Genomic DNA, 144,179 nt, shown 5'->3' on the forward strand with positions numbered 1-144,179 from the left:
CTAGTGCGTTCAGTTACAACGAACGTTTGCCAATCATCGTTCGTTTCCGATTCGGTCTTATTGAACGATTGGTTTCGCTATCGATCTACCTCTTGAAAGGGTTCGCTTCGGTTCGCGAAATATAGCGAACATTTGCTGTAACTGAAGCTGGATTGGTCATTGTCGGCTCGGGTACTACGTACATGTACCCCGGGTACTCTTAATTATACTTACATGTACCCCGGGTACGGTTAATATATGTACTTAAACGTACCCGGGAAATTTAACGCTTAATCGGTCGTTGTCGGCTTTTTTTTATTAATTATATTTACATTTATGTTAATTTTCTGTAAAATGGCTTTTATGTTATTGAAACTCGTACCCAAAAAGCATGTTGATGCAGTTTTTATAAACAGAAGTTTGTTTAAGATTATCGGTAGCGTTTTAACGACATCGGATTTTGGACTGGAATACAAATCGGGTAAGTCTAATATCGACCGGGTACGATTAAGTATATTTACCGTACCCGGGGTACATGTAAGTATAATTAAGAGTACCCGCGGTACATGTAAGTAGTACCCGATCCGACAATGACCACTCGAGCGTAACTGAACGCACTAGACTTTGGTTTCGCTAGCGAACTACCTCCCAAGAGGGTTCGCTTCGGTTCGCGGCGAACCGAGCGTTCAATAGCAGAACGTTCGCGAACGTTTGCTGTAACTGAATGCACTAGAGTGTCACGCCACAACTAAGTATAATAATATTATATTTATCTAGTAACTCTTCATAAATATTTTAAATGAAAAAGGCTTTATTTTCATGATAATCAATGAAAGAGACTTACACCTTCAAATATATTTGATCGGAAACTGGGACGCATGTAAATACCGATTTTTCTCAAATACACAAGTTGACTGTTTACTCTACTCGCTTAATTCTTCTTATCGAAAGATATTGACAAAATATACGAGAAGTGTACCCTATAATGAAATGGAAATCTATAATTAGCCTTATTTACCAAAACATCTTTAAACAAAATCCGATATGGATCGATCTAGACAATGTTTTGACAGTGGAAAATTTAACATAAGCGCAAACGTAATTCAGCGCAATAATGGCATGTTAAATGACGTCATAAATGAGCGCCATTTCGTTGTGTTACTAGGGGTTGTTTATTCGCCAATTTTGACGTCGTAGTTAAGTATATTGCAAAACGGACGTCATTTTTAAAAATAGACAAATTGCAATAATTACAGCATAAATATTGGGAAAATCTGAGGTTGGGCGTTTTTTGGTGGTTAGTGAACCATGTCCTTTAACACTATGTCAACTTTAAATGCGGCATATTTTGACAAACGTTATTCTGCCATTACTGTACACGAATAAACCTTTCTTAATGTACATATTTCCCACAACTTTCCATTAGTTAGACAAGAATGTTTACACCATTGTGTGAAATTGTTATCAAACTACGTATTACAACAATAAAAAAATAATTTATAACTTACCAGGCAGCTCAAACATGCTCAAAGTGCCATTCACACGACGCCTTGAAATATTACTGCGCAATAAGCATAACACCCGACGCAAGAATGTTATCAAGTAGGAAGTAACGACGATATATTAAAAATAGAAATATGCGTAATGTTAATATTTATATAGCACGTCAACCAAAATCAATATTGATTTCGTAAGGTTTTTGTCTTATCAGGCAAATGTATTAGCTACACTTGTTTACTGTTATCAGTAGCGGCTAAAAATAAATATATCTAACCCATAGAAGTCTGAGAAAGTGATCATCCTCAAAAAATGTATTATCTCTATTTTTGGAAAATTGTTCATGGATTGAAGTCATTTTGTTTGTAATATGAGTGTATTGGCATGATGAGGTATCGTGTCTTTAAGGCAAAACCTTTCACTGGTATTGTGACATATTTCCAATACTTAAACTTCAACATTTAAAGGTACATGGTCATTTAAGGTGGTATGAAGGTGGCATCCTAAACACAGCTTTATTTGAGTGCGCTCGTGAAAGTCGTTACGTGCGCATGTGGATTCACTGAAAAAATAGTACTGTAAATATTTAATCTAATGATCGTCTTACCAATCAAAATACAAAAACCCATAAAATAAACAACACAAATTTTGGCAATTTACAAAGAATTGTAGAGATCCAGACTGAGTTATCGTCGTGTAAAGGTCGGATCTAGGGCAGTCGTCTCATACGTTCGAATGATATAATTCTGCTTTTAAACATTTAAATTATTCGATGTAACTTTTATTAGCCAATAAATTTTCAATAATGTACAGTTGCACAGATAATTTGCTTTTTTTATTGAGTTAGCTTTCACCACACCAATAGATTTTAACAACTTTGAATGAAAAGAGTGTCCACCTAGAGTCATTCCTGTGCAAATTCGTAAATTCTATCAACGAGTCCTGGAGGAAATAATGCTAGACGAAACAGTTAATGCACGAACGCACGTGTTGACGGACTTAAGGACATGACGGTTTCCTAAAATCTCACCATAGCACAATGTGCTCAGGTGATCAGAGAATGTAAATATTTAGACATCTTCACAAACAGCTTCGTTGCATAGTATTTATTATTAGAATGCACATTTCAAAATAAAACTTAACAAGGGTTCCGCGGTCAGAGACATATGTCCATCCTAACAGGGCTTTGCACTAGTGACCCCAATTTGTAAATACTTCATCTACTGTCCAAGGCCAATGCGCATGTGAAGTATCAAGCAAATCGATGGATTCGTTGACGAGTTATTGATCAGAAACGCTTTTTCCAATTATTGTGCTAGTGACCATGACCTTTGACCTAGTGACTCCAATTTCAATAGTGTCATCTACTGTTCAAGACCAATGCACATGCAAAGTATCAAGCCAATCGGTAATCAGTTGACGAATTAATGATAGGAAACGATTCCACACTTAACATGTAACAGTGACCTTGACCCTAATGTCAATTGGTGTCATCTTCGTCAAAGGCCGATTCACATGGGAAGTATCAAGCAAATTGGTGAATCAGTTGACGAGTTATTGATGAGAAACGATTTAACACTAAGTGTGTAATAGTGACGTAATAACCCCAATTTCAATAGGGGTAATCTACTGCCAAAGGCAAATGCACATGGGAAGTATCAAGCCAATTGGTGAATCAGTTGACGAGTTATTGATCGGAAAGATTGTACTATTATTGTGTAACAGTGCACTTGACCTAGTAACCTCAATTTCAATAGTGGTAATCTGCTATCTAAGGCCAATGCACATGTGAAGTATCAAGCTAATCGGTCAAATCGTTGACGAGTAATTGATCGGCAACGATTTTCACACTTAGTGTGATGTTTACCTTGACCTTTGACCTATTGTTCCCAATTATAATAGGAGTCATCTACTGTCCAAGGCTAATGCACATGTGAAATATCAAGCCAATCGGTTAAATCGTTGACGAGTAATTGATCGGAAAGATTTTCACACTTATGGTGATAGTGACCTTGACCTTTGACCCAGTGACCCTTATTTCAATAGGGTTCATCTACCGTCCAGGGCCAATGCACATGAGAATAATCAAGCCAATCGGTCAATTCGTTGACGAGTTATTGATCGGAAACGATTTTTACACTAAGTGTGATAGTGATAGTGACCTTTGACCTAGTGACCCCAATTTCAATAGGGGTTATCCACTGTCCAAGCCCAATGCGCATATGAAGTATAAGCCAATCGGTCAATTCTTTGACGAGTTATTGATCGGAAACGATTTTCACACTAAGTGTGATATTGATCTTGACCTTTGACCTATTGACCACAATTTGAATAGGGGTTATCTACTGCCCAAGACCAATGCGCAAGTGAAGTTTCAAGACAATCGGTCAATTCGTTGACGAGTTAATGATCGTAAACGAACTGATCTACGGACATTCAGACTAGTCTTCGGACATTGCATTGCGCACTTACTGTGATGCACATGTGAAGTATCATGCCGATCGGTCAATTCGTTGACGAGTTATTGATCGGAAACGACTGGTCTACGGACATTCTGGTCTACGGACAAACAGCTAGCAAAACAATATACCCTTCTTCTTCGAAGAGGGGCATAGAAATGAATTGTGCATAACCGTATTGATAATACACAAACGAATATTAGCATACCGAGAAATCTGTAGAATACAATAAATGGGCAAGTTAAATACAGATTCAAAAGGTCGCCGTGGTGTAATGGATATGGTGTCCGCCTTGCGACTGGGAGGTCACGGGTTCGATCCCCACCGTGGGAGCGTTCTTTAGATCTCCCCCAAAGACACCAAGTACTGGTTCTAGGCCCAGGAAACGGACTCGAGAGCGTTTATATAAGCCTAAGGCTTTCGACGCAATCGAGCTAAAATAAATAGGTTTAAACTAAATACAGATTCGGCAAAGAATCTGGCTTCTAGTGTGTTCAGCAGATATCTTTATAGCAATGCAAGAAAACTTTCTCCCCATTTCTGGTTCACGTTTTTCAAGGGGCCGCATTCATTTTTCAACTTGGTTGACACATTGTTTTTTTAAATGTAAGTTTCACTAAGATTGTACCAAAAATGTGACTTCTAGAGAGTTCACTTGGTTTCACTGAAGTAATATAAGGTAAAGTGCTCCACATCTGGACGACAAAGTTTTTATAACAGACCACAACCAAATTCAAACTCGGCCGCGTTGCTATTATAACAAGTGTTCTCAGCAAGTTTCATGATTATTGGAAAATAATATTACATATTGAGTGTTAACAAGTTTTTACTAAAGCCATTAAATTAAGAAACAGAAGACCGAAAAGCTGAAAACAGTTTTAAATTGTAACAGTCCATATCGGAACATCAACATTTGTCTAACTTTTTGTTCTTCAGTGCCATAATTTATATACTATATATCCTTTAAACTGGAAGTCGTTTTTATATTCACTACATTTGCTTGGTAAGATTTGTCATCATGCACTGTTTATAAATGGTAGTTTTGATCCTGATGAGACGCCACGTTCCGCTACATTTGTCATCATGCACTGTAGCATTGTTTATAAATGGTAGTTTCTCACGGATTGAGGTCTTGAAGTTTCTTTGATTATGAGCCACATTAGCCCTTTGAATGCTGGGAAATTTGTCGTCTGCTAAAATGTCGTCTGCTGAATTGCTAAAATTTGCATTTTCTTGGATTTTTTTTCAAAGAATACTATCAGAATAGCAAACAGTTTGGATCCTGATGAGACGCCACGTTCTGTGTCGTTTCATCTGGATCCAAACTGTTTGCAAAGGCCTTCAAAATTCGGTTCCAGCACTGAAAGAGTTAGGTATCACTGGCGAAAAGACCTGATGCTCCTATGTCTTGCATGAATAAGTACATTTTTTAAGAGCAAACTTGCAACTTACAAGCAGTCATCGCTTCCGCAAAAGAGGAATAGAGGAATGCACATTTAAAGTTGTATGTGTTTAGGCTTACCGTATTTATTATTAGATTTTGGACACTAAAATGATTTCTTTGTTTTCCAAGAGTTAAGATTCACAAAAATACGCCCTAAATATTGTGCCCGAAAATTTAGAGACATTATACTGATTGCATTTTACGTTCGTATATTATTGTGTTTAACTAACATACCTTGCCTGATGGTTAGCATTTGATAAACCCTTGTAAGGTTTTAATATTATTTACCTTAAATAAACTAAGAAAATGATGATTGCGTTGATTGTATTTTAATCTTTGTATTTTCCATTTTCAAATACATTTGAAGCCCACGTGTCACATGCGCGTTTTGGATAAAGCCTATTTCCCTAGAAAACTGAATTGTTAAGTAGCATTAAATAAATAAGAGGGCCTCAAAGGCCCAAAGTCGCTCACCTGAGAGGAAAGGAACTGACCTGTTCCGTGAAGCACAAGATGTCATTAGAACAAAATGACTAGTGAACACCCTGGCAGCCACGTTTTTTCAATAGACCAGAACCATTTTCATACACATCCAAGATATCATTTAAACAAATATTCTGACAAAGTTTCATGAAGATTCATGAAGTCATATAAGGAAAAATGCCCCGCCCGCTGGTGGCCATGTTTTTCAAACAACTGGAACCATTTTCGAACTTGTCGAAGATATCATTAGGACAAATCTTCTGACAAAGTTTCATCATGATCGGACAATAAATACCGACTCTAGAGTGTTAACAAGGTTTTACTATAGCTATATAAGGAAAGATGCCACACCCGCTTGGCGGCCATGTTTTTCCACCAACCGGAACCAATTTCAAACACATCCAAGATATCATTGGTACAAATCTTGTGACCAAGTTAAATGATGATCGGACAGTAAATTTGACCTCTAGTGTGTTAATAAGGTTTAACTACAGCAATATAAAGCCATATCAGGAAAAATGCCCCGACCCTTGCAAGCTATGTTTTTCAAGCAAACGTAACTATTTCCAAACTTATCCAAAATATCATTAAGACAAATCTTCTGACTAAATTTCATGAAGATTGGACAATAAATGTGGCCTCTAGAGTGTTAACAAGGTTTTCCTAAAGCCATATAAATCCATATTAGGAAAAATGCCCCGCCCCCTGGTGGCCATGTTTTTAAAGCAACCAAAACCATTTTCAAACTCATCCAAGATATCATTGGGACAAATCTTCTGACCAAGTTTCATGAAGATTGGAAAATAAATGTGGCCTCTAGAGTGTTAACAAGGTTTTACATAAGCCATATAAGGAAAAATGCCCCGCCCCCTGGCGGCAAAGTTTTTCAACCAACCGGCATCATTTTTGAACACGTCCATGATATTATTGAGATCAATCTTCTGACCAAGTTTCATGAAGATCGGACAATAAATGTCGTCTCTAGAGTGTCAAAAAGATTTTATTATAGCCATATATAGCCAAATAAGGACAAATGTCCCGCCCCCTGGCGGCCATGTTTTTCAACCAACCGGCATCATTTTTGAACTCATCCAAAATACTATTGGGATGAATATTCTTACCAAGTTTCATGAATACCGGACAAAAAAATATGGTCTCTAGAGTGTTAACAAGATGTTACTATAGCCATATATAGCCATATAAGAAAAAGTGTCCCGCCCCCTAGTGGTCATGTTTTAAAAGGAAATAAAACCATTTTCGAACTCATCTAAGATATCATTGGGACACATCTTCTGACCAAGTTTAATGAAGATCGGACAATAATTGTGGTCTCTAGAGTGTTAACAAGATGTTACAATAGCCATATATAGCAAAATAAGGAAAAATGCCCCGCCCCCTGGCGGCCATGTTTTTCAACCAACCGGCATCAGTTTTGAACTTGCCTAAGATATTATTGGGATGAATATTCTAACCAAGTTTCATGAAGATCGGAAAATAAATGTGGTCTCTAGAGTGTTAACAAGATGTTATAATAGTCATATATAGCCAAATAAAGCAAAATGCCCCGCCCCCCTGGCGGCCATGTTTTTCAACCAACCGGCATCATTTTTTAACTAATTCAAGCTATTATGAGGATGAATCCTCTGACCAAATTTCATGAAGATCAGAAAATAAATGTGGCCTCTAGAGTGTTTACAAAGTAATTCTATAGCCATATAATGAAAAATGCCCCGCCCCCTGGGGGACATGTTTTTCAACCAACCGGCATCATTTTTGAACTCGTCCAAGCTATTATGGGGATGAATCCTCTGACCAAATTTCATGAAGATCAGAAAATAAATGTGGCCTCTAGAGTGTTAACAAGGTTATACTATAGCCATATAAGGAAAAATACCCCGCCCCCTGGCGGCCATGTTTTGTCAACCAACCGGCATCATTTTTGAACTCGTCCAACCTATTATGGGGATTAATCCTCTGACCAAAATTCATGAAGATCGGAAAATAAATGTGGCCTATAGAGTGTTAACAAGGTTATTCTATAGCCATATAAGGAAAAATGCCCCGCCCCCTGGTGGCCATGTTTTTCAACCAACCGGCAACATTTTCGAACTCGTCCAAGCTATTATGGGGATGAATCCTCTGACCAAGTTTCAGATCGGATAATAAATGTGGCCTCTAGAGTGTTACCAAGGTTTTACTATAGCCTTATAAAGCCATATAAGAAAAAATGCCCCGCCCCTTGGCAGCCATGTTTTTCAAGCAAACGTAATCATTTTCAAACTCATCCAAGATATCATTGAGACCAATCTTCTGACCAAATTTCATGAAGATTGGACAATAAATGTGGCCTCTATAGTGCTAACAAGGCAAATGTTGACGCCGCACAACGCACGATGAACAAAGGACGATCACAAAAGCTCACCATGAGCACGTTGTGCTCAGGTGAGCTTAAAATAATAATTTGTAAAAGCACTTGCCATTTCGGCTCTGGACATCATACCACAAATGATACAACACGAAAAAAAACGTGAACTTGTTTTGCACTAACTACGATCATTTGAAAAGCATAACCTTTAAGCTTTCTGATAAAACTGTACCTAATGTACCAAAATATCCAACATGTTACCGTCCAGTTACTTCTTATTGTCATCGTCTGCCAATTTTATGACTGTCAAACAGTTAAAACAGTTGTAAAAACAGATGTGTGATGTCACTGGATGATTACACAATTGTTAAATCTGACAGAGAATTAAACTGTCCTAAAATTGAGAGCCATTTATGATAGGGGAAAATTTAAATTTAAAGCGTCAGTTGTTTAAACGAACATAAAATTCTTGTAAATCAAAAGGCCTTATAGTGTACATAACTTTTAGATATGCTTCACTTTAAGCTGTTCGGTGTAATGATTGTCTATTACCGGTATACATGGCTATTGACCCAATTACGCAAGTTTAAGGATCGATTGCCTAATTTGCCTTAAAGGCTAGCATTCGTATACCAGGTTCTATTACCTTATACCGGTTGAAAAAAACAACACATGATCGATAGTCACTGGATACACGCAACAGGGCAGAATTCTGGTAAAATAGCAACGTAAAAGTAATGTAATGTAAAAATTGTGATCAAACTACGTATGCATAAAAAATACACGTGAAACTTACCCCGCAGTTCCATTACTTTCAAAATACCAATCAGGCGACCTCATGTACATAACAGTGCAATAGTCATAACACCAGGCGGCAAGAATATTTTATGGCAAGAATATTTTATAAAGTAAAAATATAAGAAGTTAAAAATAGAAAATAATATGCCGTATTATATGTTTAGGCTGCACTTGTATTCGGAGGAAATATCGAGTTATAATGGTTCTTTTCTTATCAAACAGGAGTTGCTGGCTATAATTGTAAAATGTAAACGAAGAGATCTTCCCCACTGTATTCTCTAAACGTTATCGACCTCAAACATTTTATAATCCCAATTTTTTGGAAAATTGTTAATGAATTAAAATTATTTAGTATAAAGTACGAGTTTATGGCCTTAATAAGGTATCGTGTTTTAAAGGCCATTCCTTTCACTGATACTGTGAAATATTTCCTTAAACGAAGCTGAAAAGCTGTTTGGTCAGTAACTGAAGCTATTATGTTAAATCATCTGGCCTACAAAAAAGTAAATATAAATCACTGTTATCAAGTACCTACGGTGGGATGAGGGGACATCCAAACTATATTTTTCTTCGAATGCGCAAGCGAAGGTGTTATGTTCGCACTGGAGAACTTCGCGTACGCTCGCGTAAGTCTTTACATTCCCATGTGATTTCACTGTCAAAACTTTACCAAAACGTTTAATCTAATGATTATCTTACCAACATCAATACAAACCATTATAAAACTGTCCTTTAAATTCTCAACAGTATACTATTGGCTAATTTCAAGCAATTGTGCTGATTCTTCTGTAGTTCTCGACGTGTAAATGGTGAGGCCATTTTGATTGTAATATTCCTTTTTTTTTAAATATACGTAATTACTTTTATTAACGAAATAATTTGCAATAATATGCGCCTTTATTATTATACTGTGGCACTGATGATAATCATTTTTGTTAAGGTCGTTACCATCACTCAAAAAGCTTTGGATAACTTTGAGAGAGGGACCCCTAACAATCATTCCCATGCGGCTTCGTTAAATGCATCATTAAGTGCAGAAGGAGATGTTGCTAGAAGAAACAGTTAATGTAAGCATACCCAGATGGACGGACATCCTGTATCCTTTAAGGTCACTATATTACCTATTTACTCAGATTAGCTAAACAATCAACATATTTAACTCATAAAATACAATTAAACTTAAAAGAACTTCACTTAATATACATCGTCACTAACATCATCGTTGCAAATTATTACAATAGCAATGCACTTTACGAAATAAAAACTCAAAGAGATAATTTTGTATTAACCTACCAATAGTACTCTGATGACTATTACCATATTGTTTCTTACTTCTGAACAAGTGTTTTGGAATATCCATATTGTTTAATTCAAAGACAACTTATAACTGAATTTTATGCCTGCCAGGCAGTTTTCTGCCATTGCAACTTCAAAGATATCAGTTCGTTTTCGGCCACTAAAACAAGTGTTGCTGTTTTTTTTCTTGAATTTTATCTGACACTAGCGTTCCAAATAAGATAACTAGACATGCAAACTGTTTGAAAGATCTCAGTATCATCAGTAAGCAAATACTTATACATGAAAATGCATGTTTAACATCAATCAATCCGGCTTAAAACTCGCTAAATGGTATCTTTAAGCAGTTGCCCAGATCAGCATATAATCGAGCAGCGAGCACTCTGACAAGGAAGCGCTATCTGGAAAGTATCTGGTGAGACCACATTTGCTTGCGTGAATTTCGAAGTTTATGAGGTCCTTCCACCCCGAGTCTACATTTTGTGGTGACCCAAAGTGTATCCTGTCCAATCTACCTTTAAGTAATTCACGTGACTCACACAAATGAGGACGACACGTATATCTGTCGATTTCCAAACTATTAATGTTTATTGAATATTCGCGTGGTATTGTGTTGTGGGCTTGATCTCATCGTATTAGAAAGTACTGACTCGTGCAAGTGCAGCTTTTCTCTGGTATCCCATGTGCGGTTGTATCCTCATTAAACTTTGCACAACTGTGATGAACATATACGGTGTTTAACAAACAACAAAGGCTGTAACCATAGGATGACTTATGCCCCCTATAAACGCTTAATAGAAGTTATGAGCTTTTTTCGAAACCTAAACGCGGACCCTAAGTTCAAGGTCAAGGTCACAGGGGTCAAAATTTGTGTGCATATGGAAAGGCCTTGTCCATATACACATGCATACCAAATATGAAGGTTATATCTCAAGGGATATAGAAGTTATGAGCATTTTTCAAAACCTAAACGCAGATTTCGAAACCTAAACGCGGACCCTAACTTCAAGGTCAAGGTCACAGGGGTCAACATTTTTGTGCGTATGGAAAGGCCTTGTCCATATACACATGCATACCAAATATGAAGGTTATATCTCAAGGGACATAGAAGTTATGAGCATTTTTCGAAACCTAAACGCAAATTTCGAAATCTCAACGCGGACCCTAAGTTAAAGGTCACAGGGGTAAATTTGTTTGAGCGTATGGAAAGGCCTTATCCATATACACATGCATACTAAATATGAAGGTTATATCTCAAGGGACATAGAAGTTATGAGCATTTTTCGAAACCTAAAGGAAAAGTGTGAGGGAAAGACGGACGGACAGACAGACGGACAGACAGACCGACAGTCCGATCACTATATGCCCCCTTTTCTATGAAAGAGGGCATAAAAACCAGAAAGACACCTTTAAGGTCAAGTTCATAACTCAAAGTCAACGGTTCCAAAATAGCATTTTATTTTTTTTAAAGGGAAGCTCTAATTTCCAGGTGTTTCAAAAGGATTTCAAAATGTCTTGGCACAAAGGTTAACCCATATCTGATTGGCTGTAACACAACAAAACCAGAATGCTACCTTTAAGGTCAACGTCATGCTTCAAGGTCAAATAGGATTTTTTAAATATTCAAATATGGCTTGTTCCCGCTGTTTTCCTCGTGTATTAAAGGATTTCAAAATAACTTTGCTCACATTTTAACCTATAACAGATTGTGTCCCATAAAAGAAAAATGACATAGCTGCTTTCAGATAAAAGTAATACTTCAAGGTCAAATGCTGACCATGAGAATTCTATTCATGAAACAGAGCTCTTCAAAACTCTATTTCTTAATAAATGTAACATTATCAAAATAACATGACACAATATTTCCTTAAATATAAACGGTTGCGTCTAGCAACAAGGTCCTTTAAGACAAGGTCAAGCTAGAGTACGTTATTACTAATTTCCTTTTTATGTTCCTCTATTAGTGTTTCCATTCTCACAACTTCTCATGCAAGCATTGAAGTATTTAGAAATAAATATCCACACATTCTTGCTTATTAATTAAATAAAATACAACCTTCCATCAATGGTTTATATCGTTTTAACAATATGGTAAAAAATAATTAAGAGAATCAAGCAATTATTGCTCTCGATCCTTTGATTACATTTTACAACCACAAGACAGTGTGAATTATTTTTATTTATTTGAATCACAATGTTTTGCAATCATTAATAATGTATGTCAGATAACCAAACATAAGCACTTTATAACTTTCCTTCTTTCCTTCAAAATTTATTTGTTACTTTTAGTTTACAACTTGGGTTAACTCCAACAATGACAAATTTTGTTTTATTGTACAAGGAATAACTATTTTAATGAACTACAAATATCTTAAAGACGTTTACTAAGATAACACAACAAAAATACCTAAGGAACAGAGCTTGCATCAATTTTACAAATTTAATGGAAGATAAACAGCACATATTCATCTTTGCATTAAATGAAACGGTCAATTTTATGCACAAACACTGTCAAACACAAAGAAATGATGAACAATCTATAAGATGACCCAAACAACATCCCTAGAATGTCTCGCAAGATGACTTTAAAAGATGTAAATATTAGTAATCCTGCAAATCAATCCCGACGTAGGGGGAACCTCCTGACCTCTATGCCGTCCTTGGTGACGATGTTGATGACCACCTCGTCGCCCGTGTAGATGTCACGCTCTGCCGCAGAAATAAAGCCGTCACGGACTATCTTGATCACCTGGTCCTTGGTCAGGGGGGTGCGCTCCATGGCCGGCTGGTTCTTGAATCCCACCTGTGGAAAGACAAGGAATAAATCACAGGTTGAAGAAAAATATACGCCTGTATTTAAAAGATACCTGCAGAAAGATAAGGAATGAATCACAGATTAAAGAAATGTATATGGCGGTATTTAAAACCTACCTGCAGAAAAATAAGGAACAAGAGATTGCCAATCAATATTGTCCCCTACCGGTGAAACTCCACCCTTGTCAGTAATTTTTGTGTGTATTTGTTGCCATAGCAACCAAAATTTTTGACGTAGGAACAAAATGATTTGACGTGCATAATCTCCATATTGCCATCTGTCCATGTTTCAAGTTTCATGAAAAAATATGAAGAACTTTTAAAGTTATCGCAGGATCCAGAAAAGTGTGACGGACTGACACACAGAGCGCAAACCATAAGTCCCCTCCGGTTTCACTGGTAGGGGACAATAAATCACAGATAGAAGAAACAAATATGATAATGACTGTATTTCACCCTTTACTACCCAGATAGGTTCTTTGTTGCCTTTGAAGTCCCTTAGAAAATCAAATTAAGCAAGACTATATATGTCCCCTACCGGCTCCACCATTGTCAGAATTTTTTAAAATAATTTTATTTGTTGCCATAGCAACCACAATTTTTGACATAGGAACAAAATGAATTGACGTGCATAATGTCCATATCGCCATCTATTCATGTTTCAAGTTTCATGAAAAAATATGAAGAACTTTTAAAGTTATCAGGATCCAGAAAAGTGTGCAGGATTCACCATTTTCAGCAGTATTTCTAGTCTATTTGTTGCTTTAGCAACCAGAATTCTTGAAGTAGGAACAAAATGAAATGACGTGCATAATCTTCATAATGCCATCTGTCCATGTTTCAAGTTTCATGAAAAAATGTGAAGAACTTTTAAAGTTATCGCAGGACCCAGAAAAGTGTGACAGACTGACAGACCGACGGACACACAGAGCGAAAACCTTAAGTCCCCTCCTGTGAAACCGGTAGGGGATAATTAAAGTCCTTTCTTACTAGACTCAAGTTTTAAAGGCTTCATTTCAATACCTTTGCTACTGATAAGCAGCAAACATCATAATACCTGAACAGAGATAGAATAACTTGCAGGCTATTCTGGTTTTACGCTGGTTGCATATGGCCATTTTCACTTTGAAGAAAAAATATCAGTACAGAAAGAACAAAATGAATATGATATAAATATTATGTGACTACCAAAATAACAATGAGAAATAGTAATATAAATCCCATCTGCAGAAAGGTACAGACATTGAGGAAACCAATATGATGGTGTTAAAACCTACCAGTAGAAAGTAAGCAATTAATCAGTGATTATGTGATTACCTAAATATCAATGAGAAATGGTTATTTAAAACCCTCCTACAGAAAGGAACGTAATGATTACGACACAAATAACATGAATTATCAATAATTATTTGAAATCCACAAGCAGATAGGAAAGTAACTAGAGATTTGTCACAATCAAGACGACTCTGACAACGCTTTGTTAGCTATGTTCAAGGGCTAACTAGAGTGTTATTTTAACCTTTGGTGTAAAGGTGGCAAGCCATTCAGCTAGGAGAATTTAAAGAAGAGATGGGAACAGTATTTTTTTGGATATGCATTATTACATGTTTATATATGCTTTGTTACAAAACATTAATAAAACAAGAAACTGTCGGAGACGGGTGATGCTCCCCCAATTTTTTTTTGTCACAATATTGCACTATATATTCAGATAAAAGGAAACGTCTTTATGGGCATAACTTTGGACAAAATAATACAATGGATGGTTTAGCAACTTAAACATTTCAAAGGGCCATAACTCTCTAAATAATTCATCTAACCAGAACCCACTAATAACATGCACATCTCCTCAAGGTAGTTAAGCTTCCCATAAAGCTTCATTGAAGTCCAGTCAGTAGTTGGGGAGAAATAGCCCGGACAAGAATTGCACTATATGTACAGTTTATAGAAAATTTCAAAGGACCATAACTCTGTGAAAAATCATCCGACCATAACCAGCTGATAATATGCACATCTCCTGTTGGTAGTGAAGCTTCCCATAAAGTTTCATTGAATTCCCGTGATAAGTTGCTGAGAAATAGCTCGGACAAGAATTGCACTATATGTACAATGGAAAATTTCAAAGGGCAATAACTCTGTGAAAAATCATCCGACCATAACTGGCTGATGATATGCACATCTCCTGTTGGTAGTGAAGCTTCCCATGAAGTTTCATTGAATTCCCGTAATAAGTTGCTGAGAAATAGCTCGGACAAGAATTGCACTATATGTACAATGGAAAATTTCAAAGGGCCATAACTCTATGAAAAATCATCCGACCAGAACCGGCTGAAAATATGCACATCTCCTCTTGGTTGTGAAGCTTCCCATTAATTCATTGAATACCGGTCATTAGTTGCTGAGAAATAGCCCGGACAAGAATTGCACTATATGTACAGTTAATGGAAAATTTCAAAGGGCCATAACTCTGTGAAAAATCATCCGACCAGAACCCGCTGATAAAATGCACATCTCTTGGTAGTGAAGCTTCCCATAAAGTTTAATTGAATTCCGGTCATTAGTTGCTGAGAAATAGCCGTGACAAGAATTGCACTATATGTACAGTTAATGAAAAATTTCAAAGGGCCATAACTCTGTGAAAAATCATCCCACCATAACCGGCTGATAATATTAACATCTCCTCTTGGTAGTGAAGCTTCCCATAAAGTTTAATTGAATTTCTGGTCATTAGTTGCTGAGAAATAGCCCGGACAAAAATTGTGCACAGACGGACGGACACACGGATGGACGGACAGACGAAGCGGTGACTATATGCTCCCCCCATTTTTGGGGGAACATAATAATTGGCTACAAATGCCAATTTACATAATGCCTAAACTATGTGTGATTAACATATCTGAGAATATATTTTTAAAAAGCCTCTAACTTATAAATTTAGGTCAAATTTTAATTAATTTGATCCAAATTAAGTTTACAATGTGAGACGAAATTTTAAGTAGTTATATGGATAGTTAAATGGAAACATATATATCTTTTGATCATGGGAATGGTACCAAATGGGTCCCCAATTAGCCCTAAAAAAATACTGGGTGAACTTTCCCTTGGAAGGCGTGTGTTATCCAAGAACAGCCCGTGCAGTCTGCACCAGCTAATCTGGGACAATACATTCTCCTTTCATGGAACTTGTCGCTAAAAGCATGTCTCTTCTAAACACAAATCCAGTATAGGCCAAAAGTGACATCCCTGATTATCCTATGATTACACTTGTAACTGGGACAACACTTTACACACATGCTTTAAACCCCGTTTTTTTCAAAGCTTGACCAACTTGGTGAATAAATGTCTCTAACACACACACCTGGTTGTCCATGAGAGGTTGGAGCATGGAGCTTGCTGACCCTCCTGCACGGAACGTCTCCCTCTCGTAGGAACCCACGGGGTCAAAACTGAACACACAGCCCTTCCCTGAATACAGATCATGGAAAATATGAACAAACAGCCCTTCCCTGAATACAGAACGTGGAAAATATGAACATACAGATCTTCCCTGAATACAGAACATGGAAAATATGAACACACTGCTCTTCCCTGAATAGAGAACATGGAAAATATTTACACACCTCTCTTCCCTGAAAAGAGAGCATGGAAAATATCAACACGCATCACTTCCCTGAAAACAGAACATGGAAAATATGAACACACATCCCTTACCTGAAAACAGAACAGGGTCAAAACAAACACATTGTTCGACTGTTAACACAGACAACAGGTAAAACAGGTTACTCACAACCCTTGCCTTTTTAAGCAGAACATCAGATAAACTGAATACACAGCTCTTGCATATATAATCACAACATCGGAAAGTCTAAACACACAGCCCTTGTCGATAGTTTGATGCTTGTAAATAAATGAAAACATTTCTTGTCCAAAGTAAGATGATAGTAAAAAAACTGAACACAGCCCATGCCCAAAGTCGATGATATTAAAAACTGAGTACAATCCTTGTCCAAAGTCAGACGATAGTAAAAACTGAACACAGTCCCAGAGACGCTGAGGAAGCCTGCTACAAAATTTACCAGTGCAGGGCTTCTGGGCGTTTCATAGTTTCATTCAATGACAAAAGAATAGCAACTACAAAGTTTGCATGGATACTTATATATATCTGACTAACCATTAGTTAAACTTATTAATATTTCTTAACAACATGCAAGTGATGATTGCAAACAACGCACCTTCGTCATCAATACCAGCAACAATATTGTAGACATAGTAGGGAAAGAACCTCCTGTAGTAGAGGATAGTTGACAGCATTGCGGCCACAGCAGTTGTGCTCATGTCTTTTGTGTGCTCATGGTAATACATCTGTTATGTACAAAAAAAAACAGGTCTCCTTCCGTCATAATGCATGGCACAACAAACAGGTCTGCTTACGTCATAATGAATTACACAACAAACAGGTCTCCTTACTTCATAATGCATGACATAACTAACAGGTCTGCTTACGTCATAATGCATAAAACAAACAAACAGGTCTGCTTACTTCATAATGCATGACATAACTAATATGTCTGCTAATGTCATAATGCATGGCACAACAAACAGGTCTGCTTACTTCATAATGCATGACATAACAAACAGGTTTGCTTACGTCTTAATGCATGACACAGTAATCAGGTCTGCTTATGTCATTATGCATGACACAACAAACATGTCTTCTTACATCATAATGCATAAAACAAACAAACAGGTCTGCTTATGTCATAATGCATGACAAAACAAACAGGTCTGCTTACTTCATAATGCATGACACAACAAACAGGTCTGCTTATGTCATAATGCATGACACAACAAACAGGTCTGCTTGTGTCATAATGCATGACATAACAAACAGGTCTGCTTACGTCATAATGCAACTGCCAAACAAGTCTGCTTACATCATAATGCATGACACAACAAACAGGTCTGCTTATGTCATAATGCATGACATAACAAACAGGTCTGCTTACGTCATAATGCAACTGCCAACTCAACTGGGATCACCATCATATTTACTTATGCACTTATGTACTTATACCTTTATACGAGCCTGCAGCACTTTAATGAGTGTGAGAACATCACCGTGAAAGCCACATGCACCGACCACAGTGTTCTTAGTGAGCTGGTATGTCTTTGGCTGGTCCCGAGTGTGAATGGAGAAGCCCTCACTGAGCCGGGAGTCAGACGCGATCACCGAGAAGTCCTCCCCTGCCACAGCCAGCACAGACCTGAACATTGTAATGAGACTCATCTTTAGAAAAAAGCTTTATTAATGTAGGTAAAGTGTTGTGCCAGAGTATCCTGTGTAAAAAACTTGATACATTAACCGAACTATAAAAATATTTATGTTTGACAAATAACATGTGCTTACCTAAATTAAGGGTGTTTTTATACACAGGACGTTGGTTGTTTGGGGCTTGATCAGACAAAATAAAACAAAAATGCATATGACACTGCATTTGGGTATTTAAAATGCAAGCAAGTAATTGCCAACTAGATTGAGCTGGTAATACTTACATGTACCCTGGTTACTCTTAAGTATACTTGAATGTACCCCGGTTACTCTTAAGTAAACTTGAATGTACCCCGGTTACTCTTAAGTATACTTGAATGTACCCCAATTACTCTTAACTATACTTGAATGTACCCCGGTTACTCTTAAGTATACTTGAATGTACCCCAGTTACTCTTAAGTTTACTTGAATGTACCCGGGTTACTCTTAAGTTTACTTGAATGTACCCCGGTTACTCTTAAGTATACTTGAATGTACCCCGGTTACAGAAAATATACTTCTAATGCGGAATTAGATGTTATTGGCTTTTTCCAAATTAATTATGTTCATATTTATGTTATGTAAATATTCTATGAAGTGGCCTATATATTATCAAAACCATTGCTAAAGCAAAGCATATCGATGCAAGTTTTGTTGAAAGATAATTTTGTTTTGTATTCTGTAGCGCGTCTTACGACATCGGATTTTGGGCAGTAATAAAACTCAGGTATAGCCTAAATTGGCAAGGTACATGTAAGTATATTTATCGTTCCCAGGGTACATTTAAAGGGGCCTTTTCACTGATTTTGACATGTTTTGAAGTTTGTCATTAAATGCTTTATATCGATAAATGTAAACATTTAATTTTAAAAGCTCCAGTAAAAAATCAAAAATGAAATTTAAACAAAGCAAATTCGTTGAATTGATATCCCTCGCCAATATGCTTCTGGACATAAAAGTGTTATATTTGACACTCAAAAAAGCATTTTTTCAAGATACAAAGGGCCATAACTCCTTTATGATCCGATAGTGTACAATGCCATTTGGCGTTCATCATCCTCTTATCCATATTATACTCATACCAAGTTTCAATGAAATTCGCCAAAGCACTTCCAATATATGGCTCCGGACACAAAAAAGCATTTTTCCAAGATGCAAAGGGCCATAAGTCTGTTATTAACAGATGGTGTACAATGCCATTAGGCGTGCATCATCCTCTTATCCATATTTATACTCATGCCAAGTTTCATTGAAATCCGCCAAAGCACTTCCAAGAAATGGCTCCGGACACAAAAGTGCCGGACGGACGGAAGGACGGACAACGCCAAAACAATATCCCTCCGCCTATGGCGGGGGATAAAAAGGAAAAAAAGTGGCCCTCAGCAGGGCTCGAACCAGTGACCCCCGGAATCCTGAAGTAAAAACGCATTAGCCAACTGAGCTATACAGCCAATCATATATAGCATACATATTTTATACCTTATATAAGCAATCTTCGTAGTTTCACAAATTTAAACAACAACAACAGAACTCTCCAAATTATTCAATTGTTTCGCGTTGCAACGCTTTATAATTTTTAGGTTTTTAAATCGTCAAAAGATGCATATATTGGCTATAGTAGACCATGGTAAATGTTCAGTAATACTATTTCCTCACAAATATCATAACTAAACCGAAAATGTTCGAATCTGAAACAACTTTTTTCAATTTTGTCAATTTACCAAATCGTGAAAAGATCCCTTTAAGTATACTTCATTAGTATCTGAGCCAACAATGACCAATCGAGCATTAATTACTTAGCCCCATATATATCCAAAAACTATGTAATCTAGCAACAAATGAATAATTGAGATGACAGGCGTTTGCAAAATATGCCATATCGCCAGAATGGCTTGTTGAAGTTACAGATAGAAAAGATTGGAAAAATGCAGGTTCCCCAAGGATTTTGCTTTCAGAAATTCAAGCACCACAGCAAGGGACCGTTAACTGGCCAGTGGAAAGCAATTGACAAATATTTTTTTTCTCGCTATATGTCACAAGGTCTAAATAATTTGATGATGTACACAATTTGTCAAAAATGTGTAGGTGGATAGAATAATACATGTTACATGGTTTCATGTACTTGACAGTCAAATAATATTAAAAGAAAGATGTATAACAAAGAAAGTAATGGCAACCTGATTTAGTCAACTGTTTGCCATGCAGGGATTTGGCTTTACATGTAAAGCACATTTTACACACCTGCAGTTACATGTACCTTAGTTGGTTTCTTTATAGATGTGGATTTGAGCGCCACAAAAGGACACTTTTTATTTTTTGGGCAGTTTAAACCTGAATGTGATGGCAGTACGAGAGATTTAGATACTTTCTTAAAATGCAAAAGAACTGCACATGGCAACAATATTCAAGCTTTATTTTAAATGTAAAAACAATGGTTGCATATTGTACCAGTGATTCATTTTGCTGTGCGTCCCGCGTGCCAGACGCACGTTTTTTTTCTGGGGACGCATCATTCTCAAACATGTGCGTACTCGGGACGCATTGTTTAAAAACTCTGATTTTCAACATCTTCAAAGTTGTACATGATACAGTGTTCGATTCGTGGAGATAAGCGAAACACATGTAAACACCGTTTTGAAAATTAGAACGGAAGTAACATTACTATATATATAACATTCAGAATGTAATACGCGTATTTTGATTGGTTGAAATATATCAATTATCCAATCAGTTACTGCGTTTTATTAAAAGTTTGTTGGACGTTTAATTGGCTGTCCCGGATGGTAAACAAAGAAAATGCCACCCAAAAAAGTTTTCAAAATTAATCCTCAACAATTTAAACTCCCTGTGTAATTTATCAATAACGCAGCCTCGATGTAAACCATGTTGTTTAAATGTGAATAATAAACCGCGGAAAACACATTTTGCGTTCGCCTGTTGTGAGCGCAGACAGTTATATAGTAAAGCGATGTTATTATACTTTTCTGGATGAATTGATAATTGTTGTTTTTTCTAAAGTGACAATTAAAAATTTGTAAGTTTTCAAATAAAAAGCATCTTTTATTTTTATACGGTACATACATAATAGTGATACAGATCGTACAGTATTCCGTCTTACAGTACAGCCAAAGCGGCACAAACATAATCCGCGGCTACGCCACGGCCAGATTATTAGTCCGCGGCGGCCGAATCGTGTGTTCACGCGGCGTATCGCCGTGGAACTCGGCATCGATTCGCGCAACGACGCCGAGTCTGTATAAACCACGCGTACTTTCGCGGAGTAAATCCGCCGCATACGTACGCGGCGGATCGAGTGAAAAGATATCCACCTACATGTATATACATGTATGTGTAGCGTAGAATTAATTATGCGCAACTGTTTTATGTTTCGTTCGATTATCATTATTAAATTTGTAATCCGAAACACACTTCCGAATTTTAATGCTAACGCGTCCATTGGCAAATTCTAGCGTCAAATAAACAGTGCTAAAATATCCTTTGTTTCATAAAAAGCGCGCGAAAATTATGCAGACATGTAGAACGTCGTTTGGAAAGTTTGGGTGTATTTTGTTTTGTATAAATACATGAACATAACGTCAGGCGTAAATCGCGTGTTCAGTGGAGAAAAAAAACGCCCCGATTAGACGTTATTTCATCATCTCTATAAATAGTAACAAATGCCAAAATGTATTTGATACTTAAGGAAATATCGAGAATGTTTGTGTATCGTAAATATTTACCAGCATTTGCTTTAAAACTGGAATATACGGGATTATCGGGTAATTAGTAGCGATATTAACTGTATAATATGAACAAAATAAAACGTGTTTATATACGCATATTCAAACAATAGTTATGATAAGCTGATAATTAACAAAACTACAAATACGTCGTCACCGTCTTGATTATTGATGTGGCTTCAAACTGCTAATTTTCTCAGCTAAAATATAATAGCGGAATCAACATGCAATTAATTTATAAATCCACCATATGCTGGAGCCTTGACCACTTGTATGTGCGAAAACATAATTACGTGACCTTGTTTATGTGTGAAATACATACGCTACGGTCGGGAAACAAACTTAATAATTGGCCAGACACATTAACTATGCTTACATGTATATGCTAATACAATCCGCGCACAATAAATTTATTATGATTTTAATTATTATTATAATTGTTCTTTCAAAATTTGTTAACTACATGTAACTAATAATAAAAAAAAATATTTCATGATCGCATCGACTCGGCATCATGTCGCGGACCGCGGCATGCCTCGGCCGACAGATGCGAAGTTTCGCGGCGAAATGCGACTTGCCGCAGCATACTGACGCGGCTTCAACGACTGACGCGGCATCGACTCGTTTCGCCTTGCCGCCGTGGATCGCGAAATACGTTTGTTCCGCTTTGGCTGTACTGTATGTAACGTAGAATGTAAGTACATCTAACAACACATACATCTGCTATTCATACTGCAGGATGTGAGAGGGGTTTTTCTGTACAGAATAAGGTCTTGACCAAATTCAGGTTAACTGTATGGAAACAAGACAAACTTATGAGAGTGAAGTTGTGCAATTTTGCCCAGAATGACCTTATGGAAAAAGCTCTCCCTGTTTGGAGAAAAAACAAGGCAAGAAGGCTATACACCTTAAATACAGTATGAGTGTTGTTACACTAAATCTGTATTGAAGTTGTAAACCTTTTGACTAAAGCAGAAATTGTCTTTTGTCACACTGTTTGAAAGGGCTTATTTTGACCAAAAAATTATAAACACTAGTCATCAAATTTATTAAAACACTAGTCAGTCCAAATTGTTAAAGATGTTAAAAGTTCTCTGTTTAAGATGTCATATGTTTCACTGTTTGTTATTTAAAGTCAAACAAATAAAGATTTTACTTGCTATAAACCTATTTCTGTTTTTAGCTGTAAAATTGCATAAAAGAGCCCCTGGATAAGGCGTATCATGTTTAGTACTCAGTAGATTATTTGTGACGAATTTACAAAGACACAATCTGGGATCCATTGTTTTCAGTTTGGACCCATTGTTTCAAAATATGCGAGTCCCAGGGACTCATTGATGTAGATTTCAAAATGAATCACTGTTGTACATGCAAACTGATCCTATTAAAGCAACCTCAGTCTGTTTATCTCAAAATATATCCCCCTATCAGGTCTAAAAATGACTCTCCCTTTGACATAGTCCAACTTGTTGACGCTCTCTGTCTCAAATATTAAGCTACTTTTTATATTGGTAATATTTGGAGCGTACAACTGAGCAAGCATTAAAACAATGTTGGACAGTTTTCCTTCTTTGTCCAGGTTTTTTTCTCCACTTTTTGGGAAGATAGCCCATGGCTTTGGAATTGGGAATTTTATCGGAATTTTCATGAAATTGGGAAAATTAATTCATTAGCCTTTTTTTCACACGTAAAGTCCACTAATTAGGGAAATACTAAATTTAATATAACACTTTATTATCATTTAAATTAAAAGAACAAAATCATACAAAACTTTGTTAGATGTAATTGAATTAAAATTTAGATAAAATACGCATAAGACACTTCTTTCTAAAAAAAAAAAAAAAAAAAAAAAAAATTTTTTTTTTTTTTTTGGGGGGAAATTGGGAATTTGTTGCCACATTTTGGAAAAAAAGTTTACTTTTTGGGATTGGGAACATAGCCGGATTTCGGCTATAAAATCGGGCCAAAAAAAACCTGTTGTCTATATTGTTGCACATGGATTTTGTGCGCAACATTCAAGCCCCGATATCAGACACTTAATATCAACGGATTGCAATAATATTTACATACCTAGCTGTGTAGATAATTCATTTCTCGATAATGTTCATTAAAAATTATGTAATGACACTTTGAATTTTGCACGCCTGAGCAATTTAAATCCAACCACTATTCAAATTGTCAATATCTCTCGATTTGCTTGCTGTGTAGATATAAATCGATAACACATCCTCGATGTAAAGCATGTGGAAGAATAAACAGCATAAAATACAGTTTGCGTTCGTCTGTTGTGGTGCAGAGCTTTATATACATGTAGTAAACCAGGGCTCTCAATCTATCAAATCTGCCGCAGTCCCCCACCTGAAAAGTGTACTTTTTTCCCCTTTTGGGGTGAAAAATTCCCCCTAAAAAAAAAAAAAAAATTTTTTTTTTTTTTTAATACAAAGATGTGTCTCATGATTTTTATATCTCAATTCTATTTCAATTTAATCTTTTCAAACATACTAAATTATGAAAAATGCAATGAATATAGTGCAAACATGTACAAATGAAATAATGAAAGAGTAAGTAAAAAAATCCCCCAAAAAAGGAAACGCCGCGAAAATTCCCCCTCCTAAGGGCTGCGGACCCCTTCCCCCAAAGTAGTGTGAGGGCCCTGTAAACCAATGTTATTACACTTTTCTGGATTAACTAAGCATTGTTTTTTTTCTCAAGTGACAATTAAAAAGTTCTGAAATAAATATTATCTTTTATTTTTATACGGTTCATAAATAATAGTGATACAGATCGTACAGTATACCGTCCTATGTAACGTAGAATGTAAGTACATAAAGCAACACAGACAGAGGTGCGAAAAAGACATGCATAAAAAGTTGCTGAAACTTAAAAGAGTGAATAGAAACTGCACCATATTTGTTTTGAACATATGCTTATTAAATCGACAAAGATACTGAGCATACTAGATCTACTTAGGTAAAAGTCGGTGTTAAAAGCTCATGTTAAATATAGCAACCACAGACATATTTTTTTAATTTAAGTTATCTTATTCTTTATAAAGATTATAAAGACAATTAAATAACCTTTTGAGTTTTTGAAATATCTTAAGTAGAACCAAAGTTATGAGCTTTTAAAGTTTTAAACTTTGCGTCGGTTTTATGAATTCTCTCCCAATACTTTAGTCCAGTACTATCAAGTCTTCGCGGAACCTTTTCGAATAAATATTTTAGTTAAATTGCTTTAACTTTTTTATTTATAATTCAAATGTCATAATATTTGGTGGTCTTATGTATTTTTTCATGATCTATCCAATGCAGCAACTTTCAATGCAGTATCTCCACTCATTACCAAGATAATTGCTTATTACTACAGGAAAAAATCTGCAAAAAAACAACAAATATCTTTACCAACTTTATTCAAGATCTTTTTTTATATATATTATAGTTTTGTTCAGTTTTTTTGCAAAATCAAACATGCTATGGTATATTCAACAATATAGCAATGATTCAATAACACATGTTATATAATAGATACACTAATTAATATTAAGTGTAATAAAGATATGAACATCAGCTGCAACAACGTAAGCCCTGCAATAAAACTTGAAAGAATTTCATTGTGTAATATATGTAACACTTGCTTAAAAAATAAGGGTTTGTCAATCTGTGATTTCATTCATCTATAGTAGCAGCTGAATTTATTGTTTAAATGCAACAGCACATTTATGTGAAAAAACACTCTTTGTATTTGTTATACAGTTCATTGAGTTCAATGTAATCCTTGAAGAACCACTGGCGCCCAGAGTTCATGCATTCCGGCACACTGCATTGTTGGTTTCTGAAATGAAAAATAAATATATATATAATATATATATATAATTATGTTGTATTTTTATTGTATTTACAACCGAACATCATCAGTATACAATGAAAAATACAGCTCTAGATTGTAAATGAAGATGTATTTTATTTAACTGACATAGTGCTCTTCAAAATAACATTTAACATATCTGTATGAATTATATTTTATAATAAAATAATAACAGTAAATGCCATTACAATATGATTTGTCTACTTAAAAGCCATATAATGCTTATATGAATTGATTTCTGGTTTATAATATGAATCAAATCTCTGATTTATGCAAGATTAACCCATTTATGCCTAGCGTCTAGAAAAAAGGCATTGGCAAACAGCGTAGACCCAGATGAGACGCTGCATGATATGGCATCTCATCTGGGTCTGCGCTGTTTGCTTAAAGGAATTTCTGTAAGAAATATTCTAAATATAGAAATAAATATACTGACATCCCTAACTTTGGAAATAAATTAAACCAATTTAGAAGGATGGGAGAGTCCACTAGGCATAAATGGGTTAAGAAACAAGTTAGCTTAAGTTAGGGACTGAGGTTAACAAGATTTCTTAGAAGATTAACAGGGTAATAGTAATACTGTGATACATAAAACAAACTCATACATCGAATAAATAACATAAACAGTCGTTTTGAAACATGAACTTTTAGTTTTCAAACGATTTTCCTAGGTAACTGACGTTTACAAAATCTAATCGGGTCACAAACTGTGACGATGACATACAACCGTCACATACATCATCGTAAAATCAACAAAACAATGCAATGCTTTATTTACATTTAATACATCGCATTCTTATATAAATAAAACAAAAAACATATTATTTGTTTGCAAGCGATAGTTACCTGTTTCGAACCATTAAAATCGATATATTTATCGATTCAACTACAGCGAGTAAACATTTTTGGAATTTCCCAAGATGGCGTCATATGGAAAAATTTTCTCAACCGCGTGGCCTTGATGACCCCGCACATTCGAATCACGATGCGATCGTCAATTTCTAATCAATTTTAACATATTATTCACCATTTTAACCAGCAGAAATTGATTTTTTTTGCGATATATGCCGCTATTATGTATTTTCTATACTTTTCGTTCCATTTTCGTCTAACTTTAGGGCTTTGTTGTTTCATTATTTTTTGTCGTAGAACTAAGCGGCTTAAATCATTGTAAACAACAATCTTTTCTTTGATTGGTCAAATGAAAATCATTTGCATATGTTACCAAACAACAATCGCATTCAACTTTGATTACACACATTTTACTTAAACGCCGCCGGGAGCTCGCTCGATACCGACGCTTCAAAGCATCAAATAGGCAAACTAATTATCAATAGTCTTAATCAACAAACAATGAACAAATAATAAAGATATGTATATCATTGTAAAGTTTATTTATTAAGCTTTAATTACATAGCATTTTCATTATTATTGCATGATAATTACTTATTGAAATATTGGTTAGAAGTAAACAACCCCCCGGAAATCGATACGATATCGGAAAATTCTAGTGGGCTTATTATCCCCACGCTTTTTGAAAAAAAGGTGGGGATATTGTGGTGATCTCCGCCGTCCGTCCGTCTGTCCGTCCGTCCGTCTGTCCGTCCGTCCTGGCCACTATCTCCTCCTACACTAAAAGCACTAGAACCTTGAAATTTACACACATGGTAGCTATGAGCATATGTGCGACGGTGCACTATTTGGAATTTTGATCTGACCCCTGGGTCAAAAGTTATAGGGGTTGGGGTGGGGCCGCGTCAGAAATTATCACTCATTTTTTTAGGTTATTTTACATTTACTTCTTTATTTCTACACCGATTCACTTCAAATTGATACTGGACCTCACCTATGACAATACAGTCAATCTCAACCATGCATGGCCCCATTCCCAACCCTGGGGCGCCCCACCCACATAGGCCACACCCACCAAAAATTTCCATTTACTATAATTTTTTCATTTCTACACGGATTCACTTCAAATTGATACTGAACTTTTGTTATGACATTAGGGTCAATCTCAACTATGCATGGCCCCAATCCCAACACTGGGGCGCCCGCCCACATAGGCCACACCCACCAAAAAATTCCATTTACTATAATTTTTTCATTTCTACACGGATTCACTTCAAATTGATACTGAACTTCTCTTATGACATTAGGGTCAATCTCAACTATGCATGTTCCCATAACCAACCCTGGGGCCCCGCCCACATAGACCACACCCACCCAAAATTGCCTTTACTATAATTTCTTCATTTCTACACCGATTCACTTCAAATTGATATTGAACTTCTCTTATGACAATACAGTCAATCTCAACTATGCATGGCCCCATTACCAACCCTGGGGCGCCCCGCCCACATAGACCACACCCACCCAAAATTGCCTTTTACTATAATTTCTTCATTTCTACACCGATTCACTTCAAATTGATACTGAACCTCTCTTATGACAATACGGTCAATCTCAACTATGCATGGCCCCATTACCAACCCTGGGGCGCCCTGCCCACATATGTCACACCCACCCAAAATTGCCTTTTACTATAACTTCTTCATTTCTACACCAATTCACTTCTAATTGATGATGAACTTCTCTTATGACAATACGGTCAATCTCAGCTATGCATGGCCCCATTACCAACCCTGGGGCACACCTAGGTCAAACATTCGGCGTGGGGATACGCGTCGGCCTCTGCCGCGCCATTTCTAGTCAGGTCTTCTGTGGTTGCTATTAAATAAAATTATGCATACTACATGTTGCACCGTAATGCCTTCTTCTGCTTGGTTCATATTTAAATCAGTTTCATGACATTGCGACAGGTCAGTGATTGTTTTGCGATTTAAGCAGATGTTGAACTGAAGAATTTAAGCCTATCTAACTTCAATTCAAAGATATTTGAGATAAAAATGGACTTCTGAACTAAATCATTATGAGTTGGTAATGTTTATTCAGGGTTCGCCAAAACCGTCGGCCCGCCGGTCCTGACCGGCAAATTTTTCTCAGGACCGACAAGTGATTTAAGATAATCGGTCCGACTGACCGACACAATCGGATGAAAAATGGTTTCAAAAAGATCACTCAAATTGTATAATGTGCTATTGGATTAATAGAAGGTAAATGCTTTTTGTTCAACTTCTGTCAAAATCCTTTTTTCTTACCTTCATTTTGATGTTTAAAGTTGGATTAGAATTGACTATCATATCCGAGTTCAAAATCAATGGTCTTTGTTAAAAAAAGCAACCGAGTGCGTCCGCCATTTTGTTTGTTCCATTTAATTTCTCCACAACAAAAACCGCATGAACACTTGTTTCAACAGGCATTTGTGAGCATTTCTGTTAAAAAGTTTCATTATTATATTGATATATTTTAATTTACATACCAACAATTTCTGAAATCAAAATTAGATTTTTCACCCGATGTACTATATTTCGGATATTTTAAAATTCGGACATAGGGATATTTATGTGTTGATTTGTTGTTTATAGTTTGTAGCAATATGTTTTGTGTTATTTCAGACAACAAGAATGAATGGTGGTAATTATCATGGGCCTTTCTATCAAGAAATAGGTGTGAAATGCATTCATTTAATTGAACCTGGAAATCAACCACCTCAGCTAAGAGAAAATATTTTAACAATAGGTGTTGTTTTAGACCTTGTGAATTGGCTAATAAACAGAAATTGAAGTCATCCAAAGTAGTGTGAATGGGTGTGTGCATTTAAGTCAAACTTGATTGGATGTCACCCTAACTTTTCAAGAACACGGATTTGTAGAGCTGTGGAGGCTAAAAAACAGTTTGACAAAAAGAAGTCTAAAAAGTATGCCTTTGGTTTATATGTGGTTTATTATTAATATAATAATTGTTTAATTATATCGACATTGGACATGGTTTTATTGTATTTTAATGTGATCAAAACCAATAAACATCTTAAAGGTACTTCTTTTGTTGTGATTTGCTGTTATAGTTTAGTCGGACAGTGGGACTGACAGAAACTGTTTCGGACTGACAAAAAATTTAAGTCTGTCAGTCCGAATGACTGACAGATTTTTCAAGTTTTGGCGAACCCTGTTTATTACACAAATTGATGAAAATTTAAACTTTCTGGTGTCCAACACATATGCGACTCTTCCCTGATAAGACATTAAAAAGAATTTAGCCCATATAGACACTGTTTGAAAATTCTCAATATTGGATTTCCAGTGGACGTGGGTGGGGTATTGAAATTTCACAACAAGAATACCAGGAGTACAAGAATACTTACCCTCCATTAAAAGAATAAGGGCTAAAATCTCTTTGTCTGGGGCCGGATGACATTGAGTATTCAATCCCTCTTAGCTGCTCAACTTCCATGATGTTTCTAAAAATGTGCTTTCAGAATGATACAGAAATGGTCCAGAAATGACAATGCTAAGTTGTTGTGATTTCGCCTGCAAGTCTCGTTTATTCACGAACTCTTACTCTTAACGAAAAGTAAAAGGATCATTTATTTTTTAATCACAACTATGAAAATAAGAAGAAAGAATTTATTCACATTAATGAATATAAGGAAAATAAAATGTGTTATCTGATGATATATTAAACTATCTAAAATGCTGATTTTATTTAACTTAAGTTTACGATTTAGAGAGTATAATATCAAAATCTCATTCTCTACGAGATCTGAAATAAAAACGAAGAACCGGCGAAATGGTAAATAAAAGTTGTCCATATTTTAAAAATAGGTGTACACTTATTATTTAAAAGAGCTTGTTTTTATTGGATCGGAGTGTTTCTTTTTATTTGGATTACAGAGGTTTGCATGCCAAGATCAATATATACCGTTTATATAAGATGTAAGGTATTTTCGCGGTAAGATACATAAGTGCACTGTCACTGATTTGTTTAGAAATAAACATTGAGTAATTGGGTTGTATTCATGTGAATTTGTGCTCTTAGTATATTGTCCATGCTTTCTTTTTTTCCCCTTAATAAGTATTTGTTATTGACAAGATTATACACCTGTTGAGCAAGTTTGCTTACCTTTGAAGTAGTATCCAGACAAACGGCACCCGGACAAATGGCGACCAGTGTTTTTTTGCATACGCGGACAGTCTGCACCCTGTAAATTTGTCGACACGGACAATCTGCACCCGATTTAATTGTATACCTGGACAAACGGCACCCGATTAAATGTGATCGATAAAGCCCATCAGCACCTTGTTGAACTAATTTGTCTAATCCGCTAATTGGTTTGGTCAAGAGATGATTAATAAACCCCGTCAACAAACTGTGTTATCAAACCAAGTCCAAGTCCAAAATTTTATATACATAACATAAGTGTGGATTAATTAACGTTATCTGCTAATTTGTTTAATATTACCTCTAAACAATTTACAAATATCAAAGACAATGGAGCTGAGAAGAATAAACAGCAGTCTTTGTATTAGCCTATAAGCCCGTAGCCCGAGTCAATTCTTAGGACGGTCGGTCAATCATAAATGCATATTAAATAGCCCGACCATTTGATTGAATATTTTAGCGTAAAATAATAAACAAAGTAAAAAAAATACATGAACACCGGTCAGCCACTTTGGGTTAAAGACATAATCAATGGAAGTAGTCGGTACAAGTCGTTAGCCAATCAACATGTCTGAGTTCTACTCTTACGGAGACTCCGCAGATGGACTATTTTGTTATTGATTCTTGATTGGTTTGCGGATAGAAAAACAACTGACTACAAATCTTCGCTACTTTCCGAAAATCGTACAAGTCAGGAAACGTTGCAAATGAAAAGTTTAAATGTTCGATTAGCAAAATAAAGCACTGCAATAGCATATATTTAAGCAATATGTTAACAAAATTATATATTTATTACGTATTTGCTAGGTAACTGGTTTTCATTTTTCTTGAATCATACGATATGCACATTTGATTTCATGTGCAAAACACTTTCATATTCTCGGACTGTTATTTTTGGATATAGTTTTGTTTTTGTCGATTAAAATTTATTTTCGACATTCTTTATGAAAATGTCTATAGAATGATGAATACACATGCGGTGATACGGATGGTATGATTTATAATATTTTGCATTGTTTTCACCAGAAATTGCAACTAGAAAGACTAAAAAAGTACAATAGGTTAGGGCTCAGGGCGCTTACAAAACTGTATGAAAATTGTTTCATGATTTAGGACAAATGTCCTGAAAAAAATTGACCATTTAGCCATTTGAGGAAACCTGTCCTGAGGAAATTGGGGCCAATCTGAAACACTGAGATATGGAGATGTCCGGAGAGCATGCCTTTGCTGTTGTTATCAAAATAAATAATACAGTCTGTTGAATATGGGACAGGCAAATGTTTTTACTCATTAGAAAAAATTTCTGATTGGAAATGAATATTTTTGTTGCTACGAGCCAAAAAAGTCATAACATGTATGTTAACCTTTTCGGGCTATTGAAACTGTCTTCGGGCTATTAAAAATTCTATCTGATTAGCACGAAGGGCTATTGGTCTAAAATATTTAGTGTGAAGACTGAAACAGGCCAAAAGAGTTAGTTAAAATGTGGTAACTGATTAATTATCTGCAACTCATTTTGTTACCAGTTGTTTATAAAAAATATATACTATATTCGATATTTTACAAAGCGGAACTGTCTTTTTATTAAGATCGGATTTAGTGTTCATGTGTCGTATGAATAGATATCGTTGCAGGAAATTAAAATGATAAATTGTCAAACGAAAGTACGGTTGACATTAAATACATTATTTTTCTCTTTCCGCGATATTGTGTTAGCATGTTGATGCTGCATTAACAAATATAAGTGTATTTGAAGTGAAAACACCAAAAATAAACAACCAGTGTTCACGCTGATGCCAGACATTAATGACAATGGCGATTATTTTATTAACTGGCTATTATTTCTTAAAATTGAAAAGAAAAAATTGTGATTATTTTATTCGACGACATAAACAAAAGATTGCCTCTACAAGTTTTCTGGAGAGTGCAAAACGCGTGCAAATCGGGCATCAAGCAGGAAAAATTGATATCGAGATTACTGTGTACACACTCGACCCTGTGTATTGTCACACATGCGTCAATTAATTTGTGCGACATCGTGGCCTAGAGCGTTTTTCTCAATCAGTGTCTGACAGAAGTGATAAATTTCGGAAAATTTCTTAAATCTCCCCGTGCTTTACCAATTATCGCGACATCGTGGCCTAGAGCGTTTTTTTCAATCAGTGTCCGACAGAAGTGATAAATTTCAAAAAATTTCTTTAAACTCCCTGTGCTTTACCAATTTTCGGTAACTGTTAGATCTGCATTATTTTGTCGCAAATTATTATTTAATCGTCATTATTGAAAATCCCTGCGAATATTGTTGGCTGGTTTTGTTTTTCACACTGTTTGTTTTCTGCAATAAGATTACGTTGAACATTTCTTGATGAAATAATTATTTAATCGCTATCCACTAATTATCCCCGAAATTACCGCTATGTGTCGTTACAATTTACAAATACGTTTCGTTTCACCGATTTTTATTCCGAATTTTCAAATTTTGTTAACGAAACATTTTAACCGTCGTCGCTTGTTTTAATCAATTACAAGCATGAATCGATTTAAAATTTAAAACCGGTGTATCCGATGTATTACTTCAAGCGGGGCCTATCAACCTCACCATTACCCAAACAAAATATATGTACATGTATACAATATATAATATGAAAACACCACAATACACAGAGATGGTACTTTTTATTGCAATGTCCGTCAGGTATTATTTATATTGACGTTTTTGTACTTGACCGTACTCGACCCCAAAATTAAAATCCCTATATTGTTGGTTTTCAACCGATTTCAACCGGATTTTCAGTGATATCCTCAATAAAAACACAATTTCTAACGATTCTGTCTATATAGCTATGACTGGGGACTTAAAATAGGGTGCCGTTTGTCCGTGTATTCAAATTTACAGGGTGCCGACTGTCAGCATATGCAAAAAAACACTGGGTGCCGATTGTCCGGGTGCTGTTTGTCCTACAATCCTTTGAAGCAATACGCATTGCACTTTATTGCATTTTCAAAAGCATGAAATGTCCTTTATCTGTAGATAAGCTCAAATAAACAAACTCAGAAAAATCTTGTTGTATTCTTGTAGGGGCAAAAGCCCGCTAATTGTATCGATTTTCTGATATATACATACAGACCTTTGTTTCCTTCTTTGAGACTGGCCGTGGACGGACATTTCACAATTTTTACACTGTCAATTCACAAATCTTAAATGGCCGTGATTGTTAACATAAATGGCCATTTAAACTGTTAAAAACTTCTGTATTAAAAAGATTTAAAAAAACATCAAATAATCCCAACTTATTGTAATTCTGGATTACAATAAAGAAACAAAAGATTTTTACAGAAGGTTACGTGTTTTTACAATCCACTATACAGACATGGAATAAATTATAAGGAAAGTCATTTGACATTTTGATGCAAATGAAAGCACATGATTTGTGTATTGATAATCCAGAGCAAGACTGGTTATTCTGATCCGTTTAAAATTGTAAATATTGGTTAAACTAAAGTATAACTGTGATCCATTCATATGAACATTGATTTTAATGCATTTTCATGATGCACAATAATAAAAATTATATTCAAACAAATCATAATGTATGTATTTATGCTTTGTAAAATCTGAAAAAATAAGATAAGTGGTTTACATTTCTTAGGCCAAAATAAAAAATAGGTCCGTTTCCGGTCGTCCGACTGTGTCTCCCGAATCGGCAACACCCTCAACTTTTTATTGTGGTCGCCAAAAAAAATTAAAAATTTTCATTTTCGTTCGTATAAGATGTTATATTATAAGCTTTAGTAGCCTTCCATTGTAGTACCCGAGAATAAATAAAAAAAAATCCCTACCTACCGACCTGTATTTTTTCCCAAGGAGACCAGAAACAGACTTTTTGTTTGGACCTTGTAACATAAGTTAATTAACTAGACATGATATTGACAGGGGTTAGCCTTTTCTTAGATTGATTACCTCTCCTTATCTATCGCTACTCTCTATATTATAGTCAACGGTTATATTCAACGGGGAACCAGTTAAGGCTTTTTAACCAGGTTTTCCGAAGGAAAAAACTGGTTATTAGATTGGCGAATGCGGGCGGGCTGGCTGGCTGGCTGGCGGGCGGAACAAGCTTGTCCGGGCCATAACTATGTCGTTCATTGTCAGATTTTAAAATCATTTGGCACATTTGTTCACCATCATTGGACGGTGTGTCGCGCGAAATAATTACGTCGATATCTCCAAGGTCAAGGTCACACTTTGAGTTCAAAGGTCAAAAATGGCCATAAATGAGCTTGTCCTGGCCATAACTATATATATGTCATTCATTGTGAGATTTTAAAATCATTTGGCACATTTGTTCACCATCATGGGACGGTGTGTCGCACGAAAGAATCACGTCAATATCTCCAATGTCAAGGTCGCCACGACTAAAAATAGATTTTTTTTTAAAACAAACTTACAAAGGGGGTTAATTTTGTTTGTTCATTTCAAAAGTTCAGTTTGAGTTTTCTCCCTTTATCAGATTTTTTTTTCACAATGAAAACCTGGTTTTGTGACAATTTTGTCCCTTGTTATGATTTTAGATAGAGTTTACCAGTCAAAATATTGTTGATCTAAATGTAGGTGTTTATTTGTTGAAAGAAAGTGTCAAGACAATAAAAGTATGATTTTAATGCATTATTTTAGGACATTTCAATATAATGCAAGTTTTAAACATGCTTTTACTATACTTATTCTTAACCAACTGAATTTCCCAATAAGTTCGCGACTTGTTTTTTTCACAAATTTGAGAAGTTCGCGACTCATTTTGTCACAATTTTGAAAAGTTTGCGACTCATTTTTTCATAAAGTGAGGGGGCCAGGGCAGCTTCACAAAGTCAAGAAAAAAGCCCTTACAAATAGCCATATTTATCAGACTCAATTTTTTTCACTGATGCATTCATAGAATCACTTGAGCTACATAGACACTTTGACAAATGCTATATCACATGTATATGCATACCTCAGGGAAAAAATACACTAGAAACAGGGTTTTTTCTGCCTATTTTGGGAAAAGGAGTCTGACCAAATTGGGAATTTTTTATCGACAAAATTGGTCATTTTTGAAATTTTGCTTTGATGAAATGGCTCATTTGGGAAAAAAATGTGAATTAATCATGCTTAAATAATTCAGTGGTTTAACAAATAAATTTGTTTTTATTTGTTATTTTGTCTTCTTTATGTAAACAGATGCAAAATTGGGCATGTTCAACGTTAATTCAAGTACTGCAGTTTTGTTTTTCAGTTACAGTTACACTCTGTGATAAGAACTGAACAGTCAAAACCTTATAGCAAATTTTTTTGACCAAAACAAACACTGGTTCGTCACACAAGTTATAAGACACTTCATTCTTAAAAAAAAAAAAAAAATTTTTTTTTTTTTTTTTTTTTTTTGGGGGGGGGGGGGGGAAATTGGGAATTTTTTTTATAATTTCGGTTTGGGATCAGGTCCGTTTGCTTTGGGAGTGCATCCGTTTTCCGGAGGCGCAGACAGTGCTGAAAACCCCCTGAGAAAAGTCATTATTTTGTAGAGCATTTTTAAATTGCTTGCTTCTTAATTGTACAAACTCATTTAAATTTTTCTTTTACATGCCTTTTCTGTGAAATGTTCACTGTCAGTGCTCATTAGGGACCTCCTTTGTTCAGCTGGGACATGTAATTGTTTAATAAACTGAGATCCTGACTGATGCAACTGTTTGGTCTCATTTGACACTGACTTGGGTTAACCAGCAGTTTTTATGCCCCCATATCGAAGGATCGGGGGTATATTGTTTTTGGCCTGTCTGTCTGTCACTCTGTCATTCTGTCCCAAAACTTTAACCTTGGTTAAAGTTTTGCGATAACTTTTGCAATATTGGAGATAGCAACTTGATATTTGGCATGCATGTGTATCTCATGTAGCTGCACATTTTGAGTGGTGAAAAGTCAAGGTCTTTCTTCAAGGTCAAAGTTGAAATATATGGCTTCAAAGCGGCACAATAGGGGGCATTGTGTATCTGACAAACACATCTATTGTTGTTTTCTTAAAGTTATACTTTTTAGCTGGATTTTTTTCGAAAAAATCTCGGCTTATAGATTGATGTTGTCGGGCGGGCGGGGGGGGCGGGCGGGCGGGCGGGGTGGCGGCGTGCTCGAAAATGTTAAAGTTCTTATTTCATGGTATAACTTTGGTATGCTTGGACCTAGAGTCTTCAAACTTGACATGAAGGTTGGCCAGGATTAACAGATGACCACTGGTCATTTCAAGGTCATTCATTTGAAGGTCAAGGTCACTGTGACCTTCAATATAAAAAATGTTAAAGTTGTTATAACTTTGGTATGCTTGGACCTAGAGTCTTGAAACTTGACATGAAGGTTGGCCATAACTAGTTAGTAACCACTGGTCATTTCAAGGTCATTCATTTGAAGGTCAAGGTCACTGTGACCTTGAATGTAAAAATGTTAAAGTTCTTATTTCATGGTATAACTTTGGTATGCTTGGACCTAGAGTCTTCAAACTTGACATGAAGGTTGGCCAGGATTAACAGATGACCACTGGTCATTTCAAGGTCATTCATTTGAAGGTGAAGGTCACTGTGACCTTCAATATAAAAATGTTAAAGTTGTTATAACTTTGGTATGCTTGGACCTAGAGTCTTGAAACTTGACATGAAGGTTGGCCAGAACTAGTAAGTAACCACTGGACATTTCAAGGTCATTCATTTGAAGGTCAAGGTCACTGTGACCTTGAATGTAAAAATGTTAAAGTTGTTATAACTTTGGTATGCTTGGACCTAGAGTCTTGAAACTTGACATGAAGGTTGGCCAGAACTAGTAAGTAACCACTGGACATTTCAAGGTCATTCATTTGAAGGTCAAGGTCACTGTGACCTTGAATGTAAAAATGTTAAAGTTCTTATTTCATGTTATAACTTTGGTATGCTTGTACCTAGAGTCTTCAAACTTGAAATAAAGATTGGCCAGTACTAGAAGATGACCACTGGTCATTTCAATGTCATTCATTTGAAGGTCAAGGTCACTGTGACCTTAAATGTTAAAATGTTAAAATTGTTATAACTTTGGTATGCTTGGACATAGAGTCTTCAAACTTGACATGAAGGTTTGCAAGCACATTTATGTGTCCAATCTATCTGCTAGAACTGGTGTGATAGAAACCTTTTGGAGTGATCATAAGGCTGTCTGGATTTCTGTGTAGGTATGTGAAAGCAAAACAATAAATAGTATTATTTCATCTAAGTTTATTTCCTTACATTTGATACTGAAATTGATGGAAACTTCAAACAATATGTTACTAATTTGCTAATAAAAAAATTGAGATCAAACTTTCCTAATTGTCAATTCAAGTTCATATTTGTGACCTTAAATGTTATTGTTGTTCATGTATATGCATGCATTCAAAACATAACACAAGGTTTGCTCATGCCTTGAAAAGTACTTACATTTCATTTTGACCTTTGAACAATATTTCAGTAATTTAAGTATTGCATTGACAAAAACACGAAAGGTACTTTCCTGTCATTTAAATAAAAAATCCGGCTTCAATGCGGTCATCTCCGACCGCGGAACTCTTGTTTTAACCATTTATTTGCCAACATGCAGCGTACATAGTGCTGCAACAATACGCCAAAAACCGTATTGCAATATATTGTCAGTTCAAAAACCCGTATTGCAATATATCACAATATATTGCTAACTTGTACCAAAATTATAACTTGCCAATTACCCGATAATCCCGAATATTCCAGTTTTAAAGCAAATTTTGGTACATATTTACTATAAATGTGCTCAAGAATAACAAGAAACACAAACATTCGCGAATTTTCTTCAGTATCAAAAACATTTTGGCATTCGTTACTATTTAAAGATGTGATGAAAAAACGTCCAACCGGGGCGTTTTTTTCCACTGAACACGCGTAATTCTTCTGAGGTGATGTTCCCGTTTTTTATACAACACAAAATACACCCATACTTTCCATGCGACGTTCTATATGTCTGTATAATTTTCGCGCGCTTTTTATTGAGACAAAGGATAAAGCACTTTTTATTTGACGCTAGAATTTTTTATTGTCGCAATAGCATTAAAATTTGGAAGCGTATTTCCGAAATTCGGATTACAAATTTAATAATGCTCAATTCAGAATCGAACGAAACATTTACAGCTGTGCGCAATTAATTCAACGATAATCTGTTCAAAGGCATCGAACGAATGCCCCGATGTAACAACGCTACTCCGTATAATACACTCTCAGAATGCTATTTTTACGAAAAAAATAATATTTACACTGCTTTGTTTTGTTTTCCTTGTTATCATTATTTCAGATGGCTTTTCTGGACGAAATGTGAATGAATTTTTGTAAAATTTTCGTACCGGTATGATGAAAATCGTATCGCAATACAATATGCGGATTGCGTATTGCGATATATACAAATATACCGGTATATTGTTGCAGCACTAATCGTACAGTTTCATACAAACATAGCTTGAATACTAAGAAATTACAGTACAATCATTCATGTTACAATAATGTATGTCAAGGCTATACAAATATAACACAAAAAATACTAACACTTATGAGAGTAAATTAGTATTACAAAGAGAATCGACCAATTCCCAAGAACTTTTATAACTATTGGTTAAATGCGGGTTTTTTTATAACTGCAGCTCGGCTATTTTGCAGCTACTTTGGAGACCATGAATTGTATGGGTTACCATTCTACGTCTACAGTTAGAAATCAAGCGTTTTATTTCAAGACATACAATCTTATAATTTTCAGAGTGGTAACCAACTGATCCCAATATATATGTTTTACAATCAAAACTGAAATTGTAATCAAGGTTTTTAATAGCAGATGTAATGTGATGTAAAACATTTGTATGACATTGCAACACCAAAATAAATGAACAACTTGTCAAGAGTCTCTGTTTCTGCTTTACAGAAAGTACATTTGTCTGAGTCACTTATTTTCATTTTCTTTTATAAATTATTTGTGGCTAGTTTGTTGTGAGTCAGTCTCACTTGGAACCATTGGTTGTATGAATCTTTTGTGATTTTAAAAACCCATGCATGAAGACTACCCAATCTTAGCTTTCAATACTGAAAAGGCTGTTCCATTTTACTTGGCCTGTTGGAATTTCATTGTTGTGTATTAATATGTTATATATATGTAAGCTATTTTTGTTGTGCAACAATATAGGCTTAATATATCCAGAGATGATTGGGAAGCAATAATAATTATTGAGATTTTATCAAGTTTAAGCAATCCTAAGTATTTTTTAATAACCTGTAGTATTCCTTTAAATTGTAGAAAGTTTACACCAGTGCTAAGTGTTTGTTCAAATTCTGCTCCAGTTAAAAATGTTCGATTGTAATTCAAGATATCTTTAACAAATTGTATTCTCCTCCTGCACAATTTTTGTCCGGGCTTTTTCTCAGCAACTAATGACTGGAATTCAATGAAACTTTATGGGAAGCTTCACTACCAAGAGGAGATGTGCATATTATCAGCGGGTTGTTGTCGGATGATTTTTCACAGAGTTATGGCCCTTTGAAATTTTCTATAAAAAAATTATTGTCCCCCCTACTACTGTGCCCTCGAGACGTTTCCTTTTATCTGAATATATAGTGCAATAGTGTGACAAAAAAACACTTTGGGGAGCATCACCCGTCTCCGACGATTTCTTGTTTATTTTCTTATTATTATGCTCTATGTTTTGGAAATCCTCTTAATGCAATGTACATGAGTCGCATTCTGAGAAAACTGGGCATAATGCTTGTGCGTAAAGTGTTGTCCCAGATTAGCCTGTGCACTCCGCACAGGCTAATTAGGGACTACATTTTCCGCCTAAGCTTGATTTTCTGTAAGGAGGGACTTCCTTGAAACTATAAATACCATAAAAGCGGAAAGTGTCGTCCCTGGTTAGCCTGAGCGGACTGCACAGGCTAATCTGGGACGACACTTTACGCACATGCATTAAGCCCAGTTTTCTCAAAACGCGACTCAAATACATTTGTTCTGTTTCAGTTGTTCTACTCATTCTTCAAGTCTCTTGTGGGTAAAGATGTGGTTGTCGAACTCAAAAATGATCTCAGGTAGATAAATAATTTATAATACCTACATAAAGGTACACTGTAGTATCCTTTCAAAGGTCAAACCTTCATTTATAAGAAATAACAGTTATATTTACGATCAAATTTTTAACTTGGGCTTTCTGGTGTAAATATCTTATGAGGTTGTATGTATTGTTGTAAGACAGCTAAAATGTTTAATATGCTTATAAAACAATGTATACCATATGGTCATACTAAGTATCAATTATTTATTTCTTATTTCTTGCAGCATATGCGGTACATTGCATTCTGTAGACCAGTTTCTCAACATCAAACTTACAGATATCAGTGTCACAGACCCGGATAAATACCCCCACATGGTATGAACAGTCGTATATAGGCAAATACATGATGATTTTTTATGCCCCCGGATCGAATGATCGGGGGTATATTGTTTTTGGCCTGTTTGTCTGTCATTGTGTGTGTCTGTCTGTACCAAAACTTTAACCTTGGTCATAACTTTTGCAATATTGAAGAAAGCAACTTGATATTTGGCATGTATGTGTATCTCATGGAGCTGCACATTTTTAGTGGTAAAAGGTCAAGGTCATCCCTCAAGGTCAAAGGTCAAATATATGTCTTCAAAGTGGCGCAGTAGGGGGCATTGTGTTTCACAAACACAGCTCTTGTTTGGCCCAAAATTACAGCCTCTTACAGGTTTTTTCCCAATTGCAAATAGTAAAAAAGGCTGTTTCCCAATGGCAAAAATGACATTTTTTCCAAAAAAATACTGACCAAAATTTCCAAAATAAATAACTTTACCTAAAAACTCAATAATTGGTTTATTGAGTTTATTATACACTAACAGCAATTAAATTTTCTAGCACTTTATAACATAAATTTTAGAAAGCAGTTAAACATGCACTTATAAACAATTGGTATACTGTTATTAATAATCATATTAATAAATTATGATTACTTTTTCCCCAATTTCATGGTCTATCACGCTTTTTTTCCCCAATCAAAAAGACACAGGCTGTAAAATATAAAGCGAACAAAAATCACTGATGCATATGCATGTTGTGCATTTTTTTTTTAACCCTTTGCATGCTGGGAAATTTGTCGTCTGCTAAAATATCGTCTGCTGATTTTGTAAAATAAGCATTTTCTTCATTTTTTTTCAAAGAATACTATCAGAATAGCAAACAGTTTGGATCCAGATGAGACGCCACGTTCTGTGGCGTCTCATCTGGATCCAAACTGTTTGCAAAGGCCTTTAAAATTCGGTTCCCGCACTAAAAGGGTTAAATACTGTACAGCTAAAACCATACCCTATTCCTTGATAATTAATGTTAAAATATTGTCTACTTTAGGATTTTGTTGCTTTCACCAGCTTAAATCTTACTTTGACTTACTATCTTAAATTTCAAAAACCTGTTTTGAATACTGGTAGTTAAAGGCTGTTTTTTTATCAGCCTTACACTAGGGCAGTCACAAAAGTACAAGTCTTATCACAGAAATATAAAAGACACACATGGTAAAATGATACATGTTCAGAATTCAAATGCAAGTTGTCTTATGGAGATAAAAACTCTATTTCATTCATGATGTTCAATAGTCTTTTATAATTGTCTATTGATAATTTAATTAACGTGGTGTTCCATTGAATCAATTATAACGTGGTGTTGCATTGGATCAATTATAACATGGTGTTGCATTGGATCAATTATAACGTGGTGTTGCATTGGATCAATTATAACGTGGCGTTGCATTGGATCAATTATAACGTGGTGTTGCATTGGATCAAATATAACGTGGTGTTGCATTGGATCAAATATAACGTGGTGTTGCATTGGATCAATTATAACGTGGTGTTGCATTGGATCAGTTATAACGTGGTGTTGCATTGGATCAATTATAACGTGGTGTTGCATTGGATCAATTATAACGTGGTGTTGAATTGGATCAATTATAACGTGGTGTTGCATTGGATCGATTATAACGTGGTGTTGCATTGGATCAATTATACATGGCGTTGCATTAGATCAATTATAACGTGGCGTTGCATTGGATCAAATATAACGTGGTGTTGCATTGGATCAATTATAACGTGGTGTTGCATTAAATCAATTATAACGTGGTGTTGCATTGGATCAATTATAACGTGGTGTTGCATTAAATCAATTATTACGTGGTGTTGCATTAAATCAATTATAACGTGGTGTTGCATTGGATCAATTATAACGTGGTGTTCCATTGGATCAATTATAACGTGGTGTTGCATTGGATCAATTATAATGTGGTGTTGCATTGGATCAATTATAACGTGGTGTTGCATTGGATCAATTATAACGTGGTGTTGCATTGGATCAAATTATGAGTTAGTCAGACTAAGTGTCGCTGAATTTAGTTACTGCCAAGTCATTTATATTCATCGGCATTAATTTTCATATTTTTTCAAAAAAGCCTTTCATTCACATGTAAATTTGAAGATTTCTGGCTTAGAAAAATAGATGAATTTGCAATGGTAAATTTTCCAATGTATTTGTGTTAATTTTGTTGATTAGTAAACCCACTTAATAAACAAAAACTAATGTCCCTAAAGTAATAATGAATTTATGTATTTGGCACTTGCCAATTTTTTCAGCTGCTTTCCCGACATTATAATGGGCCTTAAAGGGGCCTTTTCACAGCCCTTGTCAAATAAAAACGCATTTTTTACCAAAACACACATTTAGCGCACTTTAAAGTGCGTTAAATGTGTGTGTTTTGTTAATATGTGCGTTTTCAGTGTTTAAAAGTGCATTTAAGTGCGCTTTTTGTGCGTTTTTTCTTTTCAAATGCGTTATTTTAGTGAAAAAGTGCGTTTTTTGTGTGTTTTCTTCATCTGTAAGTGCGCTTTTGAGTGTAGATGTGAGCAAAATGTGTGTTTTTTATCTAAGAAGTGCGTCTTTTATTTAGGAAGTGCGTCTTTTATCTAAGAAGTGTGTTTTAAGGTTTACAGATGTGGGTTTTTCTCACAAAAGTGCGTTTTTCTATTTTGATGTGCGTCTTTTTTAAGCATAAGTTAGTCTTTTATTTCATAAGTGCGTTTTTATCATATGATCTGTTTTAAACGGATGTATCTAAAAAGACACATGTTTAACACACTTCTTAAAAAGTGCGTCTTTAACAACCGTTTAGCAAATGTTGTACAGAAATTGAACAAAAAACAAAATTGTTGCAGGCTCCAACAATTTATTTACATCAAATGAATAAACATAGACATATATCTCAGTAACCTGTAATAATATAAGGGGCAGTTTGAATAATTACTGGTTGTCCATATTAACCTGTTTAATGTTTACATACTTTATCATACAATTTCAATGCATACCCTATTGCTTACGTTTTCATCTCAAACATTTCTAAAAATTTCCACCTAAATCAGACTGTGTGTAACTAATTAAAAATATTGAAAGTGTTAAAAGTATTATGTGGGCTTGATAGTATCAATTATATTTCCTCAACATAAATAAATATTTGAACTTTCTTATACTGATATTTATACCCTAATACAATTAATGTCTACCACATTGACCATTAAAGGGGCCTTTTCACAGATTTTGGCATTTTTTAACTTATTCATTAAATGCTTTATATTGATAAATGTAAACATTGGATCGTAAAAGCTCCAGTAAAAAATCAAGAATAAAATTAAAAAAAGGAAAAGAACATTGCCCGGAGCAGGTTTCGAACCAGTGACCCCTGGAGTCCTGCCAGAGTCCTGAAGTAAAAACGCTTTAGCCTACTGAGCTATTCCGCCTAGTACACATACTCGACGTATTTTATACCTTATATAAGCAATCTTCGTAGTTTCACAAAATTTAACGACAAAAACAGAACTCTCCAAATTATTAAATCGTTTCGCGTTGCAACGCTTTATAATTTTTTGGTTTTAAAATCGTCAAAAGATGCATATAATGGCTATATTAGACCATGGTAAATGTTCAGTATTACTGTTTCCTCACAAATATCATAACTAAAACGAAAATTTGCGAATCTGAAACAACTTTTTTCAATTTTGTCAATTTACCAAAGCGTGAAAAGATCCCTTTAACATACATTTAAAAGGCAATTAAAATAATATTTAAACTATTAATATTATTTGCTAAAACCATTCAGCATGTTATATTTAAATATTTACTATTAAATATAATGTGTTAAGGGTGCTGTGTATTATTCAATAAATATTTTTGTGTTAAAATGACTGCCTTATCAGTATTTCTCAAATTATGAAATTTTTGGCTTAGACACAGCATGGAATCAGATAAGAGAATAGCCAGTCCCAATCAGTCCTCCATCTAAGCCTAACTAAGGGGTGTTGATATACTTTTGATTTGTTCAGGCACCATCTATTTGAGAACCACAGATAGGAAGTTATTTTTTGAAAACAAGCAGCATCAGCAACTGACTTTAAGCTAGAATTAAGACTTATTATTCTAGTGTAAAATGTCTTGAAATACTTTCAGCATGAAGTATTGTGTGATGAGAAAAATGTTTATTTACTACAATGTGTAAATCAACAATAAGTTTGTTGCAAAGGATATTAAAAGTGGGTGGTTAAAGACATATAAAGTGATATGGTCTAGTTCAACAACTGCCTGTATTTTTGGAATACTGAAGAACAGTCTGTTGTAACAGGTTCGTATTTTCAATTCTGCATCTCTTATTTATTTAGTTTATTGAATTAATTAGGATCATTATCATATTTATGTATTGTCACTGAGAAATGTAAATGGATGAGTAAATGTAATGCAATTTTAAAGAAAAACAACACCATTTGAATTATTATGGCTGTATTTTATGGTTATTGTCATCTTAAAGTTATTTATACCTATTTTTGGTCATTAAGGAACAGATTTTTCCCCCATATTAAATGAGAACTTTTAAATTTAAAGGTTAAACCCCATGGTGACCATGAAATTTACATTGATCAGAAGATCCTTTGGAAAGAATGTGCATCATCGCATCGCCTGCCAAAAAAGGGAGCAAAAGAGAGACTACCTGATGTATGGACTTGAATACCAGGTTTTACCCTGCACAAGCTGGTCGACATGAGGAGAACAGGAGTGGGAAAACCGCGCCCTCTCCTTGACCAAGAAAAGCTGGATTTGTTTAGAGGTAAAACTAAACAGGGTACTGGTTATTGCATTTTAAAGGTGTCACACTTCCGACCAGTCCACACAGCAAAATGAGACCACGTATCTTGGTACATTTTCGAACAGTATTTTCTATCAAACGTATTTATTTATGAAAAGCGTAAAGTCACATGTGATCAGGGGATTAAAATTGCAAAATAAACAACCAAAAACAACAAGCAAACAAACTAGTTTTGATTTAAATTTATAATTTTTATAGCAACAAGATTACCATAACAGCAATATTCAACACTTACATTATAAAATATCTTTCAGGACCTGATCAAATGAGATCATGCACGAGACGCATCGCGCAAAGGCCATGACAGTATAATAGTTGCAAAGAAGTTTGACCGGCTGGTGGCAGACATGCAGAGAAATATGAGAGCTGCACTCCGCCGCGTCAAAGAAATGCTGACAGGCCTTGATTGATATGCATCTTTCTTATGTATATAGCTGTTCGTGTGTATATACTGTACATGCTATTATAGTATGCTATTATTTTTTGTTTATTTATAATCAAATTATGTTTATATTTATTTCATCAAATTGCCATTGATATTTAATTACTCATGTATGTTAAAAATGTTGGTGTACATTAAAGTATAAAACTGAATTATCTTGTAATTATTAAAATACACAAATATATATGTTTATATAATTATTGGTTTTTATTGCATATCTGAATTAAAAAAAACTTTTAACAGCATATAATTGAATGAACTGTTAAGGCAAAAGATGCACCTTTAATGACATGTGTGCTTTTTGTGAGTGCGTTTTTTGCTGCCATTCATGTGCGTAAATTGTGCATTTTTTGTGGGTTATAACTGCGCTTAACGTGCGTTAAATGTGCGCTTTTTGTGAGTTAAATGTGCGCTTTTTTATTTAAAAAGCACACATTTAACGCACATCAAAGCGCACATTTAACACACATGTGCGCTTTTATGTGGGTTATAACTGCTCTTTTCTTGAGTTAAATGTGCGCTTTTTAAATAAAAAAGCGCACATTAAACTCACATAAAGCGCACATTTAACGCACTTAAAAGTGCACATTTTACACACATAAATGGCAGTCAAAAACGCATTTATAAAAAGCGCACGTTTAATGCACATTTAACGCACATAAAAGCGCACATTTAACACACATGTGCGCTTTTATGTGGGTTATAACTGCGCTTTTTGTGAGTTAAATGTGCGCTTTTTAAATAAAAAAAAGCACACATTTAACTCACAAAAAGTGCACATTTAACGCACTTAAAAGCGCACATTTTAAACACACAAATGGTAATCAAAAACGCACTTATATAAAAAGCGCATGTTTAACGCACATAAAAGCGCACATTGAACACACTTACAAAAAGCGCACGTATAACGCACATAAAGCGCACATTTATCCACAAAAAGTGCACATTTTCTTGTTTGTTTGTTTTTGTTAAAAACTCACTCGGTAAGAAAAAGCGCACAAAAAACGCAGTGCCAATACAGCCACGTTTAACACACGCAAAACGTACTTAAAACGTACATTTCACACACTTTTTTGAGAAGGGAGATGTTGACATATTTTGAAGTTTGTCATTTGTTGCTTTATATTAATAAATGTAAACATTGGATCTAAGAAGCTCCAGTAAAAAATCAAGAATTTAATTTAAAACAAGATGTGTTTGTGAAACACAATGTCCCCCTATATGATGTTTGACCTTGTAGGATGACCTTGACCCTTCACCACTCAAAATGTGCAGCTCCTTGAGATACACACGCATTTCAAATATAAAATTGTTAGCTTCAATATTGCATAAGTGACATTACATGCACAATTTTTACCCATATATTTGACCTTGAAGGATGACCTTGACCTTTCACCACTCAAAATGTGCAGCTCTATGAGATACACATGCATGCCAAATATCAAGTTGCTATCTTCAATATTGCAAAAGTATTTATAAAATAAGCGATTTGGGCCACATATATTTGACCTCTGACCTTGAAGGATGACCTTGACCTTTCACCACTCAAAATGTGCAGCGCCATGAGATACACATGCATGCCAAATATCAAGTTGCTATCTTCAATATTGCAAAAGTATTCATAAAATGAGCGATTTTGGCCACATATATTTGACCTCTGACCTTGAAGGATGACCTTAACCTTTCACCACTCAAAATGTGCAGCTTCTTGAGATACACATGCATGCCAAATATGAAGTTGCTATCTCCAATATAGAAAAAGTTATTGCAAAATGTTAAAGTTGGCGCAAACCAACCAACCAACCAACAAACAGACCAACCAACCAACAGACCAACAGACAGGGCAAAAACAATATTTTTCCCCACTACTATAGTGGGGGACATAAAAAGAAAAAAATGTAAACCTCATCAGGGCTCGAACCAGTGACCTCTGGAGTCCTGGAGTAAAAACGAATTATACCGCTCGGTCATCCTGCCAAGTATATATGACGGACGTATTTATACTTTATATAAGCAATCTTTGTAGTTTCACAAAATTAAACGACAACAACAGAACTCTCAAAATAATTTAATCAGTTCGCGTTGCAACACAAATATCATAACTAAAACGAAAATTTGCGAATCTGAAACAATTTTTTTTTATTTTGTCAATTTGCCAAAACGTGAAAAGGCCCCTTTAAGGTGCATTTACCCTTTCCCACTCAGAAGCAAAATGACAATTTGCAATCAGCATAAAACCAGAACAGCCTGCAAGAAACTAGCAGTTTGTTCAGGTTCTATACTGTTTGCTGCTCATCAGTATCTTAGGGTTGAAAATAAGGCCCTTAAAACTTTAATCTATTAAAAAACAGTCCATAATTTAAATGGATTTTCTAAGGGACTACAAACACATAAAATTATTTATCTGAGTAGTATTTAAAGGGTTAAGAACATTTTAACTGTTTTCAGCTGTCAGTGAAGAACTGTTTCATCCGAGGGTCAGTTGTTCGTTACGTCCAGTTGCCACCAGATGAGTGCGACACACAGTTGCTGCAAGATGCTGCGAGGAAAGAGGCAGCTCAGAACAAGACGAGATGATGGGTGTGTGAAGATTGCAAGCTTCAATCTATCAGTGCCTCATTGGGACTTTTGTCAAAACTTTGAATAATATGAGCCATTCTCAGGGAAAACAGTGTTTAATGCATGTGCTTTACCCATTTATGCCCAGTGGACTATCCCATCCTTGTAAATTGGATCGATTTATTTTCAAAACTAGGGATGTCTAGTATATTTATTTCTATATTTAGAACAATTCTTACAGAAATTCCTTTAAGCAAACAGCGTAGACCCAGATGAGACGCCTTATCATGCGGCGTCTCATCTGGGTTTACGCTGTTTGCAGTGTCCTTTTTTCAGGACGCTAGGCATGAATGGGTTATGCAGTTTCAAATTAGCCTGTGTAGTCTGCACAGGCTTATCAGGGACAACACTTTTGGCTTTGATTACATTTTTTGTTACAAGGAATCCTGCGAAAATACTGTGTAGGCGGAAAGTGTGATACTTGATAAGCCTGTTCAGACTGCACAGGCTAATCTGGGAAGACACTTAAAGCACATGCATTAAACCCCATTTTCCCAGATCTCTGATTTAAATTCATCTGTGCCCCAATAACTCTGTTGTAGAAACTTCGAATAATATTTATCATTGTTAGAAGAGTGCAAAAATATTGCCTAAGATTCTTGTCTGAAGATTTGCTAAACAAAATATAGGGCTGAGATTTAAAAAAAAATACCTGTTAGAGGTGCTTGGAGGATGATAAAATGAAGTGTCTGACAGCTATGTGGTTGGAAAAATGTCTGACAGCTACGTGGTTGGAAAAATGTCTGACAGCTATGTGGTTGGAAAAATGTCTGACAGCTACGTGGTTGGAAAAATGTGTGACAGCTACGTGGTTGGAAAAATCTCTCTGTTCGGAGAATTCCTTTTGAACTGTACTAGACTTTGAATGTATCTATAAGAATAATAGAACAAGTAAAGTACCTATATGGAATCCTGCATTCAGTATGTGCTCCATAACTTTATTTCATTAGTACAATTTATTTTATGTAAATAAAAGAATGCTACTGTATGCTACTCTATAAAATCAACAATAGCCAATAAAAAACACTTTGGGTGTGTTTATTTGAGAGAGAATTGACAAATGAAAAATGGAAATTAAAGGGTGGGACATATTTGTAAAGGGTGGAGCATTAAAATGAAAAGGACCCTGTCATTCTGCATTATAAATTCCTCATTACTATCTATGTGAAAATATGCTGGCAAGATTGACAATTTTAGCAGATTAATTTTCTCAAAGAATAATAAAAATATTTGTGTGAATTTGTGTTACAGATTCTGTGCGTAATTGAAGTTAAAATCATTAACTTTCATGAAATATTACCATGGCATGTTAAGTTTCATTTTAAATGATGGAATGTTTAATCTATGTCGTGTATTTTATTATATTTTATTCAAAAAATCATAACATATGAAGTATGGGCTGAATAAGAAAGTTAAACAAACTAAAAAACACAATGACAAGGGTAGTTTTGGTCAGTGAAATGAAAGCCTAAAATTCCCAAATTTACCCCCCCCCCCCCCCCAATTTTTTTTTTTTTTTAATTGCATCATTTAGTCGTCATCTTTACCAGCTTGATGAGTTGAACCTCATTAAATATGTTAAAAACACTTGATGAGGGCCCTTGCCCACGTCCCAAAATTGTGAACAAACACTGCTTGTTACTGTATGGTTCCTTTCAAAAAGTTGGGTATTTTGCTTTCAAGTGTAATTTTATTTTTTGAATTGCTTTCCTTAAGTATGTTACTGTGAAACTTTGTTTTTAATTTGTATGTTACACCTACAAATGGCTTTACACAAGTTTAAAAACAAGCTGATCAAATGTTTAAGTGTTACATTTTTTGTTATAACTTAATTATGAAAAAAAAACATTTGTATATTGATTTTCTTATTTTGTATACATATATTTAAAGATATTAAAAAGTTCTTGAACACAAAAGTCTGTCACTTTGAAATGTTTTTGATAACAATTTGAGATGGAAAAGTGAAAAATATGACATTTGTAAAGCCATTTAAACGTCAGAAGTGGCAAATTCAGACCAGAAGACATAAAAAAAAAAGTTGAAGAGAAATTATGAAATTTAACCCTTAAAGCGCTGGAGCCGAATTTTAAAGGCCTTTGCAAACAGTTTGGATCCAGATGAGACGCCACAAAACGTGGCGTCTCATCTGGATCCAAACTTTTGCTATTCTGATAGTATTTTTTGAAAAAAAATGAAGAAAATGCTTATTTTAGAAATTCAGCAGACGACATTTTAGCAGAAGACAAATTACCCAGCATGCAAAGGGTTAAAATAATGCTTGATGTTTAGCCTTGGACAATACCACCAGTTTGTCACTCCATGTGAAGAATGTTGGACAATACCACCAGTTTGTCACTCCATGTGAAGAATGACAGTACAACCTTCAGTTTGTCACTCCATGTGAAGAATGACAGTACAACCTTCAGTTTGTCACTCCATGTGAAGAATGACAGTACAACCTTTATATCCTTAAAATAATTTTCGTGCAGTTTTCTGAACTTGTGCCATATATAAACAAACCAGCTTTGCAACACATATAATTTATATCGCATGACACTTTGTCATGCTTTTATCAAAGTTTAAAGGACACACATGTTAGGAGTATGTGGATCAATGCAAGTGAATATTGTGTCTTAAACTATCACTCATTCACTGAAGTGCATACACTTCATGTGGATGTCACATTTTAAATTGAAATTTAACCACTTGAGATATACAGGAGTAGTTTTCTCACAACGTTGTATGTATTTTGAGGTTTATGAGGCCCTTTCCGAATGAGAGGCTGCATTATGTGTGGACCCAGAGTGTGACTTAGCACTCCTAAAAAAAGTTTTGACGAATGATAAATTAAAGCTGCAATTTCCAGCTATTTTCATGTTGCTGAAAGATTTTCATTTATGGTGCGGTCTTGTGTTGTCGGGTAAAGCCAGAGTACCCAGAGGAAACCCCATCTGTCCGGTATGGTAACCACCAATTAAACTCACATGCTGCCAGGAACGGGAATTGAACCTGGGTTGCCTTGGTGAGAAGCGAATGTACCAACCACTGTGCTAACTGGACAGCCATTTGCTCACAAACTAATAGCATGTGTGGCAATTATGCGTATGGGATGGCTATGTAAAGGGCATGTAACTCATCAATCAGTAGATCAGTTAACCCTTTGCATGCTGGGAAATATGTTGTCTGCTAAAATGTCATCTGCTGAATTCCTAAAATTAGCATTTTCTTCAAAAAAATTTCAAAGAATACTATCAGAATAGCAAACAGTTTGGATCCTGATGAGACGCCACATTCTGTGGCATCTCATCTGGATCCAAACTGTTTGCAAAGGCCTTTAAAATTCGGTTCCAGCGCTGAAAGGGTTAACATCTACACTTCATGGTTATGACGTATTAAAGTTTCAAGTTAGTGCCTTGAGAATTGTTTTGAGTATTTCCCCTTATTTTAAACAATTAATTTGACAGCCTTACCCATGGCAAAGTTCAATGGCAATAAAGAACAAGTGGATCACAGCGGGTGAAAAGGTCATAGACTGCATCGTAATGACATTAAAGTCACATAAATACACAAAATCAATTAATATTTCGCAAAATATTTTGTAAATACGGTTACACATATAATTAGTATTCTTAATAGCAATAGCCAAAATTTCAAAGCTAGATGTGGTCTGGTAACATAGATTGAACGCGATACAAATTGCTCGTTTTTATTTTTTTGTTCCACAATTAATTCCATGTGATCTTACTGCCAAGATATCCATATATTTTCAAGCGAACATGAGATAGGCTTCAGGCAGCGTCAGAATATTGACATTTTCACGAGAACTAAGTTTTAATTCAATCACTTCAATAAAGAAGTAGTTTGCTCCACAAATTTATAATAACTTTTATGGCAACCATAAAATCAAATCAGGGGAACATAACTCAGGATCAAGTTGAATCTGGACTTGAAAATTGGGCCTTTAATGTATCTACACTTTATAGAAATGACATATTTCAAGATTCAATTTAATCACTTGAGAAATGTTGAATTACATTGCTGCACAAACTTAATACATTTTATGTTTCTGACAAAATAGAGCACTTAGCTCAGAATAAAATTGCCTGAAAATTCCACATATATGATTCATGGTGAAAACATTGTTCAAGTTTGATTTAATTGCTTGAGAAATGTGGGGAAGGTTTGCACCATGATGCTAGTAAATTATATGCTTCTGAAATAAGAGGCTTAATTTAGGAGGCGTTTAACTTAGGAATGTATGTGGATCAAAAAGTGTCTTGCATATATCTATTCTACATTTTGATAATTTAATTGCCAGAACAATCAAAAATAATTTTGTTTCATACACTTGCAAATTAGTTTGCTGGGTATCGGTAAAGTTATAAGACTGACATGTCAATTAGCCAGTTAGATCAAGGTACTAAATAGCATGAATTATACCAGCCATAAGGTCTGGAAAGTGTTTGACAGATTGGCCCATAGACTAAATTTGTTGTTATTGCTATCATCAAAATAAACAATTAGACCAAGCAAACAGAATAAAACCATAACAGCCTTCAAATAACTTTCTAAGGCACTACATATGCGTAAATATATATATCTTCGAGGTAAAATAGGTATCTAAGTGGTAAAGGGTTAAATACATATCTAAGTGGTAAAGGGTTAAATAAGTATCTAAGTGGTAAAGGGTTAAATAAGTATCTAAGTGGTAAAGGGTTAAATACATATCTAAGTGGTAAAGGGTTAAATACATATCTAAGTGGTAAAGGGTTAAATAAGTATCTAAGTGGTAAAGGGTTAAATACATATCTAAGTGGTAAAGGGTTAAATAAGTATCTAAGTGGTAAAGGTTTTAGTACATATCTAAGTGGTAAAGGGTTAAATACATATCTAAGTCGTAAAGGGTTAAATACATATCTAAGTGGTAAAGGGTTAAATACATATCTAAGTGGTAAAGGGTTAAATAAGTATCTAAGTGGTAAAGGTTTTAGTACATATCTAAGTGGTGAAGGGTTAAATACATATCAAAGTCGTAAAGGGTTAATCTGAGAATCTGGCCAAGCCAGGTTGAAAACCTACAGGAACTTATTTGTATCACTGTTGTGAAAGCCATTGTTTTCAATATACAGCAAGGTAGTCACATCATCATTGCCCCTTAGATACAAAGTGAACAAGCAAACAAGACCAGTAAATAAAACTGATTTATTGTATATCTGCTGCATCAGCTAAATTACAGACACCTTTAATGCATGAAATGCCAACAAACATTCCAAATGGTAAAGTATAAAATACGTGTATGCCCAAGTACCATGCGATATATCGTGAACCATATTCCTAGTAATATCAACAAAATCTTACAATCTTCACCAAGCAATTTACACTTGCATAATAAATTAATAATGCAGAGCAATCTTGAATGTTACATGTTACTAGAAAATGCTTGTTTTTCACTGACAAATTATAACAGTAAATCGCTATATATTTTGTTCCAGCTTTCTCCACAAATTATCAGCCTTAAATTCATCCGAAAAGAAAAACACTTAAAACTGCAAAACACAAACCAAATAAACAGACGTACACAAGATTAAAACAATTTTGAACACATTCAAAAAAGAAAAATATTGAGGATGTTTCTCTTCCATTTTTAGGCGCATGTGAGTGATAGAAGCTCTTGTTTCCATGGAGCCCTGACAATTGGTTTCCATGTTAACTAGCGTGTGTTATGCAACCAATGCAGCAGATTATTTCTCTTTGCGGCCTTCGAGGGGTTGTCCCTTATCCTTTCCTCTCAGTTTGACGCCTGAAACACAGTAAACACACCTAGAGCTTTGTCACAAATTTGACTAATAACCCACACTTACTTATCCAATAACCCACACTTACTTATCCAATAACCCACACTTACTTATCCAATAACCCACACTTACTTATCCAATAACCCACACTTACTTATCCAACCTCCACGCAGAGATTTGACTAGAACCTGCAAAGCTGGATCAAGTCCCTGCCTTCATAACCAACCACTTTATGATAGCCGAACCATGTGGTACAATAATTTTTCAGTTGTTATTTAAACTTTTTTTAAAGTTAGATAAATTAATTTTTCATATTGAACCTAAACTTACATGTATACACAATTTTCTAAATATAAAAGGATACTACTTTTCAAAATATAACATTTAAACAAAAATATCAAATCATACCAAATCGGGTAGGATTTTCTTGTGATGGCAGAGATTGTATGAGAGAGCAAGGAATGACAACTCTGCGTGGAGATTGTTATTATTAGCTAAGTTCAAGGGCAAATAACTCAGGAGCAGGTGTGAATAATCATTGTGGATAAAAAACATTATCTAGCTAATCTTGTCAAGATTTACTGAGAGATCTCAGACCGCCACAAGTGCTTCTAAAAAAGCAAGGAGGAGCTACATGTAGACCAATCTGAGGGGGAGGAGCTACATGTAGACCAATCTGAGGGGGAGGAGCTACATGTAGACCTATCTGAGGGGGAGGAGCTACATGTAGACCAATCTGAGGGGGAGGAGCTACATGTAGACCAATCTGAGGGGGAGGAGCTACATGTAGACCAATATGAGGGGGAGGAGCTACATGTAGACCAATCTGAGGGGGAGGAGCTACATGTAGACCAATCTGAGGGGGAGGAGCTACATGTAGACCAATATGAGGGGGAGGAGCTACATGTAGACCAATCTGAGGGGGAGGGGCTACATGTAGACCAATCTGAGGGGGAGGAGCTACATGTAGACCAATCTGAGGGGGAGGAGCTACATGTAGACCAATCTGAGGGGGAGGAGCTACATGTAGACCTATCTGAGGGGGAGGAGCTACATGTAGACCAATCTGAGGGGGAGGAGCTACATGTAGACCAATCTGAGGGGGAGGAGCTACATGTAGACCAATATGAGGGGGAGGAGCTACATGTAGACCAATCTGAGGGGGAGGAGCTACATGTAGACCAATCTGAGGGGGAGGAGCTACATGTAGACCAATCTGAGGGGGAGGAGCTACATGTACACCTATCTGAGGGGGAGGAGCTACATGTAGACCAATCTGAGGGGGAGGAGCTACATGTAGACCAATCTGAGGGGGAGGGGCTACATGTAGACCAATCTGAGGGCATTTTCAAAATTTAACCCTTTGCATGCTGGGAAATTTGTCTTCTGCTAAAATGTCGTCTGCTGAATTTCTAAAATTAGCATTTTCTTCGATTTTTTTTCAAAGAAGACTATCAGAATAGCAAACAGTTTGGATCCAGATGAGACGCCACATTTGTGTGGCGTCTCATCTGGATCCAAACTGATTGCAAAGGCCTTCAAATTTCGGTTCATGCACTGAAAGGGTTAAGGAATTTTTTACACCTTGGTATTTATGCATACCGTAATCGTTTATCCCTTTACCACTTAGATACGTATTTTGATGCATTTGTTGTCCCTCAGAAAGTAAAATTTAATTAAAGACCTTTCTTACTAGATTCAAGTTTTAAAGACTTCATTTCCAACCCTAAGATACTAATGAGCAGCAAACAGCATAAAGCCTGAACTGACTGTGAGTTTCTCGCACGCTGTTCTGGTTTTATGCTGTTTGCACATAGCAATTTTCACTTTGATTCTTAGTGGGCAAGGGGTTAACCATTACAGAAGGGCATGAGGCAGGACGCAACAAGCAGGCTCAGCGTCCTGCTATTAAGATCAAGATCTTTCCCTCTGTGATAAGACACTTTATGGTGATGATATTTGAAATCTTTATTTAATCTCTAAGAAATGAGGAAGTAGTTTGCTTAATTAAAATAGATTGGAAAGCAATTTCATGAAACAAGCACATCTGACCTGTTCCTTTGACCTGATGACATAAAACTTAATACCCAGTATGTTTTTTTTCCACTCAAGTAAAAATTATACCAATATGCAGGGATCATATTTTTTCGGTTTTGTCGGTCCTAGACCGATAGGGGTCATGAAAGACCGATTGATAATCCCAAACAGTCGGTCCGATTCTGTTTGCTAAAATTCCCATGTCATGAAATCGATGCGAGTTACATACACAGTGCACATGCTAACACACCCTAGCTAGAAATGGCGCGGCAGAGGCCGACGCGTATCCCCACGCCGCATGTTTGACTCAGGGGCACCCCATGGTCGGTAATGGGTCCATGCATAGTTGAGATTGACCATATTGTCATAAGAGAAGTTCAGTATCAATAAGAAGTGAATCGGTGGAATAATGAAGAAATTATAGTAAAAGACAATTTTGGGTGGGTGTGGCCTATTATGGGCGGGGCGCCCCAGGGTTGGTAATGGGGCCATGCATAGTTGAGATTAACTGTATTGTCATAAGAGAGGTTCAGTAACAATTTGAAGTGAATCGGTGTAGAAATGAAGAAATTATAGTAAAAGGCAATTTTGGGTGGGCGTGGCCTATGTGGGCGGGGCGCCCCAGGGTTGGTAATGGGGCCATGCATAGTTGAGATTAACTGTATTGTCATAAGAGAGGTTCAGTAACAATTTGAAGTGAATCGGTGTAGAAATGAAGAAATTATAGTAAAAGGCAATTTTGGGTGGGCGTGGCCTATGTGGGCGGGGCGCCCCAGGGTTGGTAATGGGGCCATGCATAGCTGAGATTGACCGTATTGTCATAAAAGAGGTTCAGTATTAATATGAAGTGAATCGTTTAGAAATGAAGAAATTATAGTAAAAGGCAATTTTGAGTGGGCGTGGCCTATGTGGGCGGGGTGCCCTATGGTTGGTAATGGGGCCATGCATAGCTGAGATTGACCGTATTGTCATAAGAGAGGTTCAGTATCAATTTGAAGTGAATCGGTGTTACGTAAGAAATGAAGAAATTATAGGAAAAGGCAATTTTGGGTGGGCGTGGCATATGTGGCTGGGACGCCCCAGGGTTTGTTATGGGGCCATGCATAGTTGAGATTGACCTTAGTGTCATAAGAGAGGCTCAGTATCAATTTGAAGTAAATCGGTGCAGAAATGAAGAAGTTAATGTAAGATAACATACAACAAGGGACAAAATTGTCACAAAACCAGGTTTTCATTGTGAAAAAAAATCTGATAAAGGGAGACAACTCAAACTGAACTTTTGAAATAAACAAACAAAATTAACCCCCTTTGTAAGTTTGTTTTAAAATAAATCTATTTTTAGTCGTGGCGACCTTGACATTGGAGATATTGACGTGATTCTTTCGTGCGACACACCGTCCCATGATGGTGAACAAATGTGCCAAATGATTTTAAAATCTCATAATGAATGACATAGTTATAGCCCAGACAAGCTCATTTATGGCTATTTTTTACCTTTGAACTCAAAGTGTGACCTTGACCTTGGAGATATTGACGTAATTTTTTCGCGCGACACACCGTCTAATGATGGTTAACAAATGTGCCAAATGATTTTAAAATCTCACAATGAACGACAAAGTTATGGCCCGAACAAGCTTGTTCCGCCCGCCCGCCAGCCAGCCAGCCAGCCTGCCCGCATTCGCCAATCTAATAACCAGTTTTTTCCTTCGGAAAACCTGGTTAAAAATGAGTGAAAATCTCTGACCCGGCCCCGCCCCAACCCCCATAACTTTTGACCCAGGGGTCAGATCAAAATTCCGTCACTGTCACCATCGCACATATGCTCATAGCTACCATGTATGTAAGTTTCAAGGTTGTAGTGCTAATAGTGTAGGAGAAGCAGGTGGCCAGGACGGACAGACGCACATCAATACAATATCCCCACTTTTTCTCCGAAAAACGTGGGGATAATTACATTCTTATCTTGATAAGGTACGATAAACCAATCGCTGCAGTCTCTAAACCAGTCAGGATCAGTTTATAGCACGTCAGACCAAGAATCAAAAACTTGTGATCAGCGGATTAAAGATGCGTCCGAATTAATGGAGGTGGTCGAAAATGTTGCAAACTGTAAAATTCGCAAAACAATTTATGAGCCGGTAATGTACATATCGATCGATTTTCGGTGTCATTGTTATCACTGTGAACTGTAATAAATTTCAAAATATTTGAGATAAAAATTAAAAACGATTATTTGGTTTTGTTATTGTCAGTAGCAAACCTCCTCACAGTCATTTGTTTGTATATATTATAACGTAATTTTTCATGATTTCAGATGTAAATTTTCGGATACTTTTTCCCAATTTAAATCCAGACAGATTGATGTTGCGGAAAATATGATCCCTGCCAATATGTATTATCATAGTTAAAAGCATTCACAGAACATTGTGTGGAAACCATCTTCCTGCTAAAAGATTTGACATATTGACCTCTAAATAAATGGGCTTCATCCTTTCCCCCAAGGTCACCAACGAACCAATATACATGATCTAGGTCAAGTATGTTCTAAATATCATGCAGAAACCAATATCTTGATCCAAGCTCATCTGACCTTTACCTTCCACCTAAAGACCTAAAAATCAACATGTGTTTTCTTTTCCAGCCATGTTACCACTGTATCAATTTGAATGATGATCATTAGTCAAAGAATTCTTCAAATATAGTGCCAAAACATATTTCCTTCTACAAGCCTTTATGATCTTAGCCTTTAGTTTAGTTTAAACCTACTTACTTGAGCTCAATTGTATCGCAAGCCAACGGCTCATTTAAAGCGCTCATGAGTCCGTTTCCTGGGAATAAAACCAGTACTTGGTGTCTTTTGGGGGTGAGGTGTCTAAAGAACTCTCCCAACTTGGGTATCGAACCATGAACTCCTGGTCACTGGGTGGAAACCTTATCCACTACGCCGAGGCGACCATCTCATCTTAGCCTTTGACCAGGAAACCTCAAAATCACCCTGAAGCTTTCCTTTCTCCCAATATACAGTTACTTATTTGCATGATCATTGGTAAAAGTTTTCTAAAGATATCACGAGGAAACTAATTTATTGCGACAAGTACTGTGACGTTTTCCTAAGACCTGTTTCCATCAGAATTGATATGCATCGTAACCATCAAACCAGTTAGCATGGTTGTAGGTTAAAGCGTTCTTTGGCAGAAACAAATGGTCTTCAGTAATTCCTCACAACCTACTATCACATTGACAGGCCAAGCAATAGTGGGGGGTATAATAATTTAATATTAATCGATCTGAATGGTTTGGTATGACATATATTAATTACAAAAGTGTTTGCATACCGAGGTTGCGTTCCAGTTTGGATATGATCTGCTGGTTTGGGATAGCCTTTCCCGCCTCATACTCATTCACAACTTGGGGCTTCTCACAGATTTTCTGAAATCAGAGTATAAATAATGTATTGAAAATGCTATTACATGACTGTATAATGACTAATAGTACATGTAGGGCTTTCCTAAGATTTGGTATCTTTTCTGAAAATCAGGTGTTTAGAAAGATTAAAAAGAAATACCGGTACACATCTTCAATTCAAAAACATTATTAATATTTTTTCACCATAATTGAAACTTTTTATAGTCATATCATAGCTAACAACTGGCATAGGTAAAATAAGTAAGTCACCTGGTAAACTATTGGCTATGGATTCCCAGGGTATGAGAACAATACTTGAACAGATGGCTAAGTAATGATAGGGCACTGGCCTTGCTTAACAAAACTTTTTACACAATTATATAAAACTTACAAACACAATCATTTAACAAGATTTCCATCACTATGAAGTGTAAATGTGTCCAACCCGTGGACTGTCGCAGCTTATGTATTAATTTGGCAAGGTTGGGTGCCACACACTCTTGCTTACTGTACCCTTTCCCACTCAGAGCCAAAGTGGAAATGGCTATGTGCACACAGCATAAAACCTGAACAGCCTGCGAGTAACTCGCAGGCTGTTCAGGTTTTATGCTCTTTCCTGCTCATCAATAACTAAGGGTTGGAAATGAAGCCTTTAAAACTTGAATTTAGTAAGAAACATATTTGATTAAATGTAACTTTCTAATGGACTACAAATGCGTCAAAATACTTCAATCTAAGTGGTAAAGGGTTAAAGGGATCTGTTCACGTTTTGGTTAATTGACAAAATTGAAAAAAGTTGATTCAGATTTGCAAATTTTCGTTTTAGTTATGATATTTGTGAGGAAACAGTATTACTGAACATTTACCATAGTCCAATAAAGCCATTATATGTATCTTTTGACGATTGGAAAACCTAAAAATTATAAAGCAGTGTTTTTGTTTCAGTTTTGGGGGAAGGGGGTCGGGTCCCCTGGGAGATGGAAAATTCGCGCGTTAATGGGGAAAAGGGAGAAATTTCTATGCTTAGCTAGTAACAGTACAAAATCAAGTTTTAACACTATAATTCACCATACAGAGGGAGAAAAACATAATTCAAACTCTTTTATTCATTAACATGTTATGTTCATGTTCATAGTTCAACATTTCTGGGCTTTTCAGCGAATTTATCAATTATTCTGGTGACATCCTCTTCACCAAGTCTCTCCGTGTGCAGACAAAGTCTGATAAGGGACTTCAGTGTAGCTTCCCCAAGCCTGTTTCTCTGTGGCGTGCAAAGCAGGTTGAGCAAACTAAACAGTCTTTCAACACTCTCTTGACCGGACGTTTCTGGCGTTTCACTGCCGGCATTTGAAGAAGACTGACTTTTAAGTTGTACTTGTTTGAAAAGAATATCAATTTATTTTTAAGTTAAAACAGATTTGTCAATTTTTTTACAATAGCTTTTGTTGTTGTGCGACATGTTGGAATACGTATGGTTTGCGGTAGATATCGTAAAGCGAAAGTCGTGATAGTGAACTATGTACGGTTTGCGGTAAAGGCTAAAATAAAGTAAACACGCGGATGCAGTTCAGGAAAATTGTAGTAAATTCGTAAAGAAAGTCGTATTTAAATGAGGTACATGTATTGATTAAAATTGAATAACACTTCCGAGAGAGGAATTTTAAAAATATTTGGGGGAAAAATATATACTCTAAAGATGGGGGAATGGGGCCGAATAACCGAATATTTCATTAAAAAAAACACTGTAAAGCGTTGCAACGCGAAACGATTGAATAATTTGAAGAGTTCTGTTGTTGTTGTTTAAATTTACGAAACTACGAAGATTGCTAATATAAGGTATAAAATACTTAAACTGTGTATACCCAGCGGAATAGCCGAGAGGGCTAATGCGTTTTTACTTCAGACTTACTCCAGGTCTCCGGGGGTCACTGGTTCGAGCCCTGGTACTGGCTACTTTTTTTTCCTTTTTTTAATTTTATTCTTGATTTTTTACTGGAGCTTTTTAGATCCAATGTTTACATTTATCAATTTTAAGAATTTAATGACAAACTTCAAAATATGCCAAAATCTGTGAAAAGGCCCCTTTAAGTACTTTACACAGCTAAAGAAAATAGACTTGACATGATCAATCCCAGATTATTATTATTCAACTGCATTTGCTTAAAATGTAGCCCCAGATTAACCTGGGAAGTCCACACAGGCTAATCAGGGACGAACCTTTTGGCGCGGACAGGATATGAGTTAAAAGAGCCTTCTTTAAAGGAAAAATTCCATATAAGTGGAAAGTGTTGTCCCTGCTAGACCTGTGCAGACTGCACAGGCTAATCTAGGATGACACTTTTTCGGCGTAGCTGATTAACGTCACTTTTGACCTTAGGTGACCTTTAGGTTACATTCATAAAAATGCCCGTGGCTACCCACGAATGAATACACTTCATTTAGTCCATTGGCTGATTTGAGAATACCACCAGAACATTGGAAACATGGCCGCGTCTTTCTAACACTGTTTTACTGCGTGTTCAGCATGAAACAATTTTATCTCTTATGAAAAGGCATGATAGAGAGAACAGTTTTACACTCAACTCTTCACATCAATACAATTTGTGCGTAGATTCTACATCTTCGTCAGTTCGCGGTTATGTGTGTGAATGTCAGAGTTTATATACAGGTCATCGCTGGGTCTTCACGAATACCTTATGTTCTGACAGGAGTTCGCGGCCAGTAAAAAAATCGTTATAATAAAGATGCTATAGGGTGAACTATGTGAACTGGAATTTTCTTTAGACCAAAAAGATGTTAAATGAAGATATCCAGCGATATAATTATGGTATGTCAATAATAGATTCTTAATGTGTTTTCAACAATACCATGATAAATATTATTTTTAATTAATTTAACAAGAATTATTCCACCATATTGACTTATGTATTAAGCATGAGCACGATGATTCTCGATACTGTTAATACTCGAATAAAATAGCAATGCCCGACAAACCACTTAAACTGGTTTGTTCGAAGAACGCGCGTATAAATATTTAAAATATGTACGGATACTTCGCGTGTGGCCGGTTGGCTCATATGTTTTAATTTCACTTCCATTTTTCTTTTGGTTTTCTGTTTTGTATCTGCACAGAAAGACATTCGCTATCCTTGATCTCATTCATTGAACTCTTTACCTTTCATAAACTCCAACCACAATAAACGCTGTATATCTTCTTTAAAGATATATCATGTTACATATGCACCAAGCTCTGTTTTCACAGAGATTGGCCTTATAACACTTAGCCAGCTCTTTTTTGAATCCATCCCTTGGTCTGGACCACCTTTGAATCCATCCCTTGGTCTGGACCACCTTATGTATAAGGTTGTGAGCCTAATGATACATGTAATGCTAAATTAAAATCTTTACACAGCTAGAAAACTAGACTTGACATGATAAATCACAGGATATGCAAATGAAACATTATAGCACATACAGTAGCGAGCTCTTTCTTGTTCCATCCCTTGGCCTGGCGCTTAACCTGTCAAGAGACATGACTTTTGACTTGTCTACAAACAGGGCGAACAGGGGTGACCTTTTGTCTGGACTGGATTTTTGTTTAAAAGAGACTTTTTTCACACAAAAACTTCATTTAGCCTGTTCTCACTGTGATGACACTTCACGCACAACGCCACATGCATTATGATCAGTTTCCACAGAGTGTGGCTCTAGTATAATTGGCAAGGACAACAGTCATATGCTTTTGACAGCTTTTGAATAGTCAAGAGACAGGGTTAGACTTAAGTAAAAAGCTGCAAACTATTCTTACAGGGTTCGACATTAACTTTTTTTACAGCAAGACCGTTGGACCAGCTCCTCTTAAAATGTACTTGCCCGAACCTGATGTCTACTAGAACACAAATGACATAGCAAATGAACACAATTGTGTCATGTAACTGTTTAATCAGGATTTATCAGTAAATAATCAGTGAACAACATATTTTTTTATGCATAGAGTAAAACAATAAAATAAAACTTTTTTTTGCTTTTCTCCGTCAAATTCAATCCATGGGAACTGAATCGATTTTCCATCTAGGATAAAATTGGTGTTTTCGTGTTTCTTCATATTTACGTTTCGTGTCAGTTTAAGCGTCGGATTCTTTTTTATTAACTGATTTGTAGGACGAAAATCCGAACTTGAACAAAGCCATTCTTTAAATTACCTTCTCTTGTCTGTTACGCAAAAATGTTTACATTGACAATACCGATTTTTGATAGAAGTCGTAAAATCATGCTCTACAGTTTTACGACACTGCAGAAAATCATTAATATTCATGACAACTTGACCAATGGAAACAAGCAATTTCTGCAGGAAGCTCTCCTTTGCGTCAAAAATAGCGATGAATCATGTGAATGCTCCGCGTTTATTTAAATACACTAGTTTTGTTTTAATGTAAATAACAGATACGAGAGTAATTTTACACATTAAAAATAAAGGTTTTCACAGCAGTTAGTTATAGTTATATGAATCAGTATAGATTTTTGTATGTACGACCAGTTGGACAAGCTAGACCGCAGTTTTACTAGCCCGACCACCGATCTTACTAGACAATGTCTGTCGGACGTGCCTTAGTGTCGAACCCTGTCTTACAGTGGGCAGCTCTTTTTGTGTCCATCCCTTGGCCTGGCGGGCTTGCTGTATGATTTTTGCAAGTTTGAAAGTACTTTACACAGCTATAGAAACTAGACTTAACATGATAAATCACAGAATATGAATCTGAAAATTAATTACACTTACAGTGGCGAGCTCTTTCTGAGTCCATCCCTTAGCTTGACGCGCCTGCTGTATGAGTTTGGCAAGGTCTAGAGGGACGTGCTCATGATGGAGCTCCTCTGTCTCCCGGTCCAGCTTGGCCGTGTTCTTGGCCGCAGAATGCTGCTTGTTCTGACCCCCAGCAACTGAAGGCAGACAAATGCAGTCAGTGACATTGAGGATATTGTTGTGTGATTTCACAATTGCCTATTGACCCAACAGATTTTTGTTCAATTTCGGTAAAGGCTTTTCTAAGGCTTCCTAGATGTGTGACACAGGTGCGGCATTTGGACAAATCAATAAGTTGGATTTAGAGGACTTGCTGCTTTTTTTTAAATTATACTAGGACAAAAACACATCAAAGTGCAATTATTTAAGAAGGATACAACAGCTCAATATAAAACAAAGTGAAACACTGCCAAAATTGGTAGAAGCCAGAATTACTTGCTTTACAATTATCTTCATACAAAAGTTAGTCAGACCAGCAGTTAACACTTTGCATGCTGGGAAGTTTGTTGTCTGCTGGCTTTCTATAATTAGCATTTTCTAGGATTTTTTTTCCAAAGAATACTATCAGAATAGCAAACAGTTTGGATCCTGATGAGACGCCACATTCTGTGGCGTCTCATCTGGATCCAAATTGTTTGCAAAGGCCTTTAAAATTCAGTTTTCAGCGCTATAAGGGTAAAGTATGAGTTGAAGGTGAAAAAAATTGGGACTATTGTATAGTGGAAACAAGACAAATTGCCATAATTCTACCAACACTGGTTTCAACAAAAAAATCTTTTTTTAACAATCATATTTGCATGTAGCAGGTCTTTTTTTCCCATGTTTGTGAAGCAACCTTGGTCCCCTCATTTAGTGAAAAAATGAGACCTGCATTATTCAAATTTGTGAAAAACTGAAACACTATCTGTTCAAAATTTGGAATAAATGAGTCTGGAACTTTTTAGAGTTCTGAAAATTTGATCTTGAGTCATGAACTTCTTTAAATTGTGAAAATTTTAGTCGCAGAGTTTGAAAATGTGGGAATAAAGCTCTGCATGGATTAATTCATTCAAATGTAAGAGTTTGAGAGAGATCTACCAAGCATTTCAAGAGGAGTTGAAAACTACAACATTTTGGATTCAATATTTCACAGTGGAAAGACACAAAGGGCCATTATTACATGTGTAATTTGTGAAAGTTTGAACCTGATCCAACTAGAAATAATAAAGGAGTTGAAAAAAAGCTTTGGGATACACATATGAATAGATGGACAAGAGCAATGATTTGCTAATGCCTCCAACTTTTTGGGTTTTAACCATTTCCCTCATCAGAAGCAAAGTGAAAATGGCTTTTGCAACCAGCATAAAACCAGAACAGACTGCGAGTAACTGGCAGTCTGTTCAGGTTTTGTGCTGTTTGCTGCTCATCAGTAACTAAGGGTTCAACATGAAACCTTTAGAATTGAATTAAGTAAAAAGGTCTTAAATTAAACTGAAATTTTTTGGGGACTACAGATGCGTCAAAATACATATCTAAGTGGTAAAGGGTTAAACCATCATGAGTCACAACTGACCTGTAGGATCTGAGAGTCCATCAGATAAAAAATATGGTCGTTTATGTTACTCATTACTTATTTATGTTACTTTTAAAAATTAGACCTGTTTTTGCCATGACTATATCATTTTTTATAGGGGGGGGGGGTCAGTAAGCTTTAAAGAAACAACAACTTCAAATCAATATTTATTGTTTATTTCTCACTGTATTGTAAGAATTCTTCCAACATCTCAAACTGAGGGCAATTAGGTGATTTTATGACACAAATATGCCCACTCCCAACATTATTAGACCCGTAAATCTCCAAAGAATCAAACAAATTTGGGGCATTTAGCTGGGTCTCTTTTGATTGCTTTGACTTAAACTTGGATATTAATAGTTGTTTTTATTGCAAATGCTCTTAAACAAGGGCTGTAAAACATGCATGCCCCCCATATGGGCTCTCCGTTGTAGTGGCAGCCATTGTGTGAATATATTTTTTGTCACTGTGACCTTGACCTTTTACCTAGTGACCTGAAAATCAATAGGGGTCATCTGCGAGTCATGATCAATCTATCTATCAAGTTTCATGATCCTAGGCATAAGCGTTCTTGAGTTATCATCCGGAAACCATTTTACTATTTCGGGTCACCGTGATCATGACCTTTGACCTAGTGACCTGTAAATCAATAGGGGTCATCTGAGAGTCATGATCAATGTACCTATGAAGTTTCATGATCCTAGGCATGAGCGTTCTTGAGTTATCATCTGGAAACCATTTTATTATTTCGAGTCACCGAGACCTTGACCTTTGACCTAGTGACCTGAAAATCAATAGGGGTCATCTGCCAGCCATTATCAATCTACCTACGAAGTTTAATGATCCTAGGCATAAGCATTCTTGAGTTATCATCTGGAAACCATTTTACTATTTCGGGTCACTGTGACCTTGACCTTTGACCTAGTGACCTGAAAATCAATAGGGGTCATCTGCGAGTCATGATCAATCTACCTATCAAGTTTCATGATCCTAGGCCTAAGCGTTCTTGAGTTATCATCCGGAAACCATTTTACTATTTCGGGTCACTGTGACCTTGACCTTTGACCTAGTGACCTGAAAATCAATAGGGGTCATCTGCGAGTCATGATCAATCTACCTATCGAGTTTCATGATCCTAGGCCTAAGTGTTCTTGAGTTATCATCTGGAAACCATTTTACTATTTAGGGTCACCGTGACCTTGACCTTTGACCTAGTGACCTCAAAATCAATAGGGGTCATCTGCGAGTCATGATCAATGTACCTATGAAGTTTCATGATCCTAGGCCCAAGCGTTCTTGAGTTATCATCCGGAAACCACCTGGTGGACGGACCGACAGACCGACATGAGCAAAGCAATATTCCCCCTCTTCTTCGAAGGGGGGCATAATAAATAATCAAGGTAGTCTTAACATGATATTTGCTAGTGCTGCAACAATACGCCAAATACTGTATTGCAATATATTGCCAGTTCAAAAACCCGTATCGCAATATATCGCAATATATTGCTAACTTGTACCAGAATTATAACTTGTCAATTACCCGATAATCCCGTATACTCCAGTTTTAAAGCAAATTCTGGTAAATATTTACTATAAATGTGCTCAAGAATAACAAGAAACACAAACATTCGCAAATTTTCTTAAGTATCAAAAATATTATGGCATTTGTTACTATTTATAGATGTGATGAAATAACGTCCTACTGGGACGTTTTTGTTTTCACTGAACACGCGTAATTCGCCTGACGTGATGTTCCCGTTTTTATACAACACAAAATACACCCATACTTTCCATGCGTCTGCATAATTTTCGCAAGTTTTTTTTTGAGACAAAGGATAAAGCACTTTTTATTTGACGCTATTTTTTATTGTCGCGTAAGCATTAAAAATTGGAAGCGTGTTACCGAAATTCGGATTACAAATTAAAAATGCTCAATTCAGAATCGAACGAAACATTCACAGTTGTGCGCAATTAATTAAACGATAATCTGTTCAAAAGCATCGAACGAATGCTCCCATGTAACAACGCTACTCCGTATAATACACTTTTTAGAATGCTATTTTTACGTAAAAATTTATTTACACCGCTTTGCTTTGTTTACCTTGATATCGTTATTTCGGATGGCTTTTCTGGACAAAATGTGAATGCATTTTTGTAAAATTTTCGTACCGGTATGATGAAAATCGTATCGCAATACAATATGCGGATTGCGTATTGCGATATATACCGATATACCGGTATATTGTTGCAGCACTAATATTTGCTAAGGTTCAACTCTTAGAGCTGGATAGAGTGGATAGGGAGATGAACTGAACGTTTCAATGTATTACCGTATATGTCCTTATGGACGCGCACTGCATGTTTTTTTCAAGACCCCTGCTTGTTAAATTCCAACCACTATTACATATTCCTCACATTTGAACAGTGTAAGATTTTTATTACCTGCCGCTAACAACATTGTTTAATCCAATCGAATGACATCGTGATGTCCAATTTAACGCAAATCGGCCGTGGATCCCATTTTATTTTTTATCAACTTAAATATTTCCCCATTAAGAGTCGCGCACCATTAAATTCAGTTTGACCCGGTATTTCGCGCCTTCATTGCGTCTAGTTGATAAGTATTTATTTTAAACAATACACCTGAACGCTCAATACCATACAGTTGGCGTCATCGGCGTAAAGTGCAAGTGCCACCCATGACAACGTCCTTTCACTGCTGCCTAGCACCCGAGTTACACGCAGTCCTCGAGGAATATACATAGACAAAATATATAATCAATAATGAACAATGTAAATGGTAATTGCTTAACAGAAAAAGCGTACTCATTCCGTTTTGTTTTGAAATCAAATGCATAATTATCATACACGATCCCGATAACCAAGTTTTGATACTAGGCACAGTACAGACTATGATAGCGCTGGTCATTAGACCAATTTCATTAGTTTGTCTGTAATGAAAGAAGAAACAAGAGATGTGTTCGTCAGAAACACAATGCCCCCCATTGCGCCGCTTTGAAAAAAAAATATTAAAAAATTTACCTTTGACCTTGAAGGATGACCTTGATCTTGAACTTCCACCACTCAAAATGTGCAGCTTCATGAGAACGCCGCTTTGAAATTTTTAAAATTATTTTTGACCTTTGACCTTGAAGGATGACCATGACCTTGAACTTCCACCACTCAAAATGTGCAGCTTCATGATAACGCCGCTTTGAATTTATTTTTTTTACCTTTGACCTTGAAGGATGACCTTGACCTTAAACTTCCACCACTCAAAATGTGCAGCTTCACGAGAACGCCGCTTAGAATTTTTTTGTTTTTTTACCTTTGACCTTGAAGGATGACCTTGACCTTTAAGGATGACCTTGACCATGAACTTCCACCACTCAAAATGTGCAGCTTCATGATAATGCCGCTTTGAATATTATTTTTTTACCTTTGACCTTGAAGGATGACCTTGACCTTGAAGGATGACCTTGACCTTGAACTTCCACAACTCAAAATGTGCAGCTTCATGAGAACGCCGCTTTGAATTATCTTTTTTGTGACCTTTGAACTTCAAGAATGACCTTGACCTTGAAGGATGACCTTGACCTTGAACTTCCACCACTCAAAATGTGCAGCTTCATGAGAACGCCGATTTGATTATTTTTGTTGACCGTTGACCTTGAAGGATGACCTTGACCTTGAAGGATGACCTTGACCTTGAACTTCCACTACTCAAAATGTGCAGCTTCATGAGATACACATGCATGCCAAATATCAAGTTGCTATCTTCAATATTAAAAAAGTTATGGCCGATGTTAAAGTTTTCGGACGGACAGACGCCATATATTTGACATTTGACCTTGAAGGATGACCTTGACCTTCACTTTTCACCACTCAAAATGCTCAGCTCCATGAGATACACATGCATGCCAAATACCAAGTTGCTATCTTCAATAGTGAAAAAGTTATGGCCAATGTTAAAGTTTATTTCTTTGACCTTTGACCTTGAAGGATGACCTTGACCTTGAACTTCCACCACTCAAAATGTGCAGCTTCATGAGATACACATGCATGCCAAATATCAAGTTGCTATCTTCAATATTGAAAAAGTTATGGCCAATGTTAAAGTTTTCAGAAGAACAGACGCCATTTATTTGACATTTGACCTTGAAGGATGACCTTTACCTTCACCTTTCACCACTCCAAATGTTCAGCTCCATGAGATACACATGCATGCCAAATATCAAGTTGCTATCTTCAATGGTGAAAAAATTATGGCCAATGTTTAAGTTTTTTCAGACGGACGGACAGACTGACATACACACAAACACACATACTGACATACACACATACTGACATACACACATACTGACATACTGACTGACGGACAGTTCAACTGCTATATGCCACCCTTCCGGGGGCATAATAAAGCAAGTCTCTATGATTTATCACTCACCTTTGCTGACGACAATAATTATTATTATTATTTGTAACCTACGTATTATACTCGCACGGTAGCATATTAACTGTGTTACCGTGTTGCAAACAAAATGGCAGCCAAAAATAATGTTTTTAGATGTTATGTGCCACTCTTTAATGGATTACGGGCTACATTAATCTTATCTAATGGTTTCGATAAATTCCGATGAACCCCAGATAAGACGGCATGCGCGTCTATTAGGGCATGAGCGTCAATAAGGACATATACGGTATTATATCAATTATATATTTTTTATTCCTTCATTGGGGGAAATTAAGGCAGCCATTTGAGAAAATGAACACTTTTGGAGATAGGGAATTGCTTTAAATGTTGCCCGTATTTATTACCTCAGATAATCTGATATACTCAAGTCATACATCCTGAATCTCCATATTGCAGTTTTGAATTTTCAAAAGAAATCACACGCAATTTATGAGTAAGAACAGATGCACTTACATTTTTTCTCTGTATCTATAGCAACACCTTGCCTTTGAGCTGCACTGAGGGCCTGCAAATAAACAAACATTATAAAGGTTCCGGTAGAATTTTTCCAATGAGTGTAATATTTTTCAGACATTTTTAAATATTTGTATTTCTTAATATTTTTTTTAATAATGTCATTCATTTAAAAAATACTAAAGCATTTTCAAGGAAATTATATTGGTTTTCAAAATAAATAACTTAAATTTAAGGTAAAAATATATACTGTTCACCCGTTAAGTCTAAAATGCATGTTTCTTTATATTGGGGAATTTCATGCCAGAAGAAAATCCGATTCAGGACCGACATAATGTATATTTTTAGCTGCCTGTTCCTGTATATTAAAGCAGATGAAGTCAGACAGAAACTGTCTTCAAGCTGTCACAATGTTCAATAATGTGCATTGTATTGATTTCAGTTAATTATAATGTAACTTCATTAGTGAAGTCTTCAAAATGTCACGCTACCATATGTCTCCAATGTTGGCCAATAATTTATTTGAATTCTGATACAAATATAAATGTATTGAACATTTTTCTTTTATTCCATCATTAAAACAAGAGCGCCGCATGACGGAGCAATGTTACAACCCGTTTTGCAATAAACCCGTTTTGCAATAAAATTATTGCAAAACGGGTTGGAGTGTCTTATTGCAATTTTTTTTTTTTAAACAACCCGTTTTGCAATAAACCCGTTTTGCAATAAAATTATTGCAAAACGGGTTGGAGTGTTTTATTGCATTTTTTTTTAACAACCCGTTTTGCAATAAACCCGTTTTGCAATAAAATCACCACACATTTATTTGCAATAATTTCATTGCAAAACGGGTTGGAGTGTCTTATTGCAATGAGAATTTTGTATAACAACCCGTTTTGCAATAAACCCGTTTTGCAATAAAATCATCACTCTTGTATTTATTCAAATGGATTGGAATAGTTAAAAGTGATGTTCAAATTTTGTATTTAAATAATATTGTTTTAAAATAGACAAAACTGTGAGTTAAAACTTAAAATTAAAAAGCATGGAAGGTGGTGAATTTCGAGATTTAATACGATAAAACAAAACAGAATGTGTGTCGAAACGTGTTGAAGTGTCTTCATGCAACGTCAGTTGTGAGTTACAAACCGTTTCGCAATACAATCATCACATATATACTATTTGTTTCAAATTGATTTGAAACGGCATAAAGGAAGTTTAAAATGTCGCCTGCAAGGTAAATATGATACAACTAAACTGAATGTATATATGAAGTGATTTTCACCAATTGGGAAATTAAGTGAAAACAACCCAGAAGTGCAATAACTTTATTGCAAAACGGGTTGGAGTGTTTTATTGCAATTTGTAATTTTTATAACAACCTGTTTAGCAATTAACCCGTTTTTCAAAAATTTTATTGCAAAACGGGTTGGAGCGTCTTATTGCAATTTGAAATTTTTATAACAACCCATTTTGCAATAATAACATGACACATGCATTAACTAATTCAAATGGAATGGAAAGATTAAAAAGGAAATTTAAAATATCGTATTGAAATAATATTATTTCCAAATATAGACAAAACTGTTAGTTTCCACTAAAAAGTAAAAAGCATTGAAGGCGATGCATTTCGAGATTGAATGCGATAAAACAATACAAAATGTAAATAGAAAGTGTTTCAACCTATTAAGTACTGAAGTGAAGATAACGCCGAAATGCAATAATTTACTTAAAAAACGTGTTGAAGTGTCTTCATGCAATGTGAGTTGTGTGTAACAAACCGTTTCGCAATAAAATCATCACATATATACTATTTTTTTCAAATTTCTTTGAAACGGAATAAAGTTAGTTTAAAATGTCGCCTTCAAGGTAAATATGATAAAACTAGAGTGAATGTATATATTTATGAAGGGATTTTCACCAATTGGGGAATTAAATGAAGACAACCCAGAAGTGCAATAATTTTATTGCAAAACGGGTTGGAGTGTTTTATTGCAATTTGTAATTTGTATAAAAAAAATCAAATTGCAATAAGACGCTCCAACCCGATTTGCAATAAAATTATTGCAAAACGGGTTTATTGCAAAACGGGTTGTTATAAAAAAAATCAAATTGCAATAAAACGCTCCAACCCGTTTTGCAATAAAATTATTGCAAAACGGGTTTATTGCAAAACGGGTTGTTATACAAATTACAAATTGCAATAAAACACTCCAACCCGTTTTGCAATAAAATTATTGCACTTCTGGGTTGTCTTCATTTAATTCCCCAATTGGTGAAAATCACTTCATAAATATATACATTCACTCTAGTTTTATCATATTTACCTTGAAGGCGACATTTTAAACTTACTTTATTCCGTTTCAAAGAAATTTGAAAAAAATAGTATATATGTGATGATTTTATTGCGAAACGGTTTGTTACACACAACTCACATTGCATGAAGACACTTCAACACGTTTTTTAAGTAAATTATTGCATTTCGGCGTTATCTTCACTTCAGTACTTAATAGGTTGAAACACTTTCTATTTACATTTTGTATTGTTTTATCGCATTCAATCTCGAAATGCATCGCCTTCAATGCTTTTTACTTTTTAGTGGAAACTAACAGTTTTGTCTATATTTGGAAATAATATTATTTCAATACGATATTTTAAATTTCCTTTTTAATCTTTCCATTCCATTTGAATTAGTTAATGCATGTGTCATGTTATTATTGCAAAATGGGTTGTTATAAAAATTTCAAATTGCAATAAGACGCTCCAACCCGTTTTGCAATAAAATTTTTGAAAAACGGGTTAATTGCTAAACAGGTTGTTATAAAAATTACAAATTGCAATAAAACACTCCAACCCGTTTTGCAATAAAGTTATTGCACTTCTGGGTTGTTTTCACTTAATTTCCCAATTGGTGAAAATCACTTCATATATACATTCAGTTTAGTTGTATCATATTTACCTTGCAGGCGACATTTTAAACTTCCTTTATGCCGTTTCAAATCAATTTGAAACAAATAGTATATATGTGATGATTGTATTGCGAAACGGTTTGTAACTCACAACTGACGTTGCATGAAGACACTTCAACACGTTTCGACACACATTCTGTTTTGTTTTATCGTATTAAATCTCGAAATTCACCACCTTCCATGCTTTTTAATTTTAAGTTTTAACTCACAGTTTTGTCTATTTTAAAACAATATTATTTAAATACAAAATTTGAACATCACTTTTAACTATTCCAATCCATTTGAATAAATACAAGAGTGATGATTTTATTGCAAAACGGGTTTATTGCAAAACGGGTTGTTATACAAAATTCTCATTGCAATAAGACACTCCAACCCGTTTTGCAATGAAATTATTGCAAATAAATGTGTGGTGATTTTATTGCAAAACGGGTTGTTAAAAAAAAATGCAATAAAACACTCCGACCCGTTTTGCAATAATTTTATTGCAAAACGGGTTTATTGCAAAACGGGTTGTTTAAAAAAAAAAAATTGCAATAAGACACTCCAACCCGTTTTGCAATAATTTTATTGCAAAACGGGTTTATTGCAAAACGGGTTGTAACAGAGCAATATACGCCCGATTCGTGTGCCATTGGAGATGATACACTGATGATTGATGTATTTGTTTTGGAAATAAGCAAAAAAAAATTTCAAAAATCGCGAAAAAAATAAACCCGATGAAAATATCGCAAAATAAAACTGGATAAAAATATTGCATAAAAATATTGCATGTGTTAATCGGTTGCATGTCTCCAATCAGACCTGACTGATATATAATCTATATACTACCTCTGACCAAGTTTGGTGAATTCAACTTGAACTAGAGCTTTGTCACTGAATGTGACTTATACCCCCATACCACTTTGACGCAGGATAAAAAGTTGTTTAAAAGTTTCGGATGAATACAATTTGAATTAGAGTCCGGACAAAGTGGCGCCGTTGAAAATGCACTAATTGACCCTATGACCTAGTTCTTGACCCGACATGACCCATATTCGAACTTGACCTAGATATCAACTAGATGCAACTACTGACCAAGTTTGGTAAAGATCGGATGAATACAATTTGAATAAGAGTCCGGACAAAGTGGCGCTGTTGAAAATGGACTAATTGACCCTATGACCTAGTTTTTTACCTGGCATGACCCATATTCGAACTTGGCCTAGATATCAACTAGATGCAACTACTGACCAAGTTTGGTGAAGATAAGATTTATACAATTTGAATTAGAGTCCGGACAAAGTAAAATGCACTAATTGACCCTTTGACCTAGTTTTTGACCCAGCATGACCCATATTCGGACTTGACCTAGATATCAACTAGATGCAACTACTGACCAAGTTTGGTGAAGATCGGATGAATACAATTTGAATTAGAGTCCGGACAAAGTGGCGCCGTTGAAAATGCACTAATTGACCCTATGACCTAGTTTTTGACCCGGCATGACCCATATTCGAACTTGGCCTATACATCAACTAGATGCAACTGCTGACCAAGTTTGGTGAAGATCGGATGAATACAATTTGAAATAGAGTCCGGACAAAGTGGCCCCTTTGAAAATGCACTTATTGACCCTATGACCTAGTTTTTGACCCGGCATGACCCATATTCGAACTTGGCCTAGATATCAACTAGATGCAACTGCTGACCAAGTTTGGTGAAGATCGGATGAATACAATTTGAATTAGAGTCCGGACAAAGTGATGCCTTCCGCCCGCCGCCCGCCCGCCCGCCAAGGGGTTTCACATAATACGTCCCGTATTTTATACGGGCGTATAAAAACTTCTGTTAACGTGAACAAACTGTGTTCCATGTAAATCATTTAATGCATCTTTTTTCACACATTCACACAAGTGTTATTTGCTTTGTTTGTATGCACAAACTTGTACAGAACCCAGGGTGCCTAAGTGCAACCTCTAGCCTTGATCTTGAACATTTAGAAATCTGTCTCAAAATAAAAGGTTGTGGAAAATACTCTCAAACCAGTACATTTTAAGATTATATTTAACACAATATATTAATTGATTAAATATTCAAGGTTTTTTTCTATTTTTGTTAGTCCTTCAATTTGTGAAAAAATTGTTGCAAAATTTTCCAAATTATAAAAAATTAATAATAGGATAAAATAATATTTTATTTTATGCTTTCCGGTGGTTTATAAAGAAATATCAGTGAATTAAAACTGATAATTTCACTGTTTCAAACAGTGAAAATTATCAGTGAAAATTATCGATAATTTTCACTGTTTACTGTGAAATGACGTCATTTTTTTAACGAAATGACGTCATTATTTCAGCGAAATTCTTTAGTTAAACTCTTTAACAATGTATATAAACTGTGGAAAAAAGCCTAAAATAAAAAGAAAATTTGTTGGATTCGGTGGATTATTGATTATTATTCACTTGTGATCATAGAAAATATATATTTTCACTTGTGACTGCGCCACTCGTGAAAATATTATTTTCTATGATCACTTGTGAATTAAAATCGATAATCCACCGAATCCAACAAATATCCTATATATTATAATAACAGGTGGACTCCATTCATGCACTTGTCTCGTATTTAGTCATCACAACATCACTAATGTGTTTCTCACTTCAGGCCGTGAAACATTCACTCGACCGCTCAAGTTTGCGAGTGAAGTTGACAATCTGGTTTGTTAAATACTCGACTGACCGGGCGAGTGCTTTTTTCAGTTGAGAAATGTAAATTCAGTTCCAAATCTCCTGCCACATCGATACAAATTTTGAACTATTTTTCGAACGAACAAAAAAAAGGTTCACAAAGAAACAGCACTTTCGTTTTGACAATGTAAATGATGTCACAGGCACAGTAACAATAATTCTCGATGGTTGCACTCGTTTTGTAGATGTCAGTGCTCTTAGCTAATCAATAAATAGTGAACAAGACAGTTAAATATATTGGTCATTCCGTGAAGAATAAATTTTCATTTTAATGAAAATATCAATAAAATAAAAAATACATAACTGGTTTATTATAATACCTCTTATATTTAATTATAAATAAACAGAAAAAATTAATTCCTAATAAACAGAATAATTCATGATCAGAAGCCTTAGCTAAAATTTATCATACTGTACCCATTTTTTCAATAAAGCATGTCTTTCAGTAGAAATTCGTCTGAAATATTAAAACTCAGCATGGAAAAGGGTACTATTCATATTAAAATATCTGCAAGGTGATGGAGACAGGGAAAACGAGAAGAAAAGAAGCCAGCTACCATGGAGAATTTCATAAATTGCAGACTCTGCCACTAGGCCCACTACTTGATTAACTGTATTTTTTTGTTTGTTTATTACGATGAGATAGAGCCAGATAATAGTTCAAGTTTAGAAAAAGGTTCTGGTTGATAATTACTATAAATATAGATATTTTTATTGTTAGATGAAGGGCGAGATGACTAAAGTGAAGGGATTGTCAGGCCTACAGGCCCTGCAGGGCGAGTGGCTCTGGAACATTTTTTTCAAGGCCTGCACTTTCATCATTTGACAGGTTCATCATCCATTTTCGTTTTAAAAGTGCATGGTTTTATACTTATATTGATTTATTGAAAGTGACTCCAAATTTGAACAAATCCGGCTCATCATCCAATTCTGATTTTTTATTCACCTTTTTTTCATAATAGAACATCGAGTTTTTTTTAAACTACTAAACTTTTAATATTTTAAATGCAATGGTATTTGATTGGTAGAAGTTATATTTCTTCACTGGTTTCAAATTATATCCAGCGTGGACAGTCTGACACTTAAACTGCATTTCTAAAGAGCTTGTCGAACAGCACGGCTGTTGGAAGTGACCTTATTTTACTCCTCATATTTATTATGGTTCAAGGCCCAGACATGCTCGATTCACAAAAAGCATTTGCATGGCCCTCCCTGAAACCATTTAACAGACTAAGATCCATTTACACATTCACAATTCATGTTCACCTTGTGGCCATTAAATTGAAAAATCCTGAGCTCCAATGGAGGATTGAACCTGGATCTCCAGAATGAAAGACAGACACTCTAGCTCCATCGCTATTTGCTAAGGAGCTAAACCTGGATCTCCAGAGTGGAAGACAGGCATTCTAACTCTGTTGCTAAGGTGCTAAACCTGGATCTCCAGAGTGGAAGACAGGCATTCTAACTCTGTTGCTAAGGAGCTAAACCTGGATCTCCAGAGTGGAAGACAGGCATTCTAACTCTGTTGCTAAGGAGCTAAACCTGGATCTCCAGAGTGGAAGACAGGCATTCTAACTCTGTTGCTAAGGTGCTAAACCAACAGCAAGGCTGTTTGAAGTGACCTAATTTTACTACTGGTTCAAGCCTCAATTGGAGATCAGGATTTTTCACTTACATGGCAACATAGCTAAGATGAAACGTGAATAAGTGTAAGGGCTTTAGATCCATGCGGATTCAAAGCACATTGAAGCAGGTGTGTCTGGTAAAGCTGGTAAAAGTGTCTGCTTATCATTCACTAGCATCAAGGTTCAACATCGCTTTTTGAGCTCAAAATCCCTTTAACATTTTTCCACTCAGAAGCAAAGTGACAATGGCTATATGCAAACAGCATAAAACCATGCTGTTTGCTGCTCTGCAGCATCAAAGGGTTGGAAATGACGCCTTTAAACCTCCATGAAGTCGGAAAGGTCTTTAAGTAAATTAAAGTTTCTAAGGGACTACAAATGTTTCTATGTACATACATGTATCTAAGTGGTTTAGGGTCAAATATGTACCTCAGTGGAAAAGGGGTTAAAAAGGTATCTCAGTGGTAAAGGGTTTAATACATGTCTTAGTGGTAAAGGTTAAATACCGTTTAAATTACGTATCTAAGTGGTAAAGGGTAAAATAGGTATCTAAGTGGTAAAGGGTAAAATACGTATCTAAGGAGTAGCAGGGGTGGCAAAATCAAATGTCCGAGTTGCCCGAGTCGTACATTTGCTTGTCTGGGCAACTGATTTTTTTCAATTAAGTTGTCCGTGGACAACAAGTTTTTTAAAAGTCGGGTCCAGGTATACAAAAAAATACATTGTATTAAACCCGTAATTAAGTTTTACAAAACCGGATGTTGACATGCGATTACATTGTCAGTGCTATTTGCGGAGCAATCAAGCTAATATACGGGCACTCTCCTGCGCATTGATCTCCCTTATTCTATAAGAGACCAGGAGCATGCCGCATTTTAAACGTTCGGCCCGACTGTTAAACAGTGTACAGACTGGTTTCTTTATTTTTACAATCATACGGAAATAAATAGTATCAATCTAAGATAATCAAAACACGGTCTACCTTGTTATTTAAGACGACTTTAATGGTAAAGATGAAACTTTTTTTTTTAATCTTCAACAACGGAGCAGAAACCCGAAGCTTTGAGCAGCCCACCTCCCAAAAAACTAATTTGATTATGATAATGATAAAAATATGATCTAAGTAAATGCCCCAGAACTTTTCAAGAAATTTGGCTAACAGATTTTCAATGGTTACCAGTTTATATAATCACATTGCTACCAGTAGCGGAGCCTCAGTCTGATGAGGTCCACATATTTGACTAGTTTAATTTGTTAAGATTACAATGTACTTATGTTCAGCACATGTTTTAATAACACTAGCTTCGCAAGATTTAAAGTTTGAGAAAGTCTTTACATTGTTTACAATATCCTCGAATAGGTTGGCCTAATTGAAAAAACGAAAACTTCCGGTCTACTTCTACGAGTCAACTCCAGCCGACAATGCAAACGGACAGTCACATGTTTAAAAGCGAGTTTGGGACCAAATAAAGGGGTTTAAAGGGGGCCATGAATTCGGAATAGTAGAAAACATACAAATTAAGGTGTGAGAAACATTATACACGAGTGTTAGCTGTTTTGGTCTCATTTCCAGCGATTTTTCGTAGGTGACAGTTGCGTTGGCATCTGTCAATATTTACTGAACTGCGCGTGCGTGACGTCATCTTAACTCTCGCGATTCGAGACAAAAACAAATGTCACTGGAGTTCGGGCCTTGGAGGATATACTGCTATAATGAATGTACCATTTAAATACAATAATAAACAAAACAAGCAAATCATACTCAGTTTGATATATTCCACATTATTTTACATTAATCAATAAATGCGTTTATAATTTATATAAACATTAACGGACAAGTGTAGTTCAGCAACGGGCAAGTTAAATTTCCTAAATGGTTGTCCGTGGACAAGTATAGTTTTTAGATTTCGCCACCCCTGAGTAGGGTTAAATAGGTATCTAAGGGGTAAAGGGATAAATAAGTATCTAAGGGGTAAAGGGTTCAATAGTTATCCTAGAGGTAAAGGGTTAAATAGTTATCCTAGAGGTAAAGGGTTAAATATGTATCTAATGGGTAAAGGGTTAAATACGTATCTAATGGGTAAAGGGTTAAATACGTATCTAATGGGTAAAGGGTTAAATACGTATCTAATGGGTAAAGGGTAAAATACGTATCTAATGGGTAAAGGGTTAAATACGTATCTAAGGGGTAAAGGGTAAAATACATATCTAAGGGGTAAAGGGTTAAATACGTATCTAATGGGTAAAGGGTTAAATACGTATCTAAGGGGTAAAGGGTAAAATACATATCTTAGGGGTAAAGGGTTAAATAGGTATCTAATGGGTAAAGGGTTAAATACGCATCTAAGGGGTAAAGGGTAAAATACATATCCAAGGGGTAAAAGGTTATTTGAAAGAGTCAAAGGAGTGAGGTTCCCATCAAAAGTCATCAGCATGATCAGTGTTTGTTTTTATTAAACACAGATACTCACATGAAAAAATGGATGATTGGCTAAATCAGGAAAGTGTCAATTTAATGTACTGACAGTGTTTGTTATGAATTGTATTTATCGCATACAGGGGTTTTTCTGCACTGTCTGCGCCTCCGGACAACGGAGGCATTCCCAAAGTTCCCAATCGAATTTTGATTACATATTTCCCAATTCCAAAAAAAGAAATCTTTCAAAATCGTTAAAAGTAAACATAATTTATATCGAAAGAGTGACTTCCCTTCATCCGCGACATAATTAAGCCTTTAGCGACTCAGATTTTAGCAGGTGTATTTGCCGGATGCATCTGCCAATATTGACAGCGATAAGGTTCGAACTGTTTCGCATAATAACAAGTATATAGAGCCGCACAATACACATTCTAGTCCAAATCTGTAGACGCTTATTTTCAAGCATGGCTTCCCATAACGATAAGTACTACAGCAGTGTTGCATTGGAAAAGGGATCAACATACGGCGGTGTAGATTTGTTTGATTTGATGGTGCTAATGTAATGAGCTGTGAAGTATCAGGTAAAATGATATAGTCGTTAAATAGATTAATAATGTAGCAGTAAAATAAATGTTTTGTTAAATGTAACTGGCTTGCCTATTGTGGCTATGAGTGGAAGAATCCAATAGGAGGTTTTGGGGATTCCGATAATGACGTCACGTTTGCGCATGCTCAAATTTTGGCCGTCAAAACTGCGGCCATTCTGCTATTGTTTGCATTGATGAAGCGCATCGTGATAAGGTTACAAACATATTCGCGACCCTTTTGAAGAACAAAAAATACTCCGAAATTAAAATTCTTTCAGATTAATTTGAATCCATTGAACGAACACAAATTAGGACGAAAACAAACAACAAATTGGTTGATTTTATGTAGTCAACATATAGAAACTGATTTGAACCTATTTGTCTGTAAAAACTTACCTTGTTACAGATTAACTTAATCCTCTTGATAAATGTTAATGTTTTTTATTTAATTGTTCACACCAATTTTGACACTCTTTGTTTCAGCGTTTGAACCCAGTGTTTAATTGCCCCTTTCTTTATCACAAACCAATTATCTCGATATGATCGGATACTGTCCAGACAATTACTAAGAAAACAGTGTGTCATAAACCCAGGGATCTATACTTGTATGACTCTGTATAGGGTCTCTGCATAAACCACATGTGTCTGGTAATTAAACACAATTTATGATACCTCCATGTCATCTCTCGACATATTAAGTCAAAAACTTAACAGTTGCTTTAATAAAATATTTGAACATATTTAAAAATAGACATTTGTCCGAAATGGATTAACAGCTAGGAACTAGTCAGTATATATATATTAGCCAGTTTAAACATAATAATAACGTGTTTAATAACTATACAATTAAAATATTGAACACATTTACTGCTACACAACGTATTTAACGGGTACCTGCAAATGTAAACTCTGCTATAATGTTGTCGCATAATTGATGTATTTCATGTCGCATAATTGGTGTATTTCATGTATATTCCTTGTTCGGTGTAACTGAATACATAATATCTGTCTTCATGAAGAAATGCATAAATGGGCATCATATGTCGTCGTCAAATTAGACGAAAAAAATGCACCAAGTTATTGCCCATGGCTGGGTTCACTAATTAGTTATGTCTATGGTAAGCACATGCGCACTGTTAATTTGTGTATATTTTCATGTTAAATGACAGGTGAACTTTCATATATGCAGTTAAACAAACGTGGTCTCGCTTAATTATTGGCATACATATGCACAAGATGTGTAAGTCACACATAAAGCCATCCCGTATCAGGTAATTCAACTCATGTTAAAGTCAATCATCCAGACAGCCGTCACCCAATTTATTTGTCCATTATTGTATAAATTGGCATCTGCGTTGTATGAAGGACAGTCTTACTTAAACGGCCGAACATACAAGTCGCATTATTGCTGGCTTTCGCGGGATGGGCCCATTGCGGGCTTCGCATGTATCTTGTATTTGACAAACATTTTGGAAACGTTGTGTTGTGTTAATAAGCAGAAATAAAACGCAAGGAAATCAGAAATAAACTTTGTTGGTTACTGTGTCTTTTCCACGAACGATACATAATTACGTGACAATGTGTAAAGATCGTGCGTTACTGCAGTGTTCGAAACATCATCATGAAAACAAGCAATCGCGTTTGGTCATTATAGGGATATAAAATACTTGCGTTAAATAAATTAAATGTGTAGATTAATGGTATCATAAAATACTAGATTTGTATCGATCATTATCACTACAGACGAGTTTTCAATATACGTGTACATGCAAAGACAGTTCAATTTGCAAAATATGCAGGTGTTTTTTCAATTTGAATGCTTAAATTTATTAATATTTTCATTCAATGTTAACGAAACGAAAATTCATTCAATGTAAAAGAAAATTAAAAATACATTTTAAGATTGAAATGTATTGAGCTATTTTAGGGCTTTGTTTTTTAACTGATTCAATGAACCCCTTACACTAAATTTCAATCGCGGATGAAAAATAACACGATCGCATCCACACCACTAATAATAATATTCAAATTATTATATGTTTTATTATTTTTGAAATATCATTAATTAAATTCTTATTTTAAAAAAGAATACGGGTATTTATCGTTTTGTTTTGTGAAGTTGTAAGTATTAAGTCTTCCGACGACCGTTACTCTGATACAATGTAATTGGCCGCGATCAAGAAGTTGACGGCCAATCTATTTTTAGTAACGGAAAACCCCTCTTGTGACGTCACACAAAAACCTCCTATTTGAAATAATAAAATTTTATTTGTATGTGTTGTTAATTTCTGTCTAATGTTATTTTAAGAAAGCAAAGAAAAATCATGCTGAGACTTGTGTGACTTACTTACCTGTTACCAGTGTTTGTTTTTGAAGACAAAATAACAAATAAAAACATGTTTTTTTTGTATAACCACTTACTTATTTAAGCATGATAAAATTCCCAAATTGACCGTTTCATCGACTCGAAAATTCCCAAAATGGACAATTTTGTTGATAAAAATTCCCAATTTGGTCAGACTCCTTTTCCCAAAATAGGCAGAAAAACCCCTGGCATAATTACTTAACAGGAATGTATGGACCCAGATGTTACGCTAAACTATCCGAAATAAGTGTCCGAAATTATATCTACTACGTAAAAAAACAGCGACCTGTGGTGTTTTAAGGGTTCCACTTTTTGGCTGTCTTCTTCCAATGTATTTAACTTCATCCCAGTCCGCTTCAGCCATGATTATTTTCTAGTTTTTGTGACAAATATTGCCGCAAAACACGACCCAAATGTTTTTTGCTTTTAGTTTCACAACTATGTGATGTTGTACTGTACGGTGAGGTTGTGTTGCAGGTTACACTCCACTCAGCGATCCCAAGATATTTCGACCCATTTTTTTTTCATTCGTATGCGTACATTTAAAGTGGTATTTTATAGTTATTTTATTTCTAGGTACAGCACGCGCGAAATATTAAAAAATAATTCGGAGGCTTGCCATGTAGTAGGTTATCGATTGCCACAGTAAACCATTGCTCAGAGGATTACTAAAAGGGGTCAAGCAAAAAAACAGTCTGAGGCTGAAAAATACTGTAAGAAGACTGTAATATAGTTCTGTTCAAGGCTTACAAAGGATTCAGTAAATATTTGTTATGTGTCAGTGATATGTATGCGTTAATGTTGTATGTTTCGAGCCAGTTGCATGACACCAGTGACAGGCAAATGAACATTATTTACTTTTCATTACTATTTTTTTATTTTGTACGTAATCTGTTTACCTAAATTCTAATACGACCCGAAGCTTGCCTTGCTTGTCAGGCTTTACGTGTTTGATGCCAAACCATGAACATTTTACCACGAACATTTTTCACTATTATTTTGTTTAGCATGAAATCTGCTTTTACCTTAAATCTATAACTACCTTCGGTCTGCTGTCAGTTTTTATATGGGCTTATATGTACTTGCTGTGCTTGTCAGTTGTATATGTGCTTATATGTACTTGCTGTGCCTGTCAGTTTGTATATGCTTATGTGTACTTGTCGTTTTTTTTTATGTGCTTATATGTACTTGCTGTGCTTGTCAGTTTTATATGGGCTTATATGTACTTGCTGTACTTGTCCGTTTTTTTATGTGCTTATCTGTACTTGCGGTGCTTGTCAGTTTTATATTTGCTTATGTGTTTTTGCAACTTTTTATTTGTGAGGAAGCTGCTGACCAGTTCAATTCGAATCTGTTTCGATTTGATACCTCGCCTTTACCCACTTTCTTAGCTCATTTTGTGTTTGGTTTCTTCTTAGTATTAAACTCACAATTTTTTTACGGCTGTTTTTTTAGATCTTCTTATAGATCAAGATCAGCGGCCTCCTGCACAATATTTCTTTAAATAGTATGAAAACTATTAGAATGTATTACTGTACTTTCATTAACTTATAAGCATGCATATCATATCTATTAACTTAATTTTGCTATATTTTATTTCCATATTGTAGCTGTTTTATACTTGTTACATTTATACACATGTTTATATAGTCGGTTCAAAAGCCTTAATGGCTTTTGTTGTCTATTTGTGTCTTGCCGACTCAAAATAAATCTAATCTATATTATCTTATCTTTTAGCTTATTTAGTATTTAATTGTAAAGAGTCTGTCATTGCTGTATCGATTGGAGGCTGTCTAAAGAGACGGTCATATTATAGATTGCCTGAAAATGATGCAATTGCTGATATTGTATTGTAAGCATTTAAATTCCAGAGTCATATTTAACATTATTCCATCAGTGACAGGCTATTATCCCCCATTCATTGTATATATATATATATATATATATATATATATATATATATATATATATATATATATATATATATATATATATATATATATATATATATTGTTTGCAAAGTATTGTAATCATATCTTACACACTTTACCAGTTATATCAGTTTTGACAAACGGACGGATACAGGAACAGAGGGTGGGTTCAACACCAATGCTAAAAAATAAAGACAAGGATAAGCCACTTATGTTTATCAAATATCGTAATTTTTTAGTAATTAAATTAATGTTTTGTTATGACCTAACATTAACGTTGACATATGGTGTTGGACAGACCGACGAACGGACAGACATGACGGACGGAGGTTAAACTTAACCCATTTATGCCTATCGTTTAGAGAAAAGGACTTGGCAAACAGCGTAGACCCAGATGAAACGCCGCATTATGCGGTGTCTCATCAGGGTCTACGCTGTTTGCTTAAAAGAATTTCTGTAAAAATATTCTAAATATAGAAATTAATATACTAGACATCCCTAATTTTGGAAATAAATTGTTCCAATTTAGAAGGATAGGAGAGTCTACTAGGCATAAATGGTTTAAACTTAAAGTCTTCGGACTTCAGATGCATGTGGCCCATTTCAGAAAGACAATAGGTGACTTGCACGTTTCGCAGTTTTCGGCTAATCCGTAAATTTCTATAATTCGACATGAAACGTTTTTTTTTATATAAAATCATAATTTATTATTATGCATTGTAATAATTTGACATTTTATGCGTTATTCGTTAACACTGTGCATACTTTGGACCATGATAATATTTAGTCGTAAGTGACCTTTTTCGAATACTGAAATTACATACCGCATATTTGGATTATAATTATCTATATAGCACTTATTAATCGTTATTCGTTTAACTGAAATTCATTTTATGAAAAAGTGTTGTTAATTATTACTATATAATGTAATTTTCACGCTGCTGTTCGTAAATTAAATAGCTATTTTAACTTTATATGGTTCCACAAATTCCCACGTAGCGTGTACCAATGGAAAACGATGACCCAGGTCGTGTATGCCAATGGAAAACGAATGCCCAGTCGTCATAATCTAAAACTAAGGTCCAAGTATCATGTAACAATGGAAAACGACGGCTTATACTTTTAACATCATACATTGCACTTTCCGCTTTTATGGATTTTTTTCATTTAAAGGAAGTCTCTTCGAAAGGAAAATCCTGTCTAGGCGGAAATTGTTGTTCCTGATTAGCATCCTGAATACTATAATTGCATTATTTTCAAAGAAAGTAATGTTTCATTCATTTATAATCAGATATAAACACAATTGAAACTCTAGTTGTATGTGATCAAGAGACAAATCGATATAAGGTGCTTTATTTATGGCAAGTGATCACTAAGCTAACAAATTGACCCACACAAAAACAGACGACAATTATTACACAAAACAAGAACGATAAAACTGGCTTCACATCGTTCGAAAGGTTATTGAAAAACATAGCATTATTACAAACCATGTGCGACCAATACTGGTTCGGTTGCGGTTTGACTAAGTGTTTCTAAAAACATTATTTATGTATTTATGTTTTTAATTAAAGGTATGTTGTCGTTTGTGTAATGTCTATTTCCAAGTGATCAAAATAGTTTGTTGTTTTTATCCGCTGACTTTTGGATCGAATTATATGACCTTTTTATTTTGCGCCCCTTAATTCATTTAATGCATTGTTTATTTCATCTACCGGTTCTAGTCTTTCCTTGTTATTTTCATTGAGATTTTTTTTTCCTAATCACATTCCTTCAAAGATACAATCTTATTGTTTTAAACTAGATTATTAAAAAGTTTTCCCCCTTATTTCTATTACAAGTTTTTTGAGAAAAAGTTTGTCATTTATATTTCGCTATCAGCAAGAGTATGGAAATTATTCTGTTGTATATTTGCCGACAATATTGTCCTTTAATCCCCGCAATTTTACTTTTTTTTACACAATTAACATAGTTATAATAATTATTTATTAATATGCGTTTAACAAGATTATCATGGATCTCGATCTCGTCGAGTATTCTGATTTGAAAGCACTTTACAAAAATATCTTTTAATTGTTAAGTTCACTGAATAATTAACACATAATATGCGATATTAACGTTAGAAAAAATATTAAGGTAATTATTATATTTTCGCCATTGTAATGCGTCATTGAATGACAATAGTTGGTTTGTTAGATATTTTAACAATTTAAATCACATATTTTAGATTTTCGTCACTGCAATACGTTTTTAAATGACAGCGATCAATTTTAACGAGATTTTAACTAAATGACCTTCTAAAGGCTAGTTGAAGTTACACAAATGCAAGCGTGTCTGCTATGACAATACTTGTGCACATAAACAAGTGACGTGTATTGCCACGTAGTCCCAATTTTCGATAAACAAATAAAATAGTATATAAATAGATTAAAAAATCACTTAACAAAAGCATATTTACTAACGCTTTTTAATATTCATAAAAGAAAAACTAACTAAAAGTTTGTTTATTTAAACAGACAGAACAGAACAGACAGTTTATTCAGACTTATACATATGTACATCGTCTTTAATGCATATATTTATAAATGAAACAATGTCACGTGTCAAAATATAATAATTTTGACAAAATCAATGATACAATATTATATATATATTTATAAATTCAATGTGTAAATTCAGTGAAATTTCAAAACAGAATATGAACAGAGAAAAAACAACGATTTTGAAAAGAAGAAACATACTTATTTTAAAGGCAGTAAGGATAAACTATTACGTTTAATTTGGGTATGGTATATATGGTATAATTTTTGCAGAAAGTACAACAACAGAAGAACAATTGAACAATTCGCATAATATCAATGCAAAAAGGTGACAGATATTTATGGGAACTTAATAAGAAAAAAACTATTAAAGGCTCTATAAAGGTGAAGGTCCGTAATTATTTACCGATTTTTAAATATTTTTTTCATATTTTATTTTTAAATGTCATCAAAAAACAATATATATATATATGCTATTGGACATTACTATAAAAAATAAGCAAAACAACTTGTTTTGAGCTCAAAATAAAGTGTCCTCCAAGTCAATTGTGTTTACAAACAATCAGTTTCAAAACAAACATTTAACTTTTATCAGAAGTACTATCAATACGAAAATCTAGGCCTGCAAGGCTTGAACAGGAAGCAACTAGACCACATTTATAAATTTAGTCGAAGGTAATTTCGGCGTCTCTTACCAACTGTCCCACATCACTAAGTGACATACGATCATTCTGCAACTAAATTGAAAATATAGTTATGTATTTTATATTTTAAGGGCTTAAGTATTGTGTATTATCGTTTATATTTGAAAGGGTACCACAACACGAGTATTCCTGTGTTATGTTCAAGGATTATCGTATATATGAGTTTTTGTTTTGTTTATTATTTGTAAAGATATGCTGTATGTTAAGATAAATTTAACATCAACAAACAGCCTGATTCGGAGCTCAACACACACTTTGAGTATTTGTTAGTGCAATCGCATGAAACAATTGAATAAACGCACAATGCAATGAGACTTGTTTTTAGTAGCGTCTACAATAAATACATTATTTATATAACATACGCTTAATAAATGATGACATAAGTTTCTGGGATCGTTTTAATGTAAGTGAACTTAAAATAGATGTTTATTTAAGAATAACTTAAACCCATGAACACATTTTCAAAAACGGTAAATGTATCTACATACATCAATTAGTAGTGCGTGCGATATTTTTGCCGATGGATCATACAGTAAGCACACTGGATCCGACAGTAGAATGGATAGTGTTTGAAAATAGTCCAGTAGATCAGCATCTGACAACTAACAGTCGGATGTGTGACGTATATTTCGACCTACCTGGCGAACCTAGAGTATAATAGAGTACAAAAACACAAAACAATACACGTTACGAAAACATTCGATGTTTACCAAAACTTGTTGAAGTACTTTAAATAAGTTTAAATACTCGACCTATAAACGTCGGTTTTAAGTAAACTTAATAATAATGTGTAGACTTTTGTCAAAAACAGAATTCATGTACGCATCATTAAATCAAACACGTTTAAGTTATGCATCATATACAATATTGAGTCATTTCTAAATGAAACAAAATCGGTAATCGGCATTTCCTTTTCTAATGGACATTGCTTATCAGGTGGTGAAGGGGATAGACACGAGGAAGAAAGACACGTCTGAAAATGTGTACAGTTCAACATGATGCTTATAACGCCGTTAAAGTCCGATTCTTAAACCGAGAAAATTCCGCTGTAACCATCCGGAGGAATGAAACATTCACCAATTTTCCAGGGATAGGTTGACCATTTTTTCGCTTGAGTATTCCGCCACGAAGGTCCTTTAAATCTATGTAACGATGTAATATTCTGTTTTACCTGATAACATCTCTGGCAATGCTGGGGTTGCTGTAATTTGTGAAATTTACACGTAATTCCTTTCTTCTTATTACAAATACCATTGGTAGGACATGGCAGCAGATTTTCAATAGAACAAACTCCACAACTGTTGCGAAGAGTTGCCTGAACATTTTGTAGCTCGGTTTCAACAAAAGGAGTCAGACCATCTTTCGTCACATTGAGTGCTCTGCTAGCCTTGAACCAGTTATAGGTCTCCTTATCGGGGAATATGTTTGTGTTGGCAAGCATTGTGCCGATACGTTATTAACCATTCAGTCGTTAGTTCGTTATGGATAACCACGATATAGCAGTTCATCCGTTAAATGCAAGGCGTCCGTTATCTTAAATTAAATACGCAGAAGTTCACAACTTATTATTTGTTTATAAAAGCGGTAACGGTGGACGACATGCAACGTACATCTTATTTAAAACAGTTCGCCCAGTCCACAACAACAATATAAATAAAGTAATTGACATTATACACATATCAGTAATTGACTCTTGAAATAAAGTAAACAGAGGCGCGCCTAGATGACTACACTTAAATAAAATCCTTCAACATGACTTTGTCAAGTTACGCAATAAGTTTGTATCATGCATACTATATAGACAATTGTTCTTGCTCTCTTAATGTCCAATTAAAAGTATGGAACATTTGAGCAATTGTGTGTTCGATCTACAAACTTTTTAAAAATTTAACCAATAGTATCTGACGTGACGATTTATAAAATTAGCCATATGATGCATTTAATGAATGCGTGCTTAAGCTTATTCCCAAGTCATGCAGTATTTTCTATATAAAAACACCAACAAGTGTCAATGTTTCTGTGTGGGATAACCACACAGTTTCCAATTAATATGTTAAATTTTGAATGCAGGTATTGCAACGTGTAACAGTTATTTTACAGTTCTCAAAATATGTTGATATATAAATAATACTTCAAAAGTCATTCGTGTAAAACATCAGAACATTAACATACTGATTTGGAAATGTTTCGTTCCTTTGAAATAACTTTTGTAGAGCTGTTTGTGTAAGCAGAAGCAGTTCATGTTCAAGAAAACGCATATTGTCGGTTATCAAAACTTAGTTATTTTATTTAGAATGTCAACGCCGTTTAGCCACAAACATTCACTTATGGTGAAGCTTTTGTAAACATTGTAATAGAATGACGATAGAGCTAGCTTCTGATATCACAATATGTTACGTTTAACTGCATGCGTGTGGCACACTAAAATCTTTGGCAGCTTTTATTAACGTTCTAAGTTTTAAAACACTGTAGCAAACATTGGCAACCGCAGCTTGCATGACGGTTCCCTCCACGATTTAATATTTAGCAATAAATAATCAGTGTAGTTACCATACGAATACATACATAACATAAACGAGTTACCATACGAATACATAAACAATCATCAATTATATAACATAAAACAGATTATCTTTATACATGTTGAAAGTCTAAACGTGATATTACATACGCTTTGTTGGATATAACAATAATTATTACAAGGGTTTGACAGCAACAGCACAACACTAGATATCTGTATTTTCTATTTTGTTGCTTGTGTGTTAGACAATTCTGCAATCAAAGAGGGAGATAGTTAGTGTGTGATATAAACAATTAATCTCATATTAATTTACACTGTGATGATGTAACAACATGTTTTTCATCTACTAGGTATAGTCTTATCGAATATAACAAAACAACATGATCGATTGCTAAAGCCGCGGCATTTCCATACGTAATTAATTATGTCGCGACAACGTTTGAGATTCATCAGCCTATAAGTATAAATAATATATAATCACGCTGTGTTGTACGTTTTAAGGACAAGCTTGATCAGTGATATTGCAGAACATTGCCTCGAGGTGAAAGGTCAAATAGAAAGTTTCAGGACAATTTGACCACACGAGACATAATCAAGCAAAAGTATAAGATCAATACATTTGATTGAAAAGAAAATACCTTATGTAATTTCCAAAAACAACAGTCACATATAAAAGTGGTCAAGTTTAGTTAATTAACAAATCTTATTAGCATCTCGCGAACGCTACTCACACTTAGTCACGTTACCAAGCGGTTAGAAAACCTTGTCAAGATTACACTAAACTTGCGTATATGCTGGTAGATTACGCGATATTCAGGATGATTTGTATGAACTGTTTTTATCCCTGATTAAAGCTGTTTAAGTGTTTTGTACTATTTATATATTACGCAAATGCAAAAACTATACGTTTTTAAATACTATTTGCGATATATTTAACGGGTATTCCGGTTAAGTTAAAAACATTCTCACTCGCTAAACGTTTGCGCGAGCACCGATATCCCCCAAGTCGCACGTGATATCGTGTTATTAGTACTAAATAATACCTCTACGATGGTAGTTATTGATGGTGTATGTTAAAAGTATTACAACAACATTGTTATCACTTTATCTTACACATAGTAGCGATTCACAACGGTGATTGCGGTCAGTTACGCACAGCGTGTATCGAAGTACTATATTTGTGTACATATAAACGTGATATACGTCATATTTAACATTTATTATATGGTATTCATCAATCTGTTAATGGAAGGTGTTACACACTCACATGTAATGGTCACGTTTCGCCTTTGAAAATGGTATACAATTCAACACTTCCAACTATACATTATGTATATCGACTGTCTGCTGTACATAAACCACATTAACACCGTTAAACCACTATTAATTTACATGTTTTAAAGAGAATTTATTAAACTTTGTGAACAATAAAATGAAACTCCACATTCAGCTACTCGGACAATGGCGGACAAATCTCTAGAAACCGTCTCTCTGATGTATCGATCGCTTATTGGTCCATTGATATTTATACAAGGATTAAATTGATTTAATTACAAACTATCCTCAGCATTTTCCTCAGCGTATATTCGCACTATATCATTGACAGGACTTAAAAAACATTTCAGCAGTCAAAGAAGTGTTTTACCTAGTTAAATTAAATTAATTTCTTATATTTAAATATTGTCCTGCATTATTTTACTCTGGACTCGATAACCTCCACATTGCTAAACGATATATATGTATTATTGCTTTATACGAATAAATAAGTTACGAACATTATAAATAATGAACTAATTAATGAATAAATGAATTAATCAAATTCAACTCTTTCAAACATATTTAGTTTTTTCTTTGGTTTAATTTAGTTTTAACCTATTTATTTAAGCTCGACTGCATCGAAAGTCTAAGGCTTATATAAACGCTCTCAAGTCCGTTTCCTGGGCCTAGAACCAGTACTTGGTGTCTTTGGGGGAGATCTAAAGAAAGCTCCCACAGTGAGGATCGAACCCACGACCCCCCGATCGCTAGGCGGACACCATATCCATTACACCACGGCGACCTCTAAAGTTTTTTCTTTGGAGACAATAAACAGATTAATCATCCCCGGAGAAAAAAAGTTTTACCTGTGTGCGTTCGCTACTTTCAGTTTAAAGCATGTTCGTCGTATTGAACACTATAAGAAATACATGGTTGTTATAAATTACATGTTTGCTCTCGACAAATGATTGTGTTTGTAGTTGACTGGCTTCGACTCGGGTGTTGCGCCTTATTATATTGTTATCGAACGATTAGGTTTATCTTTTGTTCACCATGATATATGCACACATGTGAGTAAGAGTGCGAGTACTTTTGTATGAGTAATCGGGGAGATGACCATGAAGTCACATTGATCATACTATTTGTTCTAAAACCCCAGATTGTCATTCTACTGGAAGATAATCCCGACTTTGCCTACGTGACAACTAGCAGCATGTTGTGACCTCGATCAAGTTTACGATCTGATTACCTTGTTTAAAAAGCCTATTTATTTGATAGAAGCTTGTTTTATACAACTTATCAAATCATTTTTTGACTTTTTTACCCTATGTGATCACTGATTCTATTATCGCAAGCAATATGCCTCTCCGATTTTATCCCTGCCTCTAATGATTTGCATAATATTATATCTATGTAACCTACAAAAATATTTCCATTTATGCAGGGCGATTTCGCGCAACATTATTTCTTAAAGCTAATTGAATAAATGCATAATAATTGCATGCTAATAATTGCATACGATTGGCATGTGTTTTCATTTCGTAAAAATGTATATGTTTTTTTTACTGAAATATCATTAAACAATATATCAGCGTCATCTTTACCATACATATTTAAGCGTTTACTTTGTTTTGAAAGATAAATTAAGATATGAAGGGACAATGTTCACAGTTATAAACCTAATATGGTGTCGCCAAAAATATAGAACAGAGTTCTATATTACCAGTAGTTCGGATAAACATAAAGGGACAAAAGCGGTAAATACAAGTGGATTATACGTCTAGTTTGCGCAGTGATTGTGGCATTCTCTGTTGACCTAGGAGAAACGGGTTCAATCTCCCGTCCAGGCTCACATGAGCTTGGTTGCTGCTTACCCCAAAAAACACATACAAATCTCTGAAAAGCCAGAAATTGCAGCATAAATTTGAATAAGTCCAAACAGTCGTGTTTAGTATAGCAGTTTAAATTAAAATGGAACGTTGCGTGTTATCATGATTTTTGTTACATGAAATGTTTACCCGTGGAATTATGTTAGTTTCGCATTCGTTCTATAATGTTAATTACCAGGTTATCTTATTGAGGACAAAGTACACGCATCATGTTTCCATAGTGTTAGTCGTATTGAGACCAAACAATAATATGTTAAACGTATTTGTTTTAAAGCACTGCAAGATTTATAATATAAAACATCAACTTGTATTATAAACCTTGCTTTTATTGATCTGTGTAAACTATTCAAGTTTTGTCAATGAAAAAAGAAGACGACTTTACGTTATCGACAACTATTATGTCTATAATTTTGGTTAAAAACACAAACAAAAAAATATTTCCCTAGAATTACGTGCATACACTGCTATTTATCTGCCTTTATAAAAAAATGTCAACTTTAACAAACAATACATAATATGATTTGATCATGCATATTTATATCAAGCTTTTATCTTCAGTTTACGGCCTTATTTGATTGTTAAGGCTTCTTAATTATATAAGTTAAAGGTGGGACGTAGCTAAAGAAACTTCAGCGTACAGTTTATAAAGTATTGACAGACCTGTACGCTGAAGCGAATCCCATATCGAAAGTCAACCAGAGTCGTAACATATTTATGTCACGCTATAAATCAAAGACAATTCATTTTCCTGGATACATTTTTTTCATAAATTGGTGAATGAATATAATTTACTGCATCGGGGCATATTTTATGGATCAAATGTTTCAAATGCATCTTACAATAGATGAAAATAACTCTCATCAGCATGAAATTCACAAATTTGACGCCATTGTCACTCTGTCACGTGACGAGTTTTCATTTGGATACTTTCGGATCGACCTTGATATGTTCGGCTGAAATTGTAAACATTACTTTCGTTTTCTGAAATCTATTATTTGTAATTAACAACTTACGTCTGTTGGATTAAAACACTGATTTCAAAGTGAATTTGGTAATTTTAAATATTGTTTACTTTGAGTTTGTATTTACACTACAATTTGTTTACAAAACAAGCAAGAGTAATCTAAAATACCGGGAAATGCCATTCTGAATTTGATAACACTTGAGCACATGGTATGCTACTTAAAATAGAAATAACATCGTATGACCGTGAAATCTCGAGTGATTCGCATTTCAATCATGTCTGTCGCATCGCTGTTTTTCTCGATATGTTAGAGCAGAAAAGATAAATTTTAAATGTTTAAGATAGCATTTTGTAAAAGAATATATCAGATAAATGTAAATAATTTCAATCTTTTCGATCAAGTGATTTGTTTGGGCCAATAACTGCATTTTAAAGCTGTTTTGGACCGGTCTTTATTAACTGTTAATTTTTCGGGAATTTCTGGTTGACTTACTTAATGGGGTTGGTCCATAACTTTAATGTCGCGCCAGTCAAAAATCATAAAAAGCGACATTTAAAGTTATGGTAGCCAGAAATAGGTGGGACGTATCTGAAATGATCAAACTATAAGTCTCATGTTTTAATGAGCTTTGTGGATTCCTCAACCAACAATTCTTTAAAAAATTAACGGCATTGTGTAAATTACTTCAAAGTATCGCGCGTTCCTTTAAATGTTAGTTTTGCGTAAAGGATGTCATGTGCTGTTGTGAGTCGTATATCTTCACATGAACACATAAGTAAATAAGACAATTTTAAAAAGCAATTAAACATGGCATATTGCAGAAAGAAATGTTCAGGATGTTTAAAATGTGTATTCTGTTTCTAAGGCATGTGGCCGATTGGTGATTTAAAATAGAACATTTAAAATACTCAAGACTAAACACATATATTGTTGTCGGCTTTTAATGGGCATTGCCTCGCACGTACGCATGAAAATAATTATTATTAAAGCAAAATACGTTTAAAAACACAGTTGTAAAGTATTTCATTTCAATGTAAAAATGGTACAGGAGGAATATCAATTCCATTGTATTTAAACTTGAGTACTAAAGGTATATTATCCGTAAGAGCGACAGAATTGCAATTGTCTGACCCTTGATGGAAAACAACTAAGTCTTATATGCAACATAATGTATTTCACAGTTCGTATTTCTCAAGTGTCTAATGCATTTTACATGGTCAAACAATCAATTTATTCTAAAACCACATTATTGTGCTAAAATGTAATGTGTTCCAAAACAAAACAGCGTGATTTATGATATTGTTCTCATCAAGCAAAGCGCAAGAGATTTGGCATTGATACATTCAACGTTAACTGTCTGCAAAGTATGATTTTATTAAAACAAGAAATTGATTGTGTATCCGTCTACCTTATGCGATGTGAAGAAAGGAGCTTACCTCTATGTTTAATTTTCTTTCCAACGAATTAAGCATCAACGATAAAAACAGTTTGTTTTTATAAAAAATCATCAAGTCTTCAATTTTAAACTTGAGACTGCTTTCAGTAAATTATCTTATGTCAAACCTCGGCGACTTACAATTTAACCAGTACGAGGTTAATCAGATAGCTTAATATGATACTTTTATCAGGGGTTGATGGGCCGAGAAGATGTATTTGCATGCAGAAGCGGACATACTAATTAAATCACACCCCTTGCATCTTTCACAGAAGATGGGTCATATTGCTTTGAAGCTCACCGTCGATTGCACAAACGGTAGGCATGTCAGTATGAAAGTCGGTTGGACGGTTGATAGACGTGCTCGCCTACAACAAATCACATTAACCTGGGAGAAGAAAGAACCCTATTCATTATGGTCACCTGGTAAAACAGCAAGCCCACTTGGCCTTTTCAAATATGTTCCAGCCCTATATTTTGAGATTACGTTTTCCTACAATCATGCACAAAGGTATAGCGGTTGCGTGGAGAAAAAACATGACGCATTCTATATTGAAATCAACAAGTTAAAGGTCATGGTCACATGAACTTGTATCAAGAAATAGGTATTTGCATAAAATATAGAGAACGCTTTGATCTGTGGTCATCTAAATTTATATGCTGTTGTCCTTGGGAGGAAAGAACACCTCTTATTAATTCTAATGAAAACAGGTATAAGTTAATGGTCACATGAGCTTGTAAAAGGTAATTCACTTTCTTTTAATTTCTCCAGAAATCTCTAATCTACGATCATACGATTTGGAACAGTGGTGAGCTTGGTGACACAACTGACACCTATAAGTGTATCTTTATAAGGCCAAACGTTAATGTCCCATTAGCTGAATATTGAGAATAAATCCGCACAATATATAGAGATCGCTTGAAATCTGATCATCTAAATAGCTACGCAAGTCAATTAAGATGAAATAATGATATACATGTGCAGGTCAACGGGTCGAAGGAAAAAGTCACATGAACTTGTAAGCTGCAACTTTCTCCCACAAAAGATGTAGATAACTCATAGGATAGTATATATAAGTGTATGGATGCACTAGAAGATATATGTTCAAAACAAAATATCAAATGTCAAGGTAACATGGACGACTGTGCTACCATTAAGGTAATCTTTTAAATGGAGTACTTTGAAGCGTATTGATATCTGAACACCTGAAATGCTATCTGATTTAGAGAAGAATACGTATTTTGTAAAAGTGTATAGGTAGGGTGAAGTAGCAGACTTAGCAAAACACGTTTTTTTGCTGTATTTAGGACTATCTGTCTATGTTAATTTAAGCAAGTAAGTTCCGCAATTTTAGAATAAGTCGGATGTATCTACGAACCGGTTCTGAGTACGTCACTTTTGACACGACGGCGTCTATTGTAAAAATCATGACTTAAAAGCATGTATTTATTAATTATAGTGTTTCTACTTATAGGTTAATGTCGAATCATTCCATCATTGTCATCCTAATCATTATAATCATCATCCTAATTCCCTTGACGATGGTGGTCGTTATGGGGTGGGATGAGAGACGACGGCACAAACAGTGATCGAAAAGGCCTAAACTTTAAAAATACGATGTATGAATATACTGACCTAATCGATTTAAGGCATGTTATCCATTACACTGCTTCTTTAAACCCGTCGGCTCGCCCTAGTTGTATGGTCATTTTCTTAGTCTCATTGGATACATTTTCTGTGTATTCGCTTATTTTGTATGTTTCTTCGCTTATTGCTTTATGCTAAATAAAGTGCTTGCCGTTCCGATCCTTCTTAAGACAGCAACTGAAGATTGCATATAATTTGGTAAGAGAAGACGTGTTTGCCTTAACATTTAAGAGCAGTCTGTTTTGAACAACTAAAATTAATCGAACAATCAGTAGGCATTATACGTGCCCAAGAGTATGAACTTGTATGGAAGATATCAAGTGTAGATTACATAACGTTTCACTTTCAACTTTGATTGTTGTCGGTCAATACATGTTATTCTGAAATAAATTCTGAAATTGAGCTGCACAACGTTCATGAAGCAGATGTCAGCGGATATGAATGTAAAGCAACTATTTGTTCGAGGAAAATCTTTAGTGTAATTTCTCGGCAGTTAAAATGTAAGTTTACAAGCTACCATCTTGACAAACGGTCATATTTGATCAAACATATATATACCAAAAACATGCACGAAAACAAGAAGGAAAACTGATAGCTATCACATTTGCCAAATATACTTGCGGGTAATTTGCAACTCTTTAAATTTCTTTAATCTTCAGTGGTTGAATATAAATAGTATATGCAATTAAACCACATATAAGTTATAATACTGTTATGAATGTTTCAAAACTTGCTCATATATTACTGTCACTCAAGCCAACCTCCAATATTATAACAAAGTAGTTTGCCAAGCTTATTATTCAAAACATTCCTAAATGCCATGTAAATGCTTTATACTCTAATTTACTCACTATTTCATTGTGAGTAAATCAATTATTCCCTTATCTAAATTGCATCAAAATACACAACCAAACAACAACACAACAGATAGGTATAAGGCATGTTATTGGCAGCAAAATACACATTCAATAGAATCTTGATTAAGCGGACTTCATCGAACTGCAATGCCCCAGGGCGTGTTTGCTCATGGAACGGAATACTGATGATTGACTGTTTGAAGAACTAAGCAGAAACCCAAAATGTAAAGGCCAACATACTAAATAATATTACAGCAAAGGAGTCAACAAGTAAGTAATACTGAAAAATCAATACAAATAATACCGTTGGCTGCATCTAATATGAAAATCTGAAACAAACTCCATTTACTATATTAACAACAATAGTGTATAAAAACTCTCCTAAAACCGTCATAGACGTAAATTCTGAAAATAAACATTACGAAAAACAAAACAAAATATGCACATACACATACATATGATATAACAAATTTAGCCAAGTAAAGGGGGTGGGGTGGGCAAACAACCTTTCTTTGCTGCCAACAAAATCTCGAGTGACAAAAAACGCCTCTATACACCTTTATAACGCCACGAAACCTTGCAATGCACGAGCTAATTTCCCGCTTAATCAAATCGTAAAACGAACAAGTACGATCATAACCGAACACTATAAATAGAACCAATTTAGAAACGTGAATAATTTAATTTACTCACTCTTTCATTGTAAATAAATCAATTATTCCCTAATCTAAATTGCTTCAAAAAACAAAAACGAACAACAACACAACAGATAGGTATAAGGCATGTTATTGGCATAATATCGAGTAAAACAAAGAGAGGTTCTTGTATCAATATAAAATTATGTAATTTTAAACTTAATTATGAAAATAAATTTAATAGAAAGTATGCTTAGCCAATTTTATCACCATTCTGCACTTTTGCAAATATCTAGACAGCCAGACGTCTATCCTCATCCTCTTACAGCAACCGACATCAGGATGAGCGCTTCTGCTGAAGGGCACGTACCTTGGCATTCCGCAAATTGAAGAGCACATAACTTGGCATTTCGCAAATTGCAGAGCACATAACTTGGCATTCCGCCAATGGTAGAGCACATAACATGGCATTTCCGCCAATTGCAGAGCACATACATGTTACTATGTATTCGGCCAATTGCAGAGCACATAACTAGGCATTCGGTCGATTGCAGAGCACATAACTTGGCATCCCGCCAATTGCAGAGCACATAACTTGGCATTCCGCCAATTGCAGAGCACATAACTTGGCATTCCGCCAATTGCAGAGCACATAACTTGGCTTTCCGCCAATTGCAGAGCACATACATGTAACTATGCATACGGCCAATTGCGGAGCACATAACTAAGCATTCGGCCGATTGCAGAGCACATAACTTGGCATTCCGTCAATTGCAGAGCACATAAATTGGCATTCCGCCGATTGCAGAGCACATAACTTGGCATTCCGCCAATTGCAGAGCACATACATGTAACTATGCATTCAACAAATTGCACAGCACATAACTAGGCATTCAGGCAAATGCAGAGCACATATTTTGGCATTCCTCCAATAGCAGAGCACATAACTTGTCATTCCGCCAATTGCAGAGCACATAACTTGGCATTCCGCCAATTGCAGTGCACACAAATGTACATTACGCCAATTGTAGAACACAAAACTTGGCATTCCGTCAATTGCAGAGAACATAACTTATCATTAAGTCAATTGCAATACACATAACCTGCTATTCTGCCAATTCGCCAATATTAATGCACACAAATATTGTATTGTATTGTATTCCGCTTACTACAGAACAAATCACTACTAACTAACATTCCACTAATAACAACGCGAATTTAAAACGAATAACTTATTATAAACCAAATAGAATCTTGAAAAAACTATACTCATCAAAATAGCCAAACATATATTTTTGCATTCAAGCTATTTAAATAGCACTAACATCATGCATACAAATAATACTTAATAAAAACCAAACATAAATCCATATATTTTAATAATCAAAACATTTGACAAGACAATCTATGAACTATCATTGCCACAAATGAAGATTACACGCGAATTAACGCAATAAAATAGTGCATTCTATAACATGCTACATAAATACGTCTAAATAATAAGACATTAAAAAATGTTAACATGTTAAACTATGTAACAGTTCATAGACCAAAGATAATCATGAAAAATTAAAGGTTCAAAATTTTCGCCACCTTAATTTTATCATCCAAAGTATCATGCTCATAACCATCTCTAGCAGAGACGGATTTCCATCGCCCATGTCTCTGCCACAGTCTATCTCGTACATTATTATTAGCACACGTCGTTGCCCCACCAGACCGAAAAGAATGAAAACCGAATTTAGCAGCATCCGACCCTAACTCAGTAATTTAATTTTCTTCTTAAAAATATATCTAACACTTGAATACGAGAGTGACTGACTTGTGGTAGAACTAAGAACATAAGTGTTAGTACTTTTACAAAACGGAACTGAACGAAACAAATACTCAGATGACGGATGCTCTATTTCAGTCTTATTCAAATAACGTTCAAGTAAATTTACAGGACAACTAGCATTACCTGTCCTGGCAATGATAACATTATTTCCTTCTCTACAAACGTCTGTTTTTGATTTTTCAACAAAACTATTACAGTGCGTGTCAAGAATATCAATATGACATCTCTTTAGAGCAAGCGCTTCAGAGATACGGAAAAAACCAGCAAACGATAAAAAAATAAACAACTGATTCTTAAATCAGCCAAAGAACTGTTTTCAGACGCATTACGCTCTACCAATAATTTAATAATATCAGAAGAAAATGGTATCTTTTTATTTACAGGTTTGGAAAAAACCGAATACTCCCACTTAAACATAACTTTAACCAATCATTATCACATGGATTGTTTAGCAATCGTATGAGCCCACTTAATAGCATAAAAGATGTTGCTCAACTTAGATTTGCTGCACTTCTTATCATTCTTTGAAACTTGTGCAATGTATAAAGCAACCGAAGAAATGTTTGCAGGCAAAAAATCCAAATTGCATTCAACACACCACATACTAAATTTGTCAAAAGCTAATGTGTAAGTCCTAATCGTGGAAACCTCACGTCCGTTTAAACATGCTTCTCTGACAGCTGAAAACAGTTCTGGGGCCAACGTAGATGATTTCGAAACATCCTGCCAGGTCTTAGACATAAAAACATCTGTAAACATAGAACAGAAATTAACGCCTGGAACAAGCCATACACGTATACATACTTAGTGATAAATCTTAAAAGTAATACATATTTTCACGAAATTCAATGTAAACAAGTTAATACACATTCATAATCATCTTAATTTATAATTCTACTTAAATCATCTGCTATCTTATTTCTATCTATTGAAATCCATTTGGACTCTAATGAAATAGCATGCGTTGCACATATATCAAAAATATCTTCTGCTAACATTTGTAAGTTTGTTTTCATGCTACCTTTCTCTATAATGCTTACACAATTTAAAGAATCTGTGTTCCAAACAACCTTTTTCCCTTTCAAAAAATCTTTGAAACAATCCAACGCATACCTTATCGCTAATAACTCTCGGTATGTGGAATTTGTAGCCTTTTCTAACACTGACCATTGCCTATGCGCTACAAGGTTTTCACTTTCAATAAAAGCTGCACCGGCAACAACATCAGAAAAAACAATGGACACAGGCATATATTTTTGAAACAACTTCTTACTAAAGTCTTTCACACAAAAATTATTCCAAAATTACAATACTTCAAAACACTCTGCAATATTGAGCTTCGAATCCCAGGAGGAACGAGATTCAATGCACATAAAATATATCTTAGTTTGAATTAAAGCTACCCTAAAACAGGAGCCATAGAAATAATTTTTCCAGCTAACTGTGCTAAAAATCGAGCTGTTGAAAAAGGATAAGATGTTAAAATATTAGAAAGAAATTGTTGAACATTGCTAATTCTGCGATTGGGAATCCCTAAAAACCCTTGTTTAAGATCCCAGGTAAACCCTTACCACTTTAATTTTTGAACTGGTAAAAAATAGTTTTTTTCAACATTAACAAGAAAACCACATTTAGATAGCGTATCACTTACAAAATCTGAACTTCTTTTTGTGCTAACAAAATCTTTGTTTACGCCCCATCCATCATCTAAGAAAACTACAATTTTAAGACCATTTTTTCTCCAATATTTCACAAGAGGACGCAAACACTTAGTAAGCAATCTTGGGGCAGAACTTAGACCAAACGCTAAAACTGAAAACACGAGAAACTTTCGTTTTCCATTGAAATTCCACGAAAACCCCAAATATTTTTGATGATTATTTTTAATGGAAAAATGATGATAGCCACTGGACAAATCAAATTTATACATAAAACCATTCGGTTAAATGTATTCAAGAGCTACCTTATAATCCTAAAATTTAACTCGTTCCTTTTTAATGTAAGCGTTCAAAATGCTAAGATCTAGAATAAGTCGTTTTTTTACCAGTTGAATTATTAACAGCAACAGATAATGGGTTAACATTATGAAGTTTGAAAGGAACATCAAAAACACATTTGTTTTGAATCAATGTAGAAATTGCAGTTTGGACAAATTCCGAATTAGATAAAGCTGACCTGTTATTACAGATATCAAAACAAGGTGGCTCATTATTGAAAGGAATAACATATCCATTCTTAATTACAAATAAAATATCTTCATTTGCACCAATAACTGATTTCCAAAATTCGTAACAATTTTTAAGACGACCTTTGACAGAAGAGTCTATGACTACTATTGAATGTTCTATGTTAGCGCAGTAGAAATCTTGAAATTCGTAATTATGGATTTTCTCAAAACAATCAAAAAAAAACAATACTTAAAGTTCTCACTCGATAGGCTGTCTTTTACATGCAGGGGACTATGGACCGGCTTTTTCGACTGTGTTGCCTTTTGTTGCGTCGCTGGTACCACTTGCGAGGCCCATTGATCTACCATCCTGCTTGACGTACGCTCCGATGCTGCTACCCACGGATCTGGTACCTTGTTGTAAGAAAGCTCCACAGCCGCTGGCAAAGTGACCTGGTATCCCACAGGCGAAGCAGATGACGTCACGCCTGGCACTGTTTTGGACGGAAGCCATTCTCTCTGAGCGTCGAAAACCACCAGTAAAAGGCTCAAAACGAGAAGCTGCATCCTTAGCGACCTTAAACGCAGCTGATGTGGTTTCCGGCTTCTTAGACTTTTCAAGTCGTTGTTGTGCCCTTTCCTCTGCCCGCCGAATTCGCTTATCATCTTCGGCGTCACTAGCAACTTCATTTTTTTCATATTCTTGAATAGTTACCCTGCCTGCCGGGGAATCATCAGCTATTCTTATAAGCTTATTTATGTGTTTAAACTTCCCTTCAGCTTCTGACAAAAATTCTTTCGCTTTATCAGCATTGCGTAAAGAAACTGTCTTGGATGCAATCTGGATTCTCAATTGCGGACATACAAGGTAACCAGTCTCGGAGTGAGCGATGCACCGATTAGTTATCGAGGTTACGTACGTACCATATTCAGCTTCTGTACAGCGATAAGAATATCGGTTATCTGGACACGCACAAGGGGCGCTTAATGTCGGTTGTTGTGGAAACGCCGCCTCCCTTAACGCATATATTTTACAAACAATACTTTGGAAACATTAACTTATCGCTTTGATCCGTTTCTTACAGCAATTCTAGTTTCATACAAAAAATAAGGTTTCGTATGATATGCGATGTTACAAGTGATAAAATTATTCAAGTCAATACCAGGTTTATTTCATTTAATATGTGATAACATACAGAGAAATATGAAAAGCATTTCACTAAATAATAATACATTTAAATATGTGACATATTAAATTAATGTGACCATTTGTTAATTTTGATAAATTATTACATAATTTTTATGACACGGGCAGAAAAAAACACAATCAAACATAAAGCAGGGTACACAATTTAGCGGTCTGATTTATTAACTGCTGATGTGCAAGCTGGTAGAATAATTTTATTTGACATTGATCACTCGAAATTGTATATGGTAGAGGTGTGCATTTTTTAAACATTTTTACGTTGGTAAACCGGACGTACAGCGTTGGAGGGGTTGAATGAGGCAAAAGTTGGTAGGGTGTTTATTTGCTCAAATCATTTCATATAAAACATTCAGGTCTGTCGGTGAAGTGATCTAAGTCTTTGACTATTATGTGCTTAATGATTGCTGGGTCGCTGATGACAAGCGCTGGTACGTTACCTAGGTAAATGCTGTTGACAGAAAGTGTAATGATTTAGCGGCATATACGGCAGTGTTGTTGAAATATTTTTTTTACAAATCGTTTTGTTTCTTACGTGTCGATATTTCAACCTCATACTTCAAAGGTTCTTAATATTGGCAAGTATTTCATTAAGACACGTACATTAGAACATAAATGACGGCGCGCTATGCATAAAAATTGGACCGCTTTTCGTGTATATGTTTATAGATGTTTGGCTATTTTGGTGTGATACGGGATTTATATCTGCAATATTAGCCTTTTTAATGTTCTTGATATACGTATTTTCTATGTTAATATGTAATGCCATACTTTTTCCATGCCTTATTAGTTATATGTTATTACAATAATTATATTGCGACAACAGATGATGCCAGTGAAGAAATATTTAATACAGAGGAGTGTATTTTATTTGTGGGGTAAAATGCTGAAACATGGTCTTAATCAGTCAAGTTCGTAACATGTTAAATAACATCCCCATGGTTTGTGTCGATTGTTCAATAACATATAAAACGAATATTACCCAAAGACTTTCCGGTATCGTTTGTACAAATTCATGCCCAAGTAGCTGAACCTCTAGAAAGAAAATACACGAATATTTTCTGCACAATGTATTTTATGATTACAATTTAATATGTAAGTTGCATAAACATTAAAAGTGACTCATACGATTTATCCACCCGGTAAGCTCAGTACATAACGACCGATAAACAAATTTCTAACTACTGTATCTAGTAAACTAGTATCATGCATAATCGTTACTTCTAGCATACACCGTGCTTAACTTTATATTGTGCAGTATTGCTAGAGTGTGTATCTGTTTACCTTTTCCTTCCCATGTTAAACAATTCAATTTATAAACCAACCACGTTTGCCAATACAGTGGCTTTACATACGTTTCTTAAACAGCATGTATCCTTTAAACAGGTCAATGATCTAATTTATAACACGACTCGATAACGCGAGAGTTTATACCCAATGCAATAACCGAGATGTTCTATCTAAAACATGTAAGGAGACTTTTATAGAGGTCCAAATGTTGTTGTATAAATTCACTTGACACATTGTATTAAGAATCATTCGAGATTTATACTTTAATACTAATATTTTTTAAACATTTGCTTATAAAAGACAAAATATTTTTTCGAGATGTATAGCTGTTCAAAAGCATTCGGTTTTGTTCTAGAAAACATGTCGCAGTTGTTACCTTAATTTGTTTATGATACACCTTGCGATGTCATCATGGAAATTCTCGACAGAATAAGCTTGTCAAACTGCTTTGTCGGATTATTTGCTTTAGTTTTAAAACATGTCTTTGCATTATTAAAGAAACACATTTTAATTGCAATTATAATTATATTTAAGTTCAACCAATGAAAATAAATTCCAGCAATATAATGAAGCGTGGCTGAAAGGACTATATTTACTTGTGTGCCACACTAGTTCAGGGTCAAATCGGTTTACCTGCTTTCTGTCTTGGAATTTTTTGTGAACATAAATATTTGATCGAATTACTAAAACGACCGCATTTTCAGCTACAAAATTGTACGATTTAATTTTAAATGCATCTAAGGTATAGTAAAGATTTACGACGTTACGTAATATTGTTTTGAATGTATACTAATTACATATTTATATGAACACGTAAAAGCTCTTTTTTTAACAGATTTAAGGTATCAACCGATATAAATCAAAGAATTAAGCCTGCAAGCATTTTAATTGGTCAAACTGTGTGTAAGTTTGCGTGTAAGTGTAAGTCTGAATATTAAAGGTTCATACTCGTGCGCACTGATAATGTCTGTGAATGGATAGCTTAATTATAGTAAGTGCCAACATACTGCTTAAACTGTATACAAACTACCTAAGATAAAAACAAAAATGGAACGTCTTTTTAATCTTACCCCATTAAATTTACGTCTAAAAAGGGCGGGTACTGATCAGAATAACACGAATCGTGTTCCAGCGCTGTGTTCAAGATCTTACTCGATAAACTGGTTGTCATTAGTGTTCTCTAACCAATACGAATCATTGACTTTCTCTTTAAACAATCCGATAATAAAATCAGTTCAACTCACCTTATGCGAATGCGATATTGGCCAGCTTATCTTTTGTTTTGATTTAAAAGTTAACTTTTGCATATATGATCGAATTTAGCAAAAATGAATGAAATATCAACCTTAGATATACAATGACCAAGAATAAGCGTTTCAAAAAGTCTACAAAATTTTCAAAACATTCTTCATTTCTGTGTCATGATCTACCAAAACTTAATTTTAATGTCACAAGGTGATTTATAGCTGCATGTTTAATACAGTATGTTAGTCTTCAACACACCGATTTTTCTTTTCAGAGGTATATGACTTGCATGGATTAACAAATAGATGCACGTGTAGCAGATATCTGAATACCTGACCGTGCAAAGCCCATTTTCGAATACATGTGTCCCGGAAAAAACTACTTTTTTGGAAAAACCCAGTAATCGTCTGGTACAATCTGCTAACCCATTTATAATCCGTTCACAATCAAACACTGAATCAACCGTTAAAGTAAGCTGTAAGCTATCATTGGTTGATAAAATGGACCAGCATTGTTTGTACCGGGTTGATTAGTGGGTTTTTCTAAACTCGTGCTTTTCCGGGATAAGTCTATTGAATCATGTTCCATAAACATTGGTTTCTAGTAAGATGTCTAATGGGTAGTTAACCAATATTTTCGGCATTTAATGTTCTTTGCAGAGTCCGTTACATTTACAATTAATATAATATGCAGATGGTTCTAATCAATCAGCATTTCTCGGGATATCTTCGAATAAAGTAACTAACCTAAATCACGCACCCCATACTGAAAGGTCAAGCGCGATGTGTTTGTTCTATTATGCTACCGCTTTTCAGTTTATGATGGAGACTAAATTTAAGGCATAATAACTGCTTTTGTGTGTGTTTTGCACAAACTAATATTTATTCTATGATTGCCGGCGCGAGAAAGATGTGGTTTAATAAGTTAAAACATACAACCTAAGACAACATGCAGTCAATATACTAAGAAATCAAACGAAGAAACATATTTAAAATGAGTTTGAAAAAATAGTTATTATACATGTATGATCGTATAGACGTTTGCTTTGTTTCGATTTAATGTGCATCGTTTTATTGACGTCCATGTTTAAGTGAGAGTGACTGTTTCTACCTTAAACATATATATTGTACTTGAATTCACCGTGTATAGTGATGTGCTGCATAAGCCATCTCTTATTAAAATACGTTTGATTACAGAAACTACAATTAGAGAAGACGATCAATACAGTTATAGCAAGTATAATATTGGCTTAGTGTGACAAAAGTTCTTACTTTGTTATAAAACTAAACAGAGTAGTTTTATTTGCCGCTTTACTACATCGGTCGAACAAACATTTTAATAATGTTACGGCCAATACACAAACGTATATGACCATATTGCAACTTATCATACAACTCAAAATTTGAACTAGTTAAGCTATTAATTATTATAACCAACGATGCTTTTTTGTCTAATGTTTATACGTATCATATGTTTATAATTGTCAAATAATGATGAGAAATTGGGTGAAATATTTGGGTTTTCTTTATGTACGAAATATTGACAAGTATATCATGACGGTCAAAAGATTAAATATTTGGATCTGGTATGTGTTTAACAACAAAGGGGTTACAATGCTGTTGACACAAGCCTTAGGCTGTATTTGCATTATTTATTATTTGTACCACAACGCTCATTAACGTGTGCATACTTGAATAGTGACTTCTCCAGATTGTAATTCAGCCAATTAGAAATAAACACACATAGAACACTGACCAATGGGATAGATAACTGAGTTTCACGGGGCAGATGTTAGAGGGAAACAAGACAGTTAGCGTTTAGACTTGGAGGTGTACGGATCGAGAAAGATACGATCATGTAGCTATCAGACTGTATTTGTATAACCGAAAATATAAAGTATGTTAGACATTAAATTGGACTAGAAACTGATACATGGTGTTGTTGAATATTTTATCCTGTATTATGCAGAGAAATTAACATAAATAGAGAGGGACCGATTTGTCCCATGCGCGGCACGAGAAAATGGGAGTTAATGCAAAACTCGTCATATTGGCAATTCGCGCATGATGAGATATCGAATGATAGGCTACATACCGGTAATTTAAGAGTAATGAACATTGTTAGTAACTATGTGTCGTCTATGAACTATGAACGATTACGTGACATAATGATGTAAGTGTGGAGTTGTCGTTCATTCATTCTTGATGTCACCTTATGCTATCGTCGACGTAGTTTAACTGGCACTCATATTATACAGTCATTTAGATAAGCAAAGTTTTGTATTAAATACTATAACGTTTTGATATGGTATGTCTGGATGCAGAAAAAAGTATTGAGTATATATTTTCAATGATGTCGTGTTCCAGCATTCAGAGTCTGTAAGCAGTAGAGCTCTTGTGTTCGTTATGTGGATCAAACATAATTACAATCTTTCTTACACCTGGTTTGTTTGAAATATTTATGTAGATAAAACGCCTACTTGGTCGTTTATTATGATTAATAATTGGATCAACTTTCTTTCTATACAAATAACTTAAAAACTTTCCACTAATCGTGTTAATAGATGTCAGATACTCAAGACACTCGTACACTAAAATTGTGTGTGCAATATACGATTCGGGGCGAAACCGCAAATAGCCAAGGCTGTGTAAATCTTGCGCTCCGTTAAAATCTAATATATTTTTAACCTATGGTTTAAAACATATGAACAGGCTTTTTAAAGTAAATTATCACAAGTTTCTTTAGAGTATCGACAAGTGTGGAAATTGGTGTTAAAACGAAAACGAACATGTATAGGTCAAGTGCAACTGGGGAAGTCAACAAAGGTTGCGGCTTGTCATTACTGCTTATTTTGACAAGCGACCTCTTTTGAGAGCGAAAGCCGAAAAAAGCAGTCTGTTTAAGACATACGGAGCTATAAAGCGCAACAGTTGAACGCATCGTCCCAAGCCACATAACAGGATTTCAAGGGGTAAGTACCATGTGGCGTTTCTATTTTGACAATTTTAGGGACAAATTTATTTTGATGTTTTATGGTGTCCTGTTAAGTACACGCATAATAGGTAACTTCAATACCAATTCTGATAGACTAAATGGCGAAACACTACATGGGTGTGTGTTTAAAACATTCTTATTTCTGTCAACGACAGGCTGATCGCCAGAAACATCAACGAGAACCTTGACGTTATTTAAAAAAAGAAGCAAACTAAGCATACATGATAAATTGACCAATGGTTGCACAGGTCACAGATTGAAAGTGTAAGAAGTTCTTCAAACCGTTTAACGCCCACTGCTTTGCATAAACCAGTTCAAGGTGGTTATTCATGTGTGTTTATCATGATTGCATTATTATAATTGGTGTTATGATGTAATGGGATTGGAAAAGAACAATATTTTCTCCTCCGATATAGTTTCTGAGTTTAGGACAATTTGACGATATTTTATGATAATGGCATCATGTTCTCAATAATTTAACAGATACGATATTCATTCAATATTCGGGATTTATTATATTGATATTTTCCTAATAGGGTCACTTTGAAATGCCTTCTTTGACTTAAGAAGGACACCTTATTTAAAATTTTCGATGAGAGGGGAGGCATCAGCTATAGTATTTGTAGCTCTTGCAACAACGTCCACCAGATCAAACATTATTTAATGCACATATATATCAATCATGATTCGGTTCCCATCGCAGTCTCTAAGATCGAACCGCTCATACAATTATCTTGAAAAGACTAACCTACTGTTATCTTTATTTTACGAATGTTTAATTTAACCCGAAATATCTTAGAGGTTGCGATGGACACCAATGCATTATTATTAGTATAATTATTAATATTGCTATAATAATAATAATTATTATTATTTTTGTTATTGTTATTATTATCATTATTATTATTATTAGTATTATTATAATTATTATCATCATCATCATCATCATCATCATCATCATCATCATCATCATCATCATCATCATCATCATCATCATCGTCATCATCATCATTATTAGTATTTGTATGAGTATAAGTATTAATATTAGTATAAATATTAAATTAGTAATATACTAACATAATAAATCTAGTTTTTAATAACTAAAGCCAGGTCATCACTTAAACTGCAAAACATGTCCAATATTTCTATCCGTATCAAATACACGTCAACGGAAATCCCCGTTAAATCCGCTCTTCTTTCGATTTCACATTTTGGTAAATGCAAATGATTTATACAACAATGTGATCTGAAGGTACGTATTATGTTTACTTGCATTGCTTTAGCGATATCAATTGTATGGTTCATTTTAGAAAAAAGAGTCGGTATAAGTTGTAATAACTAGAAATAAAACAGAATAGCCCTAATTGCAGGCAATATAAATTGCGCAAATTATTAAATTTGATTGAACAACACAATTTTTGATATAACCGAAATATCTTAGAGGTTATGATGGCAACATGAGCATTATTATTATTATTATTGTTGTTATTATTATTATTATTATTATTATTATTATTATCATTATTATTATTATTATTATTATTTTTATTATTATTATTATTACTATCATCATCATTATAAGTTGTATTTATATTAGTATAACTATTCGTATTAGTATAGATATTAACATTAGTATTATATTAACATAATAATTCAAGTTTTTAATGATTAAAGCTAGGTCATCACTTAATTGCAAAACATGTCCAATATTGCTATCCGTATCAAATACACGTCAACGGAAATCCCCGTTAAATCCGCTGTACTTTCGATTTCACATTTTCTTAAATGCAAATGGAAAAGATACAACAATGTGATCTGAAGGTGCGTATTATGTTTACCACTTGCCTTGTTTTAGCGATAACACTAGTATGCTCCATTTTAGAAAAAAGTGTCGATATAAGTTGTTATAAATAGAAATAAACTAAAAAGGCCTAATTGCAGACAATATCAATGGCGCAAATTATTATATTTGATTGAACAACACAATTTTCGAAATAACCGAAATATCTTAGAGGTAACGATGGGAACCGAAGCATTATTATTAATATTATTATTATTATTATTATTATTATTATCATTATTATCATTATAATCATCATCATCATTACTAGTTGTATTTGTATTAGTATGAATATTCGTTTTAATATAAATATTAAAATATGTATTATATTAACATCATAATTCAAGTTTATAATAATTAAAGACAGGTCATCACTAAAACTGCAAAACATGTCCAATATTGCTATCCGTATCAAATACACGTCAACGGAAATCCCCGTTAAATCCGCTCTATTTTCGATTTCACATTTTTGTAAATTCAAATGGAAAATATACAACAATGTGATCTGAAGGTGCGTATTATGTTTACCACTTGCCTTGCTTTAGCGATATCAATAGTATCTGCACATTTAAGAAAAAAAGACGATATAAATTGTAATAACTAGAAATAATAGCCCTAATAAAAACTGAATAGCCCTAATTGCAGGAAATATAAATGGCGCAAATTATTATATATGATTGGACAAGACAATTTTTCGTTTGTGAGCGCTAGCTCACAAATAATGCAGACGCAATTTTGCAAATCAGTATGGGCTTAGCTACGCTAGGAACCGTAACCCGTGACACATCACACGCAGACACGTGACACGCAGCACATCGTTCAATTGAAGTGTATGCGTTTAAATTTTATTAATTAATTCTTTTTCAATTCCCCATGCTAAATAACTTATAAATGATTTTTTTTATTTTAACGTTTCTCCGCTATTTCAGCTATTTTTAACATTGTGGGAGTTGTTGTGAAATGAAAACGAGGGAGTAACTATAACAACAAAATTGACTCCCGGAGTCGCATTGTTAACTAATGCGTTAAAATTTGAAAATTACAGCGGTTGAGCTAGTATCGGCGTCCCTCACAGAGAATCAATGTTCACGTACAACACGCGCTCATTATTTAACAGCAGATATTCATTAAGTATATGCACAGTATATCCATAGACACAAATCCATCAATTTACATGTAAATGTTAAACAAGGTTAATTACTTATATCCTTACATTTTAAGAGATTATAAGAATTCAATTTGGAGTCAACTTGCAACAACTTTAGCTTATAATTAACAAGCACATTCCCATAAATCATTACTTATTCTATTTAGTGATGTTTATATGACTACAAGGCAAGGAGTATATCTCTTTTATATTCAAACCAAGGTTACGGCATCAATACTAGTTATGTAAGACTGTGTGACGAAACAACATTAATAACACAGTAAATTTAAGTTGCTTTAACAAATAAGTGCACGATATATGTACGAGTTTTAGAAAATAACTCACGTCTTCGTTAGTTTTTTAGAGTGGTCCAATACATATATTTTTGATTTTTGCAATAGTGCTCCATCCGTTCGTCTCTCGTATTCTTCAAGCAGCAAAATACAGTTATTGAAAAGCGTGTATACTATTTTCTTAATGTCTGAAAAAACATAATAACACAACAATTCAGCACATAGTTCACCTAAAATGAAAAAACACAGGTTTCAGATTGTTTGGATATTAATAAAACTTAATAATTATTTACATGTTTTGCCAGCTTGCAAGTAAAGAAATAAACGTTGTAATTTAAGTCATTTAAAACTTCAGCGTCTTAAAATAATCTCAAATAAATATCAAAGTAATAAAAAATAACTGATAAACGTTACAAATTGATACATGTAACGCAAACGAAATCTTAAGAAAAGACCACAAACTATTGTAACAACTGAATGACACGACGAAAATTAATATTAAGAATAATTGTACAATGCTGATCTTACTTTCAATATAGCTCCTATCTCTTTCGTAACTTTCATTCTAAAAGATTAAGCTCAATCTTCTTTGAAATTGACAAGACGTGTCACACTTTTTTAAATTTTGGATATGCAGTTCAAAATATATTAATGTTGTTTCGTGTTAGTCTTATATGTTTTTAGTTTTCTTGAAACTTTAAGTAACAGCTTATGGGCACAATTCCATTGGACAATAACTCTTATCAATACAAAAATGAAAATATTTCATTTCATTATAAAACTGTAAAACCGAATGAAAAAATAGGACACTGACATTTACAGCTGACCTTCACAATTTTTCTAAATACGATTAATTTCTCTGGCATTGTCTTCTATAGTAAAAGAAAAATAGTTGTAATTTAAGAACGTTGTGGCTATGCATATATCATTTCAACTGTACACCAAATTGTGTTTAACAAACGCACAATTAAGGCTACTGACATTTACAACTGAACTTCGAAATTTTGCTGCATATGTCTAAAACGGCAGTCGACTTACATGTCTAAAAATGTTCAAAAAATAAATAAAAGAAGTAAACTTTTTCCAAATAAATAAAATAAAAGCCTGTTCAAATTAAGCTATTTGTATTTAATCAAAATAATATTATGATAAATACGTCATCAGCGAATACAAAGATTAGTCTGTAGGTATTTCATGAGGTTGTATTTTTGTATTAAGATTAGTTTTTTTAAAGACTTTACCTCTCATAGGCTCTTTTTCGTATACTGCGTACAACTGTGTTTGTCTGAATTCATCCAAGGGGACTGAAGCTCGACTCGAACAATTCTGTTAAATATTATTTTATATATTGTTCGTTATTGTGTCGTGTAAAATATATTATTAAAAAGCTGTAAAGTTTTATGAAAGTTGGAAGTAAATGAATCGTCCTATAGCAAAACATTACTTTAGTTGAACACTCGTCGATAATGTATTGCCATCTGTTAAGGAATTTACATTTTTTTATAAAGGGCACTTTCTATAGAGCCTAATCGGAATATTAATTTAGTCGCTTCAAATTATATGTGTGCATATAAGCAGAAAATAAATACTGTACCTGAAACAGGTCTTCTGTTACTTCATCGCTTCCGTTAACTGGTTCCTCAATATTTCCAATGTCTTTCATTTGACTGCACAGGACATTGGCTAATTTGGCATTAGGCCTAAATGAAAACTCCACATTGATTCCATTTTTTTTTGCAAACTGTTTATCCTTGCTGATATTTCATTTTTCTTCCGATCAAGGCGACACACCTCAATGTAAAGCTGTCGAGAGTATTGCTTATGAACTAAAACCTCTACCATATGTTTATGTTGGCTCACCATTAGTTTTTCTTCGTTACATTTCTTTACAAGTTTTCTCAAATGGTTGCTATTTTGCTCATGTATGTCCGTACATACTCGCTCAGCATCCGTCTTGAGAACCAATAGTCTTGTCATCATTTTAGAGCGAAACGATTCAACATCATGCATAGCCTTTTATTTACACCGATCGTTTAACCCAATATCTTTCTTCAACGTGATTGCATAACCTTCTATTTCTTTTTCAAACGCACTGAGCATGGACATGGTTTCGCTTTTTCGTGACTCATCAACGGTCACAGTAAAGAGATCAATGCGTTCGCATTGTTTGTGCTTTGAATGTAAGCACCTTCCACAAATTGTGTCGTCATGATTGGCACAATAAAGTATTTGATTTTCAGTGTCATGATGCCGACACTTTTGAAGATGTACATCAGTCTCTTTAATTGTCGCCATCGTCGTTTTTCTATGTAAAAGTAACATCTGGTCATCAAAAAATGAAAAGGCTGAGACAAAAGTTCTTATTTTAAGAAACACATATAACACGACACTGAAAATATTTGAAAAGATATCCGGTAAAGTTGTTTCCAAATTGACTCATATTTAAATTCATATGTAACGTCATCTTTTTGTCGCTTTTTGAAAAATGTACAATATAATATTTTAATGCAAATCTGCATATATGTGTGCAATTTCATATCACTCATGATTAAGCGTGCGATTTTAGATTAATAAATATCAATGCTTTTTTAAGTTAACCATAAACGTGACACAACCAGAATCCGATTGGAGTGTACATATTTAATTCGACTTATAGATCGGCAATTCTTTAAATCAAGATTCAGATTGGGATTCTCAAACTAGCTATGTTCAATACCGGTACTAAAACTTTAAAATGGTTATGTACAAACGTCCTTACGCAAATGACTTAAACATACTGAAATACTCTGTTTTCTCTGTCTTATTGTCGGAACTTTCCGTATAACCGTTTATATCAGCAGGTGTTATATCAAATTTCCACATGACATGCTTCTAGAGACTGAGAATACTGGAATGAAGTAAGGATTATTCTGCGAAACCGAGTTTATGGACATTATAGTATACCGGTTTTTGGGATAGTGTGCATCAAACTGAACGCGCTTAAACAAGCTTTTACAGAATCATTGCATACTCACCTTTCGTTTATATAGTGTTTACATTAATTTTTTGATCAATTCACAATAACACTTATTTAAAGCGTACGTAATGGAACAATTATTTAGAGAAGCATATAGATAATATTTCCTCGTAAAAAGATAAGTATACAAAACCTTATGTCCCTTTTCAACGCATATTTTGTCCAGTTACACTAACATATTGTTACTAAAAAATAAATAGGCTAGTCAAAAATAGTTTTTGAAAACACATTCAGCGGGATTCGAACTGGCAAACAAAATATGCATTTCAATATTAAGATTACAGCACTGGAATACCAAAATCAATAGGGCAATTGCAATAAGCGGTAGGTCATTTAAAGTTCATTTATAAAACATTTAATACTAATTAGTGCCCTTCACTGCAGACAATTATCCGAAGGACAAGTTTTTATAATTATATAAATAAATTATATACTGAGCTTTTAAGAAGTCAATAGCTTATAAACACAAATATTATTATTTTAAAGTGTAATCGCCGTCGACATGCCCCCTTTTAGTCGTATGTGTCAGAATACATTCACATCATCTTCAATTATGGCGGAATAATTGATATGTTATTGTTGTCAATGAATCTGACGTTATGCTTTTAATGTATATCCTTTAGGCACCTGGTCGATTTTTTGAGCGAAACGCTGAAGCGTATTGAAACGTATACAATTTTTCTCTCCTCAACCGGGGCTTTTTTAAAGGTAACACCTACAACGTTGTTAAACGTGCACGTTTTCACAATTTTCAATATTTTAACAGATGTTCGCGTTTTTTAATACATTTTACGGTTTACAACGAAAATCGGGCCTAAAATACGATTTTACCCTTCACAGTTGTTTATCGTCAAACAATTATCTGTTTAAATACGGTATAATTTGTTTTAGAAAGGGATGCCCCATAGAAGTTTCTACCGTATTGTTACGCTTTTATACAACTGAATAATGAAGTGCATGAAAATACTAAGAAGAACTGTAACGTATTTTTATGAACATTGTCAATAGCAAATAAACATCTGTAACGTATAAAAACGTATTTTTGAAAAAAAATCAGTAAAAAATCAATAAACAATATTACACATGATCCGTTGAATGATTTGATGTATTTTGCCAAAACGTTGTCATATAAACATTTGAACTGCAGAACTTTCTTAAGTTTATACCACACACATGACAGAAAATCATTGCTTTCAAAATACCACGCATTAGCTTTTTTAAGATGAATTTTGAGCATTTACATATTTATTGATTTTAACTCTCAATTATTAACCATAAATGGTCGAAAATGTATTGGACAAGTTTATAGTCAACAGACTGTATATTAAACATTTGAACGTCGCAGTCTTTATTTAATTATTGTCTTTGATTATGTTTTAGTTCATTTTAAAAAATTGAAAATTGTATTTTTTAAGAAAAAAAGTGTCAGGGTTCCTACGCTTAATTGGGGTCAGGTTTTGAAACAACGAAATTTGTATGCGTTCTAGAACGTTGTAGTCGTTCACTGTAAAAATCGCCCCGGTTTTGAGGAAAGAAAAAACGTGAACGTTCTAATACGTTACAGGTGTGCAAAGGATATGAATGAAATTAACGCCGTATTGAATAGACCCTTTTCACATTTCGTCAAAAATGATAAGAGGGCGAAGTCGCGTGACTCGCATAATTCCAGAACGAGACTGAACGTGTATCAAATGCTAATAGTGCCACGCAACGCCACTATGATTTCAATCGTTTACTCTTTAAAACTTTCAGCGACGTTATAATATTTTCAACACAAGAAGACATTTCAGAATAATCAGTATTGATGCATTACATAAATGTGCTTGTTAATGTACTTGTCTTATTCATTCAATTGTCTGCACACAGTTTGACACTCTTCGTTTCAGCATTCATCGTTTAATCAAAGATCGATCAATAATCTTGTTTATTGATTGATCTGAGGTTTTATTTCCACTATATGTATGTTCAGCACAAACGAATTATCTTGTTGTGTTAAGATACTGTGCCGTCAAATACTAAATAACAACAGGTAGTCATAAATATCGCGGAGAAAATGTCTGGTCAATAAACAACATGTATGATACCTACATGTCTTCTCCTGGTAGAAGTATTGCGTAGTCATTATTTCTAGGACTAATTTAACGCCAAATACTCTATTTGAAGGTAATTTTTCCTTACATACTCTCAGACACTTAATACTGTACAGATGGACGTTCGTTACTACGTTGATTTGACAACACGGACAATCGTTCGTTCCTGATTTTGACAATCCGGACAATAATTCCTACATTATTTTGACAACCCGGACTTTGATTCTTACTTTATCTCTATCCTGGTCATTATAATAACATTTTGTACAAATTAATATGGCACTCTTAAAAAATTTTAACATGTATTTTAAAGATGTCATTTTAAAACTAATGTTCCATTGTTCATCATATTCATTCAGTTTTATCATATTCTTATTCAGTTATGCAGTTTTAAAACTATTTCGAGAGCATGAGCATGATGATGTTAAAAATTATCGAATATACCGACATACACTGATATATGCAAAACCTTGCGGAAATCGGATAAACTTAAGTGCATTGTCACCGTTGTGTAGACTTACATTGTATACGTGTGTTTCTTGGCGAACGAGTGACCCTCGAAGCATAACACAGGCTGATCCCGTTCGTTCGTTAGAAGTTCCTTGCTGGAATTGAATTTGAAGGAATGGCCCTTTACTATGTATACTTGTACGTATTGTTTTCACAGTTAAGGTATTGCCTTTATTGCAGGAACCAATGTACGGATGTAAAAATTATGCTAATGCCCGGTTGTGAAAATAATGTAGGAACGAATAATCGGACTGTCAGAATAATGATTGTCCGGGTTGTCAAAATAGCGTTGCGAACGAATGTCCTGGTGGTCAAAACAACGTAGGAACGAATTAGTGCTTTGTCTAAATCAGCGCAAGAACGATTGTCCGTGAAAGAAAGTCCGGATACCTATAAAGCGCTTTTAACGATGCGTTTTAAATATTAAAATATTGTAATGCTAAACATTAAGCGTATTTAGCGGGTGCCGATAAAGAGTGTACGTTAGCGCACGGAACAACAGTTTCAAAACAAGCACTATCGTTGACCACAGCGGGGTTAACTTTTAATTCCGAAAAATACACAGATTAGAGATTTATTATAAATAGTTGACGATTATTATCACGTATTAAGAGTTATCAATATGCATGCATAGACAGTTCAGTCTGAACCACGTCTGCTTTTTTCACTTGTCTATAGAATTCTTCAATATTGTCATTCTCTGCAAAAGAAAATTTATTCAATTAAAAACAAAATTAACATAGCATTTATAATTATGTCATGCACTTCGCCTTTTATAGTGCGTTGTCTTATAGTTATTAAACACACCTCTTACACGTTCGATCGTTCATGAACAATATCACATATCTTTGAGAAAATAGTTATATAATGCTATGTATTGTATTAGAAAGCTATTGCATGTCTTTGTATTGTTAAATTATCGATGCTGAATTTTCAGACCACCTTTACTCTGATGGTCATGGGTCACTCGTATTTGTATAAAGATAAAATAATATGTCGTTGAATTTTTATTTAGATGTTAGAATATTAAATGTTTATATCATAATTACTTATGAAAGTATTTACTAAACACATGCCTGTATGCATATGTTTGACGTTATTTTAACAAGTATCAGTGCGCATGAATCTTCCAAAAGTTCACAATAACAATCAACTGATATAATATCATCGATATTCTCCGCTACAGAAAGTTCACGATCAGCCTCGTTCTGTATGGTATGGTTTACGTAGGCATTGATACGAATGATTTATTGTCATAAACATAAAATATAGCTTTTGTGCATAACTTGAAAAGGGCTTATTAAAGAAGATAATGTCAGAATAAAACAAATAATGCTATATACATACATATACCATATGCTATCATAATATTGTGTTAGTAATTAGCAACATTTAATGAAATCATAAACAGGTACATTAAATGGATTTGTAATTTTGTTCATGTATGCGCAAGAAGCTCCAATACTTATTTATTATTTAAGATACTTTTAATTTTTTAATGAACAAATAAAATAATTGCCAAATGTAGATATTTTGAATGTTTAAAGAGAAATGACACAGATATATCGCGAATTTAAAGGCACAAGTCCTTCTAACGTAACTTGTCCTTCTAATTGACAATCAAAGATATTTTACCCCAAAAAGAGTAGTTCGAACATTTATACCTATATCCACATCACCACTTAATGCACACCACAATTCAGTAATTATTGTGTTTTATATGTAGTAATTAGCAGTACCCATCACTTCAGTTAAAGAAATATGATGGCTATGTCAACGGCGAACATTTTTATGACTAAAACACTGGCTATTTACGATAATTGTCATTAACCAACGAGCACGTTTATCAGTTATTGAATTCATGTGCAAACTACAAAGTGTAGTTATTGAGTTTATATTATATTCTAAAGTACATGAGGCTAGGTATCTTAAAATACACATAGAGTTAACATCACATATATTTAAATAGTGGTGTAAGAAGTACAAGCAAATTCAGAATAAATGTTTTATTAATACTGTTGTAAATAAAGCATGCTTACCTTAATTAAATGCGATTTGTTTAAATTTAAAATACTTCATGTTTAATTGAGACATGTTATCAGTAAACACAGATGTGTTAAGAAAGACTAAACAATTTTCACTCACGTTTAGTCTTGATAGTTATTCCAAAAAAAATATGCTTGTTTCCTTCTCCAATTCTCTGATTGCATTTAACAATTACCAATACGGGAACGCCTCTCAATATTGTTATGTCTGATCAGATGATTCTTGTTATGTACATTAAATATAACAATCCTATATACCGTTACCCGCTAATCACCATGAATGGTATATGAGTTCATATTCAGGTCGTTTGATGATTCAATGTCATGTGTTGATTCGATGATATGTTAAATATAGGCCTAACCTTTCGTACTTTGCGCACCACGTTACATGAGCATAAATATGAACAACATTGATTAATATACAGTACACATGTATGTGTGCAATACAACTATAGTTCTGTTAGTAGCTAGACAGTAACGCGAATGTTAAGCATATGTTTAACACGGTATGGTTTCATTTATATATTAACAATTTATTGCATAATTATGTACGCGTCAACGAACGTTTGAATACATAACTGATTTATGTAATCGCCTTGAAAATACTCAGTTTGAGTACGAACATGTTACGCTGTTTAGCAACATTGTTTTCGTTATCAAGATAATGATCGATGATATGTAAAATAAACGGCCGGATCAATTTGTGAATACTATCACAGAAAAACAATGGTATAATCGATAACAGTAAACAGCAAAGTTCTATGAGCGCTCCGCATTAATACACAACTATGAGTAACGCGTTCCCTCCAAAAAAGATATACCTAAATATATCGTATTGCAACAACAGTCTGATAACTATACAAAACGTATACTTATTCATATACATTATTATACTTTAAATTAACACATCAAGGCATAGTGCCGTCTACACCAACATGGTCCACTTGACGTGGACCGCTTTACGCGAATGACTCTTGCTAGATAAACGTGTGTCATTGTTTGCTGAATTGGTATATGAATTTACTTACAGTAACATTAATAATCAAATCAATGAATATGTCGCAAAATATTTCGTAAAATAAAGTTTAATCATACAAAATCAGTGTTCATTATAGCAATTGCCACATTTTCAACGCTTGATGTTGAATGGTAACATAGATTACACGAGATACACAATACTTGGTTTTATTTTTGTATGGCGCAATATATTCCAATTTAATTTCCCGCAACGATATACGAAACACGAATAAAAATATAGTACATGTACATGAAAGAGCATTTTGTATCTTAATAAATCTCAATAAATGTTATCAGACCACATCTAGCGTTGTAATTTTGGCGATTGCCATAAGGAACATTGTTTGTGTATGTGCAAACTTTATTTTTCGAAATATTGTTCGAAAAATTCGTTGATTTTGTGTGTGTGTGGGCTTTTAAAAGAGATGTTAGATCGGTCTTTGTTTGATTATAATTGTCGTAAAGAAGTCTTGCGCGACCGAATGTGCCCAACGACGTGCAATGTGTCCTTCCTTTACTGACTATGTTGAATAGTATTATCATTTAAAAGATGTGAATGCCAATATAAATGAATGTTGCATGCGATATCCCACGTCCTTCATGATGTTATATCCTTATTGCAATATGAATTCAAGCATGCAACAGTTTAACATGAGTCCGTTTTTTAGTCAGAATGTTCATTTGTCACACATTTTTGTATAGCCAAAATGTGTTTTGTTTTGTATGGGTACTGTAATTTCTATTTTGAAGTGAATTATTTACATTAATGGGGATGTATTGTACACGTTTGATATTTCATAACTTTTAATATGTCCGAAACATAACAAATTACTATGGGGGATACATATCTAAACGTTTATTGCTGATGAGACGTCTTTAACGTGTACCTGACCCTAAAACGCCTTGACGGGAAAAGATAATTTGAATACAATTCTTAAAAACAGGACATACTTCAGTGGCTCAAAATGCATGTAAAAATAGCACTTTACATGTTGGCATTTCTATGTCAGCTTTTATGTGAGACATACACCTATAGACGAGTTTGCCTTTCTTCCATTATATAGTTTATGATGTATGATTTGTGTTGGCCGATTTATAAATATATCTGCGAATTCAACCCCATAACTGTCAATATGCTATTATGAGGATTTTGTGATATTTTATAAACGATACATTCCGGAACTGTTTCATGGGAAGATTGTTTCAAAAATAAGGGGGTATCTAAAAAATATATTGTTTATTATTGTATGCCCTGCTTATGAAGCAGCTTTGTATTTAAAACATGACTTACCATCATAGGTCTCCTCCATGTTGGAACTGGACGTTTTATAACAACTTAGCTTTTGATTTTAACAAATGTACAGATTCATATTTATATATTTAATTTACAGTTGTGTTGTTGTTGCATGTTTATCCATTTGGTGGAATAAATGTGAATGTTTTGTGCATGTTTAACTTAGCATAATGTCGAATGGCAGTACATGTTCGGATTTTATACATGTCCAATTTATTACGCGCGATTAAATGCAGTTTGTGGTCATAGTTTTGTTACAACGCTCACACTTCCGAGTCAGTTAAGCCATTTTGTCGCACTTGATGTTCATGTTAAGCTATTTTGGTACCGTTCGTTCACTTATGAACATGTTATGTATAGAGATGTTTTAATGCATGATGATTTAACTTTACGATTGTTCGCGACCAGTTTGTAGTCAAATAACGTCGCACACGATATTGTTGGCACCTATCTAGTACACTATATGCTCATGGTTTTATACATAATTATATACACATGGAAAAACATATATCAATGTTTGACTTTTTTGTAAAACATTTAGATATAACAAGTTTAATGGTGTTTGAATAATTGGAGAAGAGATATGTACACTGCTTAAAGTATCCCAATACGTTTTAAAGCAACGTTAAATAAAGTGTGTTTTTTCGTCGATATAACAAACAATAATAAAGCGTGTCATATGGTCTCTATGCCACTGGATTGTACATCTAGGTCGTTAATGTAAAGGATACATACATAAATATCATGCATGCATAAACGCTATTTGCTATTGCACTATACGCTGTATTTATTAAAGCGGATGTACCAACGTGTTAAAAAGCAATAGAAATGCCCTACGCAGAACCAGTAAATTAAGTTAAAGTTTGACACTTGAATTGATCTTAATACTTATATACGTTTCGGTATTATGCTTTAGGGGGTATGATAATATGACTTTCCAGCATGTGACTGTCGATGAAGTTATATTTTTGGATTTTGTTGGTTCAGTGTTAAAGTTGTAAATGACTTATAATTGCAACTTCATGCATTGTCCCTCAAATGCTTCATTCATATTGAACTTCGCTCACGGGCCGACAATCGAAAAGTTATTATTTTTGAAAAAAATATGAATAGTTATGCAAGCTACGCACAAGAGCGACACATACTGTAAAATGTATGTTCTTGTATAGGTAGATATGTAAGTTGCACTACCAACGATCAATCCGATCTTCAACTACGTTTCAAAATAATTAAGCGTGACGTGGGGGAAAGTAGTTTACGACTATGATAAAACTTGTCAACTGTTCTAATTTGCGCTGTATCTAGATGTACTCACGGTAAGTCCTCACATGACCGAAATACTCAATTTAAAATATATTTATTGGTTCATGCGTCCATTTATGCATACATAATTATTGCACTGATTGCTGCTTGATCGATGCTAAGTATATAGTAAATGTTTCGCAAGGTAGTGTTATGAAAGCGGAAGTCGAGTGTTCTTACCAGAATACGCTTCAAAATCTGTTACATTTAATCCGCGGTAGGACCAATTTGAAACCATGGGAATCAACATTTGTTGACAATTTCAACTTATGATGTAACTTAGTAATACCCAATATCAAACATATAGCTCTGTTGTATCCGTTGAAGGTCATTCGCTGTATAACCCTTTATACATGGACAACCGGACACGGCTTAACAATTTCCTTTCCAATGGTTTCGTATGTTTTTAAGCGTATTGTGCTACCCTTCTAGAGTCTTGCTTTTTACAATTTTAAATATCTGCCTTCGTCTTCCGCTTTTCACTCATTCGACCCATTTAAACCGCAAAACGCCACCAACCGATCGCAATTAATGACATATCCTATACAAGGGTTATGTGCAACCATATTTGTCACGTTAATATACGTATATTTCACCTATAACATATACATTTTATATTTTTTGCTAACTTGTTTTAAACAAAGATCCATATTTAGTCAGTTCCGGCAACCGATAGCAAATTTTATAACTTAAATACAGTAGAATACGCCGCAAAATCAAAACAAACAAAGCATTACACATTTAGACTTCGATTATTTTCTTACAATAACCACAATTCACTTATCAATATTACTTGGTAATAAATGGATGATTTCCTGTGTTTAATTTATCTCGTGTACAATTAGAAGTATGAGGTAAATTATGCTTCACTTCTTATGTGTTTTGGTTGTCAAAGTTTACACATAAAATATGCATCGTTTGATGCCTGCAAGGCATCTTTTTATGTGACTATTGAATCTGCGTAACTTCATAAACTGATATAAACTTCGATCTATCCCAAATTAAGGGGTCAGTTTTTACCACTTTATTTCAAGAATTTTTTAAACATATAAATAACTTTCAAAGACACATTATGTTGAGATATTTAGTTGGTTAAATTGATATGATACGCAATTAAAAATACAAAGGGAATTGTTATTCGCTTGAAATATCGTTAATATATTTTAAACAGTGACCACCACTGGAACATTTTATACCGATATTTTATATCAACAATTGAAAAATAAATTGTCTCGATGTTTTGTAAAGCTTGTTCATGTACTTCCATAGACCATCGAAATTAAATATACTGTTGATATTATTTATAAAAGTAGACTTAGCTTTCCTACACATTGGACATGTAAGGATCTAATACTTGGAATGACACGTTTAAAATGTTAATATTTAAAATGTATATATTTTATTTTCAGAAGAAAAAAATTACATAAATCCCTCTTATTGTTGACTTGTAAATAGTATTAAACAACCGTTAAAATTCTTTAACTTCAATCAAAGCAGATTGATAATTGAAAAACTGGCCAGTTATCAATTTATATACAGACATTTATTTTATAGACATTGGTCATAATTTCCCAGAATTTTATTATTGTTTACCACTCAAGTATTTGTATAAGTCTGAAATTTTAATGTATTGTACAAAATAAATTTTGGAACTTAGTTTTTTTCGTATTTGGAATATCATATCGATAGAACATATACGCATGCAAATTAATATACATTAACTGTTATCAAATTGACAAAACATAAAAATAAGCGGTACAAATATATTATACAGATTAATATCACACCTTAGCCAAAGGACGAATACGGAACATTTAAATTCAGTATTATTTACATTATTTTAAAATTCCTTGAAATATAAACTTAACAGTGAATGCATAAATCGATTTGATCACCACAAGATATATATTGTATATTTTAGTTATAATGGGTTGCAAACATGTTCATACATATTTCGTTTATGTGTGCTTACATTTATGATGCAATGCTGCAATACCTTCATTATAAAAATCAATAGTCTTATGGGTTCTCTTAAAGCATTTGTTCTTTAAAGTGTTACAAACTCTATATGTACTAGCTATTAGACAACATGTTACCGTGTATATAATGTACATCACTCTACATGTGTATGTTACATAGTCTGTACACCGTATTTGATGCATTATGTGTCGTTTTCTGTTAAAAATTACCTGAACAACATGGCCAGTTATCTATTTTCTACATTATGTACTCTGTATTGAACTCGAATGAAACGCGTTTCTTTTCTCTTTTCTTGATATCGACTTATTATATTGGACATATCGTATAGAATGCATCATTATGTTATCTACATGTACATTTGTCATCTAATACAGCAGTGTTCACTTTGCACACTAGGTTGTTCCGCATTTTAATCTATCTTAGCGATAAAAACATCGTTGGATACGATCGATGTGATAGTTAGCAGCATTATTCGTTTTGTAATGTTTCAACGTTTCACTATAGTAATGCAACGCCGACACAAAATCACCTTCCATTTCATAGCAGTGACCAAGCATGTGAGCATCAGACTCATTATGATACATGTTGATCAAGTTTCTTGTGTCACACACATAATCATCAAGAAATGTCATGGCACGCAATTGTTTGTTCCGTTCACCAAGTCCTCCATACGTGAGATACTGCAGATAGTAAAAAAACGGACGTGCATCAACTTCTGCGCCGTGCATCCATTGTTTGTCACTGAATCACCGGTTAGCTACTTCATCTTAAGTGATACCACGATTCATTTCATACCATAGTATAAATGGGGCGCAGTTTGCTTCGTGTCTACAAAAACTTTCACACAAGGCAAATGGTGGGCCACTATAATGCAAATATCTGTGACTGGAAATCATGCTGCTAAACACATGGGGATCTCGATCCCCGTCACGTATTCTGGTCCCACAGACAGCCTTGACCTTGCTTTGAAACATCCTCCCCACGTCCTCTAACACTCGTTTTGCCGACTGAAGATATCCACGACAATAAAGCAAAGAATCTAGTTTAAGTCGAGTAGAGGCTACATCTGTCTAAAAAGAATATCGGTAACGTGCAAGTATGTAATTCAAACCAACGTTCCCTGATGATACACAATCAGTTGTTGTCACGGAATTTTGTATTTTAAATAGATTAGTAATGATTTCTAAAGCAATTGTTTTCAATCTGACATCATTGCAGAAGACAGCGACAGCACGAAGTCCTAAAACGATATCGCCCTTTTGTTTTGGTATCCGAATTAGCTGAATTAACGTCTCCAAACTTTCAAATTCAAGAAATAAACCGACTCTGTAACTTAAGCGGGCAGTCCCAATTCTCCCAACTTGTCCCATATCACTTATTCTGCACGCTCGCAACCGACATCTTAAATTGTCTGCATAAATATACAATAGATCTCTTAAATTGGTCCTTATCAAAGAGTATGTATACTCTAAAAGGCACCGTTGTTTTTTTCTGCAGAGTTTTCCGTCGAACAAATTTACTCCTTGCATAATTTAATGCGGAAACCAGCCCACACGCAGGTATTTCTTTAATGTTTGTAAACATTGTAAAATTAGAAATATAAGGTTATGTTTCAACCAAAAAGAAGGGTTAATTATTTCTATTGTGTAAAACATTAGAGTTTCACAATGAAAACTTGCGAAAGAATCTCCCACAATTTTAAAGAATACATATTTTGTTATTAATTTCAAAACAATATTACACTTTATTTGTATATTGCTGAAGCTAAACATCAGCATTCGTTCAATTAGATTTAGGTATAGTCGCCATTCTTCGCGCTTGTAATCACTGTCTGGATGTCCTGCAGGTACCAGGAAACAGGGAGCAACCCGTGCAGCGTCCAGTAATTGGGCAGGCGGCCAATATCTACCTCTACATCTTTCTATCCAGTGTTTTATTTTAGGAAGAGGTTTACAAACGTGAAACCCATGTACAATATCCCAGTTAGGAATACATCTTACAGAAAGACCACTAAAAACTACCTCTCCTTGTTCTTGTTGTTTTTCTTTTAATGAATGTTTCCATCGTTCAGAGCCGAATAGCATATATCCGGAATTTGTTCTTACGCTTTCTTTTTGGTAAACATTTTTCACCGGTTTCGGCACGTCGTTTCTGAATATTTGCAACATGTATTGTTGCGGAGGAGTGATTTCGTCATGAATTTATAGAAAGTTATCTATTCCTGAAAGGTGTCCAATATAACTATTGTCGATCGTATGTTTTTGCCTGACGGAAAGCAATGATATTCGAAACGTGCGACCGACCTCAGGACCTACCAATTTGCAAACAGGTTCATAGAAATATGCTCCCGCTTCTTTGAAGTGGAGCGGCTATTATTAACACAATTATACTTTCACTCAGTCAAAACTATCTTTAACATGCAAGTGATGTTCGTGTATATCCTAGTTTTGAATTGCAAAACAGCATCATCAAAACGCACACGTACTTTGCTCAAATACTCTTTTTTTATCAATTCATGCCTATTTAATAACACGTTAGAGGTTACCTGCATGTTCGTAGAAAGTTGGTGATAATATAGATTGTTCGGTGTATTCACGCTAGTTCGAGCTCTTCTGACAAAATTCTTCTTCGAATATGAAACACGAGCCTTCAAAGAAATATATCAAAACCCTCTAAACGTACTGCAAATCTGTCCAAGAAGGGTAAAAACTTAACCGAAATTAAAATTAAACTTGTGTCATTATGTAGTGTTGCAGATGTAAGATACTTTGTTACAAGGATATTCATTTACAATTTTATTGCAATTCATTAACAATGCAAATTTTAATTTGTTGAAAAATATGATTACAAATACACGCGCTATCATTAATAGGGCATGTGTTCCGTTTAGAGATTAATATGTTTCTTTGAACACAAATATTATGTTAATAAAATAACGTAATAAATAATACATTATGTGATTTTAAATATGAATTATGTACTTCATTTTTGTTTTTATAAGACGACATAAATTAGCAATATCTCAATGTGTTGAGTTAATATATTGCCATATATTTCTAATCATTTATTTTGCTCAAAATGTGTTGTCCGACTTTTGTATTTACGATATATTTTTGAAAAGCCCCGAGTACTGTGGTAATGAACACACAAACAAACCTTGTTCCTCGTCCTTGTTTCACGCGGAAAGAACTTTATATCCAGTGGTATTCTAACATGTCCTTCTTCCATCATGTTCAACCTGTAAACATAAATTTAGATTGGCTCTGAAAACATTTATTTTTATATGTGCTTTAAAGATATAGGTAATAGGATGCAATTTATTGTGTACATTCTAATATTTCGTTTCCACACTTAAACTTCAATGTTTGGTTTCATTATATGGGCACATACACATTCTTTTGAACATACAATGCATTAATGTTTAAGGAATACTAACATGTTTTTACAGATGACCCATTCCTGGTATAAAATTCATCCTGCACACGATCGGACGTGAAGTGTTTGATGACATCCTAAGCCCGTCTGCTATTAGTGTTGTTGTTTATTTTTGGTGTCATTTCTCGTTACTCTTTTTTGTTTTTTAATCATACGAACCGCTTTAAACCAACTATACCTATACAATGGTATTATTAACGACTTGTTATGAAGTGAACAATATGGTTGTTTACAATTCTATTTGCATGAATGATCAATCATTACCCGCTTACAATGAGACAAGCAAACAGACAGGACATAGCAGCGTCTTGTTTTTGCTGCGTATGTTTTGTCAATATCTATGCTTATTACTCGACAAATGTCAATAAATTTTCATCAATCTTGATACAAAATCCTGTTGATTTTAATCCACAAATTGGCCTTATTGAATTCTCTCTGATCTGAGAAATCGTTTATACAATCAGCTTGCATTCTGACCTTTTACGAACATGGCATTCAATACACAATGATCCTCGTTTATCCATTAAGACAAAAACATGTTTTATAACCACTGTGTTAGGGCTGTCCGTAGACATAATTCGTTTGTAAATTGCTTGTGTTATTAAGTAGTTCTTCTTTGTTTAAAAATGCCTGGAAATGGAAATCACGTGAAATTGGCGCTCACGTGACTCACGTCACGTCACAGGTTAATAATAGTCATGAGGTTTCCGTTATGCACATGATTAGGTTTCTAATTTTTGATGCTTTTGGCATTTTTTTGGCACACTTTTTGCAAAAATCAGTATGGAAGAGTTAAGCTTTAGAATGTATCTGACGAATTCTTATCAATTCTTGTCAGTTGAAATAACCGAATTGTTGTGAGAAATATCAACTCGGGCGGCTTTAACGTCAACTGTTTATGAAGTTCATATTTATCTTTCAATCGATCCCAGGTTTGCAAAAGAAAAGGATAATCGATACTTGAAAATATTGCCATTTTTTGTGCAAACTTGTCGGGATTTTAAGATTTACGTATATTTAAACAATGGGTAAGCTGTGGAATGCATGTGTCATCAAAGTGTTTTCATCTTTATCATTTAGGTATTTGCATACATACTCAACTTTATAAGCAATATTAATGACGTCCCTGAAATATTCTGACATTTTTTTCATTTGATTATATTTATTAAAACTTCAACTGTTAAGACCTTATTAATATAATATTTATTCTGATGTTTCGTATAACTTGAATATGTGTCTGTTTGCTGGCACTAGCATAACACCACGCTGTATCAATAATGATAACAAACGCATTTCTTTAACATCAGCGAAACCTAATGAACAGCAAAAAAACAAAGTTAGATTACGTGAATTAAACGGGCATTACCGATGAACATGTACAGTTATAGCAAAACCTCGTTATGTCACATACATTATATATTTTTGAAACCTTTTAGAAAGACTTTTTAAATACCGTATTATGAACTTCAAATCCTTCAAATGTATAAAAATGTTTTCTTCCTGAGATGAGACATGCTCATCTTTTTATTTTGTCTGTATTTTAAATATTTAAAAGTGAAATTACCGAAAACATTCTTATTTCATTTTAGTTAAATGTTTCCTTAAACAAATATTTAGATAACGATTCATATTGTTTTTTGTATTTAAATTGCATTATTTTATTAAACAGAACGTGTTTTAATAAAAATAGAATGCATACCAAGAATAATATACTATGTTATATTCCCCTCACCTGCCTGAAGTCACAAATAACACGTGTATAGTCTTTCCTTTTATTACCGGATCGTGTCTCTCTAATAACTGGTTGTTTACCGCTCCGTTCATATAGTTAAATATGATCCAATGAGCACAATTCATACGCTCTGGTATTGCGACATTTAAATTAACATTTGTTTTAAAGATAACACGCTTTCCACAACTTATCTTTATCTTCCCGAGCACGATAAACAAACATTAACCCAAGATGTTTAGATACGACGGCCGAATTATGATGTGTTTTACTGATACGACCTATACTTCATACATAAATGAATTACTTGTTTCAATATAAAATGACTTAATTTAAAGGTATGATGACAAGTTATAATAGGTTTATCCCCATTACAAGCTGACATATATATAGGACATGTTATCCTGAAAACTTTGGTCATCGTAATCACTTTAATATGAACATGGCATATACATATATATTATGAAAGAATAGTCAATTGTTAAACTAAAATAGTCAAATGTCTTTTAATAAAGTCAATTTGTATCTCTTCTGCAATTGAGGAGTGTTATATTTAAGTTGATCGCTTGAAGTCCGATAAAAATATCATATTATTGATCATTCTTTCCCCATCCTTTTTGTCTCGTTTTGTCGATTTTTAATTATCGTATTTATAGTGCATATCGCTTAAGAAGTATACGTTGTTTGTTTGTATCAATAGTGAATCCGTATTTTATCAACGGTTTATAGCATTTCACTCCATTAATGTATATATTATTTAAGTAGTATTGGCATGAAGATAAAATAACACAGCGTACACAAACCAACAGTTAAACTCGTTGGTAAATGACCACGAGTAAAATAATACCAATTTACATCAGATTCATGCGACGCAAGTGGTATATTTAGAATCTAGGCAAACACGTCGTCTTATTTTAAATAGCGATTACGTCAAAAGAACTTACCGAACCACTTTAAAATATAGTTTCGTTTTATACTATATGAACTCATAATCCAAGATAAGATTGCACATTATGTTAGTACACGAACTCTAATGTGCAAGATAAAAATATACACTGACACAAATAACATACCGACTATTATCAAATCTAAACTTTTACAACAATTTGTTATCAAACGTACACAAAGATAGTAAATGCAGTCATTTGATGCTAAGCTTTATTCAAGGTTGAATATAGATATTTGATCTTCAATTTAATCGATGAGCTTTATTTACAAAATATTAATTACATATACAAATAAATAATCAAACACGATCGTTTAAATTTGAACGTTTGTATTATCACAGACAATTTAGTTAATGATAACATTTGGGCATATGAGTTAAAATGTAACTTTTAAAGTTAAGTTACATATTAACAGAGCAAGTAACGTTAACTTTATATCATTCCGGTTGTATATAGCAAGCGGAAAAACTGACAACAAGCAAGAGCTGTTGCACATAATGCTCATACACTAAACTTACATAACTGTTCATAATATATCCATATACAAGGAATATGCGAGCAATTTAGTAGAACACATGATAAAATGAAATAGCACTACGTTAATTTGTAAGCCACCTTGGATTAGATTCTTCTCTATCACGAGCATATCATGTTTTTTCTTTATTTGAGAGAACAATTATTAAGTTGTATTGTCTTCATTTATTTACGTGATCTTTAACCAACATACATAAGTAATGTTGTTCTGCAGTAAATGCATGACGAGTTTGCTTGTATATGCGGAAGAAAAAAAAGAAATATATATGTATCGTTTGAGTGAATTTGCTCATAATTTTGCAACAGTGTACATGTATACTGTACAAGATTTAGCTTTCGACAGTACACACTAAACACATATATCAATTATAGTAAACTCTATTTTACTCTACTTTCAAGTGTGCTATGTTAACACTTTTTAACGTGTGTGTGAAAATTCCAGGTGTTGACAATTAAGCTAATTTACAGTTATCAAAGCATGTTCCTTTATTTCGGATAAAACATTTAACCGATTTAGTCGATGTATCCTAGTAAGCTTATGTAGCATATTTACATAGTTTGACTCAAATGTCATGTTCGTCAATCGGTCACTAGCATGGGACCATTTATTCAATGTATATGGCAATTAATCAAATGTAGAGTTTTCAGTACTAATTTACAAGTACACGAACCCTGTTTTGTTTTGCAAAAGTCCCAAAGAAGAATCTGGTTGACTATGGATCGACACGTGTGTGTAGAGAACAAAAACAGTTAATTTGCTGATATAGTCCCGCGATTTGTACATTTAGTATTAATCAAATTCAGCGTTTTTGTGACGTTAACCATTGTTTCGTACAGTTCTAACGTTTCAGTGACAAAATGTCTCATATAAGTATAACCCCGGCTAAGGGACTTACACCTGGTAGTAGTGTTCACAAACAGCGGCAACGCTTTTGTAGTCAATGGTCGTCAAAATACAATGAATTCGCGTCATCAGTTACCCAATTTGGACATTGTATTACTTAAAACCTTTTTATTAACTTATATTGCAAAGTACTTATATTGCAGTGCCCAAAAGTTCCAATCATGAGTTTCCACGGACTATGGACTATAACGAGATTGTAGAGAACACACAGAGCGACGACAATTATGGCGATTTCGCGTTGAAAAAGGTACATAGTGCTCCTTTAAAGTTTGTGTGTAATTTAGAAGTTTATTTATATAAGTCATCGCTTAGCTGTCAGGAATACCTTATTTGCAGACTGGCTCCTGTGACCTTTCAGGGATAAAATATTTATTTTTTAGCCGAAGAAGGTCAAATTTACCTCGGCTATCCGGGTATTCGCCAACGAAATAATTTTGATCCAAATAGACCACCGCTCGGTGGCCTATGAGACCTTAATGTTCACTGGTAGACAATTTTAAGATAATTAATGTATGGTTGCCCTTAAAAGGACAATGTTTGTCCGGCAAGGACGATTAGTGACCGAATACCGAGTCAAAACGAGAGGAATTATTTAAACACATATCACGTACAATAATATCGAAGATGGTCAAAACAAATAGTTGTATTGTTTTCTGTTGAGTTTAAGTGAATATGGATAAAAATTTCTGATTGTCACGAATGTTTCCGATGAACTGCGTTTTACTTATTATTATGAAACAACAATGAACTGCAATGTATATGCATATTAAACTAAACTTATTTTAATATGTGTTTGCTTTACACAATGAACTTATGGTTTTATTGGTCACATAGTAAAATAGTATTGGATTTTTCCGTTTTTCTCCTGTTGACCTGATAAAAAGAATCGGCTGTTATGAGGGTTGGTAACTAATAGCCTCTTCTGCGCACGTGTATGTGTGTATTTAGAATTATTTCTGCGTATTCGCGAAGGCATCTATTGGCTGACCTTTAGTGATAGCTGGCTTACGCGATTTTAACGTAACAAGAAATGGACTATTTTCATCAGGCAGAAAATGTAAAGTACACTCTTCCGAGCCGCGAATTCTCTCTCCACGTGGCCAGCATAATGCACTATTATTAGTTACGTAAAGTATACCTCCGCGAAATATTTTTCGGCGCGGATTGCTTTTAATCTGTGAGTTATTTAGTGATTTGGTGAACTGTAGTGGTATGCAAACCGCTTTTCAAAGTACCACTATTTACCTCAGTTGTTCTTGTGAACAACTAAAAACGAAAAGACGGTATATACAAGAACCATGGTCCTCTAGCAATTCTGTTCAAATTATGAATTTGCGGGTATAATTGGTTGAGTGTTTTATGACACTATTATAACGATTGTTTTATGACACTATTATAGCTGTTACAATTGAGTTTTTAAATAAGTTTTTTAACATTTGATATTTCTGATGGCCTGTTTTAGGTGTTGTTGTTGTTGTTTTTGCGTTTTTTTTCTCTGTCAGTTGTGTTTATACATACGAATAACTTCAGAACGAAGTTACTGTTCGCATAAGATACTGTAATCTTTACCTTTTAATCTGTACTTATTGTATAAGGTTATCAAGTCTATGTTAAGTCACGATGACACATCGCGAAGTGCTTAATTCGAAATCGAGTAAATAAATGTTTACCAGTGGTATATTGTTAAATATGTATGTCTGTACAAAGTCGTATATATATATACATATTTGCACAGTGTATCAGTGACCTAAACATGAGTCATGTTATGGGACAATCATTTAAAATACATAGGATATATGGAACGAAAAAACATTTGGGCTTAAATATATTTCCCTTAAAGTATCACCTAAAACTTGATTAACCCATGCCCTATACACAACATCGGACTGACCTCAGCGTTTGATAAGGTTTAACATCTCCCTTACACGGAATTTGAGATATTCAGAGGACACAAACATGAAACAGATATATTAACGGATAGAAAGCCAGACAGACTTAAGACCGGAATTACAGATGGGTAGACATAGGTTGGAGGGACTAAACGAACTCCTTAAAACACTCCACCTACAACCAAATAAAGAACATGTAATTTAATATGTTTTATGGCGAACCTCTTGAATTATTTGTTTTACGGCCCTGTATATGAACAAATGTTACAAAAGAAACATCTAATTTGTTCACACATGGCTGTTATTTAATTCACGTCTGAGGTAAATAATTTTTGATAAAGTAAGGAGCTAAATTCTTAATTATTTTGTTGAAAAGACAAGCGCTGGATGTTTTTTTTGTTAACTTTAAAACTTTAAAGGCACGTAATCACTTGTCTTTGCATGCAGCGCTACACTTAACAAGTGCTAAATTGGTTCACACCCTTTTAAGCTCTTCATGATAAAATGTACATAAATTATATTGACCTCGTGAACAGTCATCTTTCTTATCGCACATGACCTTCTTTCATTTTATTTCGAAATGTTCACGTTCGCATGCATGCATCGTGTGCTTCTTATCAATAGTATACTTATGATTGAAAACTCGGATCTAGCTGGCAGTAGTAAGAACTGGAAGGCAGGGAAACCATATCGTACCCGTTACTTGCTCTCGTTAGCGCGTGTGACCATTTTAAATTTGTTGTTAAAATAAATGAAATTCGAATACATTCTAGCGAGAATATATGTGATAAAGACACGGACAACGCGGCAAAAGTACTGATTGGACATACAGTTTATGGACTGCTGTAAAGATAATTCTACTAAATCAAATTGTGTAATCCTTTTTATTCGGATAACAAATGAGAATAATACGTAGATGTATATGATACGTTAATTAAAAGTGTTATATACATTGTATAAATTTAGTATTATTCAGCCAACAACATGGGTCAAACGTAGGTTACAATGAATGTGTAAATAACCTTCAACAGTTTTAAAATGGACATTTACATAGTTTAAATGTTTTCAAAATACTATGTATTTCTTGTTTTCTTCCGATTAATGTGCTTCTGATAATACCAGCCATGCTGACATGTAAGTACATGTATACTTGTCGTGATACAAGAAAGACAATTCTCATTCTTTTTGTATACAATAAAACTATTTAAAAAGCTTTAAATCGCAGTTGGTAAAAGGATTTTAGATGGAAAGACATAGTTTAAAAAAGAAACACTCATATTGCATTTGAGGTGATTACATATATACATGTTAAAGCATGTCCACACACAATTCAATTAAACATATCTCATTTAGCGAGCATTTTGCCGATAACTATGCCGAATATTCATACTTTGTGATAGGATCGAAATTTTTGTTCAAACCGGGAGTGACGTAAAACTTAGCCAACATGTTTCGAATTCATAACAAATACCTCGCTAACATAATAAACTCGTTAGAAGACTAATTTGTATTTGTAATATTTATATTAGTGAATGGGGCACTTTCACATATGTTCCTGTTAAAAGGTATATGAGTACTATGAAATAATTTGTTAATATAATATGAAGTAGTACTTTTATATAGGCTTTTGTTATAATAGTTGGTGGAGTACTTTAAAATCGGCCTTTGTTAAAATTGTTGGTGTGGTCCTGAAGATCAAGTTTGAGTACTAAAGAATTAGTCTTTGTTTTACTAGTTTGAGGAGTACTTTGAGGTAGGTCCAAGTTAAAATAGTTGACATAATATTATACAATAGGTTAATATTATAAACGTTTGTATATCATTTTAAGGTATGCTCTTGTTATAATGGCTGACGGAGTACTTTGAAAAAGCTCAATGTAAATAATAGTTGGTCGAATAAGTTGGCTAAATACTTAAAAAAAGTTCGTGTTATATTAAAGTTATTCGAAAAAGTGAAATATATAATCGAATATACTTGTAGTTCGCGTACTTCTTTAAGGTTTGTAACTGTTACAATAATTAAAGGCGTACATTTAGTCAGGTACTTATTATACTAGTATGTTTCAGTACTTTAGGATAGGTATATTAATTGTTTTATTAAATAATGCGAGTACTAATAGATAAGAAAACCTATGTATGAAATTATATCTGAATTCCGCAAGCACTTATCTTTATTATAAAATACAATAATGAACATGGTTTAAATTAAATATGATTTCTGTAATTCTGTTTTTTTTTATGTAATCTTATGTTTATTCTGTTGTGTCGACCTAACTGTTCTAAGCCCAACGCCTAAGTTACGACCTTTAATAATTTAGCCTAAATTTAGAACGCCCTAACGTGTATATTAATAAACTTATGGAAAAATCGAAGATTTAAACGCTTCAATTTTTGAAAGGCATGATAACTGATATAATCAATATGTCACCTGCATTTTTGTCAATGTTTTCTGAAAATTCCAATCCATTTTTACCAAATATATGAAACATATATATATCTTTTAATATATATATATATATATATGAAATATGCTATGAAATGTTTTAAAATTACAATCTACGATCCGTGTTGTCAAATGTTTTTAACACCAGTGACTTAGTAAACAATCTCAGTGCCATAAGGGAATATACACTATCTGTAAGCATGTATTTCCGAAACTCATGATAAAAAATTAAACCATGACGCAGCTGTTTATCTAGGCAAATAAAGTATTCGAGATATGGTGTTTTTAAATTAAAATTTCAGAGATAGCAATTGAAAAAGCTCAGTGTCAAAGCAGTTGAAGGTGTACTATGTGATACAGTAATTTGGAAATATCATTGTACATAAAGATGTCGTAGTTCCTATAAATCGTTGCTTGCTTTACAGAGATGGAGTAAGACTTTGAATTAGGTTTGTCACGAATGATTTATAATGGAAGTGTTAGGTTTCTAAACTAAGTGTTCAAATGCAAATAACTGTTGGTATACCTCCGGACCATTTCATTTAAAATCATTTTTTTAAATCTGAATATCGTTCTGTGACAAAGAGTCATGCGTTATTAATTACAATTTTATTCATGTTAACTTTCAAATCTAAAAGCTTTATAACATCAATACATTTAGTTGTTATATACAAGTAACTGTATTTGTTTACAACGTAACCTAACAACGTCGCACGTGTCGTTGATAAGAGCAGAAATGTTATCAATGGGGCTTTAATCAACCGAATTCGCTGTAAAAGTGGGATACAATATGTTCATAAAATATCAAGTATCCGTTTATTTGTCGGTGTACGCTAATCGATAAGTATTTATTGCCACTGGTTTTACGCGCCTCTGTTGTTTAGAGTGATTGATTACTCAATGATAAAAACGGTCAAAACGTAAACAACGTTTAAAAAAGTAAACTTTACACTGATAAACGAAAAAGCCCAAATTGATTTCTGATAACTTAGTTTAAAGCAGGTAGTATGTATTATTAGCTATTATTGGCGCGATCTTGATTACATACACACTAGCAATTAATGAATACAAGTCAACACTCGTGATGTGCGTGCTCTTGTATTTACAAGACTTATTACATTTTTTTAATTTGTGAAAAATTATATTTGCTTTATTAGATTCAAACACTTGCATACATGTCTAACAACTTAACACGAACACGCGCCTCTGACCTTGAAATGAAATACATATTAATCAATACATATAGATGCAATTTGAAAGTGTTCAAAATTGTCATTAAATACAAATATATAACCTAGTTAGCAAGAAAATTATTATTTTTCAAACGGTACCGCTTTTAAAACCGAAAAAACGATTTCTAGACGTATACGTCCATTCCGACAAACGCGATTATTTTTAAGTTTTAAAGCGCCAAAAATACGGATTTTTACCTTGTAAACACCAGATCTATTCTAATTGGCATATTAGATAAAATATGTTTCTTATTTATACGTAAATTTACTATGCCAAATAAATTGAGTGGCTTTACATATTGATATTAATATATTTATATAGACGTATTGATTGATTCTTATTGCTAGTATCCAAGACAATTTGTAACATAAGCAATCCATTATTTGTATGGGTCGTTTACATATTTATGTCACACATGTCACACAGTTAATCAGTAAATCAAATTTTCGAGTGCATGTAATAGCGTTATCTCTTCAAATTTGAAATGTTATCATTTAAGTGGGTCGCGTATGCCTGCACTTGTATTAAAGTCGACTATTTGTTAAAGGTTTAGCACATGTGTATGGCTGTATAAAGCGAACAGGAATTGCCGTAGGAAAGTACATGTATAATAGGTCTTTGTATGAAAGAGAATATTACTAGTGATCTATTTTGCGATTATGTATCAATGTGTATCACACTTTTCATCATAAGTGATAATAAATTAATTGTTATATTCAATTTATGTGTACTATTTCAATTGTGATTATTTAACAAAATTCTAACAAAACGTTTTCATACAATGTGCGTTTTATCACATTGATACATTAACTACATTGAACGATTACAATTAATCACCGTTTCACTGCCATTCTGTAAAACAAAACAAAAACGCCTGACTTGCATGATATATCATAAATAGCGATGTTGATTATATTCAGAACAATGAAAATAAACGAGAACGCGTGTACTAAATTGGTGACTCTGTTTGATGCTAAAATGAAGCTGTCTAGCTAACACGTGTTGCTTTAAATATGTTTTTCAATTGTACACACACAATTATTGATAACATACACTGGCTGTCTACTTCTTCATCCTTAAAAAGTATAATGGATGTACACTCACAAGCAACAACATAGACGGTTATTCTCGTATTAATACTTTATAACCTCTTATACAGCATGTGCAGTAATAACAACAACAACAAACACGAAATATCACTTTTAAACTTTCAGCATTCATGATGATTATCTTCTCTATGTTATATTTTTGCTAATGGATCACCTTGTATAAATTCGTATGTTTTATACAACGATGTCCCTTTGTTTATCTGACTTGCTGTGAATGCTGGAAAATTGTAATGTAATACTCGAAACTCACAACAATTTTATATTGTAATAACGATGTTGATGATAATATTCAGCGCAAAATATGGGATTCATACATAACAGACAACCTTCATTAAAAAGAACCTTTTCACGGAGTTTGGCATGTATTCACGTTTTTCATTAAATTCTTTATATTGATAAGTGCAAACATTTGATCTATAAAGCTCCATTAAATAACAAACAAGAATAAAATGAAAGAAAAAAACAAGTAACCCTCAACTGGGCTCGAATCACTGACCCCTTGAGTGATGTATTTTATATTATATAAACGTCATAACATATAACGACAACATAACATCAGCACTCTCCAAATTATTATATCGTTTTGCGTTGGAACGCTTTATATGTTTAAGGTTTTTAAATCTTCAAAAGATACATACATCTATAAAATATATTTTAGAGCATGGCACATGGTCAGACTTAATGTTTCCTCACACCATTCATAACTAAAACGAAATTGTGCGAATTTGAAACATTTTTTAAAATAAATTTGTCAATTTACCAAAACGTGAAAAGGTCCCTTTAAGCTGCCGTGACCTTTGTTCCCTTATGTGATGTTATCAATTTAAAAGTTTAAAATAGTTTCAAATGATCTTAGCGTGTTTTAGCTGTGTTTGTCGGTGTTTCCTTAATTTTTTTCAATTTAAATTAAAAACAAAAGCAAAGTTTTTAAGCATGCCTCATGCAAACAGTTAAACATTACACTGATATTGTTAGCTCTTTCTGTTGCCTAATGTTAAAGTTAAATCGAAGAATGACGGTTGTTTTACGCCCAGCTAGTTCTATATGAACATTATTAGATCCGATAACCGACCTTATTGCGTTTACTTGGCTGCTGAGTCTTTAATACTCATTTGCTTTCAAACGACCGGGACAATCAAACAAACATTGTATTATTGTTCTGATCGTTAAGTTGTGACACAAATAATTCTTAATTGTTATTAACACATACTTTACACCGTACCCTAAGACAACTGTTTTCTCCATACACATTATTAATTAAACTTTAATTAAACGCGTTAATATGTACAACAAATAATTGGAAAAAGTGTAGTCTAAGTAACTCCTTATTGGAATATAGCTATCTGCAAATGTTGCACTTATAGTAGCGCTCACGTGCATGTATGACTAATATAAAGCTGAGCATTTGTTTTTTAATTAAAACTGAATCAAGTTCATACAAAGAAACACAGGCAATTAGTGTTATTGGAGAAAATTCGCTTATGTTTAGAAAAAAGGTTGTGCGGAAATTATACGCCACTATATTAACATAATTTATGAAATTTGTCCCATAATGTATGGATGTTTTGTATCAATCACATGGTTTAAATATAAACGATCTGGTCATTAACTATTATTAAAATTAATCTTAACGTTTTTAATGT

At 34.3% G+C, this 144,179-nt stretch overlaps 4 protein-coding genes and 1 long non-coding RNA gene across 5 annotated transcripts in view; 2 read left to right on the plus strand and 3 right to left on the minus strand.

Annotated features, from left to right (window-relative positions):
• Positions 1–12,487: 12,487 nt before the first annotated feature.
• LOC127860986 (proteasome subunit beta type-1-like) lies at positions 12,488–30,494 on the minus strand. Its single transcript, XM_052399318.1, has 5 exons — positions 30,313–30,494; positions 18,210–18,399; positions 17,368–17,497; positions 16,494–16,600; positions 12,488–13,124 (listed from the first exon to the last, which is right to left on the minus strand). Exons 1-5 carry the CDS (start codon positions 30,399–30,401, stop codon positions 12,939–12,941), a joined length of 702 nt encoding a protein of 233 aa, XP_052255278.1. The 5' UTR covers positions 30,402–30,494; the 3' UTR covers positions 12,488–12,938.
• Positions 30,495–30,668: 174 nt separating this feature from the next.
• On the plus strand, positions 30,669–50,953 carry LOC127860989 (U6 snRNA-associated Sm-like protein LSm2). Its single transcript, XM_052399321.1, has 4 exons — positions 30,669–30,740; positions 41,161–41,228; positions 41,476–41,566; positions 49,279–50,953. Exons 1-4 carry the CDS (start codon positions 30,738–30,740, stop codon positions 49,405–49,407), a joined length of 291 nt encoding a protein of 96 aa, XP_052255281.1. The 5' UTR covers positions 30,669–30,737; the 3' UTR covers positions 49,408–50,953.
• Positions 50,954–54,637: 3,684 nt separating this feature from the next.
• LOC127860988 (endothelial differentiation-related factor 1-like) lies at positions 54,638–85,134 on the minus strand. Its single transcript, XM_052399320.1, has 5 exons — positions 84,947–85,134; positions 71,967–72,018; positions 65,464–65,624; positions 60,617–60,710; positions 54,638–55,249 (listed from the first exon to the last, which is right to left on the minus strand). The coding sequence occupies exons 1-5, from the start codon at positions 85,022–85,024 to the stop codon at positions 55,191–55,193; spliced, it is 444 nt and encodes a 147-aa protein (XP_052255280.1). The 5' UTR covers positions 85,025–85,134; the 3' UTR covers positions 54,638–55,190.
• Positions 85,135–114,975: 29,841 nt separating this feature from the next.
• LOC127860994 (uncharacterized) lies at positions 114,976–122,972 on the minus strand. The gene is made up of 4 exons (XR_008040012.1): positions 122,821–122,972; positions 116,654–117,364; positions 116,301–116,385; positions 114,976–115,247 (listed from the first exon to the last, which is right to left on the minus strand). It is a non-coding gene; the product is annotated as an uncharacterized LOC127860994 (long non-coding RNA).
• A 15,427-nt stretch (positions 122,973–138,399) lies between these two features.
• Positions 138,400–144,179, plus strand: part of LOC127859814 (uncharacterized) — a 14,526-nt gene continuing 8,746 nt past the window's right edge. Inside the window, exon 1 of the mRNA XM_052397318.1 lies at positions 138,400–138,885. The gene's annotated coding sequence lies outside the window, so the exon portion shown is untranslated. The remainder of the gene's footprint in view (positions 138,886–144,179) is intronic.

Source organism: Dreissena polymorpha, chromosome 15, assembly GCF_020536995.1.
Source record: "Dreissena polymorpha isolate Duluth1 chromosome 15, UMN_Dpol_1.0, whole genome shotgun sequence".
In the NCBI taxonomy this organism is placed as follows: domain Eukaryota; kingdom Metazoa; phylum Mollusca; class Bivalvia; order Myida; family Dreissenidae; genus Dreissena; species Dreissena polymorpha.

Bases quoted from the DNA above. Each gene is read 5' to 3' on its own strand.
- LOC127860989 (XM_052399321.1), top strand. The intron at 41,229-41,475 runs GTAGATAAATAA...TATTTCTTGCAG, and splicing joins GAACTCAAAAATGATCTCAG to CATATGCGGTACATTGCATT. The intron at 41,567-49,278 runs GTATGAACAGTC...AACTGTTTTCAG, and splicing joins CGGATAAATACCCCCACATG to CTGTCAGTGAAGAACTGTTT.
- LOC127860988 (XM_052399320.1), bottom strand. From the start codon at position 85,024: ATGGCTGAAGCGGACTGGGATGAAGTTAAATACATTGGAAGAAGACAG. The intron at 65,625-71,966 runs GTAAGTGCATCT...GTCTGCCTTCAG, and splicing joins TATAGATACAGAGAAAAAAT to TTGCTGGGGGTCAGAACAAG. The intron at 55,250-60,616 runs GTATGCAAACAC...ACTGTGTTTCAG, and splicing joins CAAACTGGAACGCAACCTCG to GCGTCAAACTGAGAGGAAAG.
- LOC127860986 (XM_052399318.1), bottom strand. From the start codon at position 30,401: ATGGAAGTTGAGCAGCTAAGAGGGATTGAATACTCAATGTCATCCGGC. The intron at 18,400-30,312 runs GTAAGTATTCTT...TACAATGTTCAG, and splicing joins CCTTATTCTTTTAATGGAGG to GTCTGTGCTGGCTGTGGCAG. The intron at 17,498-18,209 runs GTATAAGTACAT...TGTACATAACAG, and splicing joins TGCTGCAGGCTCGTATAAAG to ATGTATTACCATGAGCACAC.